At 43.4% G+C, this 121,896-nt stretch overlaps 2 protein-coding genes across 8 annotated transcripts in view; both read right to left on the reverse strand.

Moving 5' to 3' along the window:
• The window catches only part of MAPKBP1 (mitogen-activated protein kinase binding protein 1), a 97,974-nt gene extending 55,781 nt beyond the window's left edge, over nt 1-42,193 (reverse strand). The window contains 3 exon segments of the mRNA XM_080345260.1: nt 10,576-10,667; nt 40,779-41,122; nt 41,966-42,193. Of these exon segments, the coding sequence (XP_080201386.1) occupies nt 10,576-10,667; nt 40,779-40,895 (209 nt within the window). The 5' untranslated portion in view covers nt 40,896-41,122; nt 41,966-42,193.
• A 17,621-nt stretch (nt 42,194-59,814) lies between these two features.
• MGA (MAX dimerization protein MGA) lies at nt 59,815-121,297 on the reverse strand. 7 transcript variants are annotated; one of them, XM_080345366.1, is made up of 25 exons: nt 121,287-121,297; nt 106,881-108,022; nt 101,668-102,598; nt 101,234-101,321; nt 100,995-101,090; nt 96,331-96,459; nt 95,845-95,943; nt 94,342-94,988; nt 93,368-93,725; nt 92,151-92,377; nt 91,085-91,225; nt 90,611-90,686; nt 88,730-89,250; nt 86,972-87,269; nt 84,638-85,267; nt 83,738-84,037; nt 80,635-82,340; nt 72,771-72,895; nt 71,387-71,438; nt 69,551-69,736; nt 68,732-68,843; nt 66,951-67,184; nt 66,080-66,256; nt 65,505-65,657; nt 59,815-64,492 (listed from the first exon to the last, which is right to left on the reverse strand). In XM_080345366.1, exons 2-25 carry the CDS (start codon nt 107,942-107,944, stop codon nt 63,192-63,194), a joined length of 9,651 nt encoding a protein of 3,216 aa, XP_080201492.1. In that variant the 5' UTR covers nt 107,945-108,022; nt 121,287-121,297; the 3' UTR covers nt 59,815-63,191. The 7 variants fall into 7 exon arrangements, with proteins under 7 accessions (XP_080201492.1, XP_080201491.1, XP_080201494.1 ...); XM_080345365.1 differs by lacking the exon at nt 121,287-121,297 and adding an exon at nt 110,810-110,904; XM_080345368.1 differs by lacking the exon at nt 121,287-121,297 and having other exon boundaries at nt 83,738-84,034; nt 106,881-108,529.
• Between the last annotated feature and the right edge of the window lie 599 nt (nt 121,298-121,896).

Here is a 121,896-nt window from a genome sequence, read left to right on the forward strand (position 1 = left end):
ACTGAAAACTATCCTCCCCAATTTTGTTGTCAGTTAAGTGCAAAAATGGCTTATACTTAATTGTGTGCCATGCTGTGGTACTGAAGAGTCAGAGTTCAAAGGCATATAGAATAGAAGAGGGGGGGAACAAGAAAAGCTGTTACTTAGTACTTTTAAGTAATCTAAGAAATTGCTCTTATGTTAAAAAATAAAAAAAAAAAATAAAAAAAAAAAAAGCAAAATGCACAACTGAGAAGATGTCTGTGTAGAGCTCCCTTCTACAAAACCATTCTGAGAGCATTTCTTTCCACCACTGCCCCATTCTGCTCTCCTCTTTCTGTCAAGAACTAAGTTTGCTCAGCGCTGGGAACAGGTACAAAGGAGGAGGCAGAGGAGTAGGCAGCATCTGGAATTCCTTGCCTGAATCACATCTTCACCTTTCTGTGCATATACCTACCACAACATCCTCTGAGCCCATGTTCCATGCATGGAACCAGCTATGGGACGTTCAGCAGGAGCAGCACAATGAAGAGGCTCTTAAGAAGCAGCACAACATGTCTTTGTGGAGTCTACTGCCTTGAAGGCTGGCTAGTATGTGGTGTTGGGAGAAGAGTGTGCAAATTAGCAAGGGTAAGGATTGCTGTACAAGAAAGAACGCTTTAAATAACCTTTTTTTTTTTTTCTTTAAGTCACCTGTTTAATACCCAAATCCTATTATCTACAGTTCTATAATAGTGAAAATAGAAAACTGTTAATTATTATTTTTAGAAAATGGTGCTACCTGGGAGAAGCAAAGTGATTTTTCTCTACCACCCAGTCCCATGGCAGACTAAAAATAGAGAAAAAAAGTCTCAGTTCTCCATGCCCTACAATACATTGCCCCTTCCCCACTTTTTTTGAGAAAAGTCTTCCTGTCCTTCAGCCAAACTCTCAGTGTCATCCCAAACACAGAACAACATATAGAACAAATATAGAACAACATACTTCTAGTGAGACTCTACCTGGAGTCCTGTGTCCAGCTCCGGAGCCCTCAGCACAGGAAAGACATGGACCCGTTGGAGAGGGGCCAGAGGAGGCCACAGAAATGATCAGAGGGCTGGAACAGCTCTGCTGTGAGGACAGACAGAGAGAATTGGGGTTGTTCAGCCTGGAGAAAGCTCCAGGGAGACCTTCTTGCGGCCTTTCAGTACTTGAAGGGGGCTTATATGAATGATGGTGACAGACATTTTAGCAGGGCCTCTTGCAATAGGACAAGGGGCAATGGTTTTAAATTCAAGCGGGGGAGATTTGGACTAGATACAAGAAAGAAAATTTTTACAATGAGGGCGGTGCAACACTGGCCCAGGTTGCCCAGAGAGGTGGTAGATGCCCCATCCCCGGAGACATTCCAGGCCAGACCGGATGGGGCTCTGAGCAACCTGATCTAGTTGAAGATGTCCCTCCTCATTGTAGGGGGGTTGGACCAGATGACCTTTAAAGGTTCCTTCCAACCCAAACTGTTCTATGATTTTCCTGCCCCAGTGCTGTAATTTTGAAGGTGGGAAGGAAGAATAGAGTTACCAGCTCATCTCTGAACTGAACCCAGTTTTCTGCTCAACTCAAAGCAGGCTTGCCCATGTCCCAAGGTGATGTTCTCAGACTATTTGTTCTGGGGAAAGGTACCCGATCCCACTCATACACTCCCTGTCTCCACAGAATTCCTGGTGAACCGAATTTATGAAACGTTTCCCAAAATGCTTCACTGCAATTGCACCATTCCCTTGAAAAACTCTCAATTCAATCTAAATGTCAAAACCCACCTGGCAATCTAAACAGGTCAAGGATTCCTGTTGTGGTTTTCAGAGGTTTGTTTGGGGGTTTTTTTGTTTGTTTTTTTGTTGTTGTTTTGTTGTTTGCTCCTTTTTTTTTTAAACGTCAGCAAACTCTGCTACCAAGGGTCACCCGATTTCAACTTTGATACAACCCTAGACAGCAGGTCCTGCCCATCAGCAGGATGGGTCCTCCCATGGGATGGGCTGCAAGAGGAAGCACAGGCTGCTCCATGCTTGGGGGGTTCTCTAGCAACAGAGGGATGCAGCCGCACACTCCTATGCTGAGAACAGCTGCAGAGTCCGGCCCTTTCCTGGTGCCAGACAGAAAGGAGGAAGCACAGAGCCATGGATGAGCACAGCCTCGCCCCAGATAGGATGGGGTGTACAAAGGAAGCACTTTGGGAGAAGGAGCTCATATCAGATGGCTTCTGCAGAAAGACAGGGGATAAACAAGCCTGTTGGTACCTGGAGGACTGAGGGAGGATGCCATATCAGACCTACTCCTGCTGTCAGATCCTCAAATAGTAACTGTGGGACAAAGTGTCACATTTCATCTGTATTTCTCTCAAGGCTGTAGCAGCTGGCTACAGAAGAGCAACTCACCCCCTTGTAACCTGAAGGCTGGATTAGCATATGGCACTCTGGAGACGTAACCAGAAGCTCTGTGTACATCAAAACAACAGCTCTACGTACAACAAGATGGTAGCTTGTCTTAAAGGGAGCTGGCAACACCAAACATCAGCACTGCCTGGACTAGTTTTTCAACACCAAGTGAGACACAAGGTCCAATGTCACATAGGGTCTATAGCCAAGCACCCCACAAGATTCCCGCTGTCCGCCACAAGAGCTTCAACTCACTCCACTCCTGACAAAAATGGCATTAACCACCTCCCCAGGCAGCAGCTGAGCTCTTGGAGTCAAGGGCTCACACTCCCAACCCCTTCCCTCCAGCAATCTCACAGCACCCCAATGCTGCAGGCTTCAGGGCATGCAGCACAAATGGCAGCACTTTTGGCAGAGACTTAAAACACAGTCTCCTCCCTCTGTTTAGTAAGAAGCTTTTCTGTGCAGCTATTTTGAGGTTTTGTCCTATTTTTCTCCTTTTTCTGTTGGGCAGCGGGTTTGCTGCAGGTCTGGAGCTTTGCAGCTATCTCATTATTTAAGACTACCAAATATTACATCCTCAGTTGTTTGTCACAGGTATAATTTTAAATTAACTAGACATGACATCAAAAGCTCCCCCCCTGCCCCCCCCACACACACATGGGGGCTGGCTGATGGAAACTGCCTGAAAGTCAATTTGACAGGCTCAACTCCATTCTGCTAAGGATGGAGTTTGCCTGCAGCTCTAGGTGGTCACCAGTACCATTTCTTTTGCTTCTTCATCTCCTCTTCTGCCAAACCAAGTGAGATTACAACTAAACTGGATCAATACACATCCATTCAGCAAACAACTCTATGTTTTAGGTGCAGTTTTTTTAGAGACATATGGATGCAACATGGAAGAGACTCCAGCACTCACAAAAAAAGGAAACAAAGAAAAAAACAACATAGAAATTCTTGCCTAGCTCTACAGGCATGTGGAAACAGCTCAGACCAGTAAGATATCACCTACTCCACTAGACAGGGTCTCTTCTCTCTGAAGTGCAATGATGCGAGTTGAGGACTGGACCCAGCTGCTACCTAGATGTGAAAAGGGCAATTGCTCCAGCACCGCAGGATTATTACCTGTGAATCTCACAGGTGAACAACAAGAGAGCAGGGGAGAGGCCATAGCCCCCGTAAACCCACCTCTGCAAAATAAAACAAAGTAATGATTCTTTGGCCTGAGAATAAAGCACTCTTCCAGAGGGGATCTCCATTCTTTTGTCCCAAGTGCAAAGAGTTGCTCACTTGCCAAGAAACTAAGACTGCATTAGCCTTCCTCAGCCCACCCTCCCTGACTAATCTACACTAATAAAAACAAGGAGTACAAGGAAGTCTTTTACGTTTCAGGTCTTCATGTCTCAGTGCAGCTATGTTCCCTTCCCTCCAGAAAGTATTTAAAATGGAGAGATTAAGAGTTAAACAAAGTATCCTTGCTTCTTTCTGAATGTTCTGCTATTGCCAAGGAAAGGAAAGGGAAGAGAAGGAAGGGTTTGGTTACTTTTCATTATTTTTTTGGACACTTTCAGGACACTGAAACCTGGAGTTGTCCCCTCTTGGCACAGAAAAATCGGTTTGGTTGTAATAGCCCAACTCAAACCCAGCTCTTCAATGCAAATTGTGTTTCACAATCTCAATGAAGGGGATTTTCTTATCTTCCTTTCTGGGTTCAACACCACAGTTGTGCCAGCTGGAAAATCTTCCCCCCAGATGGCAGGTAGAAGCACAGCAGGCTCACACAAGAAACACGTTAAGAGTCCAGAATCCTGGGATACAGGGAGAGTAAAGACACCTAAGTCTTGAAAGGCAACTGTCCCATTTTGAAGAGGATAAAGCAAGCTGCCTCTGGTGTGACCAAAGATGCTGAAATTTGCTTTGAACGATAGATGAGAAATTATCTTCATTTTAAGGTAGGTTTCTGTAGTCTTTACAACACCACAGAATTCTCCTTTAGAAAAAGAACATACAAAGTTGGCCCAAAAATTCTCCTTCAGAAGTTTAGGTCAAGTAAAATAGAAGGAGCCAGTACCCACAGTACTAGATCTATCTACTGGCAACCCAGGAGTTCAAGTATTTCAGTATCCCTGTTGTATCCATTGAAATTGCATTTGGGATACAGTTCAACAGCTGTAGGGAAAAATTAATTAAGAACTGTACCTGCACAGAGCAGCAGAGCTTTGCACAAACTGCACATATATCAAAAGGTACACTGGGCCTATAAATAAGTCGATTCCTTCTGTGTACCTACATCTTTCTAAAGGCAACCACCTTTGTGGCATCCAAGCAAAGTGATCAATTAGATAAGAAAAATATGCTCTGAAATAAGGCAAGAATACTTGTAATCTTACAAATTAGGATTTTGTTGTCCCTGTAGCCACCAATTCTAACCTAGCCACAATGGTTGTAACTCTTGACAGAACAGTGCTTTGCCTTGTTCACCAGCAGTCATCTACTAGATCTGCCTCTCACAATTCACTCCTGTACCCCACTGACCAAAGCCTTCCACTTTAAAGAGGAAACAAAGAGCAAGGCAACATTGTGTCTGGTAAAGTTATGCAATGTTTATCCTAAATGTTATTCTTCCATTGTAGGTCATATGCAGCTTAAAGTAAAGGGAAATTGTTCTAAGATTATAATTTATTATGTTGTGCAGTAATCTATCTATATAATGATGGAAAATTATGATTAAAGTTTTCCAAAAGACTCCACATGTGGATGGCTGGAAACCACTTAGCCTTACAGCCTATCTACCAGAACTGGAAAGAGGTATTTGGGAGCAAACCAACAACCACTTCTGGAAAAGAAAAATCCTCGCTCTTTCAGCTTCCTGTGGGATTTATCACTCAATTATGTGAGACAGGTCAACATGTGCTGAGCAGACTCCTGGCTGGATTAAAACCAATTCCCTCACTTCCCGCCGTGTTTCTCCCTTTCCTCCCTCCACTGTGACACAGACTGTGGTCACTGGCCTGTCAGTGCAGGACCTGACATTTCCCTCCCTGGGCCGGTGGACAGGGAGCCAGGAGGGGAATGACTCAGAAGAGCTGACAGAGTTAAGAGGCTTCTACTCAGTACTGCAAATCAACTGAGGAGTGGAACTGTGGGAGACAAAGGGAAATGAGGAGACTGTGGCTTGACTCTGCTGCAGTGCAGGTTGGCACAGGAGTGGCTGCTGCACTGACATCCAATGGGCACAGCACAGTAGCAGTAAAATAAAATTTAACCCAGGCAGACGTGCAGTTTTCTGATTGTGAACATATTAGACCACTATTCAGTTCTGAATATTAGTTGTCCTATCTCAAAAAACCCTCAAGGTGATAGAGCTGAAGCAAGAACAAGTCTAGCTCTTCAACAAGATCTTGTGGCAAAAAACAGCAGGAAAAAAGACTTCATCTTATCTCTGATTACAGAATCATAGAATGTCCTGAATTGGAAGGGACCCACAAGGGTCATCGAGTCCAACTTCTGTCCCTGCATATGACAACTCCATTGTTCACACCATGTGTTTTTTCCTAATGTCCAACCTAAACCTCCCCTGGCACATCTTCCTGCCATTCCCTTGGGTTCAGTCACTGGTCACTAAAGAGAAGAGTTTGGTGCTGCCCCTCCTCCTCCCCTTGTGAGGAAGCTGTAGCTGCCATGAGGTCTCCCCTCAGTCTCCTCTTCTCCAGGCTGAACAAACCCAGTGACTTTAGCAGCTTCTCATAGAGCTTCCCCTCCAAACCCTTCACCAACTTTGTAGCCTTCCTCTGGACACTCTCCAGCGGCTTTATATCCTTGTTATACTGTGGTGCCCAAAAGTGCACACAGTACTTAAGTACAGAAGACTGTATAGCTCCTTCTTTTATTGTCTCTCCCTTCCTATCTACAAACAAGAGTGATACATTCTGAAATAGCAGAGAATATAGGGGCATCCAAATAATTTGTTCAGCAGATGCACTGTGCACACACAGAGCTAGCCAGAGGGCTGCGTCTGTACTGGCTACATTCATTTCTGAGAGAAACCCAAAGAAACTTATTTCGCTATGTCTCAGACAGGATTCACTATATTAAACCCATGTCTGCCTTCAGCAGGAGTTGCTGTATGTAAAGAGCTATGCAAAGATCTGAAGGCCAGGGGAAGAATATGCAAGCTGAGACTGATCAAATTACATTGGCTATGCATCAAATACCAATTTCCCTAGCAAGCAACGCTAATGTGAAAAACCCCTGACTTCAATCAGAATGGCTGGGAATCCATGAGCAGAGGTAGAGAGAGGCTTAAGCTGGTCACAAAATAACAGAATAGTGTTTAAAAGACATTGCAGGCTGACGAGCACAAAGCACTCCTTTGCTGCTCCTATGTAAGAAAGAGCACCGGCTGCTCCCTCAAGCAGGCAAGTGCCTCACGTGAAGACAAGGCTCCAAACTAGCTATCATGACCAACTGAGAGCCAAGGAAAAAAGAATAAGGAGAAGCAAAATGGATCAGTCAGTCAGTAACACCAATCTACGAGGCCTAAAAAACAACAGCAAACACAACCCCTAAACAGATAAGCTGACTCCAGCTATCTGAGCAGCTGGTCTAGAATTTAAATGGATAGACACTGCCCTCTCCTTGGTTTTATTTTTTTCCTTTTTTAATGCTAGTCATCCTCAGAGGATTTTCTTAGCTTTGTTTCTCTTGTTTCTAGGAAACAGAACCTTAACTAGCTAGTAAAAAAAAAAAAAAAAAGAGAGAATAAACCAAAATGAGAGAAGGGCAGGGAAAAAGCAAAGAAGAAAAAAAAAATAAAGAAAAGGACAATAGAGCATCAGTCCTATCACAAGAAGGAAAAAATTCAGTATATTTCTGTTCCACCTCAGTCCTCCCACAAGACCAACTTCATTACTTACTGCGTAACCCTAACAGAGATCAAATTAAGCAACTTTGGGGTTATTTCACTTACCAACATAAGAACAGGTGAGTACTAGCTGCAGTTGTAAGACCTTTGGGGAGGATGTAATTTTCTCTCCTATGTTATCTCCAAAGACAACAGTCTTATATGAAGGTGATGGCCTAGAATATCTGTAGTATTTGGTGTCTTTAGCCTTTACGGCAGACATGAAGAATCTTAGCAGAAAAAGCATGAAGAAAAAGCCTTCTATAACACGAGCATCCCACCAAAACAGTACTGGGGTCAGCAAAGCTGCTGTCACACAATGCCAGAGGAAAAGCCTCATTAGGGTCAAAGAAGAGACAGGATGAAAGGCTCAAAAGCCAGTGAAAAGGAAAGGCAATAATAACTTAACGCTCAGCTCTTTGGCACCACTCTGGAGTTGGAATGAGCTTGGGATGCACTGGGAACTGCTTTTTTCATGAGATTCAGAAACTCCAGGAAATAGAAAATTCAGAAAAGCAATCATATTAAAGAAAAAAAAAATTGAAAACTAGAGACCAGAGTTAAGATTCTGCTCAAGGAAGGCCAAACTTTCTCATGCACAAGTCTTCATTCACGTAGTTATTTGTATGCCTGGCACAGATGAAGTCAGGATGCCTGGAGCAACTGTTTTGATCTCAACCAAATGAATCTAGGTATGTTGAAAGTGTTCTTAGGAAAATACAGATTTGTTACGTAAATTCAGATTTTAGAGGTAGGACAGACTGGAGGAGCAAAGCATCTGCATGTCAGGATTGCAAAACCTCAGTACACAAGCAGAGGGCTGAGGAGATGACCTGTAGCACAGCTGAAGATGACCAAGTTGCATGGCCAGGTCATGAACCAACTGTGCATGAGCCATATCCAATCTGCTACATCAGCCTCGTGTGAGAAGCTTTGGTGTCCAGTAAATTCAAACAAATAGGAACAAAAATAAATACAACAAAGCAAATGAACCAGAAATGCCAGGATTCTTGCAAATCACACAGGTGAGAGAAATTCACTGGAAATTAGGAAAAAAAAAAAAACAACCAACAACAACAACAAACTGAGCTTCCAACCACTTAGTAAGGTCTGCACCAGCACCCCTCTCATGTTTTGACTCCTTAATTAATGTTTTATTTGTTAGAGATCATCTTGACTGTGGCAAATCAGAGCAGCATCACAAAACAGGCCAGCCATGGCACTAAAGCAGCAAGTCATATAAGCCATTCAATTGTTACAACACAGATCTGGAATATTCCATAGGTTTCCTGTGCAGGCCATGAGATGCTACCACCAAGTAAGAACAGGAATTCCCCTGTAAGGCCCTAAGGAACCATATAACCTTTTAATTACCCAAAACAATTCCCAGGAGTACTCATGCGTGATTAAATCAATGTTAGGCATGCACAAGCTCATCAGAGGACACTGCTATTAGCAAATTTAATTTATCTTTAGCTATGCAAGAACCCAAAACAGCTGTTCACTGCACTTGTTTTCTTCTCTCCTTGCCCTCTTCAAACATGAACACAGTGTCAGAAAAGATGCAGAGGAAGAGGCAACACACACTGGAATATATTTGCCTGGCTCTAAAGAGTTCAAGCGTAAAGGACACTGTCAAGTGCAGATGCAGACTGCAAATTGTCTTCAGCTTAACCAATTGCCCGCTGACAGAACAAGAAGCAATGGGCAGAAGTTAAAACAGAGGAAATTACATTGGAACACAAGGTGGGGGAATAGAGACCCCACTTTTCTTTTATTCTTTTTTTTCTCTTTTTTTTTTCTTTTTAATGTGAAAGTAGTCAAACACTGAAACATGCTGCCCAGAGAGCTCCATCTTTGCACGTATTCAAAAGCTGCCTGACCACGGTCCTGGGCAACCTGTTCTAGGTGACCTTGCTTGAGCAGGCGGTTGGCATAGATGATCTCAAGAGGTCCCTCCCAACCACAAAGATTGTGGGATTCTGTGCACTTGGGTAACAGCAGGAAGGACAAAAATTTCTAGCCAGTTTTACTGACATCATCTCTCATTTTGGCCACAAACACAGAATCCTTAAGGTTGGCTAGCCTGTTTCTTGTACACTGGAAAATTCCATCTATAATTCTTGTGGAAGTTACTTTCTTCTAATTCCAGCTTTCATGTCTTAAGACTATGCCTATGCAGTGTCAGTTGGAGGTACTGCTCTTCATCTTCTCCTGTAGCTTGCTGAACAGCAAAATAAACTAGCTCAGAATAAAAGCCAAGCTCATACGGAATTCTACAACCCAGCCAGCTGGAGTATCCCCACATAGCACTACCTTAGGCAGTGAAGGTTTTTCATGAAGAGTCACTCTTCTGTCTTCCCAATCAGCTTCCACTACAGTACCATATCTTTTCATCTACACCACAGAAATACCCCATCTTAGCAGCCATGCAAAGTAAAATATTTTTCCTCCCTAGCTTTTTCAAAATGCAATCTATTATGAGACCTCTACCTGCCTCTTTCACAGTCCCTCAGAAATTTTTCAGGGCCTATGTTTTTTCAGACAAGTCCCATCCCACAGACCAGCAACTCTGCCATGCTCTGCTCCTCCACAGGTACATGCCCTTTGGGTGAGCTCCACCTTCAGCGAGATCAGGATCTGTTCTCAGATGTCTATGTTTTGCTAAACATGCAACTCACAAAGCCACCTCTCCAATCCTCAGCTATCAACTTTCTCTAGGTAGCTCTTTGCTGTCCATCAAAGTCTCCTTCTGGATATCTCTATTTGGACTTAGACCATGGTTGAGATATGTACTGTACTCCAGAGAACTCACATGGAAGGGACTGGCAACTTGAAATCTGTCTCTGCATTTGGATGAGAAACATGGTAGGTCATAAATTGCAGGGCTTATATAAGAAAGCTTTCGTCAATTCATTGAAAGCATCACCTGCTCCATTAGGTACTCACCGGTTTGAGCTTTGCATGGAGTTATGTGCAAGTTCACTACACTATAGAGTATAGTTAAAAAGCCCACAACTTAACATACAGTTTAGATACAGAAGAGGGAGAGCATTTCCATTAAAAGGCATCCTGTTAAAACTTGACAGGTAAAATGCAATCCCTCTCCCTTGCCACTCACGCTAATAGTGCAGAGTCTCATAATTCCCTGGTTTTAAAAGATAAAAGAGAGGTAAATAGCCTCCTTTTAGAGGACCATAGTGGAAATACTCCGAATCTTTATGTTGATACATCAGTGCTGGTTTACCTTAGCTTTGAAGAACATGGTTAGTGACTCACCCTGCCGGATAAGCAACGAGGCCAGTTCTCGGGTCACAGGCTAATCCTCTGCCTCCCGACACAGTTATCCCCAACACCTTCTCCAAAGTCACCTAGTGCACGTGAAAAAGAAAAAAAGAAGTATCATGAAATATGAGTGTAGTTCAAATGGACCCATCCACAGATGCTGATGGTCTGGTTCACAGTGGCACCGAGAAGAATCACAGCTCCTAGAAATTCACCAACAAGCAGTCAGGCACAGAAGCAACCCTGTTCAGTTTTCAACATATGCACAGTAAAATACTGCTGAGGTACAGAGAAGGAGTTATCAATCGCTTTGTCTATTCCAGAGCCTTGCAAAGTATTGCAAGGACAGAGGATTGCAAGCAGCAGATAGTACTGGTGAGAAGCTGAGTTTCATATTCACTGCCCAGCGATTCTCATCTTCCCAACAAGAGCAGCAAACCACTTTCTCCAGAGCTCTTTCTCAAAAAAACATTTCCAGGTTGACCCATTATCTCCACCATCCATCACAGATGGTTCAGGCTGGTCCCAGCCCTTTATTCCTATGAACTAAATAGTCAATTTTTCCCCACAGTACTTGAACTGAAAACCACATCTAATGGACCAGGGCAGCCCTCCCCAGGAATCTCAAGTGACAGAATAGCTTACATCACTGGGTTCATAAGCCCGCATGCCAATGACCCATGCAAAAGACAGTAATCCAAAAATGTTTTCTTTCCCCTCCAAGCAAAGACCTCAACTATTTTTAGGAAAATAAATGCAACTAGGAAGAGCTACTCAGAAGATATGAAGATTCATAATCGGGCCTCTGCAGCAAGAAGCCGGGAAAAGCAAAAACAAAAGGGGAAAGGAGAGGGACAGATGGACATGACACAACATTTTGGGGAGCACTCCCCATCAGAGAAAGCATCAGAATTTAGCAATTACACCAAAGCAAAAGGTTGCAGTGAGATTACACTGCACAAAATCTGGTTCATGGCATGAAAGGGTTCAACCTCTGAGCACAAATGGTTTCTCAGTCCTGGAGTTGTTTTGACCAACATGAAAATATTCTCTTTCCTTTACATTCACACAGCTTGATTTTATTTATTATATATTTGATGCATACATTCTTTCTCAGCATTGCTGTCCCTGCCAAACTCATGGATTTTACTGGGTCACAGTCTTCTGTTTTTAATTATCATCATCTAAGTTATATTTGCTTAAGGCCTTAAGGGTATGGACGTGGCATAAGAAGTTACTAATGTAATAATTACTACTATCTTTAATAGCTGCCCTGAAGATTAACATCTTGTATTTATACCAACAGGGTGCACAAAAGGCAGGGGCAGGGCAGGTTCCCCATGCCACCCTGACATGCAACTTACCAGACCCAAGGAGTTCGGTTGAAGAAACAAGGTCTCAAGGAGCTCATGGCCCAGGTTTCTAGCGAAGGTGACAGAAGTAACACCACACAAAGAACCACCTTGCTTCAACATGTAAAGCAGGGCTGAGGTGCCACCACTTAAAGTGAGCCATCCATGCTTCGGCTAGTTAAAATTTGGCCTGTCTTCAAACCAGTGACATGGGAAGTGGAAGATTTCATATCCCAGTCCATGGAACAACTTGGTATTTTTTCCCTTTTAGTAATAATATACCCTGGATATTTTGAGGTGGTATGGGGGAACATCAAATTGTCCCGTTCCCTTGCAAAATTAGTACCTCGGGAAACATGGCTTTTACAAAACTTCACTGGATTTTTGTTAAGTATAAGAACATACAATTAAAAATGCATTTACTGATCCACTGGTAAAAAAAAGGAAATAGTTTTGTTCTAACCTAATGTTGGAACAAAAATGTTGAGGGTGGAAGGAATAAGGGAGGATAGGGGGATATCTACTTTTCCAGGCTCATTAACAATACTTCAAAATACACTTTTTTTAAAGCAGCCTCACAAATGCAGAGAAAGAACTCAACACTTCTACTGCTGAGACTCCAGCTCATACCAGCAGTTTGCAACGCATCAAACTAAGAGAGGTTTAAATTCCTACAGAAACCACATTCCTACAGCAAAGGAGGAAGTGGAAGAGGCATGTGTCATTCAATTGCTCCGATCTAGATAAGGCACCAATTACTTGATGCTGTCAGCAAACATCAATTTAGCAATGTTGTGCTTAGGTTGCTCAGCACAGGGTTTAGCTCAGGCTGGCTGTAATTGGAACTGTCCTAAAAGGCATGGCTTGACCTTGGCTATGCAGCTATTCAGCAGCAATTCAGCAGCCTACTTTCACTAACTGGTACATTTTTGCTCTGCAAGGATGTCTATCAAGCCTATCAGCATGCAGTCTGACACCACAGCTGAGCTGATCTTACAGCTGCCTGCTCTGGAGGGGACAATCTCTTCCTCCCTCATCCCACTAGTCCCAATGCCACTCCCCACCACTTCCCATGTGTCAGCACCAGCATGGCAACAGCCTGCCCCACAGGCCAAACCAGCAGAGAAACATGTTGTAGATTTTGTTTTCTGTTTGCCAGCCTGGGGAAGCCACAGCAAGCTCAAAGCCAGGGAAAACAAAAACAGTTGCCTTTTACTGGCATCTACATCAGTCCAGTTGTACCTCTAAAACCCACCCTGTACTTGGTGGTGTGGGAAGATCTGTCACATCCTTGTCTTTAAGACTGAGAGAAACTGAGCAAGAGCACCAACTAATTCATTTGGCACTCTCACCCCACAAGCAGGACAACGTCATACTTGCTCCAGCTTCCTCTCGGACTCTAGGGTCTGTGGAGGCCTCATGCTGCTCTGCCAATAGACTACTTGTGACAATGTCAGCAGGTGGAAAGTCCACCTTTCTCCTATGGTCGGCACACAGCTTGAAACAAAAGGAGTAGCTCAGTCTTCAGGTTAAATTATTCTACTGCCAGCGAGCATCTTCTGGCCTCCAACAGATCACTCATTCCACTGGAAAAAGACAACAGCTATCAAAGCCATACCACTGGCATTGATGGACCTAAAGCCACAGAAACAGATACCTGTGTCAAGAGATTCATCATTAATTTTCTGAAAAAGACTTCCCACTTTTTGCACCTAGTCTTAGCTGTAATACCTTGCCAATGTAAAGAATCTGAAAAGCAATACCATGAGCCTATCCAACGGATGCTCTTACAACACTTCCATGTGATAATCCTTGAGTATTAAAACCAACTTGCTTCACAAAGGAGTACACACAAATTTAAAACTTGATCTTAGAATACTTGTGAGTTCCACTCCCATCATCCTGCCCACAATACACCACAGCTTTATCCCAACGACCAATCTCCAGACTAGGTGACATGAGGGCAAGACATAGTCAGTCACTTGCCACAAAACTTGACAGAAGAATAAAAACATTTCACAGAAAAAAAAAAACAATAGGCAACCATGCAGTACAAATTAGATTCCTCTCAACTTGCCAGCTAAAACAAAGAAATTATTCATATAGTAAATTAGGGCAGTAGTACACTGACTTTAATTTCCCAAACTAGAATTCAGATCTGTCAGCAAAGAGCAAATTTGTTGATACAAGTCCACCACTATCCCACTTCTGAAGTTACAACTTACAGCAAGGTAGGAACCCACTTCCTCCTGTGGCAAGCACAGCCTCCCAGTCCTACATGTCCATAACCACTGCCATTCAGACAAGCCTCTTCAGCACATCCCACTCAGAAACACCTTCCACACCTTTCCAAGTCTGATCTGAGATAATCACAGGACCTGGAGAGTTCCCCCTGCAGACCTGAGACACCATGTTCAGCACCAATAGCTCCCACGTTGGACAAATTTGCTTCCCACAGTCATCAGACATGTCACTCCTTGCTCTGGCCTTCACATGTGATCAATAGGCCACCTCACCACCCTCATCTAAGCCTGGACACAAATGCAAGATTAAACATGTCATTTTGTACACCCAGATGAGAGGCGCAGAGAGGAGGCTGGCTATCCACATTTGTTACAAGGCTTCTATTAATAATACTCGGCACTTTCAGTCAAGGTTCTCTAAGTGATTTTTCAAGCATTACTGCATCGACCTGCATGCAACACAGCTCACTTTGCATTGCAACTATGCTACCTGTAATCACCTTATCTTCATTACTTCAAGGTCAACCTTTTTTCAAAATTTGAAGGCTCAATACACAATCTTAGGCACCAAAGCTAGAATCAGCTACACAGCTAACACCTGTCTTGCAAAAACTGATATTCACCCATTTTACAGGCTTAAATCTAAATTTGGCTGCTTGGAGTTGCACCAACATGTAAAGAAATTTTAGTGCCTAAACAGATCACCAACCCTCTTCCTTCCATGTCAGATTGCAAGACCGTCAGATAGGTCCCACACCTGCTAGGACCAGACCAGCAGAGTCCTGGGCTGCAGGACTCAAGACACTGACAGGTATTCAAGGCAGCCATGCCCTCCCAGGGAGAGGGGCTTTGCTGCAGCCCAGTCCCACCTGGAAGCTGAAGGGCACGTCTGAGAGCAGCCCTTGCTTCCCTCAGGCACAGTCCCACGCAGCACAAGGGGAAGGCCCACACTCGTGCGACAAAACCATGCCACCTCTGCCTTACTACTGAGGTGCAGATAGATGATCCTTTCGGAAAGAATGGTCTAAAAAGTCCCTGCCAGACGTGCTTGTCTTTTCAGGAAACAAGATACATGACCAGCTGCTCCCAGCTCTCGGAGAGCAGGTTTCGTACTTGCGTGAGCTCCTTCTGTTGTTCTGAGGAAGTTACCACAAGCAATCATTTCCACTTGCTAAAAGGACAACACAGAAGTCCTTGAAGGATCAGCCCAGCTTCACTACCCTGCAAACACTGTCCTCCTTCCCACAGTTTGCATCCCTTTGCACCACACTGCAAAGCCAGACAGGAGGTACAGGAGGCAAACGCTGTGGCCTGCACATCTAGGCAGCACGCTCTTAGAAAGTGATAGCAAACGCACCAAGTGCAGCAATGATTTCCACCAGAATGGGTGCCAAAGGGGACAACCAAGTCACAGTGGCTGTCCTGCCTGACCTGAGCTCACAGGTGCTCTTCCTACAGCTGTTTTACTGGCTGGGAGCTCCTGTGTCTATGCCTGCTTGCCCACCATCAGACTTCTGCAGTCTGGCTTCACCTTAGAGAAAGGGAGGAAAAGAAAATTTCAGGAGAAAGCCATTTTTAACGTGAGACATCTCTTAAGGAGTTTCAACTGTAAGCTGAATGATGCCGCCACTCACCTCATCACCCTCCTCAAGCCAGCAAAAGACTAAGCAGGGGTTCAGTAGTATTTCAGCCCCTCTACCCCATACTCACATGCTCAAGAAATCAAAGAATTTTCTGACTTGATCACCTCAGCTCCTGCCTTCTGATACTATCCACGTTTCTTCTGGGCCCAAAAATTCATCATTCTCTACAAATGCAATTTATTTAAGCATGGAACTAAAGAAGCAAAGCATTTGAGAGAATACACACAACTTTCCAGTGCTCAAAAAGACCATCAAGGGGAGAAAACCGATGTTACTGTACAGGGCTGCCAACATGCCACAGTACCTATGGCATTAGACAGAAGGCTACTGCTTGGCAAAACCATGTCCAGCAAGCAGATGTCTCTGTTCCAGACTTCATAGATCAGACAGCAGTATCCAGCCCTGGTCCCTGTTTCCATTTGCAGTCGTAACTGAAGGAGAAAAGTCAGGAAGAAAGGTATTATAAAAAAATATATGGATAAAGTTTAGGAGTAGGGAATGCAAATTTGATTCTTCCTCACCTTCTGTCAATCTCCCAGTCTCAAACCCAACAATATCTCAGTTTTTAACCTATTTCAGTAGAGTTCTCTACCATGAACTTAAACACTATGTCTTTAAAAGTCTAGCATTCACAACATCTTTTGGCAAGGAACTCCACAGTCTGGTACATGTTGCAAGAAGAACCATCTTTCACTGCTTGTTTTAAACCTGACTTCTATCAGTTTCATTTGGTGTATCCTAGTTCTTGTACAGATAGAGTGAACAGTCAAACCCCACAACATTTTTACGTGCCTCATGATTTTGTAAGAAGCTATGCTATCACCCCCAAGTCATCTATGTTCCAAGTACAAGAGTCTTCACTTACTCAGTTTATGGCTCTCCTGAAAACCATTTCATATCTTTGATCAGCTCTGATGCTCTTCTGTGAACCTCCTTCAGGTTCACTATATCCTTCCCGAGATTAAAGAGGAAACAGCTTTCAAGGTGTGGTCACAACAAGCATTTACAGAGCAGAATAATACAGTCTTCTGGTTTGTCCTCCATTCTTTTTTCCCATTGATATCTTACACTCGATACATCTTTTTGACATCTAAGGTCATTTATAGACAGCAGTAAAGAGGTCACCGTACTCAAAGTCACAGATAAGAACTCCTGCTGCCTTGCGCTGGGAAACTTACCCCCATTCTCTCCTTTCTGCTCCCCTATGGAAAGGGAAACCCTATTATTGAATCAACAGTTTGATTTCAACTTCCCCATTCCTCTCCATGCTTTTGTGAGCACTTACTCATGAACGAGAGCATCCTTAGAGGGAGTTCTTGCAGCACAATTATTCCATTCCACTCCAGAATGGCTACTTCAATAAATGCCCACATGCAGACAAGTTCTATTTTAAAAGTCTTCCCATGGGCCTGTGTATAACACAGTTAACGTTTGAATCCATTTAATTAACTAGCAGGATCGAGTCAGCATGAAAAGACAACATCCATCAGAGTTCATCTATCGTGCACTGCACATCCCTCTCCTGCCTGAATGTGGGCATATTAATAATGTATGTGCAAAGGCACGCATTGCTGAGAAAGTGGTCGACACAGAAATCCCAGATACATCATCCATGATTATTCCTTTGGAAAGCCTTCCCTAGCACATCAAGTAATCAGTTACTATCTTGTCTGATGAGTGGCTACAAAATCATCTGTTCTTTTTGCCTTTAAAAAAAAAATGCTTTAACAGCTTGACTTGAGACCCCAATACCCTTCAGTTCTGGAAATACACTGCCACGGGGAACTCCAAAAGTGGGCCCATGTTTCACAACAGCACTGTGCTTTTCAGGTCCATCTCCCTATATTCTGCTTCCAGGGCTTTCAGCACCGCTACACACACTCCAACATGTTTTCCATGCTGCAACACAGCAAAGTCATTTCAACGCACTCTGGCATCTGATACGTGAAAATGCATCGTAGCTGTACATTGTGAGTGTCAGCATTTAAGAAATAGCCATCTATTTCTTACATAAGGGAAATCTGATCCGGCATGCCAAATCTCACAGCTGGCCCTGTTTGTACATCTCTCCTGCTGCTCCTAAGCCCCACCGCGAAGAAGCACGTTTAACCTCTGGGGACCAGCGCACACATTGTAGGCTCTAATCCACCATCTGAACACACTGTCTGACCTCCTGTTACTGCTGCAGAAAAACAAAGGCTTTAAGTTTTACATTTTGCTCTGCTTCGTTTGGCACCTTAAACACACAATACTGATTACAGTATACTATTCTACTTAAGGCACTGTCAGCATTTCCACTGCAAAGTCTTCATTCCAGGGCTTTAAAACACAGCTGTGAAATATTCATTTTGCACTTGAGCTTGACATGCAAAGGTCTGGCTTTGGTCCAGGTTCCTCTGCCTGTTTGTTTTTTCAGGAGTTGGGGTTTTTGTTGTTGGTCTGGCAAAGGGAGGGCTGAAGAGCAGTGGATGGAATTAACTGCAGGGGACGTCTGACTTAAAAGAGCACACAAACAACAAAAACACTCAGCTCCACAGTTGGTTTCTGTCCCTCACCTACCCAATGCCTCCACCTGCTTTTGTATGTGCACACAGCATACGCACTTTTAACTTTTATTTCTTTAATAAATATTTTTTAAAGAGGCTTTTCTACCCTCTCCCTCCTCTCCAGCCTGGGCCTTCTGTCCCTCAGCACTCATTGCTAGCAAAGAGTACTGTCTTGTCAAGCCTGGAGGCCAAAAATATTCCACCTGCATAAGCAACAGTAGTAACCCAAGCTCCAACACACGACCAATTCAGAACGTCTCTGCCTTGACAGACCAGCTTCCATGTCTCTCACAGTGACTCTCACAAGCCTTGCTCACCACCACCATTGCAGACTCATACCAATTGCCCACCTGACCCTCTAGGAACTACTCCAAGACCATCAAACTGGTTTCACGCAAACCATTGCACAGCCTTGTTGCAACATTTCGAGGTGTTTCCAGCTAACACTCAATTTGAAGCCGCACCCATGGGGTGAAAAGATTCAGAGCTATGTCTGACCACTGGAGCAGTCCTCACACTTTAATTTAGAAAAAAAAAAAGAAAGAAACCCTGACCAGAGAACATCATCATCTGTAACAAGCAGTGGCCAATTCTAGGTAATCTGATTTCAGGTTAACTACTTTAAGAACGTCAGGGAACCATCTCCCATGACACAAATTATGACTGACGCACCTTGGCACAAGAGTGGCAAGGGTAGAAACCAACTTGCCCACAGGTTTTGAATCGCTGAGTTATAGGAAGCATTACATCACATTCATAAACCTACATAAATGCGGAGGTGGGATGAGGGGTGGCGTTTTTAATGGAAATGCTGAGCCCCAGCTCTAATGGCTCTGCCAGGTGTCACTACAACGGTTGTGCAAAGGTGTGCACACACATTTATTAAAAATGCTGCAGGCAGTTGAGAGAACACGAAACAAAACACAACGGAGGTGGAAGAAAGGGAGCGTGAGCAATCTAAGGTCTCTGCAGGCTCTTTCTACACGCGCACGCACACGGCATGTGTGTGTTTGTCCATCTCTCCACACAGCCTCTCTTGCCTGCTCTCCCCTCCTGGCCTCCCCACCGTGCTTCCAGTATGCTTTCAGTCCAATTCCAGCTGTCAGGACTGCATTCCTGACCCGTCAGCCCCAGCTGTCAGGAGCTACGTGCTGAATCTGCACTCTGCCTTCTTCTTCATGCACCTGGAGGAAGGCAATCCCAGGGAGGCCATAAATACCATTGCATAGCCCCAGGGAAGTGGGTGGGATGCTATTAAAAGCACTCCTACCAGGAACCATAGGGAGGGAACTCAAAACTGACAGCAACACATATCTGCAAGTGTCCCTGTGGCCTGCAAAAGAGGATACATAGAGGGTTAATTTCCCACTAGTTTCTGCAGCATGACCTAGCCATCATTTAATAATTATTTTATGCTTCTTCACTTAACGCCAGCCTGATCCCCCCATTTTCTCTTCTCCACCCCCACCCCAAGGTCCAGTTTCTTCTAAAATACTGCATGGATGAGGAAAGGCACATGTAACCTTATCAACTCTGGTTAGAGACATCACAAGCAGCAACTTCTTCTCCCATTCAGCCATCATCCTCACAGTAAAAGCAGCCCTGACTCAGGTTTTCATGAGATTTCACAAAACCTTTGCAAAGTTTGGGCTTCAGAGATACAAATGTTGTAAAGGAACAAGGGGTGGAGCCTGTGTAAACTGTCCAGCTTTCTCAGTGTTGTGATGATACTATTTTGACTTTGGTGTGGGGAATTATTTTTGTTGATGTAAGCAAAGTTTGTGAAGATTGTGTAATGAATGTATACTTTAAAAAAGAAAAAGTGATATCAAACAGGCTACATGTTTGCTGGCACATAAAGAGTCAATCCTGATTTATTCCAGACTAAGCATCAGTACATGGAGTCAATCGGACCAGCTCCACAAGCAGGCAAGCCCTATGGGACACAACAGAAAGAGGCATCCTGTGTGGGCAGGCTTCAAAGAAGCCATTCCTTGAGCTCTCGGGACCTGGAATTGTGCAGGATCACTTCTTCATGAAGAGCAGATTTTTCCAATTTGCAAACGTGCGTTACTTTTTCATACGGAAAGTGAGTGGGCAAGATACCAGACTTTACGTAGGGGCTGCTTTCGCTCTCCCACATAGGCAATTTGTCCAGTGATTTTTTTCTTCATAGTAGAAAATGGAACCAATCCACCTTCCTCTGCACAGAGAACTATCTGTAAGAGTATTAGGTACAAACAAAGACTTGCAACGCTCCCCCATCAATCTGTCCCAACAGAGGAGAACAAAGGAAGCAACTTTTGACTTTCTGGTAGTGTTATGTATCAATCATCTCCAAATCCACACACAGGGCCTGAATATAGGCAAAGAAAGTGCTTCAGTGAGAAGTAATAAAAAAAAAAAAAAAGTAAATACAGCTCCCTTGGGCAGCATTTCAGTTACTCATATAAGGGTTTGAAATCAAGCAGGAACAAGTGGTTCTCTTGGCGTAAGGGTCACTGTTTCTCATCGTTAATCATCACTTCCCAGATAGGAAAGGCTCTTTCCCCTCTCTTTTGTCCAGGCTTTAGCACTCACGAGAAGCGAGAGACAAGAACAAGGAAAAGAGCCAAAGAGGGATGTGGGCAAGGGCTGGCAAGACTGCTCCCTCTGCAGCTCTGCCAAAGTCCCTCCTCACAGCCCTGGCCCTGAGCTGGGCCTGCTCCTAAATACAGACGGTTAAAAGTCCACAGTTTTGTGTCAAAGACGGGCATCCACTCCAAGGAAACTGTGGCAGCTTCACATAACTCTTGACTCCGGAGAAGTCAAACACACAGGCTGTAACACGGCGTTTCTAATACCAATACTGCCGTGGCGAGGAGCTCCATCCTAAATCACCTCCTGCTGAACTCTATAAACAATGCAAACGTTCAAACTAAACTTGGACACGGAGAAGATACACTGCGAGAGAGGGCGCAGAAAGCCTTCCCCACAGTTAACCCTGCCGAGGGGAGCCAGAGGAGGAAAGCACTGAGATGTGGCTTCAAGAAAAGCACCATGTTACAGTTCCCTTCCCTGACTTCTTTCATTTCTTCTCACCAGCATTTTTTTTTGGTATAAATGGATCCGTGCACTGTCTGTGTGAAGCTTCGGAGGGAACTTGGTGGTGAACCTTGAGAACAAGAGTAGAAACACATAAGCCCAGAGCTATGCAGGGTAAAGAAAAGTCTTTTAATCAGCCTGCCTGGGTGACACTTATAATTCATTTGTGATTTCTTCATTTACACATAATGCCCCACGCTACATCAATCTATTTTTATCCTTCACCACTGATTTGCACAGCAGTTCTCTTCTAAAAGTCATCGACTGCCATTTCTAAACTGTAACTCTAGATCTTGCCTGTATCTACTCAGCCTTCATTGCCAGGAATGCAAACACGCCAGTCTTATGGAAAAGGGGACAGCTCTAAGTAGTGTATTTAAGTCCCCAGGAAAGATTTAAAGAGACTCTCTGTATGTAAAAGTCTCACCTCTTTATGCCCAGACTCCTTACACAGAGTAGGTATCTGTGACCTCCACAAGAGGTCAGAGAGTTCACCTCTCCCAGTGCCTGAAGGCTCCTGCCTACAACACCTGAGACACCTTGTCCTCCCATGTATTCATCTCCCCGAGACTGCAGGAAAGTACATACTCGCATTCTCAGGGGATTAGGAAACGGTTTTGTTGTAAGCCGATTTAAATTATATTTAAAAAACCACTTATCAGCAATTTAAAAGATGCTATGATTGAAATAAATACAACAGGAAGGACAGAGTGAGCACACAGCATTTATCAGACAGAAAACACCTCTGCAGAAGGGGGCAGGTGGTAAAGAGATTAGTGTTCGATCTTGCCCTAAATATTGTCTGGACTATTTATTACTTGTTTCACAGTACTTGCAAAAAGTCCTGTGCTTACAGCAGGTAGCAGCATGTGTTCTCACACAGCTTGCAATCTATAACCAGATATAAGAGGACTGGATGGTAAAAAACAAACAAACAAACACACACACACACAGAAGCAGTTAAGTAAAATGTCTTAATCACAGTTATGCAACAAATTAGCAGTAGAGCTGGGAATAACCTCTCTCCCTCACAAACTCCAGCAGCTATCTACTTTATGGATCCTGCTGCACCATTGCTGTATCTCACTCCTGCTTGAGGCTAGGGACAACGTTTTTCAAAGAATGCTTTAAAATGAATCAAAGGAAAGGATGTGAGATTTCTTTTTTCCCCAGAACCAATGAGGATATCAGAAGGAGCCACCCAAGCTTCCTGCCCACCCCCAGTCACCACTCTGCCGCCCAGCTCTCAGCAATCCCTTCCTGCACTCCCTGCCCTCTGCCCTGAGGAATAAGCTTCTTACAGAAGAGCCGTTACCATCATCTGCCCTTCATGCATCCTAGATTTAAGGAGCTCTTTGCATCTGTCAGTCAACGTGCATATTGAACATCCTAGAAATTTCTCCTGTCAGCCAGAAGGGATACCATGTCCTCCAGGAGAAGCAACACATATGAACACGGGCCAAATACTGAGCAAACAAACTCAAGGGAACAGCACAAGCACTGATTTCCATTGTCTCCTCAACAACCTTGCTGCTGCCACCTCCTCCTGTTCCAGTATGTCTGGAAAGTCCTTCACTGGTAATACAGTGTCCCCATTACTGCACCTGCTGCTCAGCCACCTGCACCGACAACTCCAGAAAACCCACCTGCGCTCACTCAGGTACACACGACAGGGCCATCTTTCTGCTTCAAAGACTCAAAACAGTACTATAGGAGAGGCAACAGTCATTCACAGTCACAGCTATCCCAGATGCAGACCTTGGTTTAATCTTTTCCAAATAGTTAACATTTCTTACAAGTTTTATGGCCTAGATCCAGCACCCCAAAGACCTGAATAACTCCCCCTGCAAGTCAGCAACAAAAAACACCACTGATTCTCCTTTATACACACACAAACTACCACTACTCAATAAACTGCCCAGAGAGAAGAGAGGTTATACAGATAACTACAAAGCAATCCTAAACAAACTAATTAAATCATTCATGTAGCCCACTTTCCTTTTCCAGATGCTTTGCCCTTAAATCACTTCTTTCTGTGATTTTTCCCAGGCACATTTTCAGTTTCTTTCCCTGCAGGAAACAAAGTCTGTAAATGAGGGGCACAAAAGTCCAACATAAGCTGACTTATTTGAGGAGGCTAATAAAGGTGACATAACAAAAAGGAAGCAGTCTGTCATCTAAGTGACTTAAAACCCTGAAAAAGGGGGAGTAACCCTGGAAAAGCAGGTCTCCTTTAGCCTACACTTAGGCTCAGGAACATCGGTAACTAGTAGAATCATGAAACGTGAGAACTGAGAAAGTAAAACCACACTGAGAGGAAGTGATTTTTATCCACAGGCTTAAAAACCCTTTGTTTTTGTTACCACTTAGCTTCTGTCATACTTCAAGAAAGCAAACCAATACAACTATCACCATTTCTTTACTGCCCTTTTTCAGAAATTCAGAAAGCCATAAATCCAGGCACACAACTAACTCCTGTTCCTTCAACACTTCACGAAGTACTTCTGTTTTCATGTGCTTCGTTCTTAGCAAACATTGCTGCTGTAAAAAGCAAAACACACACACAAAAAGATTATGGAACTCCAGTCTCCAGCAAAGAGTCAATGCTCCCAATGCATGATTTTCCGGTCAATAATTTTAGACACATTCACTTACTCAGAAGCTTTCAGCAGACTCTGTCTTGGTAAGAAATAACTTTGAGTAACACATGTAGTTCAGTAATAACTGAACTACTAGCCCTTAGTATGTTTGTATAGTTCAGATAAAGAGTATCTATAAGAAGCAGACAAACACATAAAGGGCAAGCAGTAAGACTGAAGAGCATAGCAACACTTAAGAGTCAGAACATCCCTCTTGACTGTTTTTTGTACTGGATCACTATGCTAACCCTCCTCAAACTGTAGCTCATGTCCTCCAGCAAAAACTTAGCTATAAAGCTTCTGTGCAGTTTCTGTCCACACTTGCTGTGCTGCACTGGCAGCTAAGGTAGTGGGCAGCAGCTGGATACAAGCTTTACCCTCACCCCTGCACAGGAATTGACCCTGTGTGAAGCCAGGCTGCATATCCCACCATCAATCAGAGAAGATGCATTGGATGAAACAGAGCTGATCGCCTGTCAGAGTTGTTGGAATGCAAATGATGATTTGGACTCTTAAAAAAAAAAAAAAAAAAAATATATATATATATATATAGCAGAAGGAAATAATTGTAGAGATTTGTTCATGGAGCACTGAACCCTGAAAATGTTCCCACCTGTCCACAGTCTTGCCTCTCTTCTTCAAATTGCATCAGTCTTTTTAAGAAAAGACCTTACTTCTACCTGCAAACTTTGCTTCTCTTACCTCCTTAGAACATCACAGATTAAGACCTGCAATAAAGCACTTAGGAGACAACATTGTGGAAGAATCCCTTTTACAAATCAGCCAAAGACAAACAAGCACTTAAGAGTTTAAAGATGGAATTAACATCAGGCACAAGTAAAGACTAAAACTGGCTGCTCAGTGCTTATCAGCACTTTCTGCTATTTCTTTAGAGGTCACTTCCTACATTTCTTTTGGGTGAGATAAAGATCTATTAGTGACAGAAAAGACCACAAAAATTGGCACAATCTGCTACTGCAGGCGAGCTGACTGAGCAAAGACTTTGCACTAAGCTGCTCAGAAATTGCAAGTTGTTTTGCTTACAAGTACTGCCTGGAGAAGTCCTACACGCACTTGTCATGGTTCAAAAGATGACAGCAGCATCCCAACACACTTAGGAAGCACAGTCACACAATGATGTTACTTCAAAATACTGTCCCCTACAATACATCAAAACATGATAGCCAATGCAGCTAGAAGCTCCACATGCACCTGGACTACTTATCTAATAGCTAGAGGACAAATATCCACCAGGAGTGCAAGAAAACTCAACAGCAGTTTCAGAGTCACAAGAACCCAAGAGACTGTCACAAACTAAACCCTGTAGCTTTAGGGGACAAGGACGCTGCAAACAGAACTCTGTGGGATTTCTGTCAGATGCTCCACCACAAGAGCTGAGAAACCATCAAGCAGGAAGCAAACGCTCCAGACCCAAGTATCGGGCACTCCACGCTCTTTCCTGCAGGCTGGCCATATGGCATTTCGTTGCTGCTTTCAGTCACTTTCCTCAGCCTTTTCCACTGACGATGGAGCACTGTGAAGTCTTCTCAAATGAAGGGAAGCCCTGGTGCTACCCCATTCTCCTATTTATAACAACAGCATTACTGCAACAGTTCAAACATATTTTATATATAGCTCTGTGGCTTATTTCCAGGCAGAAGTAACTCAATGCTGGTATACATATGTTTAGACCACAGTAATGGCAAAGAATGTCCCGTAAACACTGTTAACTGCTGCTCCACTGTGACCAGAACAGGCTCTACCGCTGCAGTAATACAAGCCATGATAGGAAAATTTAAAAAAAAGAAAATCCACCCAGAAGCTAAGCAAGCCACTCGCCACCTGCACAGCACTGACAGGCTCCACTACAGCCCCAACAGATTTATAGCTGTAAGTTAACAGCCAGCTCTTGTCACATCAAGATATAGTGCCTGACTGCCAAGAGACCACATAGAGGTGACCAGGGTGTGTGCCAACATAGCGGCAGACATGCAATACATAGAGCATCTGCCAGTATCCACTTGCATTTTAAAGGCATATCAAGGATAAGAGGGTTATTAGGGGCAGTCAGCATAGCTTTACTAAGGGTAGGTCATGCTTGACCAACCTCATAGCCTTTTATGAGGACATAACAACGTGCATGGATGATGGCAGAGCGGTGGATGTGGTCTACCTTGACTTCAGCAAAGCGTTTGACACAGTCTCCCATAGCATCCTAGTTGCTGAGTTGAGGAGGTGTGGTCTGGACAATAGAGTAGTGAGGTGGGTTGCAAACTGGCTTAAGGAGAGAAGCCAGAGAGTGGTAGTCAATGGTGTGGAGTCTAGTTGGAGGCCAGTATCTAGTGGAGTGCCTCAGGGGTCAGTACTGGGGCCAGTATTATTCAATATATTCATTAACGATTTGGACAAGGGAATAGAGTGTACTATCAGCAAGTTTGCTGATGACACCAAGCTATGAGGAGTGGCTGACGTGCCAGAAGGCTGTGCTGCCATCCAGCAGGATCTAGACAGGCTGGAGAGTTGGGCGGGGAATAACCTAATGAAATTTAACAAGGGAAAGTGTAGAGTCCTGCATCTGGGCAGGAACAACCCCAGGTTCCAGTGTAGGCTGGGGAATGACCTATTAGAAAGCAGTGTAGGGGAAAGGGACCTGGGGGTTCTGGTGGACACCAGGATGACCATGAGCCAGCACTGTGCCCTTGTGGCCAGGAAGGCCAATGGCATCCTGGGGTGGATTACAAGAGGGGCGGTTAGTAGATCGAGAGAGGTTCTCCTTCCCCTCTACTCTGCCCTGGTGAGACCACATCTGGAATATTGTGTCCAGTTCTGGGCCCCTCAGTTCAAGAAGGACAGGGAACCGCTGGAGAGAGTCCAGCGCAGGGCAACAAAGATGCTGAAGGGAGTGGAGCATCTTCCTTATGAAGAAAGGCTGAGGGAGCTGGGTCTCTTTAGTTTGGAGAAGAGGAGACTAAGGGGGGACCTTGTTAACATCTATAAGTATATAAAAGGTGAGTACCATGAGGATGGAGCCAGGCTCTTCTCAGTGGAAAACAATGACAGGACAAGGGGTAATGGGTTCAAGCTGGAACACAAGAGGTTCCACTTAAATTTGAGAAGAAACTTCTTCTCAGTGAGGGTGACAAACACTGGAACAGGCTGTCCAAGGAGGTTGTGGAGTCTCCTTCCCTGGAGACATTCAAAACCCACCTGGACATGTTCCTGTGCGAACTCATCTAGGTGTTCCTGCTCTGGCAGAGGGATTGGACTGGATGATCTTTTGAGGTACCTTCCAATCCCAAACATACTGTGAAACTTAAGGGCTGGACAAACAGAAGATAGTCAGATTTGCACAGCTCTCCTGATTGTACTGAAAATTTCAGTAGTGCTATCATATTTTAATGAGTCTGACATTAGTCCGATACACCTAAACTCACGCACTGAAAAGAAACAAGAAGGGCAAGTCACAGGAGCCATGGACCAACATCAAAATTGTACTTCCCTCAGCGCTGGTGGCAGGGACCTCAGTGACACATAGATGAGAGAGGCAGCTGCTATAAACCCCCAGGATCATGATCCCAGTGCTAGGCCTAGGTTTTAAAATGACCCCAGGTGAGCTAAACCCCAGGCAGCAGCTCACAGGGACACACAGTGTCTGCTATATTTCCTCTCCTAAAGAACGATGCTCCTGCTACCACACTAGACAACTATTATACCAGGTGTTAACTACCATACCTTTCACCAAATTGTCCATCTCATGAGCTGCAAATACAACTCTGCCAATCTCCCCAGAATACATTAAAAAAACCCCTTGATCACATTTTTCTTTGCAACAGCTAGATGCTGCAGGGGAAAAGAAGGGTGGATATTCTTAAAAAAAAAAAAAAAAAATCAGACATAAGAAATATGTCTGAATCCAATAGGGCTGGGCTTCTTTAAAGAAGAGAAAAGCATAATCACCACTTCAGAATTATCTAAAAAGGCACAGCATCTTTGGTTATGTGATGTGGAAGAGTTAATGATCACCATCTCAGGCCACTGCAGAGACAGGCATCTCTTGTCCTGGGGTATAAATTACTTAGCTTTATCCTTGCATAAATCTGTTTTTGTAACTTCAGGGATGAAACTGTCTTTCCTGAACATGTCAGGTCAGCATTTTGCTTGGATCACAGTGGGCTCTGTCTGGCAGCCTGTAGCTGAGGAGTTAAAGGGAAAACTGTATATTAGGAATGATGAAGCGGGTACAAAAGAAAAACAGAATTTCCCTGGTTAACTCTGCAATTAAAGGATGGGAAACAAAGAAATAGAAACAGACTCTGTTTCATTCTTCACAGGACTGGTTAGCAACATGCCCTGAGAATATGGATTAATGGACAAAATGCAGCTGAGTTGGTCAAAACCACATTATGGAGACAACTGCATGATACACATAAGGCATGCACACACATACAGTTACGTGCATGAAATGAGTCATCATACCTAAGACTCTGATCTTCCAATCAGTCACAGAGGCACTTATCTTTACATCCATTGGGTGAAATGCAATTACACTCACATCACCTCACACAAAATTAAGCACATACTTAAGTATTCCCAGGAGTAGTACCAGAGTTTGCATTCAGTTTTCTTTTAAACTCTTCAAAGTCATCACTACTGTAAAAATGTTACATGAAGAGTTGTACAAGACTTAGTGTACAATACCAGTATCCCTTTATAAGCAGGGGAAAAACATGGGTTGTAAGTTACTGTACTAACAGGCACACCAAGAAAGCATACACTCAGCCAGAATAGAATATGTTCTTCCTATTAAACACACACATGCAGAAAAACAGAAACACACTCATACCATCATCCAACCAGGCCCCAACATTTAAGTATGCTCTACAACACAAAATCCTGCTTGGCAGCTGTTTACAGAACTTTCCTTTCTGAGGATGTGAGAAAAGCATCCAAGTTAAATCACACTAGAGAGCAGGAGGGCAGGACACCGGACAGAACCCAGGCAGCAGACCTGGAAGTAAATTCCTCTTCCAGAGGGATGGCCACAACACATAGACAGCTTTCCCCCGCTGCCCAGAGACAAGACCTTCCACCCCAGCAAGAGAAATCACCCACTTTGGCATTTTATCATGGATTTTACTTCTAAGCCAGGGGTGTCAAACTCATTTTCACCGGGGGCCACATTTATATAGTCCTAAAATTACATTTGGCCCTTTGAAGGCAACCATGAGGCTGATGTAGCCCCTGCTGAAAATTAGTTTGACACCCCTGTATCTAAGCCCTTCCTTCTGCCCTGCTTCCACAGCATACGCAGATCACTGATGACTTACAGTTCTTCCATCTCCTCAGGACGAGGGCTCCCTGACTCAACTAACCCCAAATGCTACGGAAACACACTTCAGGCCCACAGCTCCCTCCTCATAGCCCAGCGCAGGAACACTAGCTCCTGTCTTCCTGGAGAGCTACAGCACTGTTTATACAGCCTCCTCCCCACCTCAGCCAGGGATGCTGGCTAAGGCAAGCTGGGTTGCTCCTCCCAGTACAACAGGCCCTACGTGCCAAAAAAAACTACTAGCAGAAAGAGTTTCTGTTGCTTGCCAACAAACCTTTAGGCAGTAGGTGATGAGTGTTCCCAATTGTTTTAAACCTCTGGAAAGCACTGACAGCAAAACTACATCCCTTATCACAGCAAGCCCTCTCCTATTCCCACTGGAATGGCACAGGGCTCTCCACAGCAAGCAGTATTTCTCCACCTCTGGTGAATTCTGAGTTCCCCAGGTGCTGGGTGCCCTGTAAAATGCTGTTCTTGCACGAAAGAAAGATGTGGATTTTCCCAACCTAACAAGACAACTCAGTTCCCTCAGCAGAGATGCAGAGCTGGAAGCTGCTCAGTGCATCTCGTGCAACCATATCCTCTGCTAGAGGACAGTGTTATTACTCAGTGCAACGTGGTGCTCTCTTCCAGCTTTGCTGGTCAGCCTGGAACTTTGGTCACCAGAACCCCACCACAAAGGATCAGACACTGTCTGCAGACACAGACACTGAGCATATTATATAGGGTTTGTCTAGACTGGAAGCTTGGTTTGTCTATTTTTTCCAAAACCTGTGTTTAAATTAACCAGCATGGTCTTACCCAAGGGTACAGTCTCTGGGAAGAGCAGCAGGAGAGCTGTGCCCAGAGGAGCCTCCCAAACGCAAGAGCCACCCGCTGCTCCCTGCCAGGGGGTAAATATAGCGCCGCGCACATGGCGCGCCACGGCCGGGGGTTGGGGGGCGGGGCCATAACGCCCCGCCCCCGCCCCGCATTGGGCGGGCGGTGTCTCCATGGCGACTGGCAGCAGCAAGCTCCGCCCCTCCCGCGGCAGCGCACGGGGAGCCGGCCCGGCCGGAGACGGACCCACCCGAAAGAGAGACGGGCGCGGGCAGGGACCAAGCGAGGGCAGAAGGAGCACGACCCCCCTGCGAAGTTGCCAGCAAGCAGCCAGGGCGGCCCGGGCAACTGCAGCCTGCTCTGGTGCTGCGTCGCCCACCGGCTCTCGCCTTTGCTCCAGCAAGCCTTGCACGAGGCCATACATCAGCCCGCTAGCCATTTTATTAACGGTCATGTTTACATTCAGACACTCCTGGGTAGAGATGTCCATTCCAAGGACCTGGAGTAGCTCCGATGAGCAGCAGACATAGTCCAGGTGCTGCATCTTCTGCCACCGACCATGCTCTGTTTTCCACCAATGGCTCCATCAAAAAACTATTTATCAGGGCTCCTGGACATGAAAAAGCTTATTTGCAGCCCTGCTACAGAAAATGGGCCAAGAACTTTGCAAAGCAAGCCAGTCATCGTAACAGCGGTGCAGGAGACCCACTCTTACAGAAGTTACAGGCAAAACCACAGCCAAAGCAGTCAGTGACAAAGTTGAAGGCAGACACCTCTAACCCAAGTACTCGACCCCCATCCTCCCCCAGCACCAGTCATTCACGCTACTGATCACGTGTAAAATACATCTCAACAGCTGAGCTCAAGCAGCCTGCAGAGACATGCAGCACAAACCGTGGATTACCAGGGAGGGAGATTATCCTCCGGTGTGTGAAAATGTGGAATCCCAATTGCAGCCTCAAAAGCAGCTCGAGGCTTTAGAAATAACTATGAACACTGAGGTATGCCACGCATTTATCATAAATATTTGTTAATGTATTTCAGTAAGAGCATTTTATGTCATCTTGTCGCCACTCCCCTCCACCACCAGCCCCTTGCAGGGTTCGAGGCGCAGGCTGGACAAACACTCTCCAGCCAGCCCACATAGTCAAGCAAGATACACAGAACCTTTTTTGAAGCCTGTCTGGCCACAATTCAGTCCAAGAAAACCAGGTGAGCTGGGGCCAGATGGGCTTAAACAAACAAAGCAGATCCCAAATTTGTCAGTTCCAGTTTACAGTCAGCAATGCTTCTGGACTCAGCTGCTCAAGAAGGATGACACCCCAAAGCAGGTTTGAAACAACTGCGCTTGGGACCACTATATCTAGTTCAAAACTGGGAGATAAGCCAAATGCAAGGAGTTACGCAGCTGTTTTAAAGCCCTGGATGCTGGGACACTTTGCAGTAAGTGGATAAGTATCCTGTCTGTTATACATTGAGGGAAAAAAAAAAAAAAGAGGCCCAGGGACAGTGGAGCACAGAACCCAAAACCATTAACTGCATTTTAAAAAAATGCAGAGCTCTGTTTCAAGGTCTACTCTACGTTTACACATCTCAGCAGCACAGAAGCATTGGTGAAAAGCATGATTAACATCACTCTTAGCCCCAACAAAGCTCTTGCAGAAAAGACACTAATATTTATGCAATATAACTGGCAAAAAGAAGTCCTTTTACTGGTATAGCCTGTTTCTTTGAGGGACAGGATCATTCAATGGACTCTTCTGATGCAGTGTCACCATTAAGACAGCTTGTTGTGGAAGCTCTGCTTGCAAATTGGTTCTAACAGAGGCAAGTGCTTGGCCAAAAACACCCTTACACTCATACCCATTCTGGATACCATGGACACCATCCCCATCTCCTTTTGGTCCAGGTCATCGCTCCAGAGCATGGCCACAGTTGAAGCACAGAGCACAGCAAGTTCTGACCACCAAGAGCAGTCACCAAAGGAGGCAGCTCTTGCACACACTCCTTTCACCCTCAGTCCTATTCAGTGTTTCAACAACTCCAGCATCTAAATTGCATTAGGGACCATGTAATGAACCAGGCTCCTTTGGTGAAAAGTCCTGGGCACAACAGTGGTGGGGCTTTAGGTGTTTGTTCTTTTTTGGGGTGTTTTTTTTTGCAAATGAAAGCATCCCTAGTACAAACAAGACTTCAAAGGCAAGTATCCCCTTATGTGCTACTCAAATGTGAGCAACCAATTTCAAAGCCGTTGGGAGAGCTCAAAGGCTACCACTGTTGAGCAAAGGAAACAGAGCTAGCAAACACTTAAATACTGGCACTTCAAACAACAACTGCCCGGTGTGGGGCCTCTCTGTCCATAAGGAGGGGTTTCTGAACTGGCAGCACTGATTTTTCACAGTGCCTGCTTGGAAGAAAAACAGAAGTAGAGCTCTTTACAAGTCTCTATTCTTGAATCCACTGACACTGCCATAAAGTTGTTTTCTCCTTCTTTCACAGACTCCTCCATTTGCCTGCTCTTGAGCAATTTGTTTGTGTTGTAACTCTCTGCTACTATGCAACTTCCAGTGATCTATTTTCTTCCAGAGAAAGGAGTCTCTCTGGATCCATGATGGGGGAAGTTCCAGTCTAACTATTCAAAGTGTTTGGGAGATGCAGAAATTAAAGAACCATCCCTGTAAGGAAGTAATGTCATTGTTCAAATTCCACCAGGTAAGAAATCTTATATTAGTTGTTAACCTTCTCAACCAATTGCGAATTTTAATACTGTATTTGGGAGAACAAGCAAGACTGGCTTTTATTGCTGCTGGCTTGGAAACACCAAATACAACAGCAGTTCACAGTCTTTTCTATAATACTATTTTCAATCAGAGTTTCCCCACAGTAACTAACAACAGTACTGGTCTCCTGGGACACCAGCAAAATTACAAGGCTTACTGGGGTTTCCACAGTTCTAATTCATATGGTGCTTAATCTGCTTGAGCATGTTGGAAAGTCATCATCACTAGAGCTACTGAAATCACTAGTGACAATGGAACCAAGTCAGCCTTTAAAACAGACCAGTTTGGGGACTTTTAAGCAAATAATCCTCAATGAATACACAGTCCACACATGGGAGAGATAAGAAACATCCCTGGTAATCTGCAAAAGACTGGGCTTTGTGGCTAAGGCTAAGATTTGGCCTCAGAGGATCACGATACAATTTCTAGGTCTGCCTCAGACTTCCTGCGGGAGTTTGGAGCCATGTCTGTATAGGAAAAGCATGTCTTGTTCCCCACATACTTTTTATTTTTATTTTTTTTTAAGCCTGAATATCCTCTCAGCTGGGTCTACTTTTATCACATCTGTCCAATCCTCACCAAAGCAAGGTAGAAATGGGATGCTCCTGCAGTCAATGGTCATTCAAATACTAGCAGCGACTCATCTTTACACTAATATTTTTGAAGACAGACCGCATGGCACAGATCCACAGCTGGTTACAACAGCCACAGGCCTCAGCTGTATTTTCCTTGCACAATATGCAGGAGTGCTCAGGGCAAGGCTATGCAGCACTGTGGTGAAAGGAAACAGTGGGAGGTTTTTCTGAATTGCAGTAGCCACCCTTTGGTGGGTACAGCCTCAGCAGAGCCCGCAGGGTTTTAGGCACAGGGACCAGCCCACATCTGGAGCTGGAAACCAGAGCAGAGAGCATGCTGCAACCCTGCTGTGCACATAGAGGAGCCCTTGGAAACTTCCAGCTCTGCGGAGGCAGGTACATCAGACACAAACAGAAGCCTGAAGTGACTGAAACTGGGCTTGGTGCTAGTTAATTATTCAGACCTTAGCAGGGATCACTCCACACTAATGTCAGGGCTTCATTCTACTAAGTGCTGTTTGAGTACCATGTAGGCACCACTCCCTGCCTCAAAGATCAAGAAAAGGGACCTTTTAAAAAAGCCAAAGGCCAACTAGGACATTGTGTTTGCTTTCACTCTCACAGAGAAAACTGTATCAAGGCTAATCAAGCAACTTCTTTCTAAGACCTGATCAAGACGAAGCAAACTATCTTCTTAGCTTTGCCGAGCCAACAAAATGATGGCCGCTACTTTCTCAGCTGGAAATGGAAGTGAAGCCCCGCAGTTGCTCTCCAGTAGACAGAGAGAGTGAAAAAATATACAAGTCATTTTACAGGCACTTGCAGACCCTTGATGATACAAAAGCAGCTAGTGGTCCAACCTGGCCTGACTCCCAACCAACTCCAACTTGAGCTGTTCTGCCCTACTGAAACAAATGAGGTGATATACCACAGGTAGTACCAAGCACATGGCTAGTGAAACAGATGGTACACCTTGGAGGAGGTCTCTTTTCACTGTGTCTGTGGCTGCCTTTCTCCACCAGCCCTCCCTGTACCACAGTGAACAAGAGCTCTGACCATCAAGCAGCAAATGTACCACCTGCAACAACTCTGACCAGCCCTGACCTCTGCCATCTTACCACCCTAGCCAGGTCTTTGACAAAACACTACATGCTTCACAGCCCAGTGCAGAACAACACCACCACAAGCAAAAGGCAGTCATCAGTCTATATGTGTACAGCTTAACCAGCACAGCAGGGACAGAGTAAAACCTGCTTACAATTCTCTCCAGCCAGGTTAGCTAAGTCCCATGTGCCTTCTCAGAATATCCAGCTCATCTGAAGGAGGTGAAGAACAGCATGCAAGGCAAGACCTCAGTAGCATTAAAGGTAAGCAGCATATGATCACCCAGGCAAAGCAATAACCGTTTAGACCCACCCAGCAAATGACCTGGTTTGTGTTCTTTAACTACACTCCAACTGTTAGTATATCATCGCTCTTCCTCTACCATGGAGAGATCTTCCTGCTGTCTTTCACGGTAAAGACAACACATTATTTAGGAGTGGATAGAAGGGTGGATCTTTCCAGCAATCTTGTCTCAGGACTGGTAAGAAGGATGACAGTGGTTCCTGAATAAAGTTGCAGGCTACAAAACCAAACATGTTTAATTGCTATATGCCTTTATATGCACCATACTTCAAGAACCAAAAGCAATTGGTGCTGCAGTCCACCAGCAGAAAAACTTTGGCTCTGATATGCCCTGTGGCTGTAAGTCACATTTAACATACATGTTCAGCTCCAGTTCAGGCCAGGAGAGCTAGCCAGATCATCCTGTAATTTCAGGAGAAGGCATAAAACACATAGAGCAAAGAAAGGAGCAAGGAAAACCTGTGTATGAAATTGTTAACAAACACAGAGTCATCTTGAGCACTATGTATTTGAGGATGAAGAAGAGGGGACCAGAGCAGCCCAGCAGGGAAGGATTCAGGCCCTGAGCTATGACACTCTCAGTTCTTCCACTGATTCTATGCACAGATACAGGTATGCCACTGAAATGCAGGTCTGGCTATCAAGAAACTAACTAGCCTTTGTTCCCTGCTTTAAGAGACACTATTGTAAGCCTGACCAGAGACAGACATGAAATCCCTTCTATCTCTGGACAGCAGCCCCTAAGCTGTTGAAGCAATTGGATGTGTTTAGACTGAGGAATGCAGACCTGAGAGGGAGATCCATAGCTATCAGCCAGGGCCAAGCAACATTCATGGATGATGAAGCAGAACAGGCATAGCAGCAGAAGGCCAGACAAGGGTTAGATCCATCCTCTCAGCTGTGCCACTGGCTCCGCCAGTCCCAGAGCTGATGGTCTGAGCACTGCTCAGATTCCAGTGGAGTGGAGAAGGAGAATAGGGCAATACTGTGCTAAACAGGTCCTCAAAAGCACCGTCATAATGTAAAAGACCCTTTCAAATCCTGCCAAAACAAGAGCTGGTGACAGCATCACACAGGCTGCTCTCTACCTCACCCGCACAGCCAGGCTGCTCAGCCCTGCATCCAGCTCCCTGGGAAATGCTGCCCACAAGGAACCCAGCAGGTTCTGCTGCTGCAGGACCAAGCTGTTCCCAAAGACTTACAAAGAATCCCACTCCACAACAAGCCTCAGCTGCACCTTAAACAATTTAATAAGAGGTGATGATTTTTGAAGTATTTATATCAGTGAATCAAACTTGTGTGCTTTTTGGTTCTGTTCCAGTTCAAGTTCAGCAATTCTCTGCTGATCTGGTTAAGACCAGTAGTGGTCTAAACTGATTCGTGTTGGGAGTTAAAATATTTTCAGACAAAAAGGACTCAGTACTCAAGGCAGGAAGCTACAGCCAGGACAGAAATGTTACTGCACTCTCCTGTGTCCAGGACAGCTTGTGGTCCTAGCCGAGCCCTGCAGCTTCTCAGGGGACTGAGGAGCTGTAGAAGTGTTGGGAATGTGAGGGGCATGACAAGGCATGAGAGGTCTCAAGCTTCTGTGGATCTTCTTCCCTCTTAAATCTGTGCTTGTGCACATGCTGCTCACCAGCAGGACACATAGATACGTGTATGTGTTTCTGCTGACTAACCAGGGAGCTACCATCAGGCTGACAGGAGCCCAGAGGCTGGCAGTGAGAAAAAGCCACACCTCACCAAAGGAGGATAGGAAACCCTGTCCCACTAGGAGCAACTTAGTCAGGGCTCATTTTCAGAACAAAACCTCTCAGAAAGGTTTTGCAGAGCCCCCCAGTCCAACCCAGCATCATGGAGCAGGAACAGGCACTCCAGTTGCACACGCTCACACAGCACTTGGTGGGGGGGAGACCACAATACAGCAGTCCCTGTGCTGAATGGCTTCCTGCTGAGGAATGTCAGGTTTAGTCAAAGTGCTCTTTAAAACCCACAACTTGAAATATTTCTGGCTCAGAAAAAAAAATGAGAGATCAAAGAAACAAGCAGCAAATTCCAAATGTGTTTCTTTGACTCCCTGGCTTACCGTTTTAGGGAAAAGCCTGTAGAAGGTTTTGTAACAATTTGTTTCTACATTGACATTCCTAATCTGGTTTGACTAAGGATATCGCCCCACACACAGCCTCTAACATAGGCACCGCTACATCAGTTTAAAAGTTTCTTATCTTTACAAGAGCAGAGCTTAACAATATGAACATCCCCTGCAGGAACTGTACCTGGTACATTACTTCTGTGAGCAGAGGGAGATTTGTGTAGCCAAGTTGCAGGGTACTGCAGCAACCAGGGCATTCTAGCAATGGGAGATGGCTCAACCCATAGCTTCCACACTGTCATGCTAGTGCTGCTTATTCAGATGCCACTTCAAAGGCAGTCAGTGCCAGTTCGTAACTCTGTGTTTCTACTGGAATCACAAGCACGGTGACCAGATGCACCACTGGGTTTCTGGTAAGGCTAGTAATCCTCTAGAAATTGAACTCAGGCCAAACAACTTATCTGAGGAAATTCTAGCTTCCAGCCTCCACACTGACATGTTACAATCCCAACAATCAACAGACCTAGAGTACAGTGACTTAAGTCTAGGTCTGTGTTGGTTCAACACAAAAAAATGGAGATCTGGAGAGAATGGGAATTCAAGTGAATTCAAGCCATGAACAGCAGAAGGGAAAAAAAAAAAAGTCTAAACACAGAGCTAGTCACAAAGCAACAAAAATCAAGGCTCCCACAAAACAAGTTATTTTCCAAAAGCAGCAACAAAACCAAGCACTATGTGTCAACAAGATTTACTTAATGAGCTCCCACTCCCTCCCCTTATATATATATATATATATATTTTTTTTTTTTTTTTTTTTAATATCTGTGATTATGTATTGGTTCCTTATTTTTACTCCTGCAGAGATCTCCTGGGGCTGCACAGTAAAACTGCGCATTAATTATAGGCAAGAAATAAGTCCTAATAAAAGTCGCAAAACAAGTTCTGTCTTGTACAGCTCCCAAGTAACACATGGCATGTCCTGCACAGCCCTCATGCAAAATTATCTGTATTTACCCACACTCCCCCTTCCAGAGCAATGCACAAACAGGTCTCTGCAGAGCCAGCCTCCCACAGCCTGCCCGCGTCCAGCCCAGCCTTACATGGCTGCTTCACTGAAAGGAGACAGTTTGCACAGGGCTTCTCTTCAGCACAACAAATTGCCCCAGAGGTCTGTCCCTCACCACTGAGACAGCCCGCCAGGCCTCACACGGCCAAAGGGTTGTTTAGGAAAGAGCAGGGACACTTCTCACTGGAGGGGAAAAATCACAGCTCGTGGACATCAAGGCAGAGTGCCACTGAGGGTGCTTAAATTGAGCAGCTGGTTGCAATAAAAGCCTGAGGGACTCAGGAACCATGGAGCTGTTGAGAGCTTGCTCTTCACCTACATCTGCATGTGCAAAGCACAATATCACCTTTCAGGCACTAGTCTAAGGCAACAGTCCTGTTCTATCCTATGTAACCAAACAGCACTCAGCCAAGATTACCAGCCAAAGCTATTGGCTTTATAGGCCCATCCATACATCCACGTGAGTTACATGCATCTCTTGGAGCAGTCATTTCTCAAAAAGTCCAAGAGACAAAGATGCCTGGAAAAGCCATTCCTGCAGCTCCGCAGAGATTCTTTAGGAGCGATGTGTATGATGCTCAATTTCAGTCCCAAGGGATTTATATTCACACCAAATAACAGACTGAGAGGATCTGTTCCCTGCTATTTTAGAAAAGTAGGGTTGCTCTCACCGTGGAAGGCAAAGGAACACACATATGGCAGGGGGAGCATCTCCACAGATATCAAACTCGGGAAGTTCTTCCGTTGGATCTTGGATAAGGGGCTCACTCCTTTCTGCCCTGACCACCCCAGCTGTCTCACTGAAGGCAGGACATAACTCATTTGAGGGAAATTCAGAGCAGATTGCTTTGGGAAACCAACACCAGCATTCCTTCCTCATCATGGCAAATTGCTTCTACTAGCAAATTCCCCAGCAGCACCCTTGCATCTCACTGATTAATTGCTGTTACTAATAAGATACACAAAATCGAGCCCTCAAACCCTAATTTGATGGTGTAGAATGAATCCATTATATTCCCACGGGATCCAACAGCCCTAGCTGTACATTGGGAAGCAGCATAAAGGACACAATGGAGCTCTTCCAAAAGGCACATGTAAGGAAAAGGAAAAACAAACAAACAAAACAACAAAACAAACAAAAATGGAAAAAACAAACAAACAAACAAAGAACAAGTTCCAGATAATACCTGGGGATTATGAGGATTATAGAAGCAGGTCCCAGCTCTGAAAAGGAGCAGGCAGACCTCAGCTCCTTTTCACAGAGCCAGAATCCAACGCTCACTGTACATGGCAGTACAGGTGGCTTTTGGCTCTTTTGACAGAGGACTCTGCAGAATATGGATCAACGAACTGCTCTTCAGCAACAGCTACAAAACGTGTTTCAGTGGCAGTTCACAAGCTGCATTAAATGCAGCACATGCATGCACAGGCACACACCGAGGTCATGCACAAACACCAAGGACTCTCCTCCAGACAGCTCGGAGGAAGCCAAGCAGGTTTTTCGCTTGCTTTGCAAGGGAAGAATATTGTGTTCCTTGGTATTAAACAGGCATCTCAGGGGATCTCTGACCTGAACCATAGTTTTGAGAACAGGATTTCACGCTGGGACTGACCATTAGATAAAGTGTCGTGTATTTCCCCTGCAGTTTTTACACGCTCTTCACTCCTGCAGCTAACTTTTGAAGCATTACTGTTCTGAGACAAATGAACGCACTTTGCAGTCATGGATTACAAGAATTTCTTATTTATTAGTGAGTTTTCACAAAGGGGGAGGGATTAAGCTTTCTATTTATGGACAGAAAGAGCTATGCAAAGGCTGAGTGATTTGCCCAGAGTTCCAAGTGAATCAGTGGCAGGGACAGCAGGATGTACCCTGACTCAGAGGCGCCTGCTGTCAGCACAAGGCAATGCCACTCAGATCTTCTTCTCCCTGCAGGCGGGGTTAAGTCATCCTCCTCTCCTCATGACACCAGTCAATTCCCAGTGAGTGACGATCTGTCAGGAGTTCTCCGCAACGCCAAGAAGAATGATGGATTTTTCAGGTTAGAAGCCCTTATACCCCAGGCAAGACATCCCCAAGGGAAGGGGTCTGAGGCACACGAAGGAGGAACATGGAGAAAAGGGCATCCCAGGCCTGGAGAACACAGACCCCACCTGAACAGTCACCTCCAAGACACACCTCACATCCTACATCTTTCAGACCAGCCTACCCTTCTCACATGCTCATAGAACTCTCCTTTGCAGGGCCAAGAACAATTGCTTACACAGAAGAACAGGTCTTTTGTGTATTGTTAGCTGCTGGTAACATGGAGGAAGAGGCAGTATCATGTTTCTCCTATCATCTGTAACAGCACCACACGCCACAGTGTGGGAAATCCCAAAAGCTTTCTGATACAGACTGGATACACAAGCAAAAAGAGTGCGTTTCAGAAGAGCAACCTGGGCTTTAGCATGGATCTCCAGCACAGTAGAGATCCCAATTAAAAGACAGACTACAATCACGTATTGGTTCCTCTGCATCACTCTACAGTTACACCAGGTCTCCCAAAGCAGTACTGTTAGTACAGATGGAACCTCAGGCAACAAAGTTAAAGCATGCTGGCCAAACCACATAGTACTCACCTTGCTGCCTATATCTTCACGCTTGTTCCCAGGCTTGCTTCTCCTTAGCTTAATGGAAGGGGAGCGAAGTAGATTTTTGATCCGACTTGTTATTGTAGACCCTTCGACCGACATCATCTCCAGGTGCCAGGAGGATATTCACCCCACACACAAACTGTGCCTGGGAAACAAGCCCAGGTTTGAGGCAGAAATACTGATGTGCTCAGCTTTGCTTACACTTGTTCACATATCTCTCAGCGATTCTGCTCGGGAACTCCACTCCTGTTACACTGCAAAGCTATTCACAGAGGCTGGCAGACTTTCCTTTTGCAGATTCCAGAGGATCAAATCAGCAGTAATCTAAACTGAAAGATGCACCCATGGGTCAATACGACATTCGCAATAAATTCTAGTCTCATTCTTTGCAAGAAATGCCAAATGCAAGAGTTTATGATAATTGATGGGTGCGGTATTACTTATTCCCAGAGGCTTCCATGAAAATTATCATCCTTTTACTATTCATTAGCACATCTAAACCAATTCCCAGATCAAAAGTTTAGGTGTGTTTTACACTTCAGTATCATCTTATGACAAAGACAAAAATTCCCAGCACTGGAGTCCATTAACAGGGTCCATCCGGCCCCTTGCTTTTGCTCCATACACACCCATTCCGCCTTAGGCTTCACAGTCTGGAAAGCACAACGCTGTACTTGATTATTGAACACCAATTCACAGAAGCACACCGACAATAAACATGAGGGAGTTTTTAAGTCTCACAAATTTAGCTCTGCTTTAAGTACCTACATACATACAGTGGGTGCTATCTGATAATAAAGGCATACAGCATTTCACATCCCCACACCTTCTTTTTAAAAAGGGACCAACGAGGAACTGTAACTGCTGTCAACGACTTACAGACCCCCGGCTAAAACCTTCACCTTTCCCAAAGCTCCGGCGGTGAAGGAGGGAAGGGGGAAAAGAGGGATCCAGCCCAAGCCTGCAGTAAATTATCCTCCAGGCTTCCGTGCAAAATGGGGGCGGGGGGAAAGAGAGCGAGAAAGAGAGAAGGGGAGAGAGCGCGGAGCCGAGGAACGTTCAAGCCCGCACAGTCACAGCTGCTCTCCCCGCGGCGGCAGCACCGCGGGCTGGGGAGACGCGTCTCCTCCGCCCCCCAGCCTAACCCGCCGAGTTAAACCTCTCTCTCCTACCTGGTGCCCAGGAGCCGCTCTGCCGGCGAGGCCGGCGACCACGGTGCCCCGCAGCGCCTGCCCAAGCAGCCGGCCGCCCCCGAGGAGGGGCCGCGGCGCGGGCCGCCCCCGCGGGCGGGGCGGGGGCCGTTCCCTCAGAGGCGGTGGCGGCAGCGAGGGGGCGGCCCCGCAGCCTCAGGCCTCGGCCAGAAGCGGGGGGCCGAGGCCGCCCGCCGAGCTCCGCGCCGGCCGCGGGAACCCATGGGCAAGCGCCCGCCCGCGCCGCGCAGCCGCTCCCCCCGGCGGCCGCAGCACCGCCTGCAGCTCCAGGACGGCCGGCCGGCCGCGCTACGGCGGCCCGCGCGGGTCAAAACGCGTCGCAGCGCGGAGGTGGAGGCAGTGGGGGGAGGTGGACCGGCGCGGCAGGGGCTGCTGCTGGCGGCCGTTACTGGGCGGCCCTTACCGGTGGAGATGGCCGTTGCCAGGCTTTGGGGCTGGGAGTGCCGCACTGGCCGGTCTGCCCCACACGTCTGGTCGGCCATTTGTGGCTTGGTGCCACGAGGCTCCTGCAGTTCACTGTGGACGTGGAAAAGTTGTTGCATGAGCACCTTACCTCAGGGTAGCCAGGTTTGGGTGACAAACGTCTTCTAACACTTCACATCTGGTGTTTGGATCCTTTGCTGGGGCTGCTGTGGTGACAGAGCTCGCTGGTGCGGAGGCTGCCAGCAAAGCCAAACCTGTATCAGCTGAGATGGGCGTTACGGGGTGACCGTGGGCTCACAGCAACTGGCCAGTTCCTGCCTATGAAGAAATCCTTCTCCCCTCAGTTCTCCGAAGTCTTTGCTAGGAATCTGGCAGCCCACTGTCACATCACGATGTGGGGATGGAGCCATGGAGTTAAAAATTTGGATGCTTGTGTGCTGGCTCATAGCAGGTGAGAGCCTAGAAGCAAACCTAGAATAATAGAATTGTTTAGGTTGGAATAGAACTTTAGGATCATTGAGTTCAATTGTAAATCTAAAACTGCCAAGCCCACCTCATGGACTTTGCACAGAGAAAACTGAACAGTTCCATAGTGTAGATGAGATCATACACATTTTTCTCCTGGTGAAATAGTAAAGAATTTTATAAGCACACAACAAAATATACGTCATGCCAGCAAGAAGGTTTGGCACTTCAGCTGTCTACTAGCTGTTCCTCAGGGAAGAGTTCAGAAGCCACTACACTAACTCTTGTGCTTCCCAGACAGGGACAGACAGCTGCCCTTCCATGCCTTGGCAAGTATAACCCCATGAGGGGGAGAGGGGAGGCAGATTTCACAGGCCACCAAGCCTGAATCGCTGTCAAAAGGTGCACATTCAGCATGTAGCACTCTGAGTTCAAAGAGGCTGTACATGTCCACACTGGCCTAACATCTCCACACCAAAGCTCTAAAGTGGAGAAAGGAAACCAGCATTTCTTAGGGTGGAAAAGTCCTGCTAGCACCTCCTTCCTTAACATGCTCTGCCATTTATTGCAATCTGTCTCTGTCCTTGGGGCATCTTTCTGGCTCCATGTTTCCTGTTGTGGGTGCCCTCCTCCCTTTCCTATCTTTGATGACTATCCCATCTTCAATGATTAATGCAAATCCAGAGTATTGATAGCACTTGCAGATGATCATTCAAAAAATGCCATCCTTGAAGAGTTCCTGAAGTTCAGGCACAGATTTACCACGACAGACAATCCACATGGGCTATGGTCTTCCTCATAGTGGTGCCCATTGTGGCCAGCACACTACCACCGTCACGGCTTGTGACTATGTGAACCTGCACCACCTGAATTTCCAGGAAAGATGGTTTGCATTCGAAGTGGGATTCTGAGCAGGCACAAGTGCTTGCAGGATTAGGATCTTAAGGCTTGACTGGTCAGAAACCTGCATATATTGACAAAAGCACCTAGAGGCATAACACAGAATGTCTTTCTACTCTCTGTCTGCTCCAGTCATGCCATAATAAGCTGCAGGTAATGAGCTTAAAATGTCAGTTGCTAACCTTTGTTAGGCTTTAGTTTTGATATACAGGTGCCATAGAGAAATCCACACTTGTTGCTATGTCAAAAAAATCACAAGTTTCCAGGAAGCGGGGCTTTCGGAAAGATACTTATTTTGTGAGATTTACAACAAAATTGCAAGAGTTGGTAATGTTGCAATTATTTTAAAAATAAAAGTAATTTAAGTCCATGGGAGCTAGGAATATGAATTCATAGCTTTCGACCTCAGACATGGACTGCAACGCAAGAGGTGGCACATGAGAAAAGGATTCTAGTAGTAAATGTGAATGTTGCTGAATAACAGTGCCCTGTTGCTAAGGGTGAGGAGAAATACACGAAGGAAACCAGAGCTGCTTCTGCAAAAATGAAATCCCTCCTCTATGAAGATTTACACATGTGCTTAGTTTTATCCAGGCTGGGATCAATTCTAGTGAGTGGAACTACTCAAACTGGACATGGAGTTAAAAACATGCTCCAGCCTGTACAAGGCCAGGAACTGGCATTGCACAGAAAACAAAACAAAACAAAACAAACAAAGTAGTTGATAGTTCTTAAATTTCTGCTATTCAACAGTAAAATATCAGAGTCATCACATTTGGAAGAAACATGCTTACATTTGAGAAAAAGCTGAGGAATGTCTTTGAAAACAAGGCACAGCTGAAATGTTTGCTTGGGAGACGCTGTCTAAATGCAACTAGCATTGTTCCTCTTTTGTTGAAAGCTGAGCACAGCATAATGTGATTTGTGATTACAATTCTTTGTGTCTGTGAAGTGACTGAAGAGACAGGCTAACTCTGAAACATTAGTAGACTTCTGGATTCAGTGTAAAGGAACTGAGACAGGGAACAGATATTTCTGATTTTCTGACTAAAGCATACTACCTTTCTAGTTAATTTTTAAGCAAGATGAAATGTCACAGAGTTTCTTCAGTTAAATCTAAGGAGAAAGATATTACCAGTGATTTTTAAAGAAACTTCTTCTATAGTTTTAGTAACACAAACACTTGCTCTTTTTTCCTTTGATCCTATTGGTACAAAAGTAAACCAAGCAGGAATCACCAGCTTCCTCTGGGTATCACAGTACAAGTCTTACCATACACCTATTTCATCATTAGAAGGGCCTGGTTTTCCAATTCTAATATCAAACTTATGAAAGGTTAGTGCAAAACCCTTGCACTGACTCTACAACTACTAGAGCTTTAGCCTGGGTGAAACTGGAATGGTTGATGCTAATCTGCTTGGCTTCTCTTCTCCTAGTCCTATCCTCTAGTAAATACCAAATAACTTCAACTGAAGAGAAATAAATTTCTACTCTTCATCCAGAGGCATGTGTGGACGCAACTGGTAAACCTGCTGCTCCATGACATGCCTCCTGATGTTGCTTTTGCTCATGGTGTCCAAAACAAGGTCTCCCACACAGCTGTCAAGCTGTTAATCTGCTGGCCGGTCATTCGCTTCTTCTGTCGAAGCTCATTAAAGGTGTGTGGCTTGTGGTGTGTGTGCTCCTCACTGTGCTCAGCCACCCCACCGGTTACTGCTGTTCCTTTTGTGGTGCCACTATTGTCTTCTTGCTATTGCTGGCAGATTGCCTTTACTTCAGAACAAAGCTTGTCTTTTACAGTAGGTTCCTGTAAGGCCCATCTCCATAGGGCAGCACCTTGACTGAGGTCAGTTAATGACAACCAAAGGCAACAGGATTTTCAGCTTCAATCCAGAGGTGGTGAGTTCTTCCTTGCTAGAAAGGACAATGTACCATGAATAAATTATATAATTTTTCTTTGGCATTTGCGGCATTTGCTCTTGAATGTGTTCTTAAAGTAGTCTTCTGAAGGCTGCTGTAAATAATGAGAGAGAACAGATGCCTCAATAAATTAAATGCCATATTTTTAAGCATTATGTAATGAAATATCTGAAAATGTTTTTCTCTGTTGCAGAAATCCTCTGTGCTTTTCTAAGCAGCAGCATCTTGCAAACAATCTTGTAATCCTCCCATAGGGCTCCAAGCACAAGGAACATTTTAAAAGTGATTCTAAACAAAATTATTTTTCTAGCCAATAATATCATGATAAAAAAGAGCACGTAAAAGACACAAAGCAATGGAGCAGAAGTGCTACATGAGTCCCCTCAGTGTGATATTAAAACGTTTCCTTGAACTTGTTCTCCTTACATGCAAAGCTCTTCTCATGACCTGTGGCCAGGCAGGGAGCATGAGTCATCTGTCCAGCCAGCTGTGGTGACATGATGAGGGCAGCTGTGGTCCCATCACCTGATCTGCTCAGTGCTGCCCACGCACTGTATGACGGAGGCAGGAAGGTGCTCTGTGCCTCTGAAACCTCAACATGTTGAGACCACCCTGCAGCCACAACCCAGGGTGGTTGCTTGTTCAGCTTGGTTTTGACGTTTTTTAATTTATTTCTTAGTCAGATAAACCGATCTGAGAAAGGATTTCGTTTTTTTTCAGTTACTGACGTGCCAGAGCTGACCTGCTCTCCTGGTACTAGAGGGAGCTCCAAACTGGAAGTTGTGGCAGGCAGTATGAGCAACTGAGGCCAGCTCAGAGACCAGGTGAGTTAGCCAGGGATCAGCGTCACACTCATGCAGATTCACAGCTTCCAGACAGTTTAGAGCAGGGGTTGAACCTGCTTGTGTGTATCTTCAAAAATAGTGGGGACAGACATTTATCTCCACACCTTCGCTGCCACTTTCCTGAGCAGTTTTCAGGCCAAGTGAAGAGCAGAGAGCACATTTTTCCCACAAACTTTGAAACCCTGTGGAAGAAGAGCATTGTCCTCTTCTGTAACAGCTGTCTACCCTTCTACCTCCAAAAGACCATGGCACTGCTTTCCAGTTAGGCTAACAGCTATCATTCTAGCCTCACAGGATGTTGATTCAGCAGGGTCATAATGCCTTTTTCCACCTGTTGACTTAGAACAGTGAACAACAGGCACTCAGAAAGGGACAGAGGGTGAAGGAGGAAAGATAAACAGCTTTGGTCTAGTCCGGAAGAAAAATAACTATAATATATGAGCAAATAGAAGGGTAGGGGGCAAGAGAAGAAAAGCAGCTGCCATGCAGCATATATAGAGGGCATTTTACATTTAATTTTTCTCCAATCATGAAAATGACTGCAAGCTTAATAATTTCATTACTAACTTCTTATTTAGATGTTAATTTTCCATGGAAAAATACACAAAGAATTCTTTGCAGGCCACACGACGGACTCCAAAGCTCAATGTACGGCATGTCAGGTGATGAACCCCAACTGCAGTTAGTTGGTTTTGATGACTTGTTTTCCCCCAGTAAGCTTTGTCCCTTTCTCTCTCTCCTTTATTGCCACAGGTACAAGGGATGAGCAAAATGAGTTTCTGGGAATTGTTTCCTGGGTCTTTTTATCAGACTTCTGGTACCTGACTTAAAATATTTCAATTACAGCCAGAGATTACACATGATCTTTTCTTCATGTGTTCCTGTCAAAAAGTCATGTAGACATCTACACTTCTGTGCTGGTTTGATTGAAATTGAGTTAATATTCTTCATGTAGTACAAACTCTTCTTTTTCACAGCAAGCATGGTCATTGTTTGGATTTTGTTCAAGAATAGTAAGATAACACCCCGGGACAGAATTGATAGTTTTTTTCAAGTAACTTTCCACTGGTTTTGAGTTGGAATGAAAAGAATGTAAGAACTTAGTGTTATCTTAGCCGTTGTCTGGGAGATCAAGGTCTTCCTGGGCTCTCTATCTGCAAGTGTGAGGCAGCTGGGAAGCGGGGCATAGATGGGGCAGACCTTGACTGATGTTCAGGCTGATCAATGAGAATATTCCATGTCATTAGCGTCATGCTTTATATTTAATGAGAGTCAGGTTTTCTGGAGAGGGAGACCCATTCCTATTCCACTCTCTTTGAGTTGAGTTCCACTGGGGAGTTCCTTTAGTTTGGCCTAAACTGCCAGTTTGCAGTTGGCCTCTGGGTGTTTCTGCCTTTTGGCCTTTTTGCCTTTGTGGTCTTTTTGCTCTCTCTCTCCCCAGGATCAGCTGCTTGGGACCAGGGTGCTCTTCCCAGGACTGGCTGCTTGGCACAGAAGGAGTTCATGAAGAATTGCGTTGAGTATCACTTAATTTTATATTTTATTTTCATTTTATATATAGTAGTAGTAGATTAGTGTTGTTTTGTTATTGTATTAAACTGTTTTTATCTCAATCCACAAGTTTTCTCCCTTCTCTTTCAATTCTCTCCCCTACGTGGGACGCCAGGGGTAGGGAGTGGACAAGTGGCTACCATGGTTTTGATTGCTAGCTGGGGTTAAACCGCAACAGGTTTATAATGCATCTAGGGAGAATACGCTTAAATCACAGATGCCAACCGACCTTTAAAAGAAGAAAAATATACATGCATGAATGCCATTCAGCTGGCCATCAGGAAATTGTGCTTATAAAGAGAAACTATGGGGAGTATGGATAATATGTGTAGTATAGAAAGCCCAGCCAAAGATAGGAAGATGCTGCTTAGAAAAGGCTTGGGTCCACCAGGAATGGATAATTTCTGTCATACCACAAAATGTGAACAGAGGTACTTGGAAATCCCAAGCACAGCTATACTGTGGGGTTTTTATCTGAATTAGAAGAATGTGCCCTAAACTGAAAGAAAAAAAATTGCAAATCCATTTAAATTTTGGCTCAGCTATTATAACATGTGAACTAGTCCTCTCATGTCTCACTCCTGAATTTCAAGGGGCCAACAAAATCCATGCCCTCCTTTAAAACTATTTTTAGCATAATTAGCAAAGTGCGTACATGCATCCATTGAGCTGTCAAACCAAGGCCACGTACTGACTCACCTGGTGCCTGAGGCATGTGTGCATCCAGTGTGCGGCAAGGTGTGCTTAGAGCTGGCTGTGAGCTGGTAGATGTGATCAATAAAAAAATAATCCAGGCTGGCTGATATAAGTCTGGAGGAATGGCTGCGGGACTTGCCACAGCCTTGGGCAGCACGTGCTGTGAGCAGGATCCTCACCAGAGCCTCCTCGGTGCTTGGGTGCCATGGGAGCAGACAAGCTGCCAGGGCACTGCTGGGGCTGGCAGCTCCCCAGTAACAATGCCACAACCCCAGCTACTTCTGTTCCAGCGTCTCAGCCAGGACAGCACTATGTGTGAACAGTAATCCCCACTAGCTGTGGCCAGGCCCCCACAGACACCTGTTAGCCAGCTCATGAAGGGAGGTAAATTATGTTTTAAATTTTTACCAGAAGCATTTTTCAGTAGCAGGAGATCAGAATGCCATGCGTAGCTGCTGACTGTGTTGTGCTTCCTGCTGCCTACATGGAGGCTGTTGGGGAGGACACACAGCGGGTACTGAGCCAAAACTCAGCCAGGGCACTGTCTGGGTCTTGTGAACTCCCCACCATTGCAGCTTTGGCTGGTCAAATAAGCTGTGACATATTATCCAGGCTAATCCACGAGGGTTTCTTTAAGCTTAGATCTGAGTCCAGTCAAATTTAGATGCAGGACCAAATGGTCTGACAGTCTCAAAAGATCACAGTGGAACTGCAGTCTTGTGTGAACTCTGTCTTTTTAAGAGAGTGGCTGGCTGGGACTTCAGATGTGGGTAGAGACAAGAACAGCAGCATGCAGATATGAGAGGGCTGTCTCTCAGTGACTGGCCAGGTGCCACAGCCGGCAGGCACACAGAGATGTGATGTTGGATACAGAAGTCCCTACTTACAACGGGAGGCCAGAGCTGAAAACCACATGATAGGAAAGCATTTGACTGAGCTAGTACTTAAATAAGGGATGCTAAATCCGCGTTCCCTTTCGTAGGAGTTATTTGTGTTTCATTGTTCTCCTTAATTACTGCTCTCTGGAAATATGAAGCACGGGACAAACCTACTATTGAACTCTGCTAAGAATGATAAAGGTTTCCCTTAGAGCAGTCACTTTATACCTTTCCCAGTGTCACGGTTTAACCCCAGCTGGCAACTAAGCACCACATAGCTGCTTGCTCCTTCCCTGTGGTAGGATGGGGCAAAGAATCAGAAGGGTAAAAGTGAGAAAACTCCTGGTTTGAGATAAAGATGGTTTAATAGGTAAAGCAGAAGCTGCACGCACAAGCAAACCAAAACAAGGGATTCATTCACCACTTCCCATGGGCAGACAGGTGTTCAGCCACCTTCAGGACAGTGAGGCTCCATCACGTGTAATGGTTACTTGGGAAGACAAATGCCATCACTCTGAGTGTCCCTCCATTCCTTCCTCTTCCCCCAGCCTTATATACTGAGCATGATGTTATATGGTATGGAATATCCCTTTGGTCAGCTGCGGTCAGCTGTCCCAGCTGTGTCCCCCCCTGCCTTCCTGTGCACCCCCAGCCTGCTCGCTGGTGGGGTGGTGTGAGCAGCAGAAAAGGCCTTGACTCTGTGTAAGCACTGCTCAGCAATAACAAAAACATCTCTGTATTATCAACGTTGTTTTCAGCACAAATCCAGAACATCACTCCATGCCAGTTACTCCTAAGAAAATGAACGCTATCCCAGGCAAATCCAGCATGCACAGTTTTGGGCCTATAAACATTTTGCAGTGAAGGTGCAGACACAAGCACACATCAGCCTGTTGGCAGCGGGTTTAGGGGGTAGTTGAGAGAAGCTGCTTTTCACAAACCTCTTAAAAGTACTTGCAAGGGCTCATTGAGCTGAAGTTGAAAGCTGCTGCCTTACTGCCCAAAGATCACCCCAGGGCCTGTGTCCTGTGGAAAGGTTGGGCCAGGTTAGGTTATGTTGGGCCAGGATAGGTTAGAGCAAGCTCCTTACCCTTACAGACACAGAAAGGGATCATGACATATGTTTTCCAGCATGTGTCTAAGCAACTGATAGTCCTTCACTTGTCCTCCCACTGACAGCATAAGGAAGAGCATACAAACTACACCGTTTTCACTCCAGAGTTCTGCATGGAAAGCAGGGGGCTATTATTTTCCAGGTCTGCCCTGAGGCTCAGGGAAGAAAGAGGTCTTGCAGCTTTCTGCAGGGCTGAACATCACATGGGAGTGATGCCTCTGCATCGTCACTGGGCTGATGTCTCTCTGGGTGTTCTTACATGTTTAGGTCAGCTCCGCGCAGTCCGCACATATGGCACTCGGCACGCAGGCTGGCCCTGGCCCAGGGACCTGAGAGAAGCATGCAAACCCCTCTTGTGCTGAGCGATGCGTTCCCCCTTGCCTGCTGTCCAACCTCCTCCTCCTTCCCCAGGAGTATGTAGGTCACTGTTGACATTGTTTTCCTCTGAGCTCCGTCTGCTCCTGTTTTACCACTTTGTTCACAATTAGCCCTGACTTTTGTAATTGACCTAAATAAGCCTGTTTGTTTCATTCTCCTTCATCCCATGCCTTAAGTTTCCAAAGAGCAGTAGTTAAGAAGAATAATCCAGCATGAATATCTTCTGCAATCCCAAAGCAGACAGTGCCCTGGCTGGAGTTAGTCTTGCTCTTGGTGATGATCAGCAAGCTGACAGTGTAAACCAGAACTCAGCCGGCTTTGGCTTTTGCCCTGAGAAGAAGGCAGCATGACACATCTTACAACTTGAATGTGCTGTACAGCTGTCTGGCCTCCACAGATGCCTTTTGTTATTACTACTATTAACAAAATTAAAGAACTATAGCAAAACTGTAAGCAAGCAAGCGAAAATGAAAGTTCATCTGATGACGAGTGATGTCAAAGCATTATATTACAAGCCATTAAATTCACACATTTAGATCAGTTTTTGCAGCTGCTCGCTATGTCTTCTGCAATCATACCTCCCATGTTGATAATGTTCTAAATTTCCTCTCATGTCACCCCTGCCCTCTCTGTTAGGGCTCAAGTATGAATGTTTGGAAAATCAAATGCAATGGAGCATGCAAGTTATCTCTTTCTCTCACGTTGAGCAACACTTATCTGGCCAGGTTTCAGGCACTGCCTTTTGCCTCAGTTTCCCCATCTGTTCTCATGAAGTCCTGCCTGGAAGGTGACATCTCATCAATGTTCTGTTTATTTGCTGTGGTTTTTGCCTTTCACATCCTCAAAACAAAAAGCACATGTCAAAACCTTGCAAGAGAACTTTTTCCAAAACTTCCTGCTGGGTCCCAGATCCTCCTGCAGAGATGTTCTGCTGCTTCCCACTGGGATGCCCACCTCTGTGTCCCTCTCCTGCAGGCAGGGTTATGTTAGGGTCCACAGGTCGGGTTCAGATAAAGGTCAGTACGGAGGCCCCCAGAGGTTGGTACAGAGCCTGCAGGGGAGGATTTAGCACCCTGCTATCCCTGAGTGCCCAGCTCCTTCCTCTCACCTCAGAGATGCTAGAATGAGGCACAGAGGCTAAAATGCAAACAATATTTCATGCTATTTGGAAACCAAATACCAGAAATGCTGGCATGGCATCTATCTCTATTTTTCCAGACCCATTGCTGGTACCCTGCCCAGCCCCTACCTAGAAGTACACAGTAAATGTCAGTCCCTTTGCTTGTGCTTGGTCCTCTGGAGATACTCTCTTGAGAGGACTTTCGCAGGTGTCTGAGGCAAAGCTCCACTCTGTCCCAGAGGAGGCTCTGACCAGAAAGCAGGGAGACAGCATGGAGGTAGGCACAAATAAAAGCTGTGGTGCTCGGCTGTGAAGCTGGGGTTTTCCAATAAGCCTAAACTGGGTACTCAACTCCAACTGAATTTCATTGAGAAGTAGGGCAATAAATTACCATAAACCCCCTTTAAAATCCCCATCGGTTCAACCCGTGGCTCCTTGACACAGACTTTGAGAGCCAGGTTTCCCCCTTCCTCTGTAACATACCTTGGCTTGCAGAATTCACCATGCAGAATGAAATTTGACCTTTCAACTACTCATGGCAACCATAGTTCAATTAAACAGGACAAACTTTGTACAGCGGTTGCTCTCAGGACATGGTATACTAAATATGATGCAAGCAGAAGAGTGAAACAGAAAACTCATGAAACAATCCTGTGAAAAGAGAGTTGGCAAGCGGGTGCCCTTCAGGATAAGGACACACAAACACACACGCTCTCTTCTTCCTTTAGGCCAGTGCACTTTACACAGATGTCAACAAATGGAAAGGACTGGGATTAAAGGCAACATTTACGTGCTTGTAAGTCTATCTGAAGAGCAGTCAAGTGCACATTTAACTTGTATGTATGGATGCGTTTGTTCCCATTGCTAATGTGCAAATACTGTCCTGAGTACGGATGCTTTCTCAAAGCAGTGCCAATGTGGGCAGAAAACAAATGTCAAATACAAGAAAACACAGCCAATTAGTCATCTGGCAAGATGACTGACCAAAAGAGAGGGAAATATAAAAAAGTATAGCCAGATCTTAAGTTCATAGGAGAAATTCTTCTCATGTCATGGTGATGAGCGTGGCATCAAAAAACCTCGAAAGATAAGAGAATGCAAGATAGCGGTGTGGCCTGCACTAGTATGTTCATGATCAGTGAAGCCAAGTATAACAACCCTGCAGACAGAGAAGGAAATCAAAGTGGAAGTGAAATTCTTCTTCTGGATAGACTCAAGGTGGTGAAAATAGAGAACACAATTAATACATATGAAAGATACAGCAGACCCAAAATATTATTTCTAGAATGACTGGAATTAGGAAGGGTAGAATGCTGGTAGCAACAGCCTAGAAACATTGCCCAGGGAGGTGGCACCATCTCCATAACTTGAGGTTTCTAAGTCTTGGTTGGAGAAAGGCCTGAGCAACCTGGTTTGATCTCATGGCTGACCTTGTCCTGAGCAGGGGGCTGGACTACAGATCTCCAGCAGTCCTGTCCCACCTGAATTTTCCTATGATCCTACGAGGGCCTACAATTTGGCATACACATAAGGCAACTACTGACATCGCCATGACAACAAACTGGGTTTATGCTGGTGTTGCAGCTTCCTGCAAAGAGGAGAGTACCCACTTCCTTGAGAGAAATGTTCACAAAAAGACAGCGAGATTTATAGCACTAGACTCATTCGAGCTTTGCTTTCAAGCTGATGAAAGAATTAATAGGTTATCAGCTTGTTATACAGTTCATTTCTGCTTCTGCCTCAATTTTTAAGATAGAGGGGAGAAAATTACATGCAATCTTGCAAAAAGAAGATAATTACATCCTCCCCCTTGGGAAGACAACTAAAATCGCTTCAGCTAATACTCCCAGATCCGGGGGGGAAGGCAGCCAGTCAGCAGCCCAGGCCGGCTGCGTGTGGCTCATCACAGCCAACCTAGCGCTGTAAAACATATTCCTTCAATATTCGCCCCGTCATCCTCCTAAGTAAAAGCACATGAAGCAAAATGCTGCCAACGCTTTGCTCAAATACTGCAAATGAAATTGCAACTGCGATAATTACAAGCTGAAAACAGGCAAATTCTAAGCAGGGGCTCTCCTGCGGCACAATGTCCCCGTTGGGGAGCCCGCTGCCTGCATGGGTTCATGACTCATGGGAGGAACACTCACCTGTGGGCTCCTGGGTCAGTGGGCAGAAGATGGGGACATGTGAGCTGCCACCACAGCTTCTGCCCTGGTAAACACCCCTTGGGGAGCTCAGAGAGCGCTTGGTTTCCTGCACACTCTCGACTTGCACTGCCTGCCTCCCAGCCAGAGCCAAAGATCCGGACCCATGGGACCCACCTTCAGCCAGGAATAACTTCTGACTTGAGGCAATTTTAGTAGGTCACTGAAGCCGCTGGCTTTTCCCTTTGGCAGCTGTACCTCTCTTTCCCACCCTATGAAAATCAAGTTTTCTTTCAAACATGAATGTGCCCCTTGTAAGCTGATCTGCAATATAATTATTTTCTCCCTTGCTCAGCAAAGTTTGTGAAACTGAACATTTTCCCCGTCAAAGCCAGACAATGAGGCCTTGTCTACACTGCAGCACGGTAGTAAACAATTCCCACTGTGGCTGCCATCAGTTCAGCTCGCCTGGTGGGAGACGTTTATTAAAATTTCTTCCTGGAGACTAAGCCTCCCAGTTCAAGTCGATTGCCCCATATGTCAGAGCCACAAAACATTTGTGGGGTAAGATTCTGCAGGAGGACTTCTGGCTTTTTTTTTTTTGCCATAGACATCCAAAAGCTAAGGAAGCAAATTTAAACCTTCGCAAAGTGGTCACAAGCTGAAAGTCTGCTTGAGCCATTTTTTAAAAGCAAAGAGTCATTGTAACCCAGAAGTGAGAGCACTGGTTAAGGAGCCAGAGGTAATCATTACTGTTGCAAAAGATTTGCAGGCACCTCATTTTTCTATCACGCTTTTGCAGCCAGTCACCTTAACACAAGTTAAAGAAGATCACATCAGATCTAAATCATTAAAGAAAAAAAGCATCAAGGTAAACAAAACAGGAGAATTCTATCTTCTGTGTTATCCATCTCATACATAGAAATGTTCACGTTTGAACTTTGCTGAAGCTTGGCCCATCCACGTTTATCCAGCCCCATAACCTGTCCCAGGCCCTCAGAAAGGGCCTACGGGCCATCAGCAGGCTGCACCACCATCTCCCACACACCCCAAACCCAGCAAAGCCCGGCCAAGCCAGCAGCTACGCCTCACCCTGCATGTGAGGGGCATGTTCTGCAGGGGCTCCCACCAGCCTCCACCCGCCACCGAGCTGCCTGGGCCGGAGGGACCGTGTCTGGGCCCTGCTGCCTTTACAAGGTTGAGCATAGAAAACATGTCTCCAGCCGGGCCCCAAAGGGACACTAATGGTTTATGGAATCACATTTTTCTCCAGCTGCATAACATTGTTTTATAGTAAAGTCCAGGTCTAGCACGTCTCAGAAATAAGACATAGCATTAGCTAACACATTTTCAAAGCTCAGCACTGCCAGTGCCTCAGGCTCGGGCATGGACAAAGCTGTGTAAAAGAGAGCTGTGCCCCCATGGGGAGAGGGCCGAAGGCTCATGGCTGGGATGGCACAGCTTCGTCCACACTAAGCAACTAGCATCTCCCGTGGGAAGAGACATCTTTAGCTGCTGTTTACCCAAACAGCTCTAGGCTTCATTTGATACCAAAAGAAACCAGACACCTGGTCACCATTGGGTTTTTCCTTCAGGAGAAAAGCAACTCAGCAAGGAATTCCAGAATCCCTTCAATAATTTTATCATTGTTTTAGGACACCTCAGGGTAAAAGATGTCATGTAAATAAAGGAGCACAACCAGCAAGCCCTCAGCCATGCAGAGGGCAGAGTGAGCCAGAGGGAAGCAGAAGGGAACAGAAGACTTGCCCCGGTACTGCTGCCCAGCCAAGCCCAGATGTCCAAAAATGTCCACATTTACAGTTTGTTCCTGTATAACAGAACAAATATACAATGACCAGAGGGGTGCAAGATGTGCATTTGCTGTTTGCAGGATAGCGTATGAGAGGCAGTACTCGAAGGAAACCAGGATATAGCTGGATAGATATAGAATACATAGGAGGCTGGTGCTGTGGATCCATTGTTTGCAACTTAGTGGATGGCTGGAGCTCCACTCACTGGGAGCAGCAGGACTCTGCTGTCACACTGGGAGGCTGCCCCAGTCTTGCTGTCAGAGGAGGAGAAAACCCAACATTTGCTTAGCACTTGACTTCAAGCCAGAAGGTGAGTGTAACCACAGGCCTGGGCTTTGAGGCACTGTTGTGTGTATCATAGCAGGCTGGGTTTGAGCCCCTTTATGCAAAGGATGGGGACTCAGAGGTCCAGGCCCATGCAGGCAGGACGACTGGTGGAGGAAGGGAAGAGGAGCACCTGCCCCTCATGCCAAGTGCAGCTTGTGCAGCTCCTGCAGGGAGCGTCACTCAGGGCACTGCAGAGGCAGCGAGGTACGGGCTGTGCGAGAACCGGTGTTGACTTCCCCCATTTCTTCTGCCAAACTACCCCGTCACCTCCAGCACAGGCCCACCATTCTCCTCTTACTGCTCTGGGAAATCGCGGCCAGGACTTCAACAGCAAGCTACAGCAACATGTGCTGCTGCAACACCATTTCTCAGCCCTCTGGAGGAACAGCTGTTACTGTCCTGCAAATGGACTTCTTGTTAATTGGAACAATCATGTAGCTACAAACTGAAAACCACTTGATTGTATCTCATGCTGCAGAAGGCCTAGTGGAAGGGCGGGGGTCATCAGTCGCCCAGTCCCCAGGGGTTGAAAACACGTAGTGCTATTCCAGAATCTAGTGAGCTTTTGTCATCTATTCATCTTCCCATTTAGTTTTTTATGTAGATTGAATCCAGTACAGTTTAAAAATAAACTCTTTTTTTAGGCTAGTTGGTGATAATACAGGGATAATTTTACATATTTTTTTTTCTAATAACAATCACATATAACTAGATACCAATGTCTGGGAATCCAAGGGGCATTTTCCAGGTCCTTTGACACACCTCAGCAGTGTGGAGTATTGTGAAGTATTTTTTTACCGTTGCAGGGCTCAGGAGCCTCAGCTGTACGTGGAGCCCAAAGCTGTGCAGACCCATGCCAGCCTACAGACCTTGCAGAGCTTTGTGCCGGTACAGCCCCATGCGCTGGAGGAACAAGGGCAGTCACACACCTCATGGCTTTTGCTGCGTGGCCACAGGCACATCCCTACCCCAGCAGGCCCTCAAGCCCTGGGTTTGGCCAGAGGAGCAGCTCAGGAAGAGCTGAGGAGCCAGGCAAGTTGTTTCTTACTGCTGTTGTCCAAGGAGTTAATCAAAACATAAGCCACTAAAAATGGCATACAGCTTATGTTTGTGTAGCCTTTTTTAGCTGCTATTTAATTGCCTGGTTTTAGCCCACAAGGCACCGTGTGCCACAGAGCTTGCAAGGGGCACCCCTCTGTGTTGGAGGGGGGAACTACAGGGGTGCCGAGGCCCGTGGGGAGGCAGGAGCCCTGCGGTGCAGCCCCTTGGCCCTGCCGGCCACCAGACAAAAGTTAAAAAACACCCAGAAAGGCCCATCTCCTTCTCCTTGGAGCTGGTCCCGGGGGACCCTGGCATCACACCGGGGAGGTCTCGGCATGTCCTCGGGTTCATGTCAGCAGGGTCCTGGGGTGACCATGGCGTCATTCCGGGGGGGACTCCGCATGACCCCAAGGTGACGTTGAAACCCTCCTGATGTGAACCCTGGGACCCCCCCCGCAAGATGCTGGGGTCAACCTCAGGACCCCGCTGGCATGGCCCCAGGATCATCCTACATTTCCCCCGGCACAATGCTCAGGTCAACCCTGGGACTGCTTCGTTGCAATGCCGAAGACAAGCCCGGGACCCCATCGGGACAATGCCGGAGTCACTCCCTGGGTCATGACAAGACCCACCTCTGCGCAATGCCGGGGTCAGCCCTGGAGACATTGCATGACCCTGGGGTCATGCTGACACTGCCTGAGCGCCATGCCAAGGTCAATCCCAAGACGCACCCAGGACCCTGCCAGCATGACCCCAGGATCATGCCAACACTCCCCAGCATGATGCTGAGGTCAACCCTGGGACCCCTCCCCGGGACTCTGCCAGAATGACCCAGGGGTCATGCTGAGAACCCCCTGGCACAATACTAAGGTGAACCCCTGGACCCACCTGGGACCCTGCTGCCATGACCCTGGGGTCATGCTGATACCATCCTGGCATGGTACCAGGGTCAATCCCAGGACCCCTCTGGCATGATGCCAGAGTCACACCTTGGAACCCCCAGACTCTGACAGCATGACCCCCATGCTGACACCTCCCAGCATGATGCTGGGGTCACTCCCCGGGAGCCCACCCGCAGGACCCCACCAGAATGACCCCAGGGTAATTAATTTAGATTCCATTTGTTGCTAATTGTGGACAAACTGGTCCCCTGCACCTTTTTGAGCTGCATTTATGGACTCAAATCTTGCCTTACAACAGTTATTGCAAAGGCTCCCTGTAACTTTTCATGGTCAACTAGTCAACTGAGTTTATTTATACCATTGTCTGTGTTTCCAAAAAGCACAATAAATATGCTGGAACACAGAGGTTGCCAGCACAGGTCATGGGACTCTCTTGATATAAAGTTCTTTCCATTGCAAGCCCAACCAGATATACCTTAGATTCCTTTCTATTCCAAGAACTTTACCCCTTAAGAATCAGCCAATGGGATAAGGCCTTGCTGAAGGGTTCCATCAGAACCCTTCAAAAATACATTACCTGACTGTATCACCCATTTTAACCTGTTCTCTCCTGCGAGAGCTGATCTTCAGCTTAAACAAAACCAAAAACCTCTGCGACACCTCCATCTCCATCCCTCATCCATAACTGTTGTCTTCATTTTATTTTATTTCCTTAGGTCTGTAAGTCAACTCATTTGTAGACATTAACTACTAAACAAATGAACAACCACCCACAACAAACCACCACACATTTATCAAGCGTGTTATCTTCCATTTAATGGATATGGAAGCAGGAAGACGGTGACTTATTACAGGCATTTTATCTATTTCTTCTAAAAAAGCATCTCCTCTGACATTTTACTCTTCAGACTTGTGCCCATGAAGACAGCTGTGTTGTACAACTTCTCTAAAGGAAACAGATCCAAAGGATTAACCTAAGTTTGGTGTAGGGGGAAGGAGTATGGACAGTGATTTTATGTGGACTTAATCTTTAACTGTTGAGGGGTTTGGTTTTTTTCTTTCTACGCCGGTATTGAATGTTAACCCCATTGGCTTTCTGCTTAAGGTGAAAATAAAGCCCCTTCAGTACCTTTTCTGCATTTAGCAAGTCAATATCCCCTTTTACAACCAATAACATTTCCTGCATACTGCTCAAGACTGAAGAGAGACTTTTTTTGATTTGTCTGATTACTGGAATCGAAACCCAGACTTGTGTTGCCAAACCTTCTGCCTCAGAGCATCCATGTGTGCCATTTGCTCAGCTCCAATGGCACGTGTCACCCAGAGCGCGCCACCACATCACTTCTGCTCCCTCTCCCTCCCTGTAACAAACTTTCAAAGCCAGTTTCTAGTTGACCTTGATTGGTTTATTTTAGTTTTACACTTTGTCCCTCACATACAGTTATTTAAGAGTCCTGTACTGTTAGATTTCTACAAAAATATCAATTTTTCAAAAGCAGAAAAGAGGGAAAGATATATTTTAATATATAAAAGGAAAAAAAAAGGAAAAAAGCTAAATCTGACATTTCATCATATTCTTAAAAACATTCCAGTCTATTTACAGATGTGTAAAAAACAAAGAAAATCTCCAGGTCTCTTAGTCTAGTGAGAACGTGTGCCTTGCAGGGGTTTTCTTTGTTCTCCTGATTCTAAAATCTTTTCATTACGTCTCATATTCTTGCATTATTGCCTCAAAAGATAGCATACATAATTTTTAAAAAGGTCTGTTCCAAACCAATGGGAACTTGAGGGAAGAGCAAAAAAAAGGGAGTCAGCATTTAAATTCATAGCAAAATATTCAGCTGCAGACATGAGACGGTGGAACAGGGAGAGGAAAAACTAAGAGCATTTCAAACAAGCTTTGTTGCCTGGTAGAACCCAACACAGACTCTTCTTGGAACTGCACCAACTACCACTTTAGCAGCCAAATTTGGGGTCTGTTCTTAGTTAATTTAGTGATCATGTTCAGGAACCAAAGATTTTTGCTGTCGTCTTTACACAGTACGTTTTCAGTGCCATAAAATTCCTCACTGCCCAGTGCCAAACAGTAAATACATCCAGGCATTTTCCATTACCTTGATAATGGACAAAACATCCTCAAAAGTACAGCGTTTCTTTGAGATAACATTTGAATGGTTTTCATGTTACAGCTTTCTGGCCCAGGCAACTGTGCAAAGTACACATACTTTTAAACAGTATTCAGATGTAATTAGCACACAATCCGTTGATTAAATCAGCCATTTAGAACCACAAAAGGGTAGGGTGCAGAAGGAAAGGTCAGTGATTAGGGATCTGAAAGGAATCACCACACAGTTCTGGTTGCTGTTTGTTTCACACACAGGAGGAATGAAATCTATTGGTAACACTGAGCTGCCACAGGTAAAAAAATAAGCAACTTCAGCCTATTAGAAATGCTCAGAACCAGATTCCCATATAAATACATTTAAGTCTAATCTAAAACTAATTTAGTCACTCCAGATTTCCACTGGCTTACAATAAGGTTAAAATTCTTTAATAACAAGGAACATTATGTCTAAATACTTATCCATATTGTAAATTCCCTTTTCTAAGGCATTCAGTGACAACCCTGCCTGACTCACACTGACCTACACTCTCTTTTCCAAATCATTAATACGGGACTTATATCGAATATTAAAATAGTAAATATGCAAAAATCAATAAAAAGAGTTATGTGTAACTGCTTTAAAACACACCATTTAGAATGGACTGGTGAGAACCTTTTTTGTGTAGGCTCTGGAGTAACTTTATGCTTACTGAGCTCAAAGGGCTTCTCTCCTCTGCAGCATAATATAAAATCATAAAAAAGACGAACGCCCAATGTGTGTATATCCCCTGAAGAATCTAACCTAGACCCAGATCCAGAAGCTGCAGCTTACTGAACAGGCAGTATGGTTGCACTGTGCACAAATGCTGCTCCCTAATTGTGGAAGAACATCACCCTCCACACCTGCGCAGCCTCAGCGCTGGAACGATGAATTCCTGCATTACTGCATCACCAAAGATCAGGAATTTTGGAAGGAAAATCCCAGCTGCTGTTGCTGGAACAGTAAAACAGGGGATTACATTCCTAAACATAAAGCAAAATGCACCACCAAATTCTGTATAATTTTCATGGCAATGTTTTTTACCTTTTCGGAGCAGTTAAGAAGCCCCTCAAGCGCACCGTAACTCGTATTTACAAACTTGATAGGAAAAGATTGTGTATACACTCATTAACAAATCATCTCTCCTAGGCTGAAAATTTCATTTGTCAAGAAAACTATGAAAACAAAATCGTGTACAAAAATATAAATATCTTTACAGTCTGTAGGCCCTTCACATTCAACTGCTGAACAGTGAAGAGTATCTACAGGTTATTGAGTAAGCAGTGGCAGAGAATAAAAAATACATCTTGTCATTCAATACTGCCCCATTTCCCTGGTAATGAGCATTTTTGTTGACTTTTTTGCTATACACAGATTGTGCAAATGCAGTGAGAAACCTCTGAGTACCTTTCCTGAATTTATAAAGAAATGGAAGGTTTGGAAAGATATACACATATTTTCATATATACATTCACATGTACACCTCGCTCATTTACGCTACAACAATCCTGAAAGCGTTCTGTATTTTTATGAAGTAACACTTCCTATTAACATTCCTAGCCACCAAATACATCTTGAAGAATGACAGGAGGGAAGAAAACAAGAACTGGGAAAACACTCAAGCTACTTCAAGCAATGTATTTAAAGATGTAGCAACAGGGTGCCCAAATTTCCTTCTGCTCTCTGTAACTTTTCCATCCAGGTGCCCTAAGCACCGAAGGAGGGAGTATTTGTATAGGGGCAGGAAGTGAAAAGTGAGGTTTGGGATTTTTTTTTAGTAGTTTTATTTAAGTTAACATACTGTCCTACTTCTAATTACACTGGGAAATATAATTTTCTTCCCCCTGTAGTGAGAGTTTTAGATGTTTATTAAAATCTTCTGTGCATAAGCTCCTAAAAAGAGTTTCTGCCAGAGAACTATCTAGCACCAAAGAACAAAAGCTCTTCACTTCAGCCCTCTGCAGAGTCTCAGATTTCCTTTCTGCTACTCTAGGTAACAAGTTTGAGAGTAACCGCAATCTCATTTCTGCACATTCATTATATTCTGCAAACATTAAAAACAGCAAATGTGAACAATCCAATTTCTGCATAGATAATTTGCCTGGTACAAAAAGTAGCAATCCAGATTTTTTCCCAACAAGACAGCTGCCTCCCTACTGGAGGAAGGAAAAGAACCAACCAACCAACCAAAAAAACCCCTTTTGATAGCCAAGTTTCTCAGTCCTTTGACAAACTATTTCTGTGTAGGATCCAATTTTGGAAGGATACCATGTGCCCAGCAATGGTTATAGATCATCTTCCTTGTTTTGTGAAGGGGAAGGAGAACACACAGAATACAACAGTGAGGTAAAAATATGTCGACATGCTTAAAGTTTCACAGCACTTATTTCTCAATTTGGGGCCTGCCCTCAGATGAAGAGAGTGCCGATGCCAGACAGAAAATGAGTGTTGCAGACAAGGGAGGCTGCTGAACTGTGACACTGGTTCACTGCTCCAGATCTCTAGTCTCTGATAAAAAATAAATGCATTTATTTGCCTGTGGAAGTTGAAGGCAAGGCCCCAGTAGTATTCAGTTTCGTAACCACAGGTGCTAACGTGGGCATTGCTTTGTTATCCTGTCCTTCTGGAACAGCTGCAGGCAATGAAGCTTTTACCCCACTGGGTGCTAGTTTTGCAACTACAGGTGCCAGTAAGGGCATCACTTTATTACTCTGCCCTTCTGAGTCCGCTGGCAGACTTGCCACTTTTAAGCCAAGTGGTGCCAGCTTGGGCATGGGCCTCCACAAAGCGTCAGCATTACTAGCTTCTGGATTAGTTTTCATCTGCAAAACTGGAGGGGTCACATTAGTGGTCTCTGCCGAGGTTGTTCCGGTCTTACCATTCCCACTGGTGGGTAAGGACAGATTGGGAAGTGGATCCTTCATGTCAGCACCTATTACTATCTTTAAAACATCCGCTTCAGATGAAGGTTCCCCAGAGTTCTTGTCCCCATCAGTAAGGTCATCATCTTCCAGGTGCAGCAGGAGAGGGCTTATAGAGCCACCACCCTCTGGAACTTCAGAAAGGTCCTTAAAACTGCCTCCCAAATGGCCAAACTGGAAGGAAGACCCATCTGCAGCAGAGAGACCACTGGCTGTTCCCCGACGAGCTTCTGCATCTTCATGAGAGAAATCCGAGTTGAGAGTGCTGGGCAGTTCTGACATAGCTGAAGCATCATCGTTCAGCTGCTGATTGAGGAAGGCAATCTCGTTGAGCAGTGAAGTGAGCGTTTCATCAGTATCATCACTATCCTCAATGCCGCTCAGTAACTCACTTGCATCCAGTTCTGCTTCCTCCATTGCAGATGCTACTTTCCTCAATTCCATTTCTATCCTGGAATCTTTTATCTGCAGCTTGCGGAATGGCAGTTCTTTAGATTTTAGTCTTTCCCTTCCAGAATCACCGTCTTTCCTCCTGGCTTGGCTTCCTCCAGACTCACCAACACAGACCTTTTTGCTAAAGGACTCTGGGGGTTCCTTTGTGCACGACACGTTCCGGAGTTGTGGAAAACCATCTTTATTTTCTAAGAAAGCTTTTGTAGGACCAGCAGTATTTCTCCCATCTCCACCATTGTCTCCAGGATATGGCTTGGCTTTTTCTTCTGAAAGGATGCTATCACTCTTCCTGCTTTCAAAGGGTGCTACAACCAAGGACTTTTCTGAAGCCTGAGTACCTGCAGCTGTTGTTGCATTAGAATTTTTGTTTTTGTTCAGGTTTAGACTCATGCTTCCCTCAGCAGCCAGCGACGTTACATTAACAATCTTTGGCATCATGAATGTATCTTCGCTTTCTGCAAAACCAAATAAAGTAGCATCCATCAGGATCCATGCTAACTGCAAGATAATTCCTAATGAAATACAATTTGCTCACTTTCAGCTCTTCCTCAAGTAAGCTGCTATTCACAATTGAAACTGCTTATGCAGTTTTTTTTGTCGAGTGAGGCCTTAAAACACTAATAGCTTAGCTTTTAACTTGTAGAAAAAGAGCAAGCTCCACATCTGTTATCCCAGAACCACCTGCCTGGTCCTTAAGCTTCCTCCAGCAGGCTGGCATAAATGCAAGTAACTGTAGTGATTACAGTTCTGATGATGACACACAAGTAAAACAGAATTACAATATTCTCCCTCACTGTTTTTTCATGCTTTATTCTATGATCATATTTTGCAATATTGGTTTTGTGCACGATACTACAGAGGCATTTCAGGGACCACACAATTACTTATGTTTGGCCACCAAGCAGTTTCCTGTTTATAGCACTCGGATTTTTTCCCAGTCCCAAACGTGAAGTGAATTTGCCTTTTTTCATTATGACCACACGACTACAATAAAGCAGAAAGTGAGGGGCTTGCTTTTAACACAAGGGACAGCAACCAGCACACTGCTGGCAGGAACCACCCCACGTACTGTCTTGAAAAGCATCTCTCCCAGGGGCAGCAGAGCTGCAGGAGGTGGAAAAGCCTGGATGTAACAGGCAAAGGCTTTCAAGAGCCCCAGCACTGCTGCGCATTGCAGTTTCCCCAGCAGGGTGAGTTACACCACAGATGCATTCCAGCCTCCACTTATTCAGATTTTGCTGAGGGCAAGGAGGCTCAGTGACCTAAAGGACAGTTAAAAAGCTTGTATCTATAAATCCCTAGAGGCCCCTCGGAACTGCTCAAAACATTTAATAGTGATTTTCTTTGAATACCCTGACAATAATACCCATTATTACTTCCCAGCGAGAGAACAATCTACCTTCATTTTTGCAAGTATAACGTTCTCTGCATGCAAGCAAAAAGATCCATAAAAACCAAAGTGCCTACCTGAATGGGGCTCCGTAGCTGATACTACTGTTGAGGGCGCAGGGTTTCCAGCAGCAGTTGACAGTGTAATGGGAATGGTAGAGTTAGCAAGGATTCCTTTTACTTGGACAGGAACTGTTGATCCTGGCAGCTGAATCATCACAGAAGCAATACCTTACCCAAGAAAAAGGGAAGGGTGGGTGAGGTGGAAACAAAAGCCTTTCAGATACTTAGTTAAGCCTGGAAAATAAGAGCCTTGCACTTTCAGGCAAGACTTTACCCTGTAATACCATCTGAAAGTGGTAAAGAATAGAAACATAGATTGGTTACGTGATTAAAAAATCTTCCCTATGTCTCCCTAAGTCGGGAATAGCAAAAAATTAACAGGTTTTACTTACCTTTTGATAAACCAACAGTTTGAGTAACTATATCAAATACCTCTTACCACAGTGAGGTTCTATCTCAGTCATTTAAGTTGTAACAAAATCAGAAAAATTAAAGCAAAAATTAAACAACATGTTACTTTGTAATCTGCTATGCACATCTATGAACAGCATTACACTAACATTTATTAACGCGTTCTCACATGACCATACCTGACTGTGCTGTCATAGTAGTACTGAGAGCTCGAGGCTTTAACTCAGCTTGCAGCAGTGTGGAAGGAACAGCTGCCACCTGCCCTGGTACCAGTGGGCTCTTCAGTGTAAGCACCTGCCCCTGGGGAGTCATCACCAGGCTTGCAGCAGTTAGTGTAAGAGAGGATGAGGTCTCCTCTGTTAAAGAAAAAACATATAAATCAGTAATTTATTCTGGCATAGCAGCCTTGATGGCAAATGATATCCTGCAATCCGGTGTTCTGTACAGTTGTCAAAGGAACTCCAGCTAGAAGGTTTACAAGCCCTAGATGAGAAAGCTGCTACAGAAGCTGTGCAGGCTCCAGGAACGGCACCCACACAGCTAGAGCCAAGTCTGGACCGTGTCTTCCAGCAGTGTAAAAATCCTAACTCTCCAGAGTGGCACCCTGATCAAATTATCAGAGCACTCTTGCTGAAATTACAAAGGGAATTTGTTCAGTCCAAAGAAAGAATGGAAGCTCTCCCACCTCAGCCAAATTCTGATGCCAAACTTCCCCAGGATGAGACAAAACCGAGGCTTGGGAAACCAGAATGATCGGTTGTTTATAAAAGCCCAAGACCACTTCAAGTAAGGTCTACTTATTATTACCAAAATCAGAAACGTCACCAGATCCTTATAGAGTATTATACTGGTACTACCACGAAAGTTTGGATTTCTGCCATTCTTTTGTTCCTTCCTATGTTTATGGTGCAAAAGTCTCCATAAACACCAAATACTTCTCCACAAGAATGAAGTTGCCTGCAGAAGCAGGTTAGCATTTTGTCTTCCCACAAGGTGCTGCTTCGATGTCTATCTCCCCTTTATGCAAAATGTGCATTGCTTTTAGCCCACCTGTGGCACGGACTCCTTTTCTGGCAAGTATCAATGGCTTGCCTCTTCTATTTGTCATGGTCACTTGGGTCAGCTCTCTGGGGGGAGCAGAAGATCCTTCTTGCTGTTTGTTAGTAGTTGAGGTTACAACAGGTTCCTCTGGATCAGATGGTTTCTTCTTTTTCTGTGCTTCTACTGCTTTTTGTTTGGCATAAATATACTCTAGCTTCTTCAGGACAACCTCTTGTGTCTTCCCTACAGAAAAGTTATCAGACAGTCAACCTATCTTCAGACTCTTTTTTCCAAAACTAAAGAGCTGAAGACAGAACTAAAAATCTATTAAGCTGACACCATTCAACTACTATGCAATGGATAACGACCACCACACCAAGAAAACAGCATACTTAATAACAGAAGGAAGTAATTACCTATTTATTCCAAGTTTTTTTTTTTCCCTTCAGCAACATCCATACATTTCAGAACTTATCTGCAACTCCGATAAGCAGAAATCAGCTTGGACAACCACTGACTCTTGCTGAAGAAGTACCATTTGAAAATATCCACAGCTGTGGAAAAAAACCTCACCTCTCCCCTAATGATAAGTGTATGACTGCCAGACAAAACGCTACCCTTTACCTAGTATGAAATTCCTTGGAGTAATGGACCTTGTTACTCAAACGACTTTTAGAGGTAAACTCATACAGTTTCACCGTTGACGTGAAAATTGTAACCTTGAACAGTCACAAAGATTTTATCAATAATTTGTATTCTGCAGCTGCACACAATCTAATAGGATCAAGGTTGAAATAACTACCCCGGCTTGCTTCTTACTTAGTATTTATATTCTAACATCACGGTCTATTTTTAATTAAGTATATATTTAACTAACTCTCCTGAGAGAGAACTGTTTCCTCACCAGTTTTGAGGTACTTGACTATGAATGCAAAAAGCTCAGAAAAACACTTTGTGAAGTTATTTGCTTTCATTCCCTGCCCAAAAGGCCTATGATACGTTTCTGAAGTAAGATAAGAGTTCACTAAAACACTTCAAATACCTCAAATATACATGAACTGATTCACATTAATACACAAGATTTAAGCATCTTTCATTTCTACTTTACAGGCAGTTTCCTGATTTTATCACCAGACAGTGAGAAGATTACAAGAATAATTTATGTTTTCTTTGTTCACACATATTTTGGCACTGGCTGAACACGTGTCACAGCTTTCTGACACCTCCAACCAAGACAGAAAAACACAATGGTTTTGTCTTGAAACACCAAGATGAGTAGCAGCTCAGAATATTCTGCAATTTTGTTCTATGGACAGAGCTGCCACCTTCTACATGCTACTAGCACTAGTTCTCAGAAAAGCAGTACAAGGGTAGTTATTTGTAAAGCTGACCCAAGCAGCCAGAGGTTTTGGTCCTGATGGAAGACAGCCGTGTAGGCTTGTGAAGCAATGAGCAGAACTGCTGATTCAGGAAGTGTCCAGTGACAGAATGAAGTGACTCTTCCTCCACTAAAGCTCACCCAACACACAGGAACCCAAGCCTGTGTCTTGCAGCACAGAGATCATTCTACACTTCCTTTAGGCATAAAGGAAAACAAAAGCAGTTCTTAGCAGCATGATGAGTGTATCGCTGAGTCAGAGCTCAGCAGGTCTTCCTTTGGCGTCAAGAGTCTAAATTTTACCTGAACCAATGACTCACCTGGATCCACAGAGGATTATTCCACTCACTCCCACTCTTAAAAACCTTTTATTTCATTATTCCAACTACTCTATATCCAAAATCAGTCTCACCTGAAAGCGTTGATACTTTTCGAATCAAAACATCTTGTTTGCGTGTCAGTAAGTTCTTCTGTCCCATAAGTTTATCTGCCTGATCAGTCAATCCTTGGATTTCTTCATGGGCCTATAAAGGTGTCAGGAAACCGATTTATAAACCAACAACACACAAAATCATAATTTTCTTTCCCAGAAACCTTTACAAAATTTATTTAGACACTTTTGTAATCTTGAGAAACTAGGACTCAGAGAAAGCATGTCAAGTAGCATGCGATGCTAGCTTTCCCTAAATGTAAGCTGAAAAGTGATAAACATCTTGTTTGTCTTTCCTCTAAAGTTCAGCTATTTTAAAGAAAAAAACACAACTTAAATCCCACAATTTCAAGGCACAGCTAATAAGCATAATTATGTATCTACAACTTATGTTCTGTTCCCCAACATTTACATCTTTACAATTAAGTTTTTTGTGTCAATAAATACTTAAAGAAAAGCTATCTTCTCCTGCATTACAAAAGTAAGCCTTCAATGTATTTCAAAATTGCCTGATGTACACAGTAAACCACCAAGGAATTAAGACATATCCTTCCATGGTTAAATTGATGTAGAATACAACAAGGAGAAGGCCAATCTGAAAAAATGCATCTGTGTCACCAAGCTTAAGCTTTTAAAAATACAGATTCTTTCAGATATTGTGTTATTCTACAGAGTCCTGTAAATGTGACTGAAGTTCTCTATTCACAGTATCACTGGGATTCACTCAATCAGTTCATATAGTTTAATTACTCTGTCCACATTGAATGATTCTCCTCCTTACTGGAGCTTTAAAATACTTACTTGCTTGAGAATGTAGCATTTGGAGACCTTGGGAAGGTTGTGTAATCCCAGAGCTCTCTTCAACTTTTCAAAGAGATCTCTCATTTCATTACGTCGCCGGCGTTCATTTGCTGTGTGTATCTGGCGGTAATGAGCAAAGGCTTCTGCCTCAGTCTTCAGCTTTCTGTTCCAGAATTGATGTTTCTGCTGGAGAAGTAATGGTATTGACCAGTTTAAATAAAAGAGGTAATGTAACAGCAAACGATGTTCAAAGGCATGCCCGATTTACAAGGTTTCTACAGACACCCGAGAATTTCATGTCATGCTGTTCTGCTATTACATCTTCGTGAAAGTTCAGTGTCAGAAGCACAGGCAATAAGCATGAAATGCTTACCAACAAGAAATAACATAATCACATCAGTCCTAAAGGAAAAGATCATGAGCAGTCCCTTCTATTAATAAGCTTTTATTTTTTTTGCAATACAAGGCTACTTAGGTAAACCACAGGATTACACGTTTGAGCCAGTCTTTTGCTGTCATTTGCTTATCCAAAAGGTCCACTAATGAATTAAATAATCACATAAAATATAGGACGCTTGAATTTTAAACTAGTTAATTTCTATTTTGTTTCATAGGTACACACAGGTTGGGGTCATGAGACATCATAGGTAAGAATGTGAAAGACAGCATTCAAACTTATCACCCCAGACATATACTAAGAAACAGAAAGTGTCAAAGACAGACTCTGATTTTGAATTTACTCAAGTTTCCAAAAAGGTTGACAGGCAACAAGCATAATTACTAATCTCTACAGATTTGTTATTTCATCATTACTCTTACAGGTTTTGTACAATTATGCTAGTTATTTCATTATGAAATAGTATTAGTATGGTATTAGTATTAACATGTTTTTTACATCATTTTAGGTCTGCTGCAAACCCCACTGAGTCAGTGGAAAGACTCCTCAGGTCCAGTGATACTATTTTGGAACCTGCTGGCCTGAAGAGGCTTCAGATCTGAAGACTGTCTCCTGAAATGCTCTTGACATCCATTTTGCCCTCCCTCACAGGCAGACTGAGCACAGCAAAGCTGCAACTGCATACGCTCTTGTGTGGGCATTAGGTTCCTCTCAAGGAAGGGCCTCTTGCCATAACTTCAAGGGCAGAGGGAAGAATACCTGGACAAGGTAATGCAGGCAGAGCATCCTGGAACCCATCTCCATCTCGGGCAAAAGCATCCATACCAGTCTGCACTAATGTGTAAGACACATACCAGGCTCACAGCCCACCCCAAAGCCCCACCCCAGCCAGCAGGTAGATCTAGATCTGACATCAAGTACATCACAGATGGCTACCATGGACAGTCAGTGAGACTGAGGTCAATCAAAGGCACCCTAAAATACAGCATAAGCTTCGGAAGGATTGCAATGAGTTCTGGTTTGAAATGATTCTGCATTATCTTTAAGTTGTCTAAATACATATTATTTAAGCTATTGTTTTCAGAAATGCTTTGCACAGTGCTGTGCCTATATAATTGTACATGTCTTCTTTGACATATGAAAACATTTCTCAGTTGTTCATTAATGTGTGTTGTAAAAATTATTTATGCTAAGAACACAAAACCTAAGCAAATGTACTATACATAAAGCTGAATCTGAAACCCACTGATGCCAGCAGCAGTTTTCTTTAATGGCATCTGGACTGAGCCCCTTCCCCCCATATACACATTTGCTTTCTTGCATTTAATCATAAATATATGGAAGGCAGATAAATCACTTTGAAAGTTGCACTTGAGATGAAACTTTATCTTTAAAATGGAAGTGTGATACCAAAAGGAAAGAGGAGAGCAAACATATACCTTCGTGGGTTTTTCTGAATAATTTTCATCCGAAGAATTACAAGCATGGTATCTGGAAGACAGGTAAAAAGTTTTTCCCAACACTACTCATCTCATGCACGCTATCCTCATTAATCCAACCACCTAGAATTGCTCATTTTTATCCCTTGAAATTAACTCTTCCTTTTATAAGTACATGAAAGCTGGATACCGTTGAGCTTTCTCAAAGAAAAAGTGAGATCTATCTCCAATGCCATTGTCCTTGAAAAAACTGAGCTGTTCTGAAAGCTGAAAAAGTATCCCATAGTGCAAAAGACAAAACTATCTCACTATGTGCCAAAGGGAATAAATTCAGCCCATGACTGTTAGCTCAAGAAAGTTGTTTGGTTTTGCTTTTTTTAAATTACATTTTGGTTGTTTTTTAAAATAACACAGATTCAATACAGGTGACAGAGCAACCCCTCCCCCACCAACAGCAAGCAACCCAAATCCTCACATTCTTTACTATCCTAATATATAATAACAGCTTCCTCATATACCAGGAGCTTCAAGACAACAAAGAACAATACATATTTGAAGTAATTATCTTTTACAAAATATAACATCTGTTTTTCTCTCTCACTGAAGGATCTTCAAAATTTATAGCAAAGTCACCATTTATGGATAAAAGGTGAGCTGTATGTTTGAAGGAAAAAGAAATAGCAACTATGTGAGAGGTATATAATATGAACAAACAGTTTTTTCAAAGTTTATACAAAAATATTCACATAAAAAGAACTAACGATGCAACACTCCCCATTCTTTTGTTTGGTGCAACAGAGAAATAGCCATGACTACCTTTCAATATCTCAAGTAAGCCATGCTCTTACTTTGCATTTTGTTATAAATGCAAGGGCAGCAACAAAAACAAAATCAGAACAAAACAGAACAAAAAAAGGCACCAAGCTATCCAACCATGGCAGACTACATGTAAATAAGAAAACACTTTCTTTGCTGGGGCAATGGTCTCAAAGACAAAGCTTTCATTTACAGAATCAGAGACTCAGCCAATGACTGCTGCTTCTTAAAAATAGCAAGTCCACCAGCAAGTATAAACAAAGCTTGCAAAATCAGATTTAAAACCAAGATGACCCTACTTATATTCAGTTTGCAGGAAGGGGGGTGATTCACTCAATAATTTTACATTACAACATCCCCATGAGAAAATTAATCAAAGGGGATAAGAAAGGCTAAATCAGCTCAAATCTACGTCTTCGTTCTGACAGCCCCATCCTCACAGACACTGGGAAGCACCAGTGCTCAGGAAGGCCTGACACAAGCCTTGCTTAATCTTACCATCACGTTAAACCTGTTGTTTAGCTCATTAATAAAATACAAAACTGTAGTGCTCTCCAAGGATGCTTACTTCTGTTTGGAAGGTCGGATATTAGCAGCTGTGGCCTTCAGACGGGCAATGTTAATCTTCTCTGAAAGCTCCTCCACGGTCTCAATGTCCACCTGCTCGTCATCCTCACTGTATTCACACGCATCCTGGAACAGTTTTTGTTTTGTTTTTTTAAATGAGTATCTACTTCGCAATAGAGCTCAGGCCAAAACAGTTTCACTTCAGTCTCAAAAGAGGTTACATTATAACATTAAGAACCATTAAAGAATCAACATCTCCAGCTAGGCTGGCCAATAAACACTGCTAGGCAGGTGGTTATTTTAACTGTCACCTCTAGGAATTCCTCCCACTAGCAACTCTGGAAAACAAATTTCAGTAAGGGAAAAACCCATTTCTGTCATTTCTGCTTTTACTATGGGTGAGATAAAAAGCTTTCACAGGGCACAGCTTTCCTGCCTCCATTTTCAAATAAGATTAAACTCCCTTTACAACCTACTACTGTAGAGTCTTACTAATTAACATTTTTGGACACAAGATGTGACAGGTATGAGAGACCATTACCAAGGTGATAACTAAGAGAGAACAGTCAGAACACCATAGAACCAGGCTTCTATGGGCTATACAGTAAACTTCTTACATGATAAAGAGTATGATATTGGCTCTTTTCAAAACGCCGCTGAATAATTTTTTAAAAACACTTATGATGTTCTGAAGAATACTTTTTCTCCACACTTGCCTCACCAAGAAAACCTGCTAACCATCTGCGAAGACAGAGATAGAGAACAACTGCAGTGGTGGCGCCACTACAAGAGTTAAATATCAGTCTTGTGGCAATTTGTAGTACCAGGTGATCCCCCTACCCAACAAAACAAGCCATATTCAAGCAATTTTTTGTATTTCATTTTTTATTCAAGTTTTTCTATTATCAACTTTGGTCTGCTTACAGAATGCAGAAATCTTTCTCCTTGTTAAGGAAATTTAATGGTACTTCCATTCTGTACTCTATTTCATCCAGTTCCCTGAACTAACCCAATCTTGTCCTCCTCCTATTCTTTTCTTCTTTCCTTCCTTCTCTTTGTCCTTTTCTTTCTTTTTGAAAAGCTGCAATCTCATTCTTCGCTGAACTGAATACTTACCTGAAATTGATGCAAACAGTTAATCACAAAAAACACTTAAGCACAGAACAGAGAAAAAAAAAGGCAATGTGCTATACTGGATCAGTAAGTGGCATCTAATAAACACTTTTTACAGTACTGACTATTTAAAGTTATCTGCAACTCATACTGCTGTTTTAAGAAACTCTGATTAGAAAGGAGAAAGTGTTGCACTTATGCAGCTGACCACAGACTAGGTTATATAGAGCACTGTAACAAAAACAAGAGCAGCCTAAATTAACCACTTGTTAGTTATGCTTGTGTGGTAAGGATGCACATTTGCCATCATCAGTCATGAAATTTGCATCTGTGAAATTTGCAGCTTTTTTGTTTAAAGGGACTCAATTTATATCTAGACACTAATAATAACCTAATATTTGTTATAGTATTTGGCTTCTTCATGCTGAACAAACACAAGCTTTCCTAAACAAAACAAAACAAAAGCAAAATATAAACACAACTCCAAACCCCACAACTCACAGCAGGCCTATCTAAAATTCAAAGAAAAACATAAAAATCGTCACCTTAGTTACTGACACCACAGAGTGACCACCATTGTGAATCACGCTGCCAGAGAAAACTATCAGTATTTTTAAACCTTTTGTAATACATTATCTCCCATGGCTCTGTTATAAAGGCTACAGAAGATGGAAAACTGAATCAGTATGAAAAACTGAGCAAGTTTGCCCTCCTTTACTAAGGCTACACTGGGGATATAACCTTTGTGAAGTATAGCAGTGTATATTTTGTAGCACTGTGGCCTTTAGTAAAGTACATCGTGAGAGTACATACATATACACACATATGCAATACTGCCTGTAGAATCTTCCAGTCTTTTAAGAATTAATCCATGCAGCATCCTTCCTCCTGTAAACACACTCTCAAATATTCTCAAGTCTTCCATCACCTTCCATTCACATAATGAGGGGTTCTACAAAGTGCTGGTAGTGTATATTCTGCATAGAAAGAGGTATAAACTTCTAAACTACTCACTTGCAGAGAAGCTGACACCTCTTCCTGCACTATGAAGTATCGAGATATTACTGCTGAAATAAAGAAAAGTAATGCTCAGGTTATAAGCTATACCTGCTAAATCTGAACATAAAAGCATCCTTAGTTCTCCAAGTTGCTGTGCACACTGCCGTGTTACCTGCTATCTCTATACTTGTAAAAAGTCACATCTTTTGAAGATGAAGATCTTTCTTAGATGAGAAATTACTTGCTTTAGAGAACTATCTGACTCTCTCCTTCAAAGATATATTTAACACATGCTGACCTAAAGACACAATTATTCTCTGGCCCAGAAAGCAGCTCAGATCTCTAGTGAGTTCTGTATCTGGAAAGCAGGTAAGTTAGTTATTCTTTTACTACTACTAACTTGTGGGATTTCTTGCAGCTTTCTGTCAGAGCACCTATGAATCTGTATCACGCCATGACAGTTCTTGTTATGAGTATAAAGGGCACCATGGAGGTAAAACAAATTCTCATACGACTTTGGAAGTATGGTGCTAGCACTGGCAGGCACTTAAGGAAGCACTGTTTCTATGTGCATGAAAGCCCCCGAAATCCTCATTTGTTCCATCTTGTAAATATTATCCCACAAAACAAGACTCGTTAGCACTGGGACTGGGTAGAGCACAGAGAAAATTAATGGTCTTTAGCAAGGCAGCAGTGCACCACTTTGAACTCAACAGGCTGGTCGGAAGTGACATGTCACCATTGCTCCCCAAGACCGCAGGAGAACTAAAGTCAGGAGACACTATGTCCTAGAGAACTTGGTGAGGTCCAACTAAATACCGCTTGCAGTCCAGATCCAGAACACATAAACAGGGGCTACTGAAATTGTGACCAAATTAAGACTACATTGCATTTCAGCATAGGAACTTCAACAACTTTCAAAGACTGCCTGTGAACAGTATGCAGCTTTGTTTCATGTCTGTCGAGTGTCTCTAGAGGCTTACAGAAACTTCCAGTCCCTAACATTCTGTGATTCTGTGAAATCTTTAAGTTCTACTATGTAAAGTCTCACTTGAAGAATATCATTTATGCAAACAGCCGGCAATTTTTCAACAACTTCTCTTTACACTTGCTTTACTTGTTAAAGGCTTTGTCATGATCCAATTCTAATGCACAGGACAGATTTTTTTGGATGCATTATTTTAATGAGTCATTTTGTTCTTAAGATAACAGATGCATCCAAGCTGCCTTTAAGTCAATTCTGTATCTTCCCCATTGAAAAGCAGAGACCGGTCCATTTGCACAAGGCCAGAGAAAGGCAGAAAAATCAAAAACACAACAGAAAATTTCCAAATTCTCTAGAAGCCCTTAATTGCTATGCCAGGGTTCACAGAGTGAACTAAACGATTTACTAGAAGACTCAGAGTGCTGAAATTCCAAGAATTCCTCAGCTGGGAAGAACATAAGCTTGAATCTGAAGTTAAAGTTTATGAACTGGTAATAGTGGAGGGAAGGGAAAGCAAAAGGAAAGAAGTTGGAAGGTATCAAAGCTTCACCATCTCGCTAGACACAGACCTTCTGTTGAGCTACAGCAGGTGATGTAAACATGTAGCATAACTGCTTGCAGAGCCCTTTTTAAATTCTCCCCAGGGACTAATGAGACAAAGAAAATCAACATAAAGCCAGGAAAAAAAATGGCTGAACAAAAACAATTCAAAGATACTATTTAAATTACAGAACTACTGAATAGATACATGCCATTATGTTGAAAATATTACATGGGTGAGAGATGCGGAGTTACGTGATTTTAACTGGTCATATTTTATACCATGGTTCTATTTCTTTATACATAGAGCACTTACTATATCATTCTTTCCTGCTCTCCTGGGTCATCCATAAAACCTCCTTGATGCTGGAAGCCTCCCGACATTTTCTCTAGCTTTTCCATTTTACACAGTATCACTGCTGTGATTCTACATACAAGAGATGCATCCTGTTCTTCATCAGGCAGGTCTACTCTGTCTAAACTACATCTGGACACCGTTACACACTGCAGGGAAGGGGGACACGCAGAGTAGTTCAAAAGATGCCACAGCCCAGAGAGTAGAAGAAAAAGTCTCAGTAAATTAGTTTATTGTAGAAACATTATTATGGTAAAGCTTCTGCGTGCTGACAAGTTACACTGGGCTAACCAAAGGGTTGATAGTAATTATCCAGGTACAGCTGTTCTCTCAGTGAAACTTTCTACATGCTATCATACTAAACAAAAGTATTCAAACCTGAGATGTGGCATCTTTTTCATGAAAGACCGGGGAACAAAATATAAGTAAAATCTCTCCACTGGTCAACAAGAATTTCGCATATTTTAGTTTACAAATCCTGAACAGGGACATAGGTAAAACAAAAAAACATTACTTTTTCTTACTCTTACATCTAACAACAAAGGGAAAAATGCTTCAGGATGGTAAGGCTTTCTTCTCTACCTCTGACTTCCTAAAACTAGGAAAAATATCACAATTGTGAGATCATCAGAAGTAAGTCCACTTAAGTTCTGCCATAAGAACAGCTATTCCTATGTAAGTACTGCTGACCAGTCACAGGCTGAACCCTATTCATAGCACAGCATGACTTCTAGGTGGGGGACAAAATTTAACATGCTTGTGAAAGCCCCACCTTTCTAGCATCAGCCTTTCTAGCATCTAGCATCAGCATCAGCATCAGCTACCAGCCAAAGGTCTGGTAGCTACAGAATTTCTAAATGCCTCTGAGCTTGTAAAGATATACCTTAAGGAATGGACACACAAGAGGATCAATCTGGCACTACAACAGAAGTTTCCGAGTTGCTACAGAAACATCAGCACTTCTCCCCCTCTGCACTTCAAGACCTGTTTCTGAACATTTTCTTCTTACTTTTCTGTCTGTTCCTGGCAGCCTATATCCCTGTTGCTGGTTCCTGACGAGCAAATTGCCTGATGGCAGAGGGTTTCCTCAGTGACAGTGCTAGTAAGAAACACAGAGGGTAGGATGTCATTAGACACTATCCAAGCAAATGCCTCATTTCTGTCTTCCGTGCTACAAAGTCTGCAGATTTCACACATGGTCTGCATGAGAAGCTCAGAACATGCAAGAGATTGTTAAAACTTAAATCATCCACAAAATATGTCACTTGCACTTTTTATTAAACTTACAATGTTATAATAATTCATTGTAGCTCCTTACAATTTTAGTGTTCAGCTCAGAAAAAGAACAATTGAAAAACATGTTTTAACAACATTTTAAATAAAATAAATGGCCAAACACAGAACCTACATTTATACTAATAAGTTAAATGAAACCATGGGACTCTCATCTGTAGCATTAAAATACTAGAACAATTCCCACCATGTTTTATTGGCTTAAGCCAACAATCACTCCTGTGAACAATTCACAGACACAGTCTGTGACTTAGCCCAGGCCAAGCAGTCATTCTCAACAGGAATTTTGTGTGCAATCATTGTGCCTTGGAGATCAAGAGTTTAACATCATATCCCAGACCATTGTACTTGCATTTGTTCAGATAACAGGTCCTGACAGCAATTAATTTGCTTATATAGATATTCTCAGAGGTTTTATTCATATCACCAGACTCAAGATGACTAATCCTCCTAAGCTTCTCCTGATGCAATTTGGGGTAGGAAATGCAAAAGGGCAGAGATAATGTCTCAGAAAGCTTCTCTCTTTTTGTTGAGTAGAGGAGGAGTCTACAAGAGTCCCTTAGGTCAAGTACACAAAGTCAGGACAAAGTAAGAAGGTCATCTGAGGAGCACCAATATGCAAAATTAAGAACAATGAAGTCATTACTGCAATGAGAACCAGTATGGAGAAATGTACTAAAGAAGAGTAATAGCTACCACAGCTAAGTAACAATCCATCCTGACTCTCAGTGGAGTTTTCTGGGGGTTTTAATGGCTATTTTCTGAGTAACTAAATTCAGTTCATATTCCAAACTAGTAGTGAAAGAGCTGTCATTAGTACTTCCACTAAAGAAACATACTAGTGGCCATGAGTGTACTCTTTGCTTGTTTCCACTAGCTTAATGAAACAAATAAATGCCCTCTAGTAGTCTGTTTATATGACCTAACTTCATCCAGTCTGACAAACAATACCAGCACAGCCTGTCATGTAAGTGCTATGCTGATAAAAGAAAAAAGTGAAAAATAACAGACTTACATTTAAAACCAAATTCTCCATTAGGCATTGACATGCTAACTTAACTTTCAGGTAGCACAGACTCACAGACTAAGAACTCACCCAAATTCCAGACAGGTTTCTACAGCCCTCTGAGATCTTGTTCCTCAGCTTTACTGCTCTAGAACCAAAGCTAGCTTACTGGTACTTGTGTGAACTTAAGGTGAACACATACCCTAACGTGGCTTACCAAACCATATTAGTCAAAACCCACACAGCAAGTTTCTTCCAAAACAAACATTTCTTACAATCTCTAATAATTACTTTCCTTTCCATCATCCTTTGCAGGACAAGAGAAGATACATCTTTAAAATATCAACCCTGATAACAGGCTACTCTGTGACCTAGACATTATATTACCTGTTGGTTCACCAACAGATTCCTAAAATTACCTTGTTTGAAAAGCTTATCTGGTATCAGGCATGAATTAACTGTGGTTCTCAAAACCTGATGATTCAACTCTGCTGAAGTTACTGAAGGACGCAGGAGTTATCAAACTGTCATCATCTTACTCATGACAAGACAGCAACAGCTCCATTTTCAGCTTGTAAGAACTTCCAAAGCATATGTGCTTTCAGTTTCCTCACCTTCACACAGTTGAGAAGCTATCGTCTTGCTGAGAACACGCATTTTTCTGGAAGCTAAACAGATTCCCTAAAAGCCATGGTTGCTGACTCTCTCCTATTTTTGTTTGTTCTTCAGTTCTTCTCCAGTTTAACCCTTCTCTTTCCGCTTCTATCTCATCCCAAGAAAAGGCTACTTTACTTCTTATTTCAATTTGACTGACCCATAAAACCACAACTTCATAAATTTTAAGTAACAGTGCACTCTTTCTTAAGTCACTGATACATAAAAAGTGCATCAAGGAGTTACATATGGGATTGTTTTCTTCTGATTTTGTGGTTAAATTCTATTGAAATTAAAATCTAAACATATCTTAACTATACTAACCACCATGTTTTACCCTTACTCTGTGACTACCGGCACAATTTGTTTTCTATCAAATATGGAATGACAGCTTTCACACACTACTTTAATATATTTCTGAATTTCAAGACGAATTCCAGGAGAGATTCAAACACTCCTTCCAGAAATAAATGTTAACTAAGAGCTACAAAAATTATGTAGAAGGAAAGAGCTTAACATAACAGAAATACTAGTCATATTACAAGGAACCAAACTGCTTGAGTAAATACTGGAGGAAGACAACATGCAGTGGTTCTATTATAGCTTGCTCAATTTAACTCCTGTTATCTGAAAAATGGACAATTTCTAAAATGCCACTACAGTGCTATCTATAAAAAAGCCACTTGGAACTCAACTTGGAATCTAGATTTTCTAAAGAAACTGAAGTCCAGAACACAAACATCACACTGTGTCTTTCAAATCCATAGGTTGTCACATGTTAATTGGTTGATTTAAAAAAAAAAAACAAAAAAAACACAAACAAACAAACAAAAAAAAACCCAAACAAAAACCACAACCAACCAACCAAACCACCAAAAAACAAAAAAACAAAACTCCTTCATAAATAGTTAAATGCTTACCACTTTTTCAACATCTACTTCTTCTTCACTTGGGAAATCAGAAGTACCATCCAGCATTTCATCAGCAGAATCATCAGTCTTTTCATCATCTTCATCCTCATCATCATCTTCCTCTTCATCCTCTTCCATATCATCAGCGGTTATATCAATAGTGGGCATGTAACCCTTTTTGTCATTCCTGGCTTCCTGCACCATCTGTTCTGGTGACAGGAGGTCACTTTTCTCAGATGTATCAGCTTTGTTATCCGCCTCAGTTTTATTTTCTAAAGCAGGTACAATGCTAGATATTTTGCTCCAAGAACTGTTGATATGTGTCACAATATCCTGACCTGTTTTCATTTCTTCCTGAGAATCAAAAGCATCTTGTTCTTTGTTGTTACTGCCCTCCTGCCCAGCTATGTCTGTTTTGCCTTCCTCAGTACTGATCTCATGCTCTTCTCCTGAAGCATTACCATGCTCTTTTGTAGAACTGATTCCAGACTTACTTCCTTTTTCCTCTCCTATGCTTTCTGCTTCTCTGGAGCCCTTGCACTCCATCCTTTCCTTATCTGGCTGCAAGGCATCACCCTGGCATTCCTGTTTGATCTGAGACAGGTCAGTCCCTCTCTGTTCCTCCTTGTTCTCCAGCTGTGTATCTTGCTCTTGTCGACTCTGTGACTGCCCAGAACTTGCCTTGCTGTCCTCCTTCATCTGTGTCAGTGCGTCTCCTTCCTGCTCTTTTACTGGTTTCTCTTCCTGTTGAGCATGTATTTGTTCCTTCCCATGGCTCTTCAACTGTGCAGCCTCCTGATTGAGACTCTGTGGATGTACGTTATCCAGAGGAGCAACTAGAGAGTGATCCGATGACCCACAAACAGTTTCAGAGTTAGTTGAAGCAGCCTCCACTACAGTTTCAGAACTGACAGAATCCTCTTTCTCCTCAGCGGTCCCTTTTCCTTCTTCCTCATCATTTGGCTTCTCACTGATGTACGAATGGTCAGATGATATAACATCTGCAGAAACATCATGTTGAGAAGAGCAGCTCTCATCACAAGAACTGTCTAGCACCTTTGAGTCCTTCTCCACCATCTCTAACGTAGTGGAATTTCTATCAGATGCGACTGTGCCAGATGCTGACTCTTCAATGTTATTTGACTGGTTAACCGACAACTCATTTTCTTCTTCTTTCCTATCTGACACTGTGACCTCAGACTCTCTAACTTTTATGTCACCTGAGCTTGAAGTCTTCCCATTCTCCTTCTGCTGAGAAGCACTCAAATCCTCTTTCTTGCATATCTTTCTGTAATCCTTCTTCATCTGAAGAGACGCAAAATGGTGAAGAATGGAGTTTGGCACAGTCTTCTGTCCTGGGAGCTGAAGTAAAGCAAAACTACCGGATTGCAAAGGTATGAGATTAGCAGTGGTAGCTGGCAGACCACCGGAGCTGCAGGTTATTTTGGACTCAGAGGCTGTCAGATTTGTCACAGTGCTAGCAGCAGGAGGAGAGATTCTCAGAGTCAGAGTGCCTCCCTGTGACACAAAATTTGGCACTGAAGGAAGAAGAGAGGATGGTTGAGTGGCTACGTTAGATGTAGGGGACAACTTGGGTACTGTAGTCTGTACAGCTGAATTTGTGGCAGGAGACACAGAAGACACAGAGGAAGGGGGAGACACGGGTGACTCAGGAGGTTTAGAAGGTGCAGGCAACCGGATTCCTACAACAGATCCTGTGAGGAAAACAAAACATCAACTAATACTTCCTCAAAGCAATTTTTTTCTTTTATTTTTAGTATTTGATGCTGTACCAGAAGCCAGCATTCTCAAGGGTCACAATGTAATCAGCTATTTCACCACAAGGTCTCAGTAAAAGAGCTGGTACTGCATAAAGGCATATAAATGGTTGAATTTTTATATGGAACACCCCAATAAAATACATGAGGTGGCTACTCTAAAACTAAGAGATTTAATGGAAAGTGCTAGCATTAAATATTTAGTTAGTCTTCTGCATTTTACTTTGCATTTATTAGAAAAAGGAAAATGGAGACTAAAAAAAAAAAAAAACCCAAACCATATATAATTTGTTTTTTCCCCTCAGAAAAAACTCCCACAGACAAAAACTATGACAAGTTTGCATGATTATACCACAATCTTCTTCACCCTAATAAACTCTTCCATGGTGTTTCAGAACTCCGCAAAACAAGGATGAAAAATACCAACACTGGCAACTGTTTTCTCCTGAACAGCAAAAGCCCTAAACCAGAAAGAAATTCAATGAACTTTCTGACTGATTCTTTACTACACCTCATGCTCAAATCTGAGCTAAGGCACAGGATTATTTTCTCTCCTCCCTACAGTTTTGTCATCTACTGTTCTTGCTCTCCCCTCACTCTTTTCAATAACGTTCTTCCTCCCTCTGCTTAAGATGCTACTGTATAAAGGGAGAACAGAAAAAAAAATCCTACTGGAAAGCTCACATGTGTTTTGTTTATAAACATGTTTTATTTACAAATATGTACAACAGTATGCTCAAACATCCTACTTATTTTCTGTCAGATACCTGCAATTTCTAACTCTTCCAACCCTGCCTTCAACTATCCAGTAGAGAAACAGCTGAACATCAAACTTATTTTTCTTTTCACACTCTAAGGAGGAAAAAACCCAGCAAATTTGTACTGCAGTATGACATTTCATCCGAATATCTGTTGTGAAAGCACTAACTAACCTGCAAACCAAACAAAAACAGAGCAGACACAGATAACTAATTCTTTTTAAGCGAATCTCCAACAAGAATTATTTTTGAATCACCAAATCAACAGTATTTCTTTTAAATTCTGACAGCACAATGGACATGGCTCACACAGAGGCCATTTTACTTACTGCACGCAACTCTCAAATTCTGGTGACTAAGCTATTAACTGCACATTCTGTATTTTAGACACGTGGTATTTGAGCTGCATTACATCTGAGTAATTACACTATGTTCTTCAACCAGTCACACAGAACCACATTAGATTCTGTTGAAATACTTCCAGGAGGGAAAAGGAGCATCACAGAAACACATATTACATTGTTAGTTTCTGGGTAACACACTGGTCAGTCAAGAAAGAAACACTGGACTCTGTACCTGGATTGCGGAACATCACTGGCTGCACGCTGGGCTGGGCACCTGCAGCGCGGAACTGCTGCAGAGGGACAAGCTGAATTATCTGCCCATTAGGATGTCTGAAGAGGTTCACACCACCAGGGCTCCTGAGAGGCTGAAGGATCATCCTCTGCCTCTGAGCAGGCTGTGTGTTGTTTAGTGGTCGCAAAGTGGGAGATGTCTGATGCACTGGAATCAGCAACAATCGAGGTCCTACACGTTTCTCCGTTCCAGGAGACAACTGCTGGGGGGTTGTACTTGGAGCTTGCGAAGCAGCATCTTCTGAAACATTTTAAAAGTTATAGAAAAAACAGTTTAAGAGAATAACCTATAAATCAGGCATTTGCTAATGAAAACAAGCACAAATATTTTGGAAACAACTGCATCCCTTTAAATTTGTTTGGAAGTATCTTCTCTTTTAATTCACAGAACACATATAAAACCAGCCAGGTCAAAATAGTCATATTCATCCATTTCCATTGACATTTCTCAACCATGACTCAGAAGACTACCACGTTAACAATGAGAGAGCAATTCCATGCCTACTTACTGGACTCTAAGCCAACCACTAAATTCTAGCAGTCACAGCAATAATTGTGCTATACATTTCCACTGGCTAAGAAAGGATGAGACTTCCAGCTCATTTTATAGCAGTCACTGACCAGATAACTACATTTATTTCCTCCTCTACCAGCTCAGGTTGGAGTAAAACAAACAGCTTAAGAGATTACATTTCTTATCCTATTTTGGAAAGAAGGGAGAGGCAAGTTAATCTACATTTAAATTGGGTTCTATAATTGGAGACTGTATTACAGTTATGATGGAGGCAAGAATGAAAAAAGGAAATGTTTGCAGTAATAGCCCAAAGCACCTAAGCCTTACCTCTCTTAGGATTTAGTGAAGGACTTGAATTAACTCCTGATAGTATAATCGGAACAGAGGCAGCAGTGGAAGTTGGTGTGGTCACCACAGATGTAGCTGTTGCAGTTGTTGTTAGTACAACTGTAGCTGTGGATGTTGTGACAACAGGACAAGTAACAGTTGGTATTGTTACTACAGTTTTAGGGAGTGACGTGGTTGCTACTGGTGCAACAATCCCCACTGCTTTTGTTATGTTCACAGGGGCAGCAGGAGTGGTGGATGAGGCAACAGTACAGGTGTTGATTCCAGGTGTTAAAGGAGCAGCTGTGACTGTAATTGCAGGAGAGCAGGCAGGTTCATTAGCTCTTATTGGGCCAGGAGCGGTCACAGCAGATGCTGCCACATGGGTACTTTCCACAGTAACTAAAGGAGTGGTGGTGGCTGTAGTGACAGCAGGAGAGATCGTGCACTGAACTGGAGAAGGCCTTGAGGGAACCACAGGAGCGACAACCATTATCGGTGTAGGCTTGATACTGAACTTTGGTGGCTTTGACAGAGGCTGGCGGGCACCTGGCCGAGGAATCTGCTGTAGAGCTCCGGCTTTGTTTATCACAAACTGCGTGAACACACCACCAGGTGAGGGTCGGGCAGCTGCAAATAAAAACCTGCAGGTCAAAATTTTAATACGTTTCCTCTTTGCCTTTCATGAGGTGCTACAATTGTAATTTCAACATGAATTTGAGGCTTCATTTCCTTTGTACCTTGTAATTAAACTGAAACCTTTATGGCAGTCCTGAACACGCCTTACATATTAGAAATATCCCTGCTTTGTTCTACTTCTATAGCTTTTTTGTTGCAGTTCTTCCTGGCCACACAAAAGAATCAGGTTTTGAGGAGTTGTTCTCTGTTGTAAAACTAGGGACAATTCTGATTACAGTACAGGAAAACAAACAACTAAGTGAAATAATGGGCTCAAACTATTTCCTAAATCTCAAATTCTTCCTGTAACATCTTGTGTGATCTTCCTCTTTTGTTCTTTGCTTCTTGGTTTTCATCCCCTTTCCACTGTATCTACAGGTCACATAGCCATGGCAGAATGGAGGGGGAGGGAGATAAGAGTTTGCCACGTCTCCTTCTCGTTGCAGTGAGACTGAATAGGACTGTAAGACTGGATGGGACAAATTTAACCAATGGGAAGTAATCACTATTGGGAAGATCCTTTCCCTCATCCCTTGCTCTTGAAGGGATCATAATACTGCATCTATAACACTCCAGATGCCTACAGATGAGAACAACAGCGCAGAGACTACAGAGCAAGCCCAACTTAAATATTGTAGTTATTTATGCATATAGCATTTTCAACCCAGAATTCGCCAGACCACTTTAATCACATATGCAACAATCACTTCACCCATCAATGAAACACAGCCAGCTCTTTTATATTGCATAAACACATAAACCACAAAGTTTTATTACAGGACAAGAAAAACAACACACCTATTTACACGGCAATGAAAATTTAGGCTGAAAGAAACAAAATAATCAATCAGAAATTAAAGTTTTGCCAGGACACAGGTAACATCCTTTTCTCTTGCAAAGCTTCTTTAGATCCTTAATTAATGTGGCAATATGTGGATGGGTACTAGATATTTTGATTTTATTTTTTAAACTCATGCAAAATGTAATTGTTAAAGGCAACTTCTTCTCTTGCCGTGCTGAGGTAACCATTTCAGTACCAACTCAGACACAAGTACCACATACTTCATCCGATACTCCTTTTTTTTTTTTACTTCAAGTACTAAGTCCAACCCTGTTTAGCTTGTGAAATCCACTGAGATTACAGGCTGGTGTGGTTATTGGCTGCACACCTATTGTTTTGCTAACCCAGATTTGGACCATCTTGTCTTTGCCGCTTCACGCATCTTTCGTGGTCACAAGAATTCCACTTATAAGTGCAACAACATCAGAAAAACTAAGTGAAGAACCACAGATTAGAGTGATCCTTTACTCATTTTAAGTTAAATCGGTGTTTGATGAAAAGCAATTAAAAATCATAGCACAGAAATTCTCAAAACAAAAAATCGAAGCTTAACATTCAGCACGTCTCCATCCATGTGTCTCTTGAAAATATGCTCTAGTAGCATTAATAAAATAACTAACAGTCATCATCTGTAATCCTGAAGTCAAAATAAATCTTTCTGCCTTAAAGAGGTTATTTATTGCAGAGGCAGTTTAGGTAGGCAATGCAGCCAAAGGCAGCATGCACTGTTGCACAGAAATCAACAGCAATGCTGTACACTCAATTTTTACTCCAGCTTCACACAATTTAAAACACAGTAATAAGTTCCAACCTACCTATCTGTCTCTGTGCTGGGGCATGGGTTTTCAGAGTCGTCACACTGGGGGTTGAAGTACTGCTGGTGGAAGATGTAGTTTTGGGAGCTGATGTTGTGGGCACCTGGGCTGATGGTGTCCCAGAAGCAGCTGCATTAGCATTGGATGCTACCTTGGAGATCACAGTACTGAGGGATGAGATATCAAGTACTGTGGGTTGCAGCCTGCCTGTGATATAAGCTGCTAGCCGATTGGCGGGATGTAATGCCCCCATCTGTCCCAAAAGCAGTTTGGCCTGAGGATATCTTTTATCATTAACCTGAAAAAAGTGGAAAAGGGAAACTTTGTGAAAAGAATGCTAATTCACCACCTCTGGAGAGGCGTTTCATTCTATGGGTCTTCCAAATGTCCTTTTCAAAAAATCATTGCAATTCAGAATGGGAATTCCTGGTTTTCTTACTGGCCAGGAAAACTTCAAACAACTCTGTTTTATCTTTATAATACATATGTTAGATGCTACTCAGACTATCACATAGAACCACAGCATCCAAAAGAGCATGTGAAATTACTGAAGTTAGATAGAGTGAGGCTAGCACTTATTTATCCTGTCCCTTACTTATGCTACAGTCCTGAATAAAGATGGGCTCCCAAATTTGACGACAATTTTTAATAAAATTCTCAAACCTAATTAACACCTACCATCACAGAAGAAAGGATACTTATGTCATATACATTGGGACAAAACTCTAAAGAGTTTGTAAAAGCTTTATCAGCTTTTTTTCCTATCCATACTATCATTTGATACTGTAATTACAGTATGATGATGAGTTGACAAACTTCAAATTCACAGTTGTAGTGGACACTGACTACATGGGAGAGAACAAACAGAACATCTTTCTGAATGTCAGCCTTTATGCCTACTGGACAATGGAGAGTTTTAGATTTAACACACTACTAAATAAGGTCTTGATTCTTTTTTATTGATCAATATTCCTGAAAAATAAGAAATCTCTCCCTACATTTTTCTCTCCACTAGCTTCTCTTTGTGAGGGTGCCACGTCTGCAAAGTCTCATGAAAATAAATTTTATTTTACTTTTATTTTCTAATTCATATGCCTTCTCTGAAAGTGGTGTTACTACAACCACGAATACCTTTGACTGAAAAAGATCTTCATCCTAGGCCTAGAGTTCCTACCACCAATTTATAATACCAGCTTGGCAGCATGAATCTGCAGGCAAAGGACTTGCTTTGAACTTCTGATTAGGAATTCTCTGGATGAACAACATATATTCTGTAAAGAGGATGCAGGTTATTTGTGAAGATTAACAGTAAGCTGTAGCAAAAAGTAATTTAAGGTTTACAGTTTCATTTTAAAGTTTTGTCCCAGTGTACATTTCCTCAGAAAATATTGTTTTTGTGGCATCTAACAGCCACTCATTTAGAAGTATTATCTTTCAAATGCATCTGCAGGTAGTTTTCCAAAGCACCAAAAAGATCTTGAAAGAGGTTCTGCACTTGGGTCACCGAGACCCAAATGGCCCAAAGAACATACTAAACCATCAGATTTAAGACCTCCAATCAGATTTCCTGTTATTCAGTCAATCTTGAAAGGGACAAGCTTACAGAGAGGCAGGAATGCCACCAGATACTAAGAAACCTTGTCCGGACAGACAAAAGACTAGGCAGACAAATTAAAAAGAGCGTTGTCTCCTTCAAGGAGTTCCGGGATACAGGATGAAACTGAATCTAATCTCCACAGTAAAGGCAGAGGGACCCACCTGGATCAAGCCTGAGCGGCTCATATTAGCTTTGTGTTTGTAGACGACCAGCTTTCCCGCAGGAGAAACCCCTGCATAAAAAGGCAAACCTTTGCCCCCATGCAACTTCTCCTGCAGTTTGTCCAATGTGTCTGCCCGCAAGAGCTTTACATTTTCTGGGTTTTTGCATGACGGCTCTCTGCTATCAGGAGTCTCCAAGACAGGTATCTCAGGCTTCTCGTCCTTGTCCTGGTAGGACGGCACTGAAATTTTCACTCTGGAGGAGTAGACGGGAGGGTGGTTCTCATCCTGGGCCTTGTGTTCCGAAGCCAATTCAATAATGAAGCTACCCACTTTGAGGCACTGTGGCGCATTACTGTTGATACTCTGTGATAAGATGGTCAAGATCTTACTGTGATCTTCCTCCCAGTTGCAGTCAGAAATAATCTCGAAAAGTTTGGCTGGTCCACCTGGAGTGGTGTGATGAACATAGGAGGTGGAAGAAGAGTCCCCCTCACTATGGGAAGACCACCAGCTTTCCTCTGAGAAAGAATTGAAATAGGTTTCTGCAATACTATGGCATTTTAATCACCTGGATATTCAAACAGTTTTATTCTGCCCACACCTCCACCCTTGTCTCAGCTGCAGGGCAACAAGTAAACGAACTGTTCAAAGCATCACTTTCCCTTGCAGACTTTCACAAGCAAAGCAAAAACTCTATTGCAAAACTGATGTAACTATTTCTCACAGTTCATTCCCTGCAGCCATACCATCTCAGGTTGTATCCCATTGCATCACAAGCTAAACAAAGCTGGGTTGTTTCAGTACATGGATGAAAGATCTCCAAGCAACACCAACATGCAGTAGAAAGCATCGCTGGTTATTCAGGAGATGGCACTTTTCTCTTGGGAGTCAGAAAGGGACGAGTGTCCTATAATGGTATGAGAGGCAAACATGCCACTAACAGAACTGTCTTTTTCAGAAGACGTGTAAAGAGAAGCATGACCTTTTTTTGTCATTGGAGATCCAATGCCGCTTTTGCAAAACTGTAAGGATGTTGAGCCCTGTGTCCTGGCCATTTTAATTTCACCTACAAATTCACCAGCATTTTCAACTAGTTGTATTATTATTCCATTCCCATCCTTAAATGTAGAGTGCGCTGTTGTACACATTAAACACTGAAAAAATTCAGCTCAAAAAGGCAGCTATATTTCATTACTGGATGACACAATGTCTCTAGTATATGTCTCATTTTAAAGTCCATAACATGATATGGGCCCCTTCAGCCTGAAGGAGAACACAGATGCCCAGCCTACTTCTTTGTGAACTAGAAACTCAAACCTAGTATATATAATGTAACAAAACTTCAACCTTTCAACATCAAACAACTCCAAATAAAGTATAGGCACTTCCTTGTCCCATACGGTGCTAACTGAAAAACATGAGGATCCCATCCTCACTTAGATATTTATTTATTTTGCAGTAACTAAAAAGTAACAGTAAGGAAAAGAAGAGGAATAGAACACCCCAGACAAACCATTAACAGTGATCTCCATTCCTTCCCAAGTATCCAATTATCGCGCTTGAAGACAAGTCTGCTGTGCAGTATTATCTCTTATTGCTAAACAAGCTACTGTAATACTGGTCATTTTAACCCTAGAGCAACAGCAAGCACTGGATATTTAGCCTGCTGTATCTCCCATGTGACACACATACAACTGTTTAAGAAAACAGCAAACTATAAGCACATTGTAAGATCTGTATTGACAACCATAATAACTCCCCCACCAAATGGACTCTTGTTTCATCAACAGCTGCAATTTTTTTTAAAAAATGAAGCCAACACAGAACACCCATAAAAATGTGGAACTACCAAGCAGTTGAATTATACTCAGCTCTTACCTTTTGATTTCTCAGTGCCTTTGTCTGTCTTACTGGGTGCTTTCTCAGCAGGCTGCAGCTCTGGTTCATGCTCCTGCTGGAAGAAAGAAATGCAAGAAAAATATTCATCCTGTGTTCTCTCTTCCACACAAAAATTCACATCACAAAACAAACTAGTTCATGACAAGTGTCACCTCAAATAAAAAAACATATGCTAACTTCAACAACGTTACAATTTTCATCTTAGAACAGCTCTTTTAACAGCAAACAATTAAACCTTAAATGATAATGCACTTGGCAGCCACAAATTTCCACAGACAACAATTTCTATCATAGTAACATAAGTCTACTGGCACTGCCAGGTGATTTAGGCTCCAGGCTCCACAGCCCTATCACCCTCACATTGTGTAGGAGTTTCTGAGGAAAAATTACTTCAATATTTTCAATATTTCTGCCTATTCTATAATACATGCTAGTTACAGTGTGACTCCTTACCTTCACACTACAAGTCTGTGAATCACTTTTCTCTTTTTGTTGCTTTTTCTCCTCTCTCCTGCCTTCATACGCTCGGACCCTTGCGCAAGTCATCAAACTTTCAAAGTACAAGTAGACGGGATCCTTGTCCTCCTCTCGAATCTACCAAAAAAAAAAAAAAATAGTGGGGGAGAGAAGAAAGAAAATCTCTCCATTCTAGATGCACATTAGATTCATGAAACACTTTTGCTTTCTAATGACACTTCAGTGTTAATGCATCAATAGTAAATATCAAAGGAAAGGTCTAGCATTTAAAGCTGAATCTGCCCTCTTAGCATCACATAGCCTAGTCTATATGTGGCTTCCAAATTACATATTCAGGGAAGTGGGGGGTGGAGTTGGGGTGGGTGGTGCAGCAGCACCAGAACACCATTACCATCCCAAAAACCCAAAGCCATTCAGATACTCTTCTAAATAGGGAAATAAGTCCTAAGTGTCCTGCATTATTTAACATTATCTAGTATACATTAAATAGTGACTCTGGTATGTTTTTCTTCAGCTATAACTAGACTCAACTCTACTGCTGTTGTTGCTTTTGTTAGATATTAAGGTGAGGCAAGAGGCGAATGCAGATTCTTACAACGTTGGCAGTGAAACCTCAAACAAGAACAAGAAAAGAGACTCTCAGAACCACACTGAATACTGTGTGTATGTAGCCCCTTTTTTTTTTTTCTCCCCAAGTAATTTGTTAATCAGTGAGGCTCCATTATACAGCTAATAACTTATACAAACATTACAGGATGAGAAACCATTTCGCCAGAAATAGCAGGTTTTAAAATGAGGCTGTTAGTGAATCACAATCACCTTTTACCATCTGCATATTGCTACAGTAATTTCTCAACAGAAGATGGACATAGTTGAAGAGTTATACAGTCAATCCTAACTTTTCAACATACCTATGTGCTGTCAGTCTTAGGCTTTCATCTTGAATTTCACTGAAAATGGCCTAGCACACAGATGCTTTTGGCAGCATTTGTTTTAATTTTCAATACAAAGAAAAACAAACACATCTGTTTTCCTTTCTTACCACTGGATTGGGTTTAGGAGTATACACTCTGCCACCCGGTTTCACTCCACTGGAAGATCTATGCTTACTAGGAAGCAAGACTTCAGAGGTGGGTGGTATTACGGATTTAACTGGTTCCATGACAGATGGTGTTGGGATGTAAATTGGCTCTGGATCTACTTCACCTTCTACTTTCACCCACAAAGGACAATTCTTAATAGGCTGTTCTGGCTCAGAGTCACAGATAGCTGGAAAAAAGAAAAAAGAGAAAACGAACAAACAAACAAAACAACTTACTTATAAATGAAACACCAGCTAACACAGCAATAACAAAAATTTTTGTTTGAGCCTGAGGTCTAGTTATTCAGCAACCACGAGTCCATACTGCCAGAAAATACTAACAGGTGTTTTTCATATCTCAAATTCTAGATAAAAGTGACGGATTTATCCCACAAGAAAGAGGAAATCAAAATAAAAATGATTCTACACTAATCAATGTTTCTCAGTTGTACTGTGATAGCAGATACACAAAAACAACGAAGAATTAGTGATTTTCATTGATGCTGTATATGTAAAAATTATAAACACCCACCAAAAATCAGACAGTATACCACAGCTCTATGGAATAATTAATTTACTCCAGTGGAACACAAAATAACACTATGTTTGTTTTTAGCTATTGCTAAAAGTGATACTACCAAGAAAGTGTAAATTCATCGTCAATTTATACCAATTCTGACTTCTGAGCATACATACATTAGGCTACATCTGAAACTACTGCACATCACTATTTTTTTACTTAAGTCAATGAACTATGCAGCTATATGTACAGCAACTGAAAATACAGCTCTAGATACTCATTTGATAAGAGGGAAAGAAAACAGCACTATTACAGTGAAGGTTACCAACAGTGATAGCAATAATAATCTCATATCCTTAGTCTTTAAAGATATTTGGAGAGTACAGCAAGAGTTTAAATTATCAAAAAGAAACACCAGCTATTTGATCACAATAAACAACTAAGTAGTGCCCAAAATGCTGATCAGATAAGAGTTAAAAAAAAAGGTGTTATTTCCTACTCATCAGCTATACAAAAGCAAATATTGCAGACACCACTCAGAATTTAGACACAATTTCTGGATTTTGAAATGGCATCACTACTATGTCCTAATAAAAATGCCTATCAAGATAGGTTTCTGCAGAGCTGCAAGTAATCACTTTTGCGCAGCAATACTCACTGTATTCAACCCTTTTTCTCTTCTTCTTATCTTTTTGCTTCAGCTCATCTTCTTCCCCATCACCCTCCTCTTCCACATCTTCATCCTCTTGCTGATCTTCTTGCGTTCCATACAACACAAGATTTCCACGTACAGCCTTTTTCATTATTTTCTTATGTTTTGATCCTCCCTTCACCAGCAACACTCTTCTCTTCAAGCAAGTACAACCAAACATACAGTCTGGCCGGCGGCAGTGGGTAGGCTGACGTTTCTCTAGTGCTAGACTGGCACATATGCAACCCAGGCGACAGAAATCATTATTGCAAGGAGGTGCTCGTCGTCTTATTATTTTGTGGATAGGTTTGGTTTTGAGAGAAGCCTAAAAAAAGTTTTGAAGAAGTATACACTTCAAATTTTAGTAAGACTAAATCAAGCATATGCTATTCAAAGTTCATTTAGAATAACCCCACCAACTACATGCTCTATATATGAAAATGTCATCTGGACTGAAAACACATACAGAAAGAACAGAAGAGAGTTTGCATTTGAAGTCTTCTGAGAGACAATTTGAGGCAGCTAAACCATCTTGGTAATAAGTAGGATGTGAAGAAAGCAAAAGAGGTTATCGTGACAACCAAGTTATTGATCAGATTTTTTTTTCAGTTCAACTGAAAAAAAAAGTGACAAATAGTAACAAAATGCAGTTACTGAACTGCAATTTTATTAACCAGAATTTTTAATGGTGAATATTTGAGATAACTCATATTATTAATGACTCATATCAACACACTATTATCACAACTGTCTTTTTCACTTACTGCTAGGTAAGTACTCCTGAACTTTCACTGCAAAGACTGCCCCACAAAGGAACATCACACTTTGTCACACCCCTTAGCAGCTTCAGTCTTATTTTCTGCATCTATCTGCAGCATCAGTAAGCACACAGATTTAGAAAAGCAACAGTACAGTAAGGAAGGAAACTATTACAGATCTACCTGAGCTGTAAGCAGAGTTGCCAGAGAAATGTCTGCTCGTTCTTCCGTAATGTAGGTCCGGGGTTTGCCATCCCAGAGAGCACAGTCCTCCAAGTCCATTAACTTCACTTGAGATTTAGACAAACCTGGTGGACGAGCTGCTTGGTGCTGTTGTGATGCTTGGCGCAAACTAATCTGCTTTGGAAGGGTGTTTTCATCCAAAGATGGCACCATGAAACTATCTGCCTGGTTTGCCAAACTGCTATTTGAGACAGACTTAGCAGCCTTTTCCCCTGATAAAGAGTTCTGTTTCTGCCTTCCAGAAAAAGGTGAAGGCAGTATAGGCTTGTAAGATGATTTTATTCTACTGTTTGCAGATGTCTGTCTGGTTTGAGTCTTTGTCCTTCTAGAGGTAGATGACTGATGAACAGGCTTGAACGTGTAAGATGTTGATGGAATTATGGTGGACTGCTTCTTTAAAACACTGTCAAGCGTCCGCACGTAGCTAGTGCTCTTAGTGGGAAGCTGATACACAACAGGAGAAGTTGGAGTGCTAGAAGAGAATCCCATACTCGTCTCCATCAACTTCCCTTCATTTTCCAGGTACTCATCCAGCTTGTCACTACAGAATGCTGAGCGGTTCTTCAAGGAACCTTCTGAGCTGCCACCTAAACAAAAAATGACACTTTTACTAGCTCCTGGGAAAACATACTGACAAGTCTTATAATAATTAAGCAACATAAAAGAGGTAAATATCTCTCTAAAACAACTTATATAATGTTTTTAGAAGAGCACAACACAGGCAGGCCAAATACAATCCACTCTGAAACACAACTGGCTGCCTGAACAACTGTTTCTGTGGAGATTTTACACATATATTTGTTCACAAAAACAAGGCTTCAACAGGCAGTGCTTCTATGCAGTTCAGTTGGATCTGAACATCTAGCCTACCTGGTACACCACTACAAATCTGGAATACCCCAGCACATCATTGTAAGGAAATGCAGAAAGCAAGATATAAATACGTAATCTAAACATAAAGTCAAAATTGGCAAATTGCCAAATATCCATTTCTCCCTGAGGCAGGGCAAAGTAATCAAATATGTAAGGAATATCTACTCTAAGTGGAACCAAAAATACACCGATAGAAATGAAAATTACTCGAGTTCATCAGGGTCCCTGAAGCAACAATTTTCTGAAATCACCATACTCTGAAGTAAACTCAAACCAGACAAACAAAAACATAACTATTACGGCTTTGGTCTTTACTCAAGCCTTCTGTGCAAAACAGAATACATGTATTTTTATCTTACTCAGAGTAAGCTTTGCTCTTCCCTCATAAACTTCCATTCTGACCATGGAAGCATATAAAAAAATCTTTTATTCATGACAGTTTCAATATTTAAAAAATAAATCTCTTATTAAGACACAGACAATTTCCAAATTGAAAGATATAAGGAAGGTCAAGAAAAAGGCCACATGTTGGAAATATGCACACTGCTTTGTTGTTTTTTTTTCTTTTACCTTCGTTTCTAGAAGCACCATGAAGCTTTCCTCGCCAGCCTTTGATTTTTGTAAAATCATTTGTCTTTCCTGTTCTAGAAACAAAAGGAAATCCAGCATCTGGAAAAGAAGAAAGCTAGCTTCAGTTTATGAACCAAGCTTGATTGTGTCAATGTCTTAGCAAAGTCTGCTTGTTCCTTTTCATGGATAGACGAGGCTGAATAAAGAGACTTGAATTTACTTCTTCAGCTCCAACAGACAAAACATGCTCCTATAAAATAAGCTAGGCAGATACTACTACTGTATCACAACCACCACAAAAATGAAGGCTAAAGACCATCTGGCCAGCAAACACATAATGATTTAAGGAAGTTCTCACATTTTGTCATTTTAATACCACTTTCACTTCTAAGATATCAAGTTGAAATACATGGCCATTCCCTCTTTCTGATCATTGATAACGAAAAGCAAGTACCTGAGATTTCAGCAAATTAATATTCTACCCACCTGGAGAATTGGGATTGGTTCCTGGATAGCTCCACAAAGAGTAATTTGAATAGGAAAGAGGAAGCTGCACACCCAAGTATTTCAAGTCAATGCTCATTGTAGGGTCCACAGAATTCAACTTCAGTCCCACTACAAGAGGCAAGTACCAGTGAATGTCTCAATGCAGCAAGATGTTAAGAAAAACTAAGTCAATATATTTACTAAAAAATAAATCAGAAAGTTATATACAGGCTTTTCAAGCATTCACCCACTGTTTTAAGAGACCTGAAAAAGAGCATTAGCAAGTATAACTGCTACTTATACTGGTTTTGCAGCATGTATGAATCATAGAGTATTTTAGGGAATGTGAAATCAAGAAAAAAAAAAATGGAATTACTTTTCATGGTTTTATTGATTGCTATTGAAGTTTCCACTGAGATTTATTAACCAAAGAACCAGTGTTATAATTCTCACAATAAAAGTTTTTGTTCTTCATTTTTTGAAGCTCGCATCGTTTACATGCTTGAAGACTAGAGTTACTGCCTGAACAAACCCAGCTGACTATTTGACAGAAATTACCAATCCTGCCACTGGTAATACTCATCCTCTTCCCTACCAATACCTGTTCTTGTACAAGAACACACACTACAGACACTTCCGTTTCAACCAGCAATAAGAGACAAGAGCAAACCGCATTTTACTTCTGAAAAAGTGAGTGCGCATGTTTGGAAATTATGATATAAACGAAGTTGTATTCAGACAGCGCTCTCAGGACTAATTCATCAAGTGATCCAGTAGGTTATTTTTTTCCAGTCTTGACAGCCTGCAATAGAACACTTTTTTTTATTTTTTGAAGCAAGAGGAGAACCAGCTTTAAAGAAACTAAACAATCCACATTGCTGATGCCATCAAAAAAGGTATCTATTCATGACAAAACCAATATAGATACAGAAACACTGAGGAAAAAAAATACAACAGCTAGTGAGTTTGACTTCATACCTTTTTCAGAAAATTTTGTTACACTAAACGCAAGAAATGACTGTTGTAAAATTCAGCTTGCAGTCTGGAGTTGAAAACATCTATTTTGGTTTTTAGCTATAAAAACCTATAAATGTTACTCCTTTTGCCAGCAAGTCTGAAATTCATATATTAAATATGTGAGTTTTGAAATTGAAAATGTATGACTTGACAAGGCTCAGGACACAAAAAGTAGTATTTGCACATACAGCAGGAACCTTGGTGGTATACGTGTTCATAGGTGCTAACACAGTGACCTGACTACTGGCATCCCAAACACAACTGACATGGAACAAATCTCAGACATGGTTGTTTAAATAGCCACTGTTACCAAAGACAGTCAAGTAAGACAAAATTTTCAAATCTACACAGGGAAAATGAGCAGCAAGGAAGTAAATCCAGCATTTTGTATAAAAACATGTCAACTGCCAAATGTCAAGATGCTATCAATTTCTTTTCAAACTCAATTTAAAAAAAAATGGAAAGCATACACATTTTGTTTTTCTTGACACTCCATTTGAATGATTCTGTCATCTGCAACAAGCCTAGCTTTGTTTAACACTCAACAAAAATAAGAACATCACTCATACAAAAATCCTCCATTTCTGTGCAGCATCACAAAGTAAAAAAACACACAGACAAAAACCAGAGGATGACTCCCATGAGTGCACCATGGAATGAACACGGATAGACTAAAGCGCACAAATGGTAACAGTAAGTATATGTCGTATAGGCATCAGCATACGTGACACATGAGCTATCATTTTTATTAATGTCTATCATCCCCAGTATTGCTGAATGTCAGTTGCTGTAATCAAACAGTAGCAAACAAAGAACCATCTCCTTCAGAAAGTTCTCCTCTCCATCAGATGCAGCTGCTATATGTGAAATATGATGCTTGACAACAATGCCTTCGATTTTCATGAATACAACAAGCGATTCAAATTAGCTCAGATAGAAGAGGTATCCCATAGCATTCCAGTACTCCAGCAGGAGCTTTCCTTCTAGCATGCTTAAGTTGGATTCCTTTCTTTCTGAAGTATCTTTCTCCTGCTGTCCTGGTGTCTCTAAGATCAAGACAGCCTCAATCACCATTTTCTTAACTTCACAAATCAACAGCAATTGTGGGGCTCAGATACAGCTCCAACACACCATAAGTGAATCTCAAAAAGAAACTTAAGCTTCTCAACTACATTGCCTAAAACCAAAAGCAAAGTTAACATCGAATTTGCTATGTCCATTTCCCATACTGCAGTGAGGACAAAAAAGACAACGAGCTTCTACAAAACGACTGAAAGAACATTTAAAAACATGCATTTCACATCTGGACAGAAGGGAACCATGTCTCTTGGCCTTTTCTGTAGTAGATGACAAGGCAGTATTAGTCATGATCAGTGGCCAAGAAATTTTGGAGAAATATCGGAATCAAGAAGGCTAATGAGGCTGCACCAAGCTCCAGGATGCTACTTAGTATGTCTGGGAAACGAGATAGCCCTTAAGTGTGGCCAAGAAGTACTCCTTGACTACCTTCTTAGGTCTTATTGATGATACTGCAGAGAGAGAAGAAAAAAACCCCCAACAGTCCCTCTCTCCATTAACATCATTGCATTCCTTCCTCGATCTGCAAAGGAAGGAAACAGACCTGTAACTTTTTGAAAGGTGAAGGTAATCTCAATAAAAGCTGATTCCAGTTCACATGCTGCAGCTGAATTCTAACAGAAGCATAAGTATTGTAATTCATTGCACAGCCTGATCAAATTACATCTGTATCCATCTGTAGTAATGCTCTTGCTGTTAATAGTCTTCAGATGACTTCTTTTCCTTCTAAAATTCAGACAGATTGTGGCCATTCTCCTCACTGAATTACGGTTTCACTATTTAACAGACTCAGCAGATTACCATCCAACACTTGAAATGATGGTCACATGTGCTCAAGAAAGTAAAAATACTTCAGATCTTTTTTCTTAGCCTGATGATTGACTTCTCCTGTCCATTTTGCAGTATCTGTGAACTGCTCAATGCTCTTCAGAAGGTACTACACACTTCACCACCACTCATTTAGAAGCTGGAGGAAAAGCACATGGGTTTTACACATTCCCAGTTTCAGGATCACCTCACAAGTAGAATATCCCTCTTTAGTGTTCTGGTTGCCAACATACCATAATTTCATAGGCCCACATATAATCCTAAAAAGCCTTAACATTGCTGTAACATATGCTCAGTGCTGTATCCAACACTGCCAGCAGATGACCACAAAAGGGATTTTACCACCATTCTTGAAGCAAGACAACACATGCAGACCTGTGAGGGCAGGTTGACCAGTGAGGTCATCAGAAAACAGGGACACCTATTTCTGGAATCATGGGAGGGGAAAACTGCATTTAGACATCCATGATACAACTGTCAGCATTAATGGCACACTACTGAGATACAACCTGGCTGGGGATAGGTTCTCTCGTTTTATTCCCACCACATGCATGACAGAGCTGTAAGAGCTCTCTACTACCCTTCTTATGACCGCTTCACAAAGGTAGAAGACAGGAATGTCAGTTCAACATTAGCAAGATGCAAAGGCATCCCTTTAAACAGCTGCAAAAAATGACAAGCTAGTTCTCATCATACTCTATGCTTAAACCAGGACCCAAAATAACTAGTATCAGAGTCAAGGTCAGTATTTGGAGTCTCAATCCCTACAGCATTATAGTTATATATTTGAAAAAATGAAGGCCAGAACCTCAAGAGCATGAGATGCAATTCTTCCATTCAGATCAATCTGTTAATTGTCTGCCCTGATGCCTGTGTCAATGCCATCAGGCTCAGAACTACTATTGCTGAAGATTCTGAACATCATCAGTGGAGAGAACATTAAGTTCTACTGTATTGATCCTTGATCTTCTTCCATCTGACCTCAGGATAATATTGTATATAAATGAAAGATCACAAGCTAGAAGTACCTTGCTTGGCCCTCTAATGTGGCTAGTAAACCTAGATCTACAGTGACTCAAAGAAATGTGGACTCAAACATAGCAAATGTGGTCTTAGTTAAATGTTTCTCAATCTCTAGCTCCTCTACTACCAGAAAATGGTTATGGTCTATGAAGGAGTAAAATCAACTGCATCTGCTCTCCGCAAGGATTAGCTTGTTACAAAACAGGCATGGCCTGAAGTTTGATGGCTCAGCGTCTTCTGCAAGAGGCAGACCATGACATGTAGCCTCTTGGCTTTGCTGTTGGAGATTCAAGACTCAACTTTTGCCTCCTCTAACTCTTCTAGTTTGCAACATGAACGTGTGCAAATGAAAACATCTTTATTGGCTGAAACTACTGTTAAAGCCTGTAAGAAAAAAAAATGGGTCAGACACCACAGATTTTTTCTCTCATTGCTACAAACGGCAAGAGAGAAACTGACAGTTACCCACCAATTTATTTTCATATTCTCACATTTGTATATACACACCTGTATGCTTTCCTGTGTTTGGAAAAAAAAAAAACAACACAACACTAAAACCAAACAAACAAATAAAAGGAAAAAACAAAACAAAACAAAACCCACCACCAAATGAAAAAAAAAAAACAACAAACAACAAAATGAGATCCCATCTGCACTGAACTGAATAAGTATAATATACAACCAGGTGCAACAACATGTATAATACACTGCCCACTTACCTTCTTGAAGGCTCGGATGTATTACTTGCTTATGCCTCAAGGTCTTCAGCTCTTCCATCAATTCCTTTTCCAGTGCTTGTATTCTTGCTTGACAATCTGCTCAAAAAATAGAAAAGAGATAACATATAAAAAACAAATACCATGCAAAAAATTGACTTAAATGATTAATTTTCCAGAGTGTCTTTTCTAAATTCCCTTATTGCAGGGAACAGCTACTTATGAAAAATTCAAAAATGTACCTGGATCGTTTGCAGTCAACAAGGGAGCCTGAAGATTCTGCGACTCTTCTCCTCCAGCTCTGTCAACAGTGTGAATGTCAAGAGCTTCCTACATACATGAAGAGCTTTGAATAAGATACCTTAAACCACTGACTTAGATGCAAACTAGGCCACATGAAAATATCACTGATATATTCAAAATATTAGACTGTTTAATAAACAAGTATGCATTCTTTTATACGGAACTCTAGATCCCATTATTTCTCCCCAAGCTGCTAAGAAGTAAGAAAATGTTATGATTAACATAGGGTCAAGATAACAACAGATTTTGAAGGAGGTTATAAATCTCAAAACTCAGTTTAAAATAAAATATACCTTCAGCTTGTAAGTATGAAGGGCTTAAAGCAAGACACTGGAAAAAGTTTTCAATTTTACTCAAAACAGTTGGCTTTTACCTTTGATGCAAAGGACACAAAGAGGACTCCATCAACATCTTCAAGGTCTGGCTTAACATCTGGAAGGACACCCCCAGGCCCCAGAGGGGTGTTCTTGCTTGTTACTACAGTTTTCCCTATACCTTTAGGTGGCCGACCAGCCTTTGAAATTTTCAGTTTTCGAGGCCTTCCTCTTCTTGTTGCAACTGATGACAAGGTGTTTTGATTGCTACCAGAGCCTTTCAGGGACATAGGATTCTTCAGTATGCCAGGCCTTTTTCTTCCACAGATCTCTTTAGCTGAAAAGTGACAACTTACTGAGCCCCTGAGGTTAAAATTAGGTGATTTAGAGAGAGGCCACTGTGCCTCTCTGATGGAAGAGTATTTCTGTGATATTTTACTCCCAGGAGATTGTTTTTTCATAACTAACTCTTTAGTTACAGAGGCTGTGTCTGGGCAAGAGCCTTTATCATTTTCAAAACACACAGAAAATGAATCCAGTATTGTGTTCAAAGGGGACTTATCCTTCTTGCAAGAAGAGAGCATGGTCTGTGGCAGCTCAGATATCTTCACTGTGCTCTTTGTGACTGCACAAGGCTCCAAATAGACCACAGGCATCTTCCCACTATCCAGTTTTAACATTTTTGCTTTGGCAACACCTGAAGGGCTGGTTAGCATGCGTTTCCTAGAGATGAATTCTCCATCAATTCCATCTTTTTCACTGCGTCTTATCAGGTGTTTTTGCAGGATGGGATCATCATCATCAGTGTTGGAATATTCATCAGTTTCTTCATCTGTGTCTTCCTGTTTCACACTTATTCCTTGTGTGCAAACACTTGATTCGTAGTCATAGTCATCTGCTGGTTCCTCTTTAATGACTACATTAAAGTGTCCATTTGGGTCCAAAGGGGATGGCACACGGGAACTGCTTTCGTAACTGCTAGCAATGGGGCTGGTGTGGGAAGGAGGGGACAAAAACAAAACACAAGATCTTTATCAAATTTCTTCTTCCTTTACCAAAATTCCATCATCTCCCATAATCCTTGGTTACGTATTATAAAAAACTTCCAAAATGCTCTGAGGTACGAGCCTGCTAAATCAGCTGACATTTACAAGCTTGCATTTTTAGCACTAAGAAAAGAATTGCCGTCATTAAAAACAATCCAACTTCTTATCTGAGGGCAGCAGCACAATTTCCTTCCTTAGTGGTATTAGGGTAACATTTACACTTTTTCCTATTTGAGACACAGCATGAACTGATGATACTCCATCACGTTTTAAATGCACAGAAGCGGCCTTAGTTTGCTGTGTTTCTCATTAAGTCACCTTACTAAAGCCACTGCGTTTGCAAATAAGAAGCCAAGTGAGTGCCTAATGCACTTCAATTTACCTGATTTAACTAAAATTTTAGCTAATTCATCCTAAAGCCACATACAGACATCTCCTACATTCAACTGTTGTTCTGACACTTACAGAATGTGAATAGTCTATCTTCCACTGAGTATGAACCTAACCAGAATTTGACATATCATGCATTAGATACCGAAGACTAGCGGTGCAGCCAGTTACACTCCGATGACAGGCTTCAAGGCCAGGCTGAACGAGGCTCTGAGCAACCTGATCTAGTTGTAGATGAAGGGCAGTTGGACTGGATGACCTTTAAAGGTCCCTTCCAACACGAACTATTCCATGAGGGACAGACACATCAGCCAAAAACTTGCAGTCAGCAATTTTGTTAAGCTAATCAGGAGCTGGCTCCTCATCACAAGAAGAAACAGCTAAGATAGGAAGCCAGACTCATATCCACACTGAACCTCATAAAAGAATAGTCAGGACATATTTACTAAATAGATCAGAAAGTATTCCAATATTCTCTTTATATATATACTACAAGATACTACATATTATTTTAATTATGTTGATTTACTATTATACAAATTCTGTTAACCTTTGTTATTAAAATGTTACTAAAAATAACAATATTTGCTAGTGTTAGTTAATGTTAACATAATCTCAAATATAACTTAAATAGCAGTATATTACATATAAAGAGAATATTGCTTTACACATTGTGCATATACGTGCATGCACCTGTATTTTATTATTATCTACACACACCACCTTTAAAGAATGACTACGCTTAGTTGAACCCCTGGCTGGGACTGAGGAAGGGGAAGATGTGGAGGAAGAGGCTCCTTCTACCTGGTATAGACTGAAACATACTTAAGGGAGAAAAGCTGTGACTCTCCATCTCCTTAACACAGATTGCAGTGTTAAAAGAGGGAGCAGACAGTCAAGACACAGATTTATATGTTTTCATATACAACTCCTGAGAACAACACATAACCTATCTAGAGAACCTGCTATACTTCAGAAGGACACTAAAAGACCAGAATTAAGCTTGAAGCAAAAACCTGCCTTGTGAAGGAATAGCAGACAGCAAGAAAGCAGCATACCAGTCCTGTTTTGCCTACTGTCTTCTCTGGCCGGTGAGTTTCCTATCAGAAATTTTCTAGCTTTTATTCAATTAAGAATGTCAAATGTAAGATTAAAAAGTCCTTGTCAGATTAAAAAGCCTGTCTTCTTCAGTGAGTTTACTGTGAAAGGAGTTCTAAGACAATCGGTTACAGGAAACTCAAAATCCTGCCACATTACAGCTAGAGGTTGATTCAGTTAGTACCGGTGATCCACAATTTAAATGAATGTTTTTAAGAAGATCTGAGACATCTGCTCGTATGTCTTAAAATCCTCTAAAATAAAAAAAGACAAAAAACTCAAAGAGATTTGCTAGCCACGAATAAATTTCTCATTTGAGTTCTACTGTTTCCAGTTGGAGGCCCAGTAAAGTCTGGAGTTCTACAACCACTTTCCTTTATATATTGCAAAATGTATACTCAAGCTATGGACTACCTTTCTATTAGGCATCAGGACAGTATCCAAAACAAACAAGCTCTGCTGTAAAAATGAAATTTCTAGACACAGAAATGTTATTATAGTCTGCATACTACAACCATAAGCCAGATGGTGACAAGACTGAGGCATCACCTACCTACCTGTATGTATCAGAAAATCAAGTATTTGCACAAAATGCTGAGGAACATTTTTCTGTATTTTTAAATTCAGATGGAATTTTTAACTTTTCAAACAATACAAAATTTGCTTTTTAGCCCCTAGTTTGTGAAGTTACATGCAACCTAAGCAGTCACAGAAACATCTCTTTCTGTATTCTGTGGGAAGATGAATCATGCAAATTTGTCCCCTAAAAATCCTCAGATTATTCTGAGATCAGTAAAAATGGTGAAAAAATGTATTAAGTAGCTCTTTCTTTGCCTGATACGGAACGATACTCACATTTAAGCAAATTTCTTTATATACCAAGTAATGTATTTGGTATCCTCACAACAGAACAGTAAAAGCAGAAAAAAACATTTTCTTGCATTTTGCAAAATTAAAAACCACTTAGCTGCTCATGTATTGAAAGTACTGAGATATATGCTTTTTTTTTTTTTTTTTTTTTTTAGCTAGATCATTCTAAAACATACCATGAGGGGAAAAATCATTTATGTTTAAATTAATCTAGCAATCTGTGGGTGAGGTTTGAATGATGACTGCTTGCTTTCCTCTTCCCAAAGGAAGGCAAGGAGGGAGCAAAAAGTAAACTGTCACACTAAACACAAGACAACTAAATTATAAAAACAAGACTATCAGAGCATTAAAAATCCCACAGTATTTGTATTTTTGAAGCAGGAAATTCAAGAGACTTGGGAAATGAGAAAGGGTACATTCGCCTGTAAGACTTAAGAACCAGTGAAGTTTTCTTGTGGTTCTCTCCATGCCCCCAACATCTGACTGGTTCCAGGCATATGCATTCCTATAGAAGTGTCCACAACTCAAATGAAACATTTATTTTCTTTATGATACACCTGACGAAACCAAACATACTACCAGGTCACAGGAAAACAAACAAACAACCAGAAAAACAAAACACCAAAAAAAACCCCCAGGCTTTTATTTCCAAAGTGTACTAGTAACTAAAGATTAACATTATTCTCAGGTATATACAACCTTTTACATAGGTCTATTCTCAAAAACGTCAGAAAAATTGAGCATTGGTGGTAAACACCATGTACTGCAGCACTAGGAACTCTACTTCCTTTGGAGAGCATTATCTGAGAGACAGCAGTTCCCAACTTATGACTCTCACTCAAATCTAAACTCCACAGAAATCACAACCCTGCATAAAAGCAATATAGTGCCTATCAACTACTAGTAATAGCTTCCCTATGACCAAAAAATATTGCCCAGTCTTCATCAATGTGTAAATATTAATGTGTCTAGTTTGATAAAGAAAAATGCCACTCACTCAACAGTGTTCTTGAAAGGCTGACAAATTTATGAACAGACCTCAAGTGCACAGCACAAAAATATTGGCAACAAATCTGAAGGAAAAGGAAGAACTAATGTTCTGAAAACTGAATATACACTAGTTTGCTTTACTATAGTTTGCCTGATATGAACAGAATGGTTCAAAAGTCAACACTAGAGAAGTACATAGATACAAAATTACCAAAGAGTAAATTAAGCTCTGAACAGTGTAACAGTTATTCTGAAGTACTTTCCTAGGCGCAGATATTCTCTAACAGCAAACATGAGGCAACTATCAACAGGTAAGCTACCTCATTTTACTTTGTGGAACAGAAGAATTCACACAAGCAGTTATTGACAAAGCAGTGGTGTGCTGCCAGTTACAACTGCCTTGTAATGATCCCTATGCATACCTGACCCAAGTGCCCATACACACCACAACACCTTCACTTGTCCACTAATGAAAACAGAAGATACAATGACAGAATGTCACTGTGGTAAGCAACTCTAAAAAGAAAGGCAATGTTCTGATGACTGCAATGTGCTTTGTTTAAAACACTGAAAACATAAATTTAGTCTTCTAAAACATTATCAGGGTTAAGAGAAATCCCTCAATGCTTCTTTACAAAGGGAGTTAAAGCAACACAGGAAAACATACTGAACTCTTACACTCCTCAGACACATTAGAAAGTCCAGACTGATATGTGACTGTTAAAGCAAAGAAAAGCTTTTAATAATGCTAAGTGTTCTGCCATTTCAGGTCACACAAACTTTAGCTGTAATCTATATACTGAGCATCCTATTATTTAATGTTTTACCAAATATCCCACTCAACCAGTATTCGTGCTAAAATCAGAATGTCAACCCACCTTTCAGAAACTTCTTGCTTTAGCTTCGGCATATCACCCAAAGGCAGGTCAGTGTCCAGAAAACCCAGGAAGTCCCTTTCTGCATTAAAGGACTCTTTTTCCAGATCACCATCTGATGGGTTTTGATCAATGAATGAAGAATCTAAGCTTCTCTGATGCAAATCTAATGCATCAACTCCAGCAGGGCGATAACGAATGTTAGCAGCACTAAAAACATCACCTCCTTCCAATTCTAAGTTACTGTTTTGTTTCAAATCACGCTGAGGTCGGCTATTCAACCCATCATCTCTGAATCCTTTAGCAAAAGGATTGTAGTCTATTTTCAGTTGTGTGATCTGGATGTTCTGATAGGCTGTAACTGCAAAGAACTCTGTCTGTGGAAAGGTAAATGTATGGACATCAGGGCCATTGAGCTGAATGACTTCTGTGGCTTTATCTGCAGGCACCAAATGAAGTCGTGGCAGATAACGGTGCATAGAATGCAAGATTATGTGACCCTCCTGGTCTAGAGTATTGTTGGTAAGTTTGAGTTTGTAGAAGGATACCGGCTGGTGCATCCAGTACTGCCCTGTGGAAGGAGATTCTGGATGAATGAACACTCGCCCAAGGACATGTGGTTCTGCCTTTCCACTGGGCTCCCACCAACGGCCATTCCATTTGTACCGGTGATTGTCCACAGGGGATATGTCCATGACTAGGATGTACTTCTGACTGGCATCCAGACCTGTAATCCAGTATCGGCAGTACGGGAACATGCGCCTCCCCTGCTTTGTCAGGATCATCTCTGTGTTGCGATGGTAGAACTCATTCCACATACTGTTGTTATCTAGGGTGACTGTAATGCCCCCTGAGACACAGTCAGCTGGGAGGCAGGTCTTGACTTTGGATTTTATTGGAGTTGCTACGCTGCTGGTGAGAGCACAAGCATCACGGTTTGCTACTAGGATTCCTTGGTCAGCTTTACCATTTCCCTGCTGTTGTTTCAAGATGACAAAAAAAGCAGGAGCTGCACCAGACACAGTCCCACCATCCCGGGTACCCAAGACAATCTGCTGTTTCTCCATGACGAGCACTCTTACGAGCTCTCAAATCAATTGCAAATTCTACACAGTTCTGATAATCTTCTATGTGTGTTCACCATTCTAAAAAAAAAAAAAAAAAAAAAAAAAAAGGAAAACACAGTTAAAACTATCACTTTTTTAGACTGTATTTGAATAAGTCTCATGAAAAAATTTTTGTAACAGTTCTCCACATTAAAAACCTAAAAGACAATCAGCACTATAAAATCAAGCACAATTAGGATATATCAAATCAAGGTTGCCTGTGTGTATTTAACTTAGGCCTTACAGAAAGGAGGGCTACGACACTTTTAAACTGTATTTTCATATAATGCTCTGCCGTAACAGGACTCCTTGCTTTGCTTGATATTCCAAAGTGCTCTATGTTTTGATATTGTCTCAACTCTTCAAATCATTTGCTTAATAAAAAGCCTTTGGCAAAACATGCAGTTTTCAGAAGAGCAAATGGCACACACATCTCCGACACAAAGGCAGAAGTTATTTGCTCCTTCCAGAAAGAGTTCCCAAAGGTCCAAAACTCCTCAAAGATGAAAAAAGGGAAAGAAAGGAAAAAGGTTAAAAAAAACGTTAAAAATGTCTCCCCTGTATTTCTTTATTGAAAAAGTCTAAATTTGTGTAGTTGACATTTCTTTGCCCCCCTCCCCTGCCGAACTACAACAACTTCCAAATGCCTGTCCAAGGCAGAGACAAAGAACAAATGTTCAAATGACTAAGCTTTGGGTAAAAATAGACAAATTAACCCCCCAAAAGGCCATGCAGCTAAGATTAAGTGGATGAATGTGAAGCAACAGCCAACCTTAGTTACCTCTATCTTATACAATTATGGAAATTGTTTAAATCAAATAAGAAAATATTTGTACTGTTATGATTAGCTTAATCTCTGTCAAAAAATCAGATAAACGGAGTGGGGAGAAAGAAATCACATTCTAAGTTGTATTGGATTTTCTACCAGCTTACCCTCTCTACATACATACAGCATGTTTGTATCTATATTGAACATACAATCACAAAGTGAGTTCATATTAATGCTGTGCAATATATATAGAATCATAGAATGTCCTGCGTTGGAAGGGACCCACAAGGATCATCAAGTCCAAATCCTGTCCCTGCACATGACAACCCCACAGTTCACACCATGTGTCTGAGGGCTTTGTCCAGTCTCTTCTTGAACACTGTCAGGCTTGGGGCTGCGACACCTCCCTGGGGAGCCTGTTCCAGTGCTCCACCACCCTCTGGGGGAAGAACCTTTTCCTAATGTCCAACCTAAACCTCCCCTGGCACATCTTCCTGCCATTCCCTCGGGTTCTGTCATTGGTCACTACAGAGAAGAGTTCAGCACCTGCCCCTCCTCCTCCCCTTGTGAGGAAGTTGAAGACTGCTGTACTAGCTCATGAAAGAAATAAACCCGATTTGAAATTATTTTGATAGTGTAAGATATGCACAAAGCCTCTAACTTTTGGTTTACTTGAGGTAGAAATTCCATGTGCCAGAAATAAATTCAAAAAAGCTCAATAATCATGCATTCAGCATAAATTCTATACATACAGTGAGCTACTGACTCACAATTTCTGTTTTCCAATATTTAACGTTCTTACACTGTGCTGTTACAGTTATTTCTGCCATAAGCACCACTCACAGTACCAATTCAAAGATGTGCGTGGTTAAAATGTGATTATGTGCAATTACAGTAGCTGAAAGCTACCTTCTTTCAGCACTAACATGGTCTATTATGAGATCAATTTCACATGTTTTATTACACTTGGTCTTACACCTACTAGCCTATTCTATTACAGCATGGACTTTCTAATCCAGTATTTCAAGGAAAAAGTGTGTATTTGTGGAGGCTGAAGTTCTAATCAGCTTCAGATACTTCACTATTTTACCCACATACAGACCTTATATTTGAGAAGCAACATCTAACGAGATGACAGTGGTTAAAAATACTCGAAAGATGCACTGAGATGTGCTAAAACAGGAAGATAATCAGATGTGTGAAAAAAATGTTCAAACCAAACCAAACCAAAACAACAAAAAAACCCACACCCCCAATATCCCAACCTACAAACAGACCGCAATTCAGGTACAGGAGTTGTGCACGGTTTCCCGTGCCGAAGCAAGCCCCGTTAGGCGCAGGGAGCGGTGACGTCCCGCGGCAGAGGAGCTGCGCAGCGCGAGACGGCGGCACAGCCCGCCAACGGCCGCCGCGCTGCCGACGGGAGCCCGGCGCCGGGTCCAATGGCAGCGAGCGCTGAACGCGCGGCGCTGGCGTTCAACACCGCGGTAGCGGTGCCGCCCGCCCGCCCGTCCGGAGGGGCGGCCCCGACCCGGCACGCTGCTCCCGATGCGGCGAGCGCCCCGCCCGGGGCAGGTGGCGTCACAGCCACGGGCCGAGCGGCGCACTTGTCGCTTTGAATGCCCTCCTTCCCGCCGCCGGACGGCTCCCAGCCGGGAGCTGCCTAAGCCCTTCCGTGCGCGGCGGGGGCCGGAACCGCCGCCTGCGGTGCCCGGTGGAGGCGGAGGGCTGAAGGACAGGTGCACGTAGAAAAGCCGCGCCGCTCTTCACCAGCACCCGACCCTGCCCGGCGACAGGGATGCGGCGCCGCCGGCGCTACCGAGGCGGCCCCGCCCCCGCAGCGCGCACGGCGGGGCAGCCACGGGGAGACCCCGAAGCGGCGCCTCGCGTCGCCGCCGAGGAGCGGCTCGCGGGCCCGGGCCCCGTCACCTCGTGGCTACGCCTGGTGTTAATTTTCGCAGTTGAGGCGGCAGACAGGAGGCGCGATAAGTTTCCGCGCGGCACGGCCGGTGCTGGGAACCGGAGCCCCCGGCACGCCCCCGCTCCCCGGTAGTTACCGTACGGCGAGGCGAGGGGCCTCCCACTTCCTTTTTCCTCACGCGGACCGTGTGTCCGCCAGCTGGGGACAACGTGCGTGCGCACCGTGGTGACGTCACGGCGCTGCAGCAGGCGCAGGCGCGTCCGGGTTCGTGCCCCCCTCCCTCCCATCTGCCCGTCACGTGCCCGCGCCGAGAGCAGGGCCCGGCGCCGGGCCCGGCCCCACGCCGCGCGCGGGGAAGCTTCTCGAACGGGTGCGGGCACGGCGCTTCCCCGCGCGCGCCGCGGCGGCACCGGCAGCCGCCGCCTTCGAAGCCCTGCGGGGCTCCGAGCGGCCCCGCCCCCCGCCGCTGCCGCCCGACGAGAGCAGGCGAGGCGCCCGCCGCACCGCTCCCCCCGTCGGAGACACCGGGCCCCGCCTCAGGTCACGGGTCTGGGCCGAGACCCGCCGGCAGCAGGGACGCCTCCCGCGTTGGCACACGACGGCCGGGGGGCGGCGCCGGTGTGTTGCGCGACCGGCGGCCACAGAGTCGGCGAGCGCCGCGCTCTGGACCGGGCCCGGCAGAGCCCGGCCGCTCGCCTGGCTCCTCCGCGACCTCCCTGCCACGGCGCACCGGGAGCGCCACGGGAGCCTCCGGGCGGGCAGGCCGGAGCGGGAACGAGCCGCCGTTCTCCTCTGCCAGGGCAACGCGCGCCACACCTCCGCGCCACTCAGGAGAGCTGACACTGAGGCACCAACGCGGATACCCACACGCTAAAACCGGGATCCGTCTCCCTCCCTCTGCACGAGTTTTCACTGGTTGGCCACACTCAAGGCAGAATTTGACTCTAAACCACCAAAGCTGCAGAAGTACCCCATGAACGTTCATACAGTTCACACGAAGTTGCCAAACCGTGCCCCAGGTTAACCAAGTGCCCACAGCATGGTGTCCTGTGTCAGGTAAGGCAAACTAGTTCAAAAACAACCTCACTTAGCACAACCTAGACCTTATCAGAGTCTTCCTGCCCTCAGCATCTAACCAAGCAGTCTGCCACACCACCCCTAGACTTGCAGTCCTTCACAGATGTCAAGGAGATCACATTTTGTAAACCAGACACTTCTTAGAATAAGCTCACTAAAACACAACTCTGAACATTGAGGGATTTCACACCAAAATGCAGCATAGCTGCAGTTTAACACGTCCATGAAGCCGTGTCCACCCTTCTTTCCATTAGGGATAGGTATTTTGCAACACTGCATCCATTACAAACAAACAGATATTTGCATGGGAGTGCCAGGAAGTCAGGACATCAGAGTTACTAGTAGGCAGACACCAAGGTCCAGACTCACCAGTAGATCAGAATTTTGTACTGACTGCTGCCTACTGCAGACAGTAGCTTCACTAGGGCTGATCCTCAGTGTAACACAGTTGTGCCTTAGGATGCAGAAAATTGGCAAAACAAGAGCAACATTACAGAGACTAGACACCCCCTTGAAGGTTTCTTGGCAACAGAAGTATATGCTGTGGGAGATCATCTCAGAAGCACAAAACTAAAGAAAACAAATTTTTAAGACACTTGGAAAAATGTGTATCCAAACAGTAACACAGGTAGATCTGTAGGAGAAAACCATGGAGTATTTTTTCCCTTTCAACTGGAATAATGAACTCATGCTGAAAAAAGGGAGGATTAAACATATTTGCTAGTACAGAGAAACTGCTTAAACATAAAACTGCAAATATGAAAGAATGCAAGATGGTGATTTTGCTACTTCTAGCAGTTCATAAAGGAGGCATAGCATGGACAGAGGCAAAAGGTAACCTTTAGCCTCACTGTGCTGGTTGTGTCTGGGACAGAGTTAATTTTCCTCATAGTAGCTAGTATGGGGCGATGTTTTGCATTTGTGGATACAACCACAACAACTGACCCCAACTGACCAATATACTCAGTATATAAGACTGGGGGAAGAGGAAGGAATGGAGGCACATTCAGAGTGATGGCGTTTGTCCTCCCAAGTAACCATTACACGTGATGGAGCCTGGCTGTCCTGGAGGTGGCTGAACACCCATCTGCCCATGGGAAGTGGTGAATGAATCCCTCGTTTTGCTTTGCTTGCATGCAGAGCTTTTGCTTTATGTATCAAACCATTTTTGTCTCAACCCCAAAGTTTTCTTACCTTTACCCTTCCAATTCTCTCTCCCATCCCACTGTGAGGGGGTAGTGAGCAAGCTGGGGTTACACCACAACACCCATACACTAAATAAGGCTGGCGTGGTGGAAAGGAAACAACCCAAATGCTGGCAACAGAGGAATTAGAAGGAGGTACGAAAAATCACAATGAGACAGCACTCTTTTTGTTAAGGATCACGTTCAGCCGTTCTCTAAAACAACTTCATAAGATGATTCTGTCTTTTAAGTTTATAAAATATCTTTGCACAAGAAAAGGCAAGGCTAACAGCCAAGTACATTGATGTTTTATATAGCAAATGGGAAGGGGAAGAAAGGAATCAAGAAAGCACTCCAGTTTAGCTATAAACCGGGCATGGTGGCAGTGTGTGCAGCTTGACAAAGGACCTAACTATGGAGGGACCAGGGGAGTGGCACCAGCTCTCTGTGTGTATGCACATCATACATTGTGCCTCTCTAAAGGCCAAGGTCATATGGAGCAGAGGGGTGTTGAACATCAGGGAACCAGGATAGTCTCAGTCAGCCGAGAGAGAGACCACACTCAGCACCTGTGGCGCCAGGGGCTTAACTGTCCAGAAGCCAGCAACTGGGGAGACTGGGATCTGGGACCCAGCTACTGGGCAGACTGAGTGTCTAAGCTCAGCATCTGGATGAAATCTACCTTGCACATGTATGTGTTCGTATATATATTAGGTTGGTGCAAAAGTAATTGTGGTTTTGGACCGTGAATTTTAAATCATTATAACTAGGTTCAAACACGTCTTTATTAATCAAAATAGGAACCATTACAATCAACACATTTTTGCTGATGAGAGGTAAGTTAGTTTATTCCTGTAGAATAAAAAAATCATACTTCAGGATTTGACAAACTCTTGGAAAGTATTTTCTGCATCCTGCTGGTTGTGGAAGTATTTTCCCTGCAAAAAGGTAAGATGCTTGAAAAAGTGGTAGCTAGTTGGCAAGAGGTCAGGTGAATATGGCGGATGACACAAAACTTCATAGTCCAATTCGTTCAACTTTTGAAGCGTTGGTTATGTGACATGTGGTTAGGCATTGTTGTGGAGAACTGGGCCCTTCCTGTTGACCAATGCCAGCTGCAGGTGTTGCAGTTTTCAGTGCATCTCATCAATTTGCTGAGCATCCTTCTTAGATGAAATCATTTCACTGGGATTCAGAAAGCTGTAGTGGATCAGACCGGCAGCAGACCACCAAACAGCAACCAAGACTAATCCAATCGAGAAATGGTTCATTGTTGCTGCATAGAAGATGACACTTCAAAGTGACAAATTTTTGATTTTTGGTCAGCTCATGAGGCACCCACTTATTGGCTTTTTTACCTTTCCAATTTGCTTGAGTTCTTCAGCAACTTCTCGTGTAGTTGTAAGAGAATCAGCTTCAATGATTGCTCTCAATTGGTCACTGTCACCTTCCGATGGCCAGACATTACCCTCATCTTCAAGGTTCTCGTCTCCTTTGCGAAACTTCTTGAATCACCACTGCACTGTGCATTTGTCAGCACGTTCTGGGCCAAATGCGTTGTTGATATTGTGAGTTGTCTCCACTGCTTTACGACCCATTTTGAACTTGAATAAGAAAACCGCTTCAATTTTTGACTAACATAATTTCCATAATCTAAAATAAATATCAAATAAACAGCAAATAGTAAGTCAGTAGCAAAAAAAAAAAAAAAAAAACCATAAAGCAAGAAAAGCACATTAAAATTATGCATAATGTAACCACATGTAAGAATGTATTCCCATATCAAATAGCTAATTTCAACAATGCAAAAACCACAACTACTTTTGCACTGACCTTATATATATATGTATGTACACACACACTCTCACTGACAGACCTTCATCCTGCTCAGATAGGGAAGGGAGCAGGATAAGGCTGTTGCTGCTGTCCGTTCCTGTGAATATCTGTGTGTCTGCCTGATTTATGTGGCCAGACGTGTATGCATTTATATGTCATGTATATGTGTGCTATGTGTGCTGTGCCTACTAGGAATACATTTTCAGCCTTGCTACTGATTATACCCGAGAGCACAGAGCCGCAGTAGCATCAAGCTGTCCAATTCAGCACAGTAAATTTAATTACACTGATTAAAAAAACTAAGCCACATTGTCAAAGATTGATCAGGAATACTCATTTTATACCTACAACAATCACATGAGGTATAGCAGTCATCACATTTTAGGGCCACAGGATACACTGACACACTATTTTGTTTAAAGTGATGTTTCTGAACAGTGACAATACAGAAATAAGTCTCTTTTTTTTTCTCTTCAGCAAGAAGGCCATTCATGTGACTAAGAGCAGACACACCAAACTGAATAGCAGACAGCACCACATTCATGGCCTACAAGCCACATGTTCCCTGACAGTAACAGAATCAACAGCAGAGACTGTTGACACTGACAGGGATTTTGCTACCATTTTACCCAACGCAGGTAAAAATCCTTACCTGCAGCAAAAGCAGAACCTCTAGTTTATCAAGAGAACAAATCCACCAGTAGAAGTCACAGCAGTACCACAGATTCCCTCCAGCTTAAGTAACCTAGTTCTGAGCAGCTTATAGCTGTCCAGCAACAGGAGTACTGCATAAGGACTACATCCCATTTAGATCAGTACAAACAGCAATTTTAAGGCCTTGTTTGTGCTAAACACCAACTGGCAGCATGTAAATGAACTGGTTTGCAACAACTGAATACTGCCCTTCATGATCTGAGGGTGTTACTTTATAGTAACTAGCAATGTGATGGTCATACTTGAAGCACTTAAGTTCACTACCAAGAATTACTTTCTTCTCCAAAATGCTTCTTTCAAACATATTCTCTGCTCTGCAGCACCGTGAAAGTATGAACTACAGTCTTTCCAAACTGCATTTCAGTACCCAGTAAATCACATTCCTTCTCACAGTAATGCCTACAACGCATAAAGTGCAAGTTCAAGCCTACACACTATAAGTTATACGCAGCCTGTAACTTTCAGAGCCCAGGAGTCCAGATAAATTGCTAGTTGGAGCTGCAGGGAAAAAACAAACAAACAAACAAAAAAACCCACAAAAAACAAAACACAAAAAAACAAATCACAAAAACCCACCAAACCATGTTCTTCTGTCACTCTTATTTCTAACCTATCTCAAAAAAAAAAAAAATTCAGTAAAGATTCAGTAACAGATCACCAGCTGGAAGGTCACAAGGCCCAGGCTTTGCTAAAGATCTGTATGTGGGAGAGCAACATATGTTGCAGACACAGTTAAGCAGAACATAACAGTTGCCAACTTGTGGAAAACATGAAAGAGGTGCCGATTACAATTTTTGTTAGCATCCTCTTTTCAGTTCAAATACAAAGATCTCCACTACACGAGAGGTACAACAGGACATCGCTGTCATATTATACACTTTGAAAGGCACTACTACCGGAGCATAAAGGAGGCTTTTGGCTCTCAAATTCACTTACTAAAAATGAGCACTGGCTGAAATCAGACTGGCCAGCTGAAAACAACAGCTATCAGAACCAACTGTGCCTGAGTATTACACCCCAGCAGCAGTCAGTCAGCGGAGCTCTAGTCTACAAATTTATTACCATGACCAGGCAGCCCTGACAATCAAAGTCCCAAGTTTTGGCCATAAAAAAACGAACAAACAAAATTGGAGAGACTTGAAAACCTAGTGATGTTGTAGTCTGAAGTGCTGTGTAATGTGCACGCTAGAAGGGTTAAAATATAAAAATATACTTCCTTTAGCCAATGTTTTGCCACTTTGGAGAACAATTAACACAGTAGCACCCCACAAGGTCTGTTAATTCTGAAACTCTGCGTTGGATTAAACTGCCTACAGAAGGCTATCTAGTCTTATTTTCTATACCATAAGTGGACCCACCGGCCTCCAACTGCTTCCCTGGAAGAGTATTTGCTTCTCAGAGTTGTATGTTTGCTCTACACAGATGACTCCAATAACTTGCAGCATCTATGACAGCTCCAGACCCCTGTCCTTAGGCAACAGACTCCCAGCCCAAATCCACCTTAAAAAAAAGTTTACATTGTTTTATTTATGATAGAAAAGTAGCATAAGTTCTTCCTTTAGCTATATTGAGGAACTATAATCCAGGGTCAAGAAGCTTAAAGGTATAAGTGGTGGCAGAATCTAGGTCAAAAGTGTGAGATTTAAAAAAAATGCAAGAAATGGACTGTTGCATAGAAAAATAGAAGGCAAGAAATCTGCTTTTCCAGATTCAAGTTTTCTTGCTGATGCAAACATGCTAAAACATGTGCTCCAGACGCACAAAGAATGCATCATCCCCACAGCAAGTAAGACACAGCTTGTGCACCATCAGTTTTCAGCCCAGAGCATTACTTCATGCTAAAACTAAATTCACTTCTTAATTACTTTATACTAAAAACAAACTCCCTTCTTAAGGGTTGGAGCCATGACTGTGGCAGGATGAATAGGTAGTAGTTCAGGAAGCGCTTCACCAACTGCCAGCTACACCCCCGGGAAAGCAGCAGCTTCTATTGGAGGAAGAGGGCAAACACTTGGGGTGGGGGGGGAGGAGGAGGAAGGAAATATCTGCTTCACCTCTCCAATACTAATACTTTGCCACAAGAGACTGAACTTTCAGTCCTCCACAAGGTTGGTGCTTTGTTTAACAGCATTAATCCCACAATGTACAGCGCACAATACTCTCCATCTCCCAAGACTTACCTGAACTTCTGGGAAATATAAAAATCTTCCCAAATACTGAAGACTGCAAAATGGAAACACAGAATTCATTTATATAACGTATGAACCACTGGTGAGAAAGTAGGGAGAAAAGTCAGCATTCTCTACAAATAAGTGGTTTTTACCTGTATACAATGTTATTATTTCAACATTTAAAATAATGTATTTTACGTTACTTTCCATATTTTAACAGAAAGTCATTGATATGACTGCTATTCATACATTCAATGATTGCTGTGTATTTTTCAATATGCTATTGTTTCAACTACTAAAAATTACAAAACGAAAGAATAAAGCAATGTTTTGTGCTCTTTGCCACACAACACTGTCAGAAACAAGCCATCAGCAGCAGCAACACCATTTTGATGAATTTCAGTCCCTTTATGGCCATCATGAGGAACATTTATCACATGCACGATGAATTGTCAGCTGGGGATCTTGTCCACATCATAGAAAAAAAAAAATCAGCAAAACAAGTAAAGTAAAAAAGGCCTCATCAGAGCTCAGGACTATCCTACTCATTCAGCTGTTGTCTTACAGCAATACTCATTGCTACAGTGTCACCAATGGCGCATCAAGTTAGAACTGCGAGGGAATCTCTATTCCTCTTTTAAGTAAAAGGGAGAGTAACAACAATTAAAGTATCAGACTGTTGGTGATGGGTTCCAAGTTTAAATTCACCTTCATTATTGACTCACCCTGTGGTCAGGCAGACCACATCATATTACCAGAAGGCACTATACTGCAAGAGTTAGCAAAACAGCAGAATTCCATCATCACAAGTATTTGTTTAATGGCAATTAGGTCATCATCTTGTCATTCTCCAAATTGTCTTCTCCTGAAGACAGGGACTGCAACAATGACCACAAGCATTTTTTTATTGTAGATGTGTTTTATCTGGCTCCCACATTCATTTTCTGTCTTTTATGCTGTTTACATCCCTTACTGCCTTTCTGATTTGGGCTTGATTTAAAACAAACAAACAAAAAAAACCAACCAAACAAAAAAGGATAATTTCTTCTGGTTGCTTTCTTCTCATGGCAAGCCTTCATCATTCTTCTCACCCATATCATTCTCACTGCATTCTTCCTTATCCAGTTCAGAAGAAAGATATATCAAGGATTTATCATAGGTACTATTAACAGAATCCAACAGTGAAAGCATGTTCCATCTTTCTGCAGGGAGAGAGGAGCAATTCTGCCACCATCATTCAGTTCTTTATTCTAAAGTCACCCAACACATACGCCAAAAAATCCCCAAAAAATACACCACACCACATCCTTAATTATGGAAGAACAAGACATTGAATAAGCCTTGCTGATCTCACAGGTAATGGTACCATTTCCGATGTGCATACCATGGGTGAATTTTTTAGCAGATCCTCTGCTGTCTATGAAACAGCAAACAGACAACAGCCTCTTCTTACATGAGAGATCTTTTTTGCTCCTCTAGGCAAAGATCTATTTCATTGTGTTTGTAAAAAGAATGTCTTGGACTTCCCATTCCTTAGGAAATTATGTTTTAAAAAGCCAACATGCACAACACATACTTCAGAAATTACTTAGTTCATTTGAGTGTAAATGATGCAGTGGCATAATCTCAAAGAGATTTTTTTTTTTTTTCTGGTAGGCAACCAAGCATTATTATCCACAAGTGGAACTAACATTGGTTTCCTCCGGTCAGTTTCCCTCCCATGGCAGGCACAGTAGCATCTGCACCACCACTGTGCAAGTGGTAGGTGAGATTAATAGCCAGCTGCTGCCAAACAGAATATGTAAGTGAATGAACACTGCCCATCTCTGCCAGACCTAAGAACGATGCTTTCCCCGCCCCCCCCACATAAACACAAACACATGCACAAAAAAGCTCACCCACTGCAACATTTTTCAAGCAGAATCAATTATGGATTCTGGTTCTCACTACAGACTGACAAGGAACCGTGCCTGAGGGCACTGAAAGGGTGCCACAGCCAGAATGAGCAGCTGCATCTGGAAAAACACCTTAAAGTGGCAAAACCAATTCATCAGCCTGCCCTCTTCTTTACACAACCTTCAGTTTTCCAAGTCTGTAGCAACTTCAAATCTTCAGGGCTTTAGCCCACTCTGTCAAGTGCAATTAAAGACAACCCATTAGTTCAGACACTACGTGTTAGGAGTAAGGTAGTGTGACTGAGTAAGGTTTGACATCTTAAGAATCTAAGCAAGAAATTCAAACCACACTACTGGAAACCAGTCATCTAACCAGGTGGATGAAATAACTGCTAACCGTCATGTCTACCACCGCAAACTGAGCTCACCTTACCATTTATTAACCCGTGTAAACTGCTTATCAACTACTGAGGTATCTAAGGCCACCAACAACCACCGAATCCAACACCGGCACCACATCGCCCTTCGGGGAAGACACCGTTGTTTATTTACTCTGCTTCCCCCGGCGGTACATGCAACAACAACCCCGGCCAGCTGAGTGTGCGATCCCGCCACACGAAGCCGTCTCCCGCGCCACGCTGGCACGACCTCGGCTCGGTGGCGCTCGGCCTCCGTCGGCGGAAAGCTGGAAGACACCACAACCGCGGCGGCGGCCCTGAGGCGGGCAGCCGTGCCGCGGGGAGCGAGCGCTGGCCGCGCAGGGCGGCGGGAGCGGGGGGTGAAGGGGGAGTGCTGCCCCCGCCCGCCACCAACGGCCGCCTCACGCGACGTGCCGAGGCGCACGCGCGCCGCCGCGGGCCAGCGGCCGCGCTAGGGCCGCTCCGCCGAGCCGTTACGATCCGCCCCAGCGCGCCCGCCTGAGGGGCCCCGCTGCCACTCCCCCAACCCACTCCATCCCCCTTCTGTGGCGCCGAGGGGGCAGCGGGGTGGGCACGTCCCCCAGCACCGGGGCAGGTCCCCGGGAAAGGCTTTCCCGCTGGGGCGGGGCGAGGCGAGGCGCGGGCAGCCCAGCCCCGGTCTCCCGGGTGGCGCCGGCCACGCCTCCGCCGGGGGACGGTCCCCCGGAGCGGGATGACTCTGGGAGGCTGCAGCTGCTCCGGGCCGGGCCTCACCCGACCCTTCCCGGCCGGAGAGCCCGGATGCGGAGCCGCGGGGCTGCTCGGTCCCTTTAGCCCTCCCCCACGTCAGGTGACCGCCAGCCACTGCCCAACATCCCCCCCAGCTCCTCATCCGCCCGCGACACCAGCCGAAGCGGCGCGGGGGTGGGTAAGGAGACAGGGCAGCCCGCCCGCTGCACCCCGTCACGGCCGCTCCACAAGCCCGCAACCCCCGCGCCTCAAACGCTGCCTGCCCGGCCGAATGGGAGTGCGCACGTGTGATTGGGCCGCCGCGCTCACGTGACGCGCACACCTCACGCCACCTCCTCGAATAAAACTTCAAACCCGGGGTGGGGGGAGGGGGCGGCGGGCAGCGCTCCGGGGCCCGCGCGCTCCTACCTGCCTCCCGCCGGCGGCTCCACGCGGCGCCGGGCGCCCAGCAACACCCTGGCCCACGCGCCCCGCTCGCGGCTCCTGCGGCCTTCGCCTGCCACGCGCAACCTCCTGCCGTCTTCATTGGCTGCAGCAGCCCATCACGTGGGCCGCTCCCTTTTCTCCTGCCCCCTTCCTCTCGCTCACCCTCTTCGCGGCGGGGCCACCCCCGCAAGGCGGGTACCGGAGCGCCCGTCCGGGAGGCGGGGGGCGCAGCCGGCGGCGGCCGCGGTGAAGCTGCCTCGCGACGCCCGCCAGCGGCGCGCTGCCCATTGGCCGGGGCCGCCCGCAGACGCACTTCCGCTCCCCTCCGCCGGGCCACGCCCTTCCTGCCCCTCCCCCGCCCTTGCGCGAGGGAAACACGCTGCTCGCGCGTGGGCCGCACGGGCTCGCGTTCGCCGTTGGCGGGCGGGCGGCCGCTGTCCCCGGGCCGGCGGCGAGGGGCCACGGGTGGCCGGGCCGGTTCCGCTGCCGCGGGGGGCTCGGCTGCGCGGGGCGGCGGCGGCGCGGTCCCCGCCGGCGCCTCCCGTGGGCGCTCTCCTCCCGCGGCTGCGGCGCCGCTGGCGGCCCCGTCAGGGCGCGGGGGGTCGCTGCCCGCCACTGGCTTCCCGGGGCCTCCCGCGCGGGGGACGGGCGGCGCCGGGAGCACCCCCTTCCGCCGCCCGCAGCGCCGTCCGGCTGCCGTGCGCGCCAGCGGGGCCGCCGCAGCGGCCCGGAGTGTCCCGGTGCAGCAGCCGGTGCCTCCGCGGCCTCGTCT

Source organism: Nesoenas mayeri, assembly GCF_963082525.1.
Source record: "Nesoenas mayeri genome assembly, chromosome: 5".
Lineage (NCBI taxonomy): Eukaryota > Metazoa > Chordata > Aves > Columbiformes > Columbidae > Nesoenas > Nesoenas mayeri.

Excerpts from the sequence above, each read along its gene's own strand:
- MGA (XM_080345366.1), bottom strand. The coding sequence starts at position 107,944 with ATGGAGAAACAGCAGATTGTCTTGGGTACCCGGGATGGTGGGACTGTG. Across the intron at positions 93,726-94,341 it reads CAACTCTGCTTACAGCTCAG|GCTTCTCTCAAAACCAAACC; the intron begins GTAGATCTGTAA and ends AACTTTTTTTAG. Across the intron at positions 67,185-68,731 it reads AAAAGTATCAACGCTTTCAG|GGAAGACACAAGAGGTTGTC; the intron begins GTGAGACTGATT and ends ACTTTTCTGTAG.